The 113,116-nt window shown below is 38.7% G+C and overlaps 3 long non-coding RNA genes across 3 annotated transcripts; all 3 read left to right on the forward strand.

Annotated features, from left to right (window-relative positions):
* Window positions 1-545: 545 nt before the first annotated feature.
* LOC135298949 (uncharacterized) lies at window positions 546-64,413 on the forward strand. Its single transcript, XR_010360998.1, has 4 exons — window positions 546-747; window positions 59,141-59,278; window positions 62,310-62,386; window positions 63,596-64,413. It is a non-coding gene; the product is annotated as an uncharacterized LOC135298949 (long non-coding RNA).
* A 21,945-nt stretch (window positions 64,414-86,358) lies between these two features.
* On the forward strand, window positions 86,359-89,817 carry LOC135299969 (uncharacterized). The gene is made up of 3 exons (XR_010361817.1): window positions 86,359-86,508; window positions 87,736-87,843; window positions 89,672-89,817. It is a non-coding gene; the product is annotated as an uncharacterized LOC135299969 (long non-coding RNA).
* A 14,065-nt stretch (window positions 89,818-103,882) lies between these two features.
* Window positions 103,883-105,723, forward strand: LOC135299970 (uncharacterized). The gene is made up of 3 exons (XR_010361818.1): window positions 103,883-104,107; window positions 104,410-104,594; window positions 105,488-105,723. It is a non-coding gene; the product is annotated as an uncharacterized LOC135299970 (long non-coding RNA).
* The last annotated feature ends 7,393 nt before the right edge of the window (window positions 105,724-113,116 follow it).

Genomic DNA, 113,116 nt, shown 5'->3' on the forward strand with positions numbered 1-113,116 from the left:
ATCCTGCTGTTAAAAGCATCACTGACAACAAAATATGCATTTTAAAGAATTGTTTGGTTCTTACTTGACCATGTTTTTTTACTACAAAAAGTAGGGAAGAGTGTAAGAAAAGTGGCTCAGACTAAGCTGAATAGGAATTAGAGTGCAGGAAGAAGAGGGCTTGCATAAATCTATAAGACTGAACAGTGGAGAGGCAATAAAAGTGAAGATTTGCTGGAGAAAGGAACCAGAAGCCCAAAAGAAAATCTATAGCCTTCTTGCAAAGTTTTTCTTTAGATTACAAACCAAGTGGTATCAAGGAAAGGTGTTAGAGTTTAGAAATCTCTGAGGGAAGTCCCTCTCTCTTCACTTTTGAAATAAACAATTTTCCAAATACTCTTGCAAATAAAACAATAGAAAGAAAATATTGTTTTGAGACATGCACAGAAGCATTTGTGGTGGCTTTAAAGCATTGTTGATATGATACTGTTATCTTTTTTTAGCCAGCAAGAATGAGGCTTTAATCCCTACCACCTGTGTAACACAGGTGATGCAATACAAATGGGATTGCTGTTGGCATGCCATGGAGGGGTTTTGCTCCTTTTTCTGAGGATGGGTGAGCATGGATCTATTCAGTGCAGTTGTTTTTTCTCTAAAGAACTACAATAATGCTTGATGTACAGTTAGTTATTTTAATTCTTTTACACTACAAGAGAAGCTGACTTCTGCTGAGCAGCAGCCTCTGGTTTTCTGCATTGAATAAAGAAGGTGAGTGGCTGGGTGCTGAAGCAAAGTTGCTGTTGAGGTTTTGGAATTATTTATTAAGGTACAGAATGAAGGAGTGTTCTAGATGTAAGCTGGGGGGGAAGAGAAGATAGACTGGCATAGTGGAGAAGTGGTGGAGTTTCATAGGTTAAATGGAGGATATGTGAATGATATGTTTGCTGCTTACAGGTGCATAAAAGGATGTGGATCCCCATAAATATCTTGGTATTTTATGGTACTTGTTACTTGTTGACTGTGTTGTCCTATTTTATGGACTTGTTGTCCTTGTTTATCTTAATACGTCAGTGTCTTTTTCCTTCTCTGCTGGATGAGTTGAAATTTAGAGGCTCTAAATCTGATTAAAAAAACCTTTTTGGTCCAGGCTTGGGAGAGTTTCAATGAAGCTGTTTCTGTGTGTGTCTAAGAAATTCATTACTCTCTGATTGCTACCAAATAACTCCATTCTCTAGAGATTTTCTCTAACTTGTGAGCTTTCTCGAGAAGCAGTTGACAACTCAGTTTTCAGTTGGGCTGTTATGGAGAGGTGGATGTCATTTGGATATTGAGCCAGTGTAAAGCTGGAGGAGAGGAAAGCATCAGCCTCATTGCTTCTGAAGCCTTTCTTGAATGGCCAGTTTGTGTGAGGGCCTGGCTGTCATAATATGGAACTGAAACCCAGCAGAGAGGCTGGTTTATGTCTGCCTGAGGAATAGTGGTTTGTTTTCCAAGCTCCACTCTGAGGTAAGTTCTATGTGCTGCATGGCTTTAAGTCATATGTGTGTTTTGGTATGTGGACTGTCAGAATATGAACATATGTCAGATAATCTTCCCAACAGGATCAAGGGGAGGCATTTAGCTATTAGTGACAGTGAATCCAGTCCTGGAGGTACTGAGTTGAAAGGGCTTTGTGTTTACAGATATGTGAAGCTCTGCAGTGTGTTCTATATCTGCTGATGTGTAGGGAAGAGAAAGGCAGTGATGCTGTGGTGGAGCTGTTAGAGGAAAGCAGTTAATGCCTGCCACTATGGTCCTCTCTGCTCACCATGGATGTCCCTGGTGATGGAGGTGATGCAGCTCAAAACCAAAGAGGAACCTCTACTGGTGTGTGTGAAAGTTGGTGCTTTTCCAATAATTACTCCTTGTCTACTCATGTTGATCTTAGGATGCCACATATGGATGTGAAATGATTAAAGAATATATTTTTAAACTCCTGTGTTCACTTCATTTTGAATTTATGCAAATAGGCCAATCCTGTAAGTAGTTTCATTTTTTTGTGCCTTCTCACAAAGAAGAGTTTCATCAACTTTAAAGGAAAAAGAAATGTATGGAAAATTTTTGAAGGCTGGAGTCAATTAGCTTAACTACTGAACCAGTCTTTATTCTGGGTGAAGTTGCACCGGCTTGAAGGCCAGTGCTGCAACTGGCATAAGGCAGGTGTGCTCAGGATTAACGTGTGGAGGTGAGGGTGGTTCAGCTGTGATCCTCGGTGGATCACACTAACTCCAGGAGGCAGGGAATCAGCCGGGATCAGTTAGCCAGCAGGACACATGCCTCTGGCTGGCTTGCTGCCTGGCACACGCCTGTGCAGTAACAAGAGACAGGCAGGACTTTGGAGCACATTGGGAGACAATTTGACACAGAACCGAGCAGGCAGCGCGAAAGATGAAACAGGGAGTTTTAGAGGTAGGCGTAGAGTAAATTACCAAAGCGTTTCTCTTTTCCATGTGTTTAATTTGAAGTCTGATTTCATAATAAGTGATCCCATGTGGTGCTTCCTTAAAGTAATACTTACCTATTGTAAGCCTTTAAACATTCTGAGATGCCTGAAGTATGAAATCATTTTCATCTATTAGCTGGAATGTACTAATTTCACTTAACAAATTTTTTTATTGCTATTGAATATTTGAATGCCATTTTTCCTCCTTGTTCTTCTCCCACCCCATCCTGCCAGGAACAGGGATGTTGCTGTTCCTGCAGCAGCCCTGGCACAGACACAGCTGCATCACGTATGGTTGAGTTGGTGGTGAATGGTGGTTGAGTAGAATGCTTCAGCTGAGCGTTTGTGTTTAGACAATATAAATCAATGGTCTAGTATAGTAATATAGGGAGTAACTTTCTCCCCAGTTCAGCTGTAGGTTTTAGGAAAGGCATTACTGCAGGGGCGGTAACTTCCTTTTATTTTTTCATTCATTTTTTCCTTTCTTTTTTCTTTTATTGTCTTTTTTTTTTCCTTTTCCTTTTTTTCCCCCATTCCATCAGAATTATGATAAATGTGGTGGTGGCTCCCTTTCACAAGACAGTCTGGCTTGACTTTTGATAAGAGTCTTGAAATCTTACTCAGTTGATTGTACTCATTTTGGTGATGTGAAACAAAAGAAACAACATTCTGTGCTTGTAGGTTTTGTTGCAAGGAACAGCACTGAGAATCTAAAGAATGCAAGAGTTTTCCAATAAAAACATCACAGTAATTGCTTTAAAGGAGTGATTCATACATGTAATCTTTCAAATATGCTGGCATGGATTTTGTTAAGACAAATTGACTTGGCTAGCGTGATAGGTGCTCTTCTTCGGAAATGATACCTAATGATAATAGAGATATCTTGTCTGATCTCAAAGCAAGGTAGGGCCAAGTGAGGCTAAATCTTGGATGTGAAACTTTCTGGACACAAAGATTTGCAGAAGCAGTTGTTTTTTATTTTGAGAGGTGCCGCATTGGTAGAAGTGATCTCTTTAATTACCATCCTGACAACCTGGTGACACTAATGTAAATCATTCAGGTTGGAAGGAGCCTTAGGAGGTTGTCCAACAATTAATTCAGAGTCAGTCTGAAGTTCCCTAATTAAGGAATCTTCATAATTTCATTAGAAAATGGGTAGTTGTTGGGTTGGTACAGCCACAGGTGCTGTTAGCCTGTGCTGGTGCCAGATCACAAGTCACTAAGGTTCAGAGTCCTGTCCAGACCCCAGAGACTTTGCAGTGGAGCTGCTCACTCACAGGGCCTGCACAGCTCTTTCCTTGTGAGAAGAGAACCAGTGTGCTTGAGAGACAAAGTTCCTGCTCTAACTCCCCAGCTGATCTGTAATTTGCATTATTAGTCCACTACCTTCTTCTGATTGCAATTGTCTGTAAAGGATTGCTGCTGCATGCTGGCTAAAAAGGTGCCATGTCCACCTTCAAAAAGATTGGGTTTAGGTCAGAAGTAATGAATGTATACTCTAAACCTGGGAAAACATGAATCAAGTCCAGATAATCTTGGGGAATGCTCTGAAACTTTCTAAATGAAGAACAAATATGCAGAATCTTTTTGACTGATGTCTCCAGTGTTACTCTTAGTAGTAATTTTTCTCAGTTTTCAATGAACAGGTTTTGATCACTAGTGACCCTCCTAAAGTAATGTCACACTGAGGTGTTTGAACTTATTTAGAAGTTTTTTTACCCTACCTTTTGTTTATATGTTTCTATTTTACCCTAATTATTCTAAGGCTTATGGTTATGGGATTCTCTGCATCTTAACTGAAACAATCAAAATTTTCATTTGAATACAGTGTTACCAAAATTGATCATGAAAGGAGATGTACTTGCACTGAACAAAAAATAAATAAGGATCAGAACGTACGTTAACAATTATATACTAGTTATTCCATATACTTGTATATACATATTGTTATACTATATGACCTGTTGTACTATATGACTTGTTATACTATGACCTGTTCAATGCATAAAGATTACTAAACTAAATATGATGAGCTTCACACTTTGTGCTGCCCCAGGATACAGCATGTGATTCCCACCAAGTGAAGTTGAAATGCCATCAAAATATGGACATCTATTTTTTTGTTTGCCACATGCATCCAGTGATGTTGTAATTGTGGATATATTTTTGGGTTTTTCTTTCTTCCACTTTATTTTTAAATAACACAGAAACTATGAAACTATGCTATTTCATCTTCTTGACTCTTTAAAGAATAATGCAAATTATAATATGTATTTCTTGTTTAGCTCTTCATACTGAGGGATAGGTGTAAGTTGATTCTCCAGAAAAAAACAGGAAGCTTTCTGACTTTTACTTTTGGTGTATGACTGCAGAGAAATATTGAGGTGGTAAGAGCTCACAGTTGTTTACAGGAACCTTCTGCCTGTGAAACCGTGCTTGATCATGTTCAATTTCTTTGAAACAAGAGAAAGGAAGCATCCAAAAATTACATAATTTTAAAATTCTTTCTTGTAGAATTCAGGGCAGTTTATGAGCATCAGTCCTCATTTTGTACCACTGAAAAAATCTCTAGCCATGGACATAATGCATATGGAAAACTGACACTTTCAAGGACTTTTTTCAATTACAAAGTAAAAAGCATTACAAAACTTTCTCCTTTCAAGGTTTCACAGAAGGTCTAGGTATGATAAAATCACAGACCCTGCAATTGTCTCAATCTCGTGTATTTGTTAAAATGCATTTATTGAAGGTAATTTACTTCTGTTCCTCTCTGCATACAGATCTAGAACTAATTTTCCAAATCTCTTCTTCCTCTTTTATTTTCCTTTCTAACTCCACATTTTGTTCTAGGTGATTTTGATATAGTGAGACTCACCAAATGATCCTACTGCTGGCATTTGTAGCAGAGGGGACAGTTTAGCTCAGTGATTATCCTGTCAATAGAAGGCTGTATTTTGCTTGTATTGAAGGCTTCTTCATAGTAAATTCCAAAATGTATCCTGAATCTTTATGAACAAGACATCTGGATAGATACTTTGTGGCTGTGATACAAGCTGATGTCTTTATCAACAGAGAATATATTCCTTCTGAAAGAATGTGCTGCTAGATTATAGCTTTGGCTGCCTTTGTCCCTTAAAAAGTAAATATTTACAGAGTATGGCACATTGAATTGTGACAATTATTAGTTTTTTGACTTTTTTTTAAAATAAATTGGTATTTAGAGTGACTTACAGCCTTTTAAAAATGGCAGAGAATGTATTTGTTCTTGCACCTTTTTGGGACCAAGTGCTTTGTATGGGGGCTTAGTTTTGGAAATAGTTGCTATTACTAATTTAGGTGTACCATAGTAGAGTAATTCAAATAAGGGAGATTTTCCTGTGAGGTGTCTGTTAATGTTTGGTTTAGACAAGTGCTAATTAATACTTCCTCAGTTCATGCAGTTCCCAGCTCTATGAATAGTTAAAAAAACATCAATGGCTCTAAACTAGCTCACAGGCTGCTGGGAAAAAACCCATGTAAAATCTGATGCTCACTGGATTATCTTTGCCTCCATTTGACATTGTTTTATAGTGATCCAAATAACTAGTTGGTGTTTAGAGAGAGAGAAAAAGAAATGAGAAAGGTTAACCTGACTTCAAGTGTTCAGAAAAACTGGAGTTTAAATATTTGTCCCACTCCACCATGACAATTCTGCATTTCAGCTGACTGTATAATAACATTTTCCTTATGGTCTTTTAGTGTAACAAATTAGATTTTTTAAAGTTCTCTAAATATACACAGGAGAATTTTTAAGATATTTGTCTAGTTATCTTATTTAAAAAGTTGGTGGGAGTGGAGAAGAAAGTAAAAAACCCCAAACCATTACCACCCCCATGCTCTCCTGAACTGCCCATGCCTTTGTTTGTGTTGCATAATAAAAACAGAATGTTGGCTTTTTATAGGAAATTAGGAAAGCAATCGATGGATAATATGATAGTTTGCCTCTGGGCATATTGAGAAATGCCTCAAGAACGGCTGAAACACAATGTTACTCTCAGAAAGCAAACAAAAGAGGAGTCCCCTCTCACTACAGAAGACCATCGCAGTCACTTGCTGAACAAAGGAGAGTGAGGATTTTTTGTAAATTTTGGATGCACTGAAGAGCAGGGGTCTGTAGAGCTGGGAAGTAGAGCAGGACTGTGACAACCTCATGAATCCAGTGTGAGACTGAGAGAATTACAGAGCTGGTGCTGCCACAAACAAGACATACAGGAGCGGGACTCTGATTTGCTTGCTGGCTAGACTGGCTCCAGAGCACTTTGGGGTTTATTATGTGGTAGATTGGAAGTCCTGGCAGACAAAAACACATTAGCAGAAGTGTTAGCCTGTCCTAATTGGGAGTGTGGGTAACAGTTCCATCTACTCCATCTGGGACCACTAATTATGTTTGTTTAGTAATAATTCAGAGGAGGGGAGAAATCCCTAAGCCCGTACACTCTTCTTTCTTTTGTGTTTAATTTGGGGAATTACTGAAGCAGCCAAATCTCACCCCAAAAAATGTACATGCATCCCGTTCCTGAAAGTTGAATTCCTGCAGAATTTTACACAATTGGAAGGAAAAGAGGCTGGTCATGCTTAATTTTGATGATTGATTGGTGACTCAAAGTCTGGCCACCATTGTACTCCTTCTTTGAAGTCACTGAATTTCAAATAAAAAAATAAATAGCCTTTAAACTTTGCCAGCTGCAGTATGAAGTTGTCTTACCCATAGAGTTGCAACCTAAAATATCTTAAGTAACTTATATATATATAGATATAATTTTTTTTTTAAGCAATGGAAGAGGCTTGTAAGAGTGCGTTCTTAGCATGGATACAATAGGCTGACAAGTGTCTTCTGAGGAAAAGTTCCTTGTAAACTTTTTCTGTTAGCTGGTGTACAATCATAGTTTCATAAAGAATAGATTAATTAGATATTTTTGTCAGAGAAAAAAATGCTTTTCTGTTTAATTTTATTTCTTCTTTTAAGTAAGAGAGATGGATTTAACTGATGTTTGTTGGCTCAGCAAAGCACTGCCAGTCAATGAGCCAACATTTAGGGAAGCAAACTGAGCAGGAAAGTTGCAGGCAGTAGAAAGCAGCATCCCATAAGCTAGTGGTCATTTAGCTGGATTGCACAGGAACCAAGAACACAGCTTAACTACAGACATATCTTACTATTTTCAAGTCTCTTTCATCTGCAGACCTCAAAAGAGCGAATGCATGAGCTCTTCCAGAATCCTTGTCTTTTATGGCAGTGTTATGAGCCACAGTGAAATAGAAAGTTACTGTCTAAAAGCCAGAAGAGAGCTATATGACAGGAATAATTCCTGAAGTCCCACCAAACTCTTGGTCAATGCCATTAGCAAATTCTTCATGGCACTTCACGTGCTTTGAACAAAGCCTTGATTGTGACAATAGTAAGGCCAGAATTAGAACAGTCATAGCTTCAGTGCTGATCAACCCTCTTCCTTTGCATTGGCCCCATCCCAGCCACAGGTGGGATTTCTTGACAGCAAGAAGAGTAGCTCCTAGAAGAAAAGGGTAACAGCCTGTTACCCTTTTTCTTACAGTAAATCCCAACATCTCCTGTGAAGGAGATGTTGGGATTTACTGTAAAAACAAAGACAATGATCAATGCTGTTTCAGCAAACTGGTCAAGTAGGAGCACATAGATGAACTCCACCATAAATACAAGATCTCTGTGGCCTTTCATCTTCATCTGATGCAAACACAAGGTGTTAATTAGAAAAATCAATGATATTTATAATGCAATTAAAGCAACTTGCTGTCAGTTAAATACACTGTAAAAAAAACCCCAAACATCATCATTGGGAGTAATATTTTTTCTTCAAGTTGATAATGAGACAGGTCAAAAAATTAATATAGAATTTAACTGTGGTGGTTGGACTGCATCAACTACAGCTCATTTAGGCTGTTTAGTGGTGTGGCCAAAAGATCTGCTTTGGCAGCATACTACCTGTAAGTGAAAAAAGCTGAAGTAGTAACCTAAATGCTGTTGCAAACTCTTAAAAATTACTGTAGCTACTCATATCCAAGTTTCCCAGGAAGTGTTTGTCACAAGTAATGCTAAACAAGGGAGATGTAGCTGCTAGGAGTTTCAGCTGGGTTTGAAAAAAACCTAAAATGACGAACTAAGTAAAATGATCACTAAAACTACATTTTGATTTCCAAAAGCATGAAATATTTCATATTACTCAGGAGAAGAAAAAGCAAGATGCCAGCTCATTCCAAAAAGACTGTCACAAAGACTTGAGGTTTAGTGAATACACTGGGTGTTTTCAGTCATGTCTTTGAGGTTCACCCACTAACAGTAGTGCTGAAAAATGTCTTTAAAGTCTGCATCTTGCTCTTTTGATGGATTACCAGAATTCCCAGCTCATGCCTCAATGTAGTACAACATAAACTGCAGCTAAAGCAGAGAAGGAGGAAATTAGATGAGAATGCCTGAAGAAACTTTGAATGTCCTTGCTTTGATGTGTTTCACAATCTTAGCATGATTTCATAGCTGGCAGTATACAGTATATCTAATACTCAGAGAGCCAGCACAGCATGGCAGCCTGAAACAGCAATATATATTATATATCAAGTGAAAAGTGAACTAAATATGTCAGGAATAACTGCGAAGTTCAAACAAAGCTGTTATGAAAGTGTTGATTGTGGCTCTATCATTTTGAATCGACCTGTTAGGGGTTTTTTATTTCTGAAGAAGATATTACATCCCTGTGACGCCTAGAAAGTATTTGATCATTTTCACTCTCAGATTATAGCAAAGAATAAATAAGTTATGTTGTTTTTCTGTATAGTGAGCATACCTTATAATTAGATCTAAGAGTAACTGGATACCTCACTAAACAAACTTACTGTGAATAGAGATTGTAAGACAACCTAAACACTAAAGGAAGAGCAGCAGTGAGCTGCAGTACATATTGCAAAGAGAAAAAGTGAGGATTGCCATGAAATGCGTATTAAACGTGGTTTAGTACCCCTTCAAGGGCTTCTTTCAGGTATACGTTGTTGTGATGGATGCCTCCACCAGGGTTTTGCTAAAGAAGTTTCTTGTCAGTCTGCAGGATTAATGACTTGAATTTATTATATAGCCACCTAATCCTGGGATGGCGTTGGACACTCATGCATCAGAGACTGTTTTGTGCCATTGGTAAACCTGGGCTAGTCATGAAAAGTGCTTAGAAATATTTACTCACAACTTGCCTGAAGGGGGAAGCACAGACAAAGGCGTCACTGTGTCTGTCCCAGAATTCAACAGATCTTTTCAGAGTTCAGAGTTTCTGAAATCCACTCCTGTCACATCATAGAGATTTTGGGGGTTTTTTGAACTTAGATGTGATTGCTTCAGTAACAAAAATGTTGGTGTTTTAACCACATTTTAGAAAACTCTTGCAAATACTGGAGAACTGCATTCTTAAAATGCAAGAAGCAACTTCTTGACAATCAGTGGCAATTGTTAAAAAATCTTTTTGCTTGCTTGTGTGCAACAGGATGTATTCTGGGAACTTTGGAAGTGAAATGAGAAGAAAGGCAGTCATTTTACTGCCAGAATTATTATTTGGGTGGTGGATGACTGTTTCGTTCTTCTTGCTTTCACATAAAGTAGAAAATACAACTTTATTTGACAATTTTAGAAATCTGATCTATGACTCCTCTAGTTTCTTTTTCACTTTTGTAGGTGTGTACTAAAATAGGTGTTGGCAACATAACCGCCATGTAGAGTGCAGTCTTTTAGTGGCAGAGGCAAAGTAAGGACCGTCCTGGTGACTTAAATGGATACTTGCATTACACTGAAAGACTAAGGACCAAGATCTCTGCTGGTTTCACTTTACAGACAATAGTTTTGTTTCATCTGTAGAAAACTATAGCAGTAGGCAAGGCCCAATGCATCCTGGCCTGTACCAGCAGTGGTATGGCCATCAGGGCCAGGGCAGTGATTGTCCCCCTGTACTGGGCACTGGTGAGGCCATGCCTCAGGTGCTGTGTCCAGTTCTGGGCCCCTCACTACAAAAAGGACATGGAGGTGCTGGAGCGTGTCCAGAGAAGGGCAGCAGAGCTGGGGAAGGGTCTGGAGCACACGTCCTGTGAAACTGGTTAGTAGGAAAAATTTATTTCCCAAAGTGGGAACAAACATTGGAGCAGGCTGCCAGGGAAGTGGTGGAGTCACCATCCCTGAGCATATTTAAATGACGTGTAGAGGCAGCACTTGGGGGCTTGGCAGTGGTTAGTTAATGGTTGTACTAGATGACCTTCAAGATTTTTCCAACCTAAATTATTCAATGACTCTAATTTGGCTTCAGGAAGGAATGAGTGGTCCTGAAACAGTACAATACAAAGGATGAGAAGTGATCTCAGAGACTGGTCTGCTGTTGAACTCTAAAGCTGGAATCCTTTTTTGTTGAAAGATTATGATGCTGTCTGTAACCCCTTACAGTAGTGCTTACAATTTGATTTTCATCTTCTCAGCCAAGTATCTGTTGTCAAAAGCATTCACGACGAAGGTAAAAGAATGAAGGATTTTACCAAACAAACAGTAGAAAATGAAAGGCTATCCGTGTTCATTGTTGTTCCAGATGAATATTATATTAAAGACATGCCTAGGTAACATGGTTAAACTTGGCTTGAATATTTTATTTTTATTTGAAGTGTGTTGGATTTATAATACAGATTTTTAAGTTTGCAGGTCACAGTCCATTGTCATTGTTTGAGAAACAGCACATAATAATTTGAAACAACTACATATAACAACTTGAATGTAGCCTTTAGCTCCCTTACATGACATCATCATGAATTACAGTATCATACTGACAGTGGGGGTGATACTGAGAGATGCAATGTTGAGCAATGAGTTTTCTCTCTGAGTTGTCATCCATTTTATTTGTAGTTCTAAATTTATAGCAAAGACAGGGTAAATAATATTAAGGTAAAAATTGAATCAGCTGTACAAAGACTGAAGCCCAATACAAGTGAGCATGGGCAGACAGAGTCTAGGTCTGCCAAAGACTGTCATCCAAAGGATTCCTTTGATGGAACTGAGACATGTCTTCCTCACTTCGGCTTTTGCCATACCCGTGTAGGACTTACAATACAATTGCTTACATAATAGAAACTCATGGGCAGCTAACATCTGAGAATGAAGTAAAGGGTTTAAGGGATCTGACATGGGCTTAGGGTGCAGTCATTTTATTTTTAGAACAGATTCTTTGGATTCATTCCTTGTCTTGTTAGTATTCATCCTTGCAAGTAATTTCTCATAAATTATCATCAATTCGTTTATAAAACTTTAAGATAAAATAATACTAAACAACAGGGGCTAATTTGCAGTTGTTGTAACATTGTGTGTGTGCTATACTATGTTAGAATTTCCAAACTAAATCAACATAATTTTACAAAAAAATGCCATCTTGATAAACAAGGAGCAAATCAAAACAGCTATCCTTCTATTTGAGCATTCTGTGTTAACCCATTGACAATAATGTAAAATTTTTTCCTCAGTAAGAGTAAACAGAATGTGCTCAAATGAGAGGAAATAATTTTTGATAATTTCATTATTATTATTTTGGATTAAGTCCAGGTGGAACTCTTCAGAAAGTGTTGTATCACCTGACACACGGATATGCAATGACTGCAAAATAATTACAGGAGATTAATAAAGAGCATTTGTGCTATGAATGAATCAAATGTCAGGATCCAGTCTGGAAGAATGGGGAAGATGGTTTGCATGTATTCAGATAACCATGCCAAATGTAGTTTACAGCTGTCTCTGTGGACAGCAAAGAGCTCAGTTTATTTCAGAGTGCCCCCATAGCTCTGTTTTAGTGATGTGTGTGAGATCTGGACAGATTGTTGAGCAGATTGTGCTAGTGTGAGATGGTGTTCTTCTTCCAAAGACCTATTTGGAGGGAAAGGCATGCTGGCAGAGAGGGTGTGCTGTGATCTGCCTGCTGGAGATGGCAATGATGTGAAAACTCGTTTGGAAAGAGGGAGCATTTGAGCCCTCTGAAAAGTTTACAGTAAAACTCAGATTAAAATGTGCAGCAAATCTGGATACTCATATTGCTATTAGATTCCCAGCCATCACCATAACAGGTCTGTTTTGTGTACCTAAAATGTCTTGTATAATTTCATACGGGTTTTCAGTGTATGTGCCTTTGGTTCATACCATGCTGCTGCTAAAAAACCCAAAGGTTGCTTTTTCTCTTGATTTTGTCCTCCCCCCATGTTCCTTCTGTGTGCTGTCTTAATGCTGTGCTCTTTTGCTATCAAAATGTAAAATCTCTGCTGGAAGGAAGCATGCTGAAAATTTGAATAGTGCATTGTCCCACCCCACAGGCAGTGTTTGGCAGCCTCAGAGTGACTGTAACCACAGCTGCTTTCAAACCTGCTTGCTGTCAGAGGATCTCCCACAGGGCCTTGTGAAACCAACATTAAGATCAGAGCTGGAGCTATAAACTTCTGTCTTCTATGGTTATAGACATCCCAAATCCTTCTCCAAGGTGTGCTTAAACCGCAGCCAAAATCATCGCTTTTCAGTTTGAGTTGCAGAGGTGAAAAAACCCCAAACCTTTCTCTTGATGCCATTAAAGGGTCAGTGTTGAAGAATACAGGGTGTAGTGATTTACTGACTATATTTAACATCTGCCTTTAAAATTCTTGTAGTTGAGCAATTATTGATTACAGCTAAGACCCTTTCTCAGTAGGTTCAACAAAAGAACTTTTTGGGGGGGAGGAGATTATAGATTTCTGTCTGTAGGTGTTTGACCCTGTATTCCCATCCTCATACTTGCAGAATTATCAGTGTTGTGTTGTCACCATTTAGTAGTTTTGCCCCACAGGAATGTCATGATCAGACCCATGGATAAGTGAGACTCTTGCAACACATTGAAAATACAAACCAAACAGTTACTCCTTCTGAAGAGCTTGTGAAGTTCAGACTGGGTCTTGAGAAATCCACACAAATGTTCCTTTTCTTTTTCTTAAGGGGTTTAGTTTTATAGTTGTTCTCTTTAAATAAATAAAAAAATAATGAAAAGGGATATTTTTTTTTTTTAACAAGCGGTTTAATCCCACTGCTAGAGAGGATGTAATCCAGATGACATTGTCAGGGGATAGTAAAGACTTTTGCCAATATTCCTATATTGCTGAAAGTTTTCCTAGCTGGGACAAAATGCATCGCTATTAGTTTTACCTCGATTTTCCACCCCAAAGCCCCCTTTCTTCAATCTTTTCAGAATCAAAAGGGTTCAAGTGAAGACCCCAAAAATAATTCCCCATTAGCTTAAAGGGTAGCTTTGCAAACTTTTTGGTAAAGTAATTAACTGAAACTTGACATTATACAGCTTATTTTAATTTAGTAGTATAATGATGTGGTGATAGAATAGTGCTATCTACCCAGGATGAATCTTTAGGAGAATTCCAGAAGTTTTGATTTGAAGAAATAAAAGTTGTTCCAACTTAACAGCTAATAATGTAGATTTTGAATAGCGAGCTGATGTCTTCATGAAGAGTTACTTTTTTCTCCTAAATATTTTCCCAGATTTTATTTTTTTGGCATTATTTGTTCTATAGATTATTCTAGAGGTTAGGAGGGCCTTGTGTGTTCAGAAAATTCTACCAGATGTTGCATCTTTCGAAAATTCACACTTTCTGAATTCTTTTTATGGTTACATGACCTCTTTAAAGCATTGTGATTAGTGTCTACCTACTGCTCATAAATTACGCTTTCCCCATCAGGCATATCTCTGCTTACTTTTTATTTACTCATCCTTCAGTGTCACCAAATACTAGCAACACACTGAAAAGGTACCCTGTCAAAGCTTTGTTCGTGTAAACTTTTTTGAAACATAGACTTTAGACTACTTGAGTAAAATGTGAATTAATATATAGCAAATTCCAGTTTCTTACTAAATCCTTGGCTTCAGAACGCCTTCACAGTTGAAAAAAATCAGTCCAACAAACAACAAAAAGAGGTTTCTGATATAATTCAGCTAAAAAGGATTAATTTTTTTTTGTTCCCTGTGGGAGTACACAGCTGAAAGGACCCTGTTCTAGCTTTCTGTGGGCATAACAGCTGACACACCTACAGTTACAACAGCAGAGATTCATCCAGAATCTCTCCTGAGAAGAACTGGTCTTTCTAGAAGTGGTCTTGCACCCTTGGATACTGTGCTTTAAATCACTGATTTATTTCATTCATATCCATTGCTGTGTGTATTTGCCTTCTCCCCTTAGGCAGGGCTCTGTGCTGAGAGGTGATCCCTTGGTTAGCAATTCATAAAATGAACATTCACATGAATGAGTGCTCATCATCTTATCCTCTGTGAATTCAGAGGTGAGATTAACACAGATATATACATCCATCAAGCTCATCTCTCCATAGCTAGGCCTTATATGAAGTATAGTAAACAAATGCAGATTTCGGGTTCTTCTCAGTAGACATCAATAAAGTAGCTGGAAGAGCACAGGCAAATATCTGATTTCATTCTGGCATTACCTCACACAGTTCATGGCTATTTTAGGAACTCTCTTTGTATAGTTGGAGCTGAGTTTCAAACACTGCTTCAAAGTAACGAGTGGTCTTGGCAGACGGAAAAATTCTGCCAAATTAGAAGTGAAATTAGACCAGTATAGTGTTACAACAATACGTTAATCGGTTAAGGGAATAATTTGTGGGATAGGATCATTAAAATGTCAGTGCCAGAGATGTTCCTGGACTGCACATAGTGTAGAAGATGCTTCACTGAAAAGGGAGGAATAGGAAAGTCTGTTCTTCCTCAGTAACCGTAACACAAAGCACTTCTGCTTTTGTGCTCATACATTCTTTTTCATTTAGCAGCTAAGTTCTTGGTAAAGATCAGAAAACTCTTTAAATAACCACTTCCTGGTATGTCCTTGAGCTGCTGATAGCTCAAAGGAGAAACTTCTTTTTCAAGTGTGAGAATTCTGTTCCTGATCATGGCTTTTGTTGGGACTGTTTGTGCCTGATTAATATATGTATAAAGTGCAAGTAAAAATCTTCATGATTTTTATATGTATAAAACTATGACCAATTTCCTTTTTCTGCTGTTGAAAATTGTTACACAGGAGCACTTAGAAATGGCCAGCTGAGTTAGAAATTGACCTTGGATCTCTTTATTCTGGTATTCTGTCTTTGCTTGTGACTAATACTGGAGAGGGAGATGCACAAAATTTTTGTGTGTGTTAAAGTAGGGCAGTTTCTATTTCCTGTAGTAACTTATGTCTTTTACTGAAAACTATTCTGGATATATTGTACTATTTCAATATATAATACTGGTACTTTGCACAAAGTGGCATCACCATTTTATAAGGAGAAATTAAACAAATTTTTCTTAAAGAACAGAACTTTGCTGGTTAAAACTGGCAGGAATTGATTGTGTATGTGAGGAATTCCTAGCAGCACTTCAGTTGAAAAGTCAAAGCACTGAGCTGATTAATTTTATCAGCTTTTGCCTATGTCTTTTCTCCTCTCTGGATGAACAGCTGAGGAAGAACTGTACCTGTAGTATCCACAGCCACTCCTGAATGTCTGGCTAAGACTGCTGAGTTTCTTTCTCAGTGAAATTGTTCCTCTATATTGCTAAAGGTTTGTCTGAACTGCACATCTTTGGAAGGCCTACAAGCTACCATGCCACACTATGTAACTGGCTGATTTCAAGCCTTTTTTGGGCTAGAATGGGGCATGCTGGAATTCTTCCTCCCTCCTTTGCATCTAAAGGAGTCCAGGCATATGGGGCAGACATGCAAAGTATGTCTGGATTTGGCCTGGTCAGGAAAAAAGAAAGAAAAAAAGAATATCCCTTTCAACATGTGGTATTTGTGTAATAGATAAATGAACAATATTTTTTTACAAAGCAAATTGTTTCGAACTTTTAATGATTCTAAAAATGAATGTGAGTTACTAACAAGCATTTCTGTTGTTAGCTTGCTAGAATCCCTGACTGCTCTTGCACATTCATATTGGGACTTTCAAAACGGTCTAGCAAAACTGATTCATCTTTTATAGTTATCAAGAGGCAGAGGAAGATTAGAAAGGACCATTTTCTTTTGGAAAAATCTTTTGACTACTGATTGCCCTAGAGGGGCTCCAGCAGTCCATCTGGCAATAAAGCAGGGAGAGACTACACTGTAAGTAGGGAGTGCTAAAATATAAGTTGAAGGAAAGAATTTTTTTTTCATTAGTGTTTTATCTTCTTGTTTATTAATTCTGTGCTTTAATTGTGAAAATGGAATATGGTAGTGATAATGATTTATGTTCTCTGTTAATGTGAGCTGCAGTTAATAACTCACAAGAGTTGAAGGACAGATAAAAGAAAGTCAAACAGACGAGGAGCTCATTTGTTTTCATAACACAGTGGGTCGTGGTAGTACCCCAAATAGGAGAGAGAAAAAGGAAATAGAAAACCAGGACTACCTTCAACTTGCTGGGGGTGGAGAGGGTAGAAAGCTGCAGGTAAAATTGCATGCAATTGTTTTATATGAAATTTCTGCTTTGGCCAGAATCCCTTATACAAATTCTTCACACTGGAAAAATGTTACTCAGGGGAATCCATCTTATTACTTTTTTTTTCATTTTGATGAAAAAAGTAATGATATGAAGTGGAAAATGTCAAGTAAAATTAATCTAAATATTGGCTTTGTGCAACACAATAGAAAACACATTTTACTGTGCAGTGGTGTTATTCACTGAAGTCCTTAACTACAGGTGTGCCAAAATGTTAGGACATTTTTATACAACTGATGGATTTTCCTCTGCTAGAAAATGCTGCACTCCCCAGTGTTTGTTCTCCCCTTGGACCATGACCTAGAAAAGTTTCTAAACACTTGCTGCACAAGACTCTCCACTCCTTTCCCTCTGTGGCTATATCCCAAATGGGGATATTTTCCATCTGTGTAGTGTGGCTCTATTCCTGCAGTGCCTGAGGATCTCGTCTGGACCTTTCTGCTTACTCCAAGACAGTGGTGTGGAAGTGCAAGGCAGAGCCCACAGAGCTGCTGTGGCAAGTGCAATTTAGGCACAGGTACAGTTTGCTTTTGTTGTATGTGTGCAGGAAGTCTGTCTGTCTGTCTGTGTCCCACCCCCACTGAATGGAAGAAGAGCAGGAATGGGAGCACCATCTGGAGTGAGTGATGGAAACCTGCTGTCCAGGATACCAGAGGCACCTTGGGGGTGCCACTGGAAGATAGCTGTCCACCTGTGGTAGGGCTGAGATGTCATTGTTTTACTCTAAGCCAGCGAGTTTTATTAATTGGAAGCTAGGAAGCATATGCGCTGATGGTCTTGGGTGCTTCCAAGTCAAGCAAATACTCTTTGATGAATATTTGATGCTAAATTTGTTACCAAGTCTGATTTTTAGATTTTTGGAATCCCTTTGGTAACATAAGCCAAGATACACTGGAAATCCTTGTGAGAGCAAGAAATCAATCCCATATTTGCAAGCCTTGGCCAGTTTCCTGAAAATTTGAATGTCTTCCTTCTTGGAGTCTAGTTTTCTGAAACACAGCGCTCCTGATTATGTGCTGTTTGGATGACAGCTTGAGAAATTTGTAAGAGTGAAGGATGACCTACTTGCATCTTAATTTTTCTGTGTGCTTAATGAAGGTTTTCCAGATTAGAAGTTGATTTTCATTTAATCACACATTGTCTAAAAGCTCTTTGTGTACCACAAATAGATATTTTCCAAGTAGATACCAAATAATTTTTTAAAAAGAATATGTTTGTATCAAAACAATTGAGACTGATGTGTTAGTAGCACTGCTACCTAGTTACTGCTGTTTGCACACACTTCCCGTTGTTTTGAAAAGCCATATTGTCTTGGGTCACCCACAATTCTTGCTAAAGAATATTTTGGGCCCTCACTCTTGTGGAAACCCATCTTCTTTATTCTTAAGTGTTTTTTTTCTTCTTAAATTTTAAACTTCAGTCACGTCTACACACGCATATATTAGTTATGGTCAATGTTGTATTTTAAGAATTAAAAATAGCATGTGGCCACCGCATTTAGCATTTGGTTATTTCAAGGTTAGAAGGCTACGTGGTGCCTGTCAGCAAGGTTTCTGAGGTATCTTTGAAACAAAGCCCATGCATTTGTTCATAAATAAACATTTTAATGCATATTTATTTATGTCTGTAGACTTTGTCTCCCACTGGTGAGAACAGCTGGCTTGCTTTCAGTACACAACAAACAGTAAATTTAAATACAACTTAAGTTTGCTTCTGTTTCTCTTAGCTAATGAGTAGCAAGTGATTTGCCAGCCATAATTATGGTGTTATTGTGTTTCTAAGAGGCACATTTATGCTAAATTCTACAGTGGCTTAAAGCAGCTTGGTGTAACTGTGTCTAAACAGAGCAAAACACAGCCTCTTTTTATTACATGCAGCCAGTGACAGCAGCTGAGGCTTTTTTGTATCACACAATGCAGGCAAACTGAATGTCAGACTAGAACTGTTCTGCAGAAACCCCCAAAAAACTAGTTAATTTTTTTAATTTGGGTTTTTGGGATTTTTTTTTTCCCCCCACAAACTTATTCTCTTCAGAAATGCATATGTCAGATCTGATGGCATATTCAAGATTGTGCAATGAACTGAGGGGGGTTGTATAGAAAGTAGTTTTAAAAATTGAGGTTCTTTCATGTGCTTGAGTGCCACAAAGTAAGTGGGCAAAGATAGGTGTGAGCCTTTTTTTATTTTAGTTGGTTGTTAATTTTGTTTTTTGGCATTTTCTTTAGTGCACTGATGCACAATTGTAGTGACAATCCCATTACCTGGAACTGGGTTTCATGGCATTTGAAAAACAACCTGTGTAAGTAGAGCAAGTCCTTTCAGAGGGTACAAATGGCTTGAAATGAGGATTGTTGCATACAAAAATCTCTCTTCCTCTTTTTATCTCTCATTTTATTGGAAACGTATTATAAGCACTGAGTTTGAGCTTTCCTTGAAAGCTTTAATAACTCTTACACTCATATAGAACAACTTATGTTTTCCTTATGTAGCTTCTGGTGCCAGAGGAATTTATAAAGTGCTTTTAGCAGCTTAAAAGCCTGCAAAGTGTAGGATAAGCCTTCCCCTTCTTTAACACAGTCCATTACACCTTCATCAGCTGTCCTAGTGGTATGGCTCCTTACTGTGGCAAAAGGCTTTCTCCACTGTGCATGTGCTCAGGCTTGCAGATGGGTTGAGGCTTGTTCTGACAAATGTTTCTTATTTTCCATCTTACTCTTGTGTCTAGAAGGTTGAGATCATAAGAATTTGTAGGATCTTTCTGAGGCTAACCTGGTAGCACCAGTGTGTTGAAGCCATTTGTTTATACCCAGTGATCCAAGAATTCTCCTCACTTCTCCCTCAGTTTGTCACACCAGTTTACAACTTTTCAAATGTATGATCTGCTGACACATGCAAGTGCTGACATGTGCAAGTCTCAACCATGCTATGGTTCTTGAACCGAGCTGAGACTCCATCACCCCATTCTTCTAGAGGGTGATTTTTTCTTCTGATTCACATAATATTCTTTTGCCATTTGGATCTCAGTTCTCCCCCTTAAAGTTCAAATAGAAAGCCTCATAATTGTATTTTTTCAGTGCTGTGGTGTGAATGAGCGGGAAAGAAGCTGATGGTATTTCAGAGCCACATTTGAAGTTCTGTCTCTATAAGCTTAAAAAGAAACTAAGGCTGGAGATGCACAGAAGGTATTCAAGCACTTCATTTAAGACAACAACATGAGATTTTGGGAAATCTTATTCCCAGTCTTGTAGGAATTTCTTTTTACCTTTTTTACAGACTTTTGATCTGTTTTTACAGACTAAAAGGAAAGCACATGAGTTGAAATCCTGGTCTAGAAAACCATATGGTACTATACAATGCTTCTCTGGATTGGGATGTGAGCCCTTAAATCCACTAAAGGTTTGGTACTCAGACATCTTTTGAGGATCACTATGTGAGTGACCTGTCTGAAGATGGTGCTTTACAGAACTAGGATCAGAAGTTCTGAGACTCTGCTTCACCCTTGTCTATCAACAGTAAATAATAATGTCTCACTCTTTGTTTAAACTAAATAATGGTGGTGACTTTTTCACTGCATATGGAAAACCCATTTCATACTTTGTCTTACCTTGTATTCCAGACAAGGGCTATGGAAGGACTTCAGAGCAGAAAATGCAGGGAAATTGGGTTCTGATACTGATCTGAACTGAAGCAGACAGGAAATACCATATTCTAAGCTTAGTGGGCACTGACAATTTTTTTTTTTAAAGAACCCTAGTCTTTAATATGACCCTAGTCTTTAATATGACCCACATTAGGAAAGTATCCTGTTAAATTCATCAGCTTTTCCCCACGTGGTCTTTAAAACACTCTCCAAAAAGCTATCTATGAATGTAACTTTTTTTTGTCTCAGCAGATTACTTAGTGTTTTCTTACTTTTACGTGTCTCTGAGTTCAGTGTTTATCTGGAAAAGAAAAAATTTTTAGTAGCTGGTTATAGTCCCAGGTTCAGATAGCATCTCTTAATTTGAAGCTTTTTTTATTGATGTGAAATAGAAGGATATTTATTAGCATCAGATTTAGCGGATGGAATATTATCCTTTTTGACCTTGAACGAAATTATAATATTACATTTTAGACAAATGAATTCTCTGTGATTGCTTGAAAGTAGTGTGTTTGCTACTTTTGTTATCTTTAACACTGAGAAAAAAAACCTCACCATTTTCTGAAATTAAAATCTAGTTTTATTTTAATAAAATGTTGAGTTTTTTGTCTGGCTTAAAAAACCTTTAGGCAACAGATACATTTCAATGGGGTTGCCTCCAATTTAAAAAAAAAAGTACTGACTCATGGCCAAACAAGTTATGTGGCTGCTTTTCTTACAGCTGTCAGTGGCTATAACCAGGAAAGAAGCAGAAATCTTCCAACTCTTTTGTGTGTCACTAAATCACCTTGCTACTGTGTCATCTGTAACCTCTTCTCCAGCACTCCCTTTTTGCTGAGCACAGACAATTACCTGATATGCTGTTTGGGTGGTCCTTTTACATATGGCAGAGAGATAAACACTGTGAAAGTTTAGCTGGTTCAAGGAACTATATTACATTACAATGCTTGGTTAGTTTAACTTTGGCGCATGATCGAATACAAGGGGTAATTATATCCTGGAGTTATTCAGTATTTGAACAGCTTGGAAAGAACAATCTTTAGGGAGGTGGAGGGCTCTGTTTGACTATAGAGCTGCCTTATTTATGCCTTATGGGACTACACTGCTTGCTGTCTTGTCTCTGATTTATGGTGCAAAAGAAATAAAATACTGACACAAAGATTTGCATTAGAGTAACACCAACAGCAGTATTTTGTTGCATGTTGGATTTGATGAAGGCATGGTCTCGCTGTTCTGCATTATGCAGCTTCCTTTTCAGCATGTGTAAAAGAGAAAAAGGCTTAAAAAAAGTCTATTTTTATACTGAAAAATCAAATAAGCATTCATTCTAGGTTTATTGCCTGCCACCCTAGGTTAACTTTTTTCAGTTCCTACTGTCTATTTATAACTATAATTTTCTTTCAATCTTAGCTATATAGCCCTTAAACCATCACTGGAAATTTATGGACAGCATCTGACCTGTCAAGCATATTTGAAAATTAATGAATACCTAAATCATCCAGGCAGCTCTGAAATCCCCATTTTTAGTGTTTCTGCAGTGTTGGCTATCTCAGATGTGGTAACATGCTCTAATGATAAGTACTTGAGGGCCTAATACAGCTATCCATCATTATTTGTCTTTTGTTTTGCCTCCGTAAGGTATGTTGCTCTGTCTTGGAGCTGTGTTTAATGTGTGTTAAAGTTCACTGCACTGTATGAGCCATAGCCTCTCTGGCTAACCATAGAATAACATCTGTACTCATCACAAAAGGCAACCACAAGCAGAGCTCCCTGCCCAGGGAGAACTATACTGAAAGGTGGGAGTCTGTAAGAGGCCCTTGAGGATGAGGAGGGTAGCAAGGCCATGTGGAAGGAAGAAAAATCATCTTTATTATTCCTCTTCTACTACATAGGAATCACGTGGTTTTGTAGGTATAAACATGCCTGGTTTGTAGATTTCAGTAAAACCTAAGACTGTACACTGGGAAAAAAAAAAAACCTACACAACTTTCTTCTTTACTTCACCAAAGCTGTTTACAGCTTAACTGGCAGGTAGACAAGGCATTTATGATTCCTGATCTCTCACCAGCTGGACATTCACAGCTTTTCTCCTAGTTGCTCTGAGAACACATGATGGCAGAAAGCTTTCATTCTGCTCTGATTGTAACTTGGTCATACAAGAGGGTAATCTATTCAATCCAGTTCCTAACTGTCCTACAGGGTTGTTGTTTTTTTTTTTTTTTAATTTTAGCAGAAAGAATTATCTTGTAAATGCTTCTAAGGGTACAATCAATGCTCCTGCCATTCTCAGACAAAATTTTGCTGTAACACTGGTTATATATGCTGTGTGCATATGAGTGACCTTGGGCTGCTGGAAATAGAGATGTGTTAGGCCAGTTGATATGGCCCATTGTGTTCTTCCAGTTTCTGAGAAGTAGCCATGTGGGACTAGGCAGTAGATGGACCTTTTCCCTAAATCCGGCAGCCAAGTCCTATCACTGACAGTGAGGACAACCCCTTTCCTCCCAGGTGATTCTTTGTTCTTTACACAGAGACTCCCATTCCACTGCAGGAGAACTTTCTGTGCTCCCTGCATAGCAGCAAGACTGAGCCATCAAAATCAGCTTAAAGCCCTTAAGCCCAAGATGTCACATCTGCTTTGCAGAAATTACAACAGGAAAACAACATGATTTTAAAAAGAATCATTTCAAAACAAACATTGTAAAAACTTAGTGGAAAAACATCTGCAGTTTTCAGACCATTACAGCAGTTTGTCAGGGAGGTCATGGAGCATTTTTGTATTTTTTTCCTTGAATTTATTATTGTTGCTTTATATTTCTAACTAACATCATTTCTCACCAAGGACGTTATGCTGATGTCAGCAACAGCATGTAACTGCTAGGCAAGGTAAACAGGGTGCCTGAAATACTGCAAGGATGGGATAATTAGGAAAGCACAATAAATATGAGAGACAACATTTACAAGGAATTGTTCTCGTAAATTGACTTAGAGAATGGAGATGCCTGGGAAAAAAAATAACAAAACAAGCTAAAAATTCCTTTCCAAGCTGCTAGAGCAGTTAGTGGAAGAAGACAAAATGCCTCTTTACATGCAAATAAAAAAATGCAAACACAGTCACATTTTGAATCAGGAAAAACAGGGCTACAAGTATGGCTGCACTGGAAAAGGCAACATCATGTAAAGAGGCATTATGCCTATATGTTGTTAGCCAAGTACTGGAGCTAAAGCTCCGTGGTGGTGGGAGAACTGCATGTGTGAGGTAATGATGTCAAGAAGCAGAGCTCATGACCTGAGCTCACTGAACTTGACTGGAAGTGCTCTCTCTACAGTATTTTCAAACCAGAGCTTGCAAAGCTGGCAAGGTGTCTTACCAAAACCCCACTTTGCTAGAGAAATGGAGGCAAGAGCAAATGCTGAGCAGGATCCCCCAAGAGCTGATGCAAGACCATTCATGCTGTTAATATTTAACATGGTCCCTGCAAGGACTTTGCTCCTGCAGGCCTTCCAAAATGCTTTATTTCTTTATGAGCTCTTTCCCAGCTGGGCAGGTATGACTGAATGGCCAAATATTTTTGCCATTGTGACAGAAATGTTTGCTCTCTCCTTCTGTCATAGACTGGAGAAAGATGGAGGATAGCCAAGGTTCACAGAAAAGCCTAAAACAGAAGAGTAAAAGCATGAATTGCTTTGGTGGACTCTGGTATATGTTCAAAACATGCTTTGTTGTCATTAGCACTTGAATAGAAGTGCTGTTCCTGTAGGAGTTCGGTCAGTTGTTAAGAGACAGTTTTGTATAACAGCCATAATTTAGAATTGTTACTCTTCTGCTGTGCTACCTATGGAAGATAAACCAGCAGAGATTGTTATAAATAATTATGTTAATTGACCAGTGTAAACATCTATGCCCATAGACAGAATAGAGGTGCTGCTCCTGTAGGAGTTGAGTCAGTTGTTAAGAGACTGTTCTGTAGTGCCTGGCTTAAATCAAGTCTAAACTTCTGGTGTTATAGAACAAAGTCCTGTCTGTGATTAATATTAAGCAAACCTGTCTCTTTATTTGTGATGTCCTGAATATGTGGTGTAACCTATGAAAATGCAAAACTTGTCTGCTTTCTAGTGCCCAGTGTCACATATGGCTTCCTGTAGCTGACAGAAGGCAGATGCTGTCAGACTTAGACTACAAAACTAAACAAGGATTGATTGCAGTGTGAAGGATCAGTGTAAATTTTGCCCAGGGCTAGGTTATGGGAGCATTCTTTGGGATTATTAGCTCAAGGCTCTTCCTCAGACTTCACATGGTAAGTGGGAGGCCTGTAACAAATCTAGTAGGATGCGCTTTATTTGTTTTACAGCTGCAGAAAAGAGCTGAACCATCAAACAAGCAAGATGTCAGATGCTAGTGTTAGTGTTTTATTCTATTACCCTGCAATCAGGCTACACCCACTGATGCAAAGTTCCAAATAACTTGGCATGTACAGAATTTGTTCAACATGGGTCTGAGAAAGTCTCTGAAATTCCAGAGCAAGTGGGCTACTTAGGTTTGTCCAGTTACCCAGGTAATGCAAATGCACTCTGCAAATAGTTTGCTATGGTCAGCTCTCTAGTAAGTCATGTAAATGAATGGGAAAATATTAATAGCTCAGTCTTGATTACATTGGATAGCCATGAAGTATCTTTTCAGCTTTAAATGTAGCCAGGTTGAAGAAATTTCTGTTAGCTGTTACTTGGTGGAGATGCCTAATTTCTCTGTGAAAGAGCAGGGGTAGTACTCTGCTATTTAAAAAAAAATTCCTTACTCTGCTATTTAAAATTAATTTAGGCTAGCATCTATTTAAAATTTAAGTACAAGTATAGATATTTCTTTGGTGGACAGGAATGTTTAATTAACTCTTTCTTCAGGAATATGCTCATTGGCACTTTCCTCCTCTAATTTTGTGTACCTGCATGTATTGTTAATTTGAGATAAGGTGGGAAACCTGTGATCTACATTTAATATGGTGGATTAGAAACACTTCCAGTCCTGTTTAATACATGAACTCTCATCTCCTTTAAACTTCAGTTAGCATACAAAGTAGCCTCTTCCTGTACATTGAATCAATCAGGTGGGCTGTGCCATATGAGGATGCAGTCCCAGTGGGATAGGGACCGGACAGCAGGGTAGCACCATTGCGGGATGGAGTGTGAATAAATAACTACTGATACTGCCAGGTGCTAAGGAGAGAACTTGGGGACATTTCACCTGAGCTGACAAACAGCTTGTTTCTACATAAAAGCTGTCCACTGAGAGCATGGCCAGTATGAGGTGGATTTTAAATATGAATGGCAGCCTCCAGAGAGGAAAAAATTCCCATAAATTTCACTGAATTGGTGTAGTTTTAAGGAAATTCTGAAACATCTATCAAAATATTTTTATTTTGTTAAGTTTGAAGCTGATAATCATACCCTTGCTAAAAGAAGGACAATATTATGTCTATATGCATAAAATTTCACTACAAACTCAAATGGAATAAAATAAGACTTTTGTGCTGTCAGAATATGCCAGAGATGTGACTGATTTAATTTCCAACCCAGTATTCTTTAGTTAATAGTCTTTCCCCTCATAAAAATATGCCATCTTCAATCTCCCCCAGTTTGTTCCCAGGTTGTTGCTCTGTATTTTATATCCAGACTTTGGATGGTGTAGAAATCATTAAGAGGCCCCTGCCAAATTCTCACCTTCCCATTCTCTTGTGTTCCTTTCTTTTATTCTCTCTCCCAAACTGATAGTGCAATTCACAGTCAGTAGTAGATTATAATGTTTTCCCTTTCTGTGGTTTGGAAGTTCCCCTTGAAGGGATGTTCTGAAAACAAACACCATCGAGGAAGAACCTGGAAAGAGTACTTAAGCAGAGTGTGTGCTCGTGGGAGTAGCACATGTAGTAAGCTACACTGCAGCTGACCTTTCCCTCTAGTGATCCATCTGGAGTTGTAGGTTGGAACTCCTGATTTCTTTGGGGACAGTCAAAAATGCCCTCAGAGAGAGAAAAATCACAGAAACACTCCACAAGTCAAAACTGGTGGAGTTTCCAACTTGTTGACTGAGACATATTCCAAATGGAATGAAAATTCATAAAATTGCAGTCATTCAGAGGTTTTTCACACACTTATCCAGGTCCTTCATACAACAGAAGAGGCTGAGACATGTGAGAGCATCTACTCAAACTGAATAGATTGAAGAATTTGAGAAAATGTGTACTGGAAAATAATCCATCTGCTAAACGTTTCCACAGCTTGGCTTGTTAAATAAATAATTAAAACTTAACCTTTAAGATCTCATTTCTGGTATGGGGGTGATTTATCAGGAATAGCATTGGAAGGTTAATGTTGAGTAACAAAACTGTCTGAGATTCCACATAGTGTCTTGGGAAAAATACTTTCCTGTACTGTGGATGTAGGAAAATGCGAGCACGTTAAGGTGCTCTTGTGGGAACTGTGAATCTTCAATTACATTCTCTCTTCAAGGCCTAATAGCTGGTCCTGGCTTGCAGTAGGTGCTCAGCAAAATGTCAGTGGGTCCTGTTGAACTGGTGAGTTCTTGGGACAGAGGTTATTGAAACCATAAATAACACACAAGCCATGAACTCCACCGCGAGGGAGTTGTGGTTGTCTGCTTGGGTCTCAGTGCGTGAACAGGTCAGCAGAAACAACTTCAAAACCTTCCTTGCCTTGTGAATCCTCTTTGTCTCTGGCTGTAGAGTCGTTTCCACATCTGCACTCCTGCAACACTCAGTGCCAAGTCCTGTGCACTCTGTCCCTGTGAGACATCACATTGACCTCAGCTGGATGGCTCCTGTGAGTAAAATGAACACACTTTGGGCCGCTGCCAGCACAAAAGCTAATAGCCACTGTAGCTGGACTTCAGTTTCCCTGATAGTTCAAGGTACCTTTTACAGCTGCCAAACATGGAGTATCTGAAACCCTTGTGCATTGTTACTTTAAGGCCAACAACCAGGCATTCCCGAGGACTTGCACCATGATGGTTATCCCAGAAAATGTTCCATGTTACGCAAAGACCAAAGATTCCATGACTTCTGTTGTGGGCTCTCTTTCAAAATATGTTTTTTATTTCAAGAAGACAATGTTTCCTAAGAAAGCTTTTAGTGACATGTTTACTCATGTTGGTCAAATGAAAGTCATGTGGCACACCTCCCTTTCTGCTGTGGTGAGCCACAGTGTGTTTGATATAATCCCACTATCTTGTGTGAAAAAAAGCCAGCTGAATATCAGATGTGCCTGGCTTGCATGTCAGTAAAACAGAAAGCATGTTACACAAGTCACCACACTTTGTAAACTCTATTTTTATTTTGGAACAGCCCTCCCTTTAACTTTTTCCAATCTCTTTTCTTAGGCATAGGGTGAACTCAGGGCTTTTCCTGAGCTAAGTGTATGAAGAGAAGACATAAGCATCAGGAAAGACACCAAAATACTCCGACTTTGATGTGGCTTCCTATGTTTCTGGGGTTAGTGTACTGGCTGATTAGCTGGTTTTATACTCTACAGTGGTATGTAAGTGATTTCAATAAGGGACTGTTGAGTTTTCTGTTGACTGTTTTCTCCAGTATCAGGAAGTCAAAACTCAAATTAAACACCATAGCTCCAAACAAGTATTTGAAAAATCAATATATGTATTTACCTTTAAAATATAAGTATTACTTGATTAAAGTTATCCACTGCCTCTAAAATAAAGAATTCAAAGACCTTCACATTAGAACAGGTAGAGAATAACTTGGTAGAATTATTCAGCTTTACTTCCCTGCTTTCTTCAGATCAGTGAGAGAACTTAGGACTGAGAAAATAAGATCCTTTTTATGTGCATGCAAATGCATACAAAGTCGGTATGGGCATCTAGTAGGCACATTTGCTGTGAAGAAAATGAAGAAATGTGATAATCTTGTGGTAATCTTGTGCAACTGGGTGATTGCTGAGCTGAAATCATACTTAGTTTCATCTGTCCTGCTTTTTTCAGATGCATATTTAACTAAATTAATTTTTTGTAGTGTTAGATATTTGGGAATTCCATTCATGGTGGCTGAGCAGTCAAGTGGCACCAGCTTGGAAGCAGAAATTGTTGGATTAATAAAGCTCACTCGTGCATGTGAAAGGGCAGTATCCCAAAATGATGGCTCAGGCAGATGGCTAAAATGTAGAGTGAGAGGAGCTTTTTATGAAAACGGGGAACACGTGTCAGAAATGAGAAGCATAAGGTCAGAGAAGTCCAGCTGTGCAGAGGACATTGATGTGTGTGCTTAAGGGGCACACAATGGCTGTGCCAGCTTTAATCTGAATTGCTTCACTGGAGACTGATTTGAAGGGAGGGCTGGAAAGGCCTCCGTGTGGCCCCACTGCCCAAGGTGTGCATTCAGGGAAGGGCCTGTATGACCTGGTCAGGCAGGAGGGACATTTGTAGAAGTTCCGATTGACCCAGAAATCTGCATCTTCCTCTCAGTTATTTCAAAGCAAATTGCATCATATTTTAAGTGCTGTGTGTCTACATGCGAGCCCATGTAATCTTGAGTCATTGCACAGTATTTCTTTCAATGCAGAATTTGTCCAGTGATGTTTATTCCTGAAATATCTATTCCATACAAGATATCGCTGCCTTGTTTGCAATGGATATCCAAGTCTAAATCAGCAGGTAAATGTGCTTAGCAACATAGAATACAGAGGAAAACTTCATTTATTTCACCCAGAGCAACAATGATTTGCAGTTAGCTAAATTAAAAAGTTGTGCCATCCTGTTAGTGGGAGCTTAGGAAAAATCAGATATAGAAACAGAAGAACAAATGAGACAGCTCATGGGAACACCAACACCAAGATTCTTGTTCTGAATCAAGTCTGGTTTGCTTCCTTATTTATACCATGCCTGAAACTCACAAAGTTTCCTGAGAACAAGGAAATTAAGTGAACTTAAACACAGCTGGATGTCCCCCTAGGTGCATTTTGTTGTAATGTGTTAGTAAAAAGTGAAGGATGTTTTGTTTGACAGAAAACAGACAAAAAGAAGGAATTAACATAATAAGAGAAAGAAACACACTCCCTCTTAGCCATGGTATTGTGCTACTGCTCTCTGATGTGAGTGCTGCTGCTCATGATGTTCCCTGTTCTGAGCATGGCCTGGGCAAAGAGCACAGGAAAACAGAGCTTCACAAATGCTGCCTCTGCTGAGCAGGGACCTGGAATAGCCTCTCCTAGCCTGAGGTGAGCTGCCCTACACCTGACTTTGGAGCCTGGAGTGGCCTGAGTGGCCAGGTGACTCCTGCTGTTTGAACGTTTTGTTATTATGTTATACCTGCCCCAGCCAGAAATCTCAGCTCGTTGTGCAAAGCAATCTGAAATCACTTTTCTTTGTGGTGTTCTTGCTTTCCTGTCATCTAATCAATCTGTGCAGACCACAGTGATTTCACCAGTTACAACCCATAAGAAGCAGAGGCCACCACCCTTATAAAGACTTTGTCAGTAGTTAATAATCTAGCAGTTATGGACTTGTTCTTTTAGGACTGGGGTTTTTTTTCTTTTCTTTCTCTACCTCCCTCATCCCTAGCCCACCAGTCCCTTCTGTTTTACTGCCTCATGGGTGTTGGAAGGAGAGGGCCCAGTATTCTTATGCAGAATTTAGCTTTGGGTGTTTTTTTCAGTAAAGGTCCACAGAGGTAAACTGATACATAGTAGCTGCAATGTTAGAATATTTGAAGTACAGTTCTGAGCAGAGAGTTAATTTTAAATGTGACTGGGTCACTTGGTCACAAACCCAGGACATCTCCTAGTGTTCTTGTGGCACTTGAGTAGTTTCATGCAGCACTTGTGCAGTTATTAAACAGAGGAAACAAGGTGCACTCAAAAGAAAAGTTATCCAAAGAAGAGGAGCTTTACAGCTTTTCAAACTGCAAAGATTTTGGGAGTTGCAGTGTCTGTGGAGCTCCAGGCTCTGTGGTTTATTCAAGCCCAACCCTAAGCTGAGCAGTAAAACCAGCATTTTCCTAGGCTGAGGTGCCATGGAGCATAGTGTGGAGGGAGCAGTGCTGGGGCAATCCTGTGCTGCCCTTGACAGGCTTTTTGTAGTGGCAGTGTCCCTGGAGCTCTGGGCTTTGTGCTTTTCTCAGCCTTAATCCTGAGCCTAACCCTAACCTTAGGCAGAGCAGTAAAACCAGCCTTTAGCTGAGACTGAGATTCCAAGCCCACTGGTGCCAAAATGAAGTGAAAAGTTTTTTTATAGCTGGAAGCATACCCAGAGCTGGATGACCTGAGTGGCTCCAGGAAGTCAGAGCTGCTGGTTAATTCTGGTTAATTCTGGAGGTTTTTTCCTTTTTTTTCTTTTTCTTTTTTTTCCCCTACCCTCCCTCTCTTGCACACTTCATCAATTTCTAATATAAAAACCAAACCATTTCCTTATTTTCATCATTTAATTTTAAACTGGATGAGAATTCTCTGTGTCCTCATAATGATGGGGGCAGAAAGCTCATTTATCAAAGCTCTGCAATGAACAAAGCCAGAGCAGAGCAGCATAAGCATAATTAACAAGGAAAAAATGGAGCTTGTGGCTTGATGTTGATGGATACAAAATGTGCCACAAAGGCAACAAAGCTTTAAGAATGCTTTGAACATAAAACCAGTCTCACGGGATGAACAATTCCATGCCAGAGAGTAAATTCAGGCTAAGATGGATAAGCTCAACTATCATGATGACCATACAGCTGCAGCACTGGAAGATCTAGACACTCATTGGACATAGTTTGGGGTTGTTTTGGGAGGGAGGAGCCAGTTTATTTACTTATTTTATCTTGGCATGCTGTAGTTGGATGGAGCGTCTTTGTTATTTTTACTTTTGTAATAGCAGAAGTGTGTGCCACAAAGGGATTTGGCCATAGTGAAATGACATGTATTTGCTTGAGCTGTCATCAGCTCCGCTCCGTAGAAGACCCCAAAGACAGGACAGATGTGGTTTCTCAGGCTGTGTTTGTATACATGGTCACAAACCCACTGCAGCTTCTCATGCAGCTGAGCTCACTGTATGGGCAGCACGTCCGTCTTCTCATCCCGACATTCCTTAGGGAAAGGAAAAGTAACATCAAATTCCACTTGACTGCTTCTATCAAAATCACATCATAAAGGATTCAGGGAAACAAGCTTTGAAAAGCATGTGTCTCTTTCCCTGGAAAGTGTTTCCTTTACCATATCCATATTTTTGTTTTCCTGTTGACTTAGAAGACGTTTATATTCAGTTCCTGCAAAAATGTTCTTACATATTTTTAACAATATGGACTAACTAGAAACAGAGTTTCAGCATGCACAATGGAAATTATCTTGGATAGGTATAACCTAAACTTCTCTCCCGAATAAAGGCACAGACGTGAACATGCAGGACAGAGTTAGAGAGTGCTGGTCCTCCTCTGTGGCAGTCCGAGCAGGAACACTGAGGGCTACTACAGAAACCTCTGAGTCTCCTGCAGCTTTGAGATTGGTGGCAATATTTAAGCAACAAAAAGAGGAGGAAATGGATCTCACTCCTGCATCTCTTTGTAATAGAACTGAATGGCTTAAACACAGAGTTGCTTCTTTAATGTTGTAAAAGGTGAGGAACTGAGTCAATTTACATTGCCTTATTATTGGTGTCAATTTTATGTGAGTGCCTGGATCAAGTAAGCAAAACAAGTTTGACTTAATCATTAACATCTTTAAGACAAAAAACATTTCTTTAGTGAGCAAGCTGGTTGAAGGGTATGTGTAGACAAACAGAAGTGATTGTATTACAGATTGTTCATTAGTTACTACTGTCCAGCAGGTATTTTACAGTGATTGTATACCTATTTTGTGGCTAGTGTGAAAAAACCCCCCAATATTAATTGATAGATTCATAACTGCTCTATCATAGGTCAAAATATTTTATTCTGCAATTTCAGTGATCTTAAACTCTACACTTTAGAGCAGTATTTCCACTGAAATTGTACTAGCAGTTCAAAGTTTTTATGTCTTGCGCTTTTCTGATTGCTTATGAAAGAGGATAAATTTTCTAGAAAAATTATTGATCATCTGAAAGGTAATTTGGTCACAGAGTTGGAGAAAAATAATCAAAAATTTTAAATATTGCAAATATTAAAATGTTTGTGTGTTACATTTGTTGGTTTATGCATATGTTTACAGATTACATGTGTGGTAGAACTCATCTTTGTTAATGCCGAACTTGAATTCTGATTACATCAATGTGATGGGCCTAGGCAGGAAGGACTTTCAAATTCATTAAAACTTAGAAATTTTCAAGCTGATCTTAATGATGAAACTATGCTTCTTCCTGTTTGTTTTGGGTTTTTTTTTTTTTTTTTTTTTTTAGTAATGCTTTTAGGTTTTTCATCTACTGTAAATATTTGTAAAACATAAGCTTGTTTTTGAACGTATCTATTCTCAGCTAGCTTGCAGTTGCAAATCTGACACTCTGTTTTCTTTTGCCTTGTCTCTTCTATTCTGATTCCCACCAACAATTTCTGAAAAAATTTCATAATTATTTTCCTAGCATATATTTATAATTATTGAGAATGAATGCAAACCATATGTTTCAGTGAGGTTATGTGACAATATGCTCTTCCTTTATACAAAACCACACAATTTTCAGTTTCAACACATTTCCACAAGTAATGATATGTTTAAATCTGCATATATTATTTTTTCCTCCTCTGTATTATAATAGTTCTGTTATGAGGAATATTTGGAAGATCCAAGTCGGGATGGTGGAGTGGGAGAGAAAAAAAAAAAGAGATATCATCTGTCTAGTCATAGCTATGGTGCAAGCCATGGAATGGGAACTCATATTTCCTTTTCATACCCTTGACCTGGGAAGATGACTGTCTCTGGGGGGAGGAGATAATTTAATTTCCATTAATTTCAGCTTTCATTTGTTTGCAAAGAGTCAACAGATATGTTTCAGATTCTGTGGGATCACTTACTTTGTTTTGGCAATATAGCATATCTCTGCCATGGGACTTAGGTTAGACCACCTGGTTTCCTTCTCTTCAGACCCTTGGGTGGGCCTGAAACCAGTGTAAGCTAAAAGATTTACCTAGTACACTGTCCAGTCACCCACTTGGTTTTTATTTTGATTCTTCCATGAATAAAATAATACAGTAAAATTCCTCAGGAAGGGTGAGGACTACAGGAAAGCAGAATAGGGTAGAAAAGCGAGGGGTTTGTGTCTTGTAGTCGTGTGAAAAGCAAAAAATTGCTTACTTTCAAGGCTGTTGTTCAATAAGTGAAAGCTATTCAGAAGTGTTGTGTTCTCAACATGATCCTTGAAGAAACAACATGGTTTGAATTCCTTAGGGAAATTAAGATAACTTCATTAACATTTAGAGAGTTTAAAAACAAAAAACAATGTGTGGAATTAGTAAACCTCAACAAATTTAAAATGTTTCAATCTTCTCAGACAAATTGTTCAATTCCTAGAATTAATTTAAATATTTTTGTTAACATTGATAGATCTCTCTTCAATAACTTGAAACTCTGCCACTGGGTTTTCCCTGACTCAATGCAATTTTTTTTTTGAGTAGGAGGAACTCTTAATAATAAACATGCCATTTTCTGCATGAGTACATGACTTACAAACTGCCGTATTCTATTTAAAACATGTAAGTAACTTGAATATCCAGAAACACTGCTATCTCTTCCCAATAAGACCACTGCTCCTCATCAGGGAAGTCCCATTTAATTAACACCTATACTTAACCACCTGGTATTTCTATAGATGTCACTGCAAGCCAAGTGGTTCTGAGTACATGAAGAAAGCATCCTGCACTTTGGTCAATAAGCAAGGTGGCTGTCTTTATGCTAAAGCCCCAAATTCATTCCATACTCTAACCACAAAATTTTGTTGGAAAGAGGAGGAGGAACCCAGAACAGAAAAACTCAAACCATCATTTCTGTACCACCTCCCTGCTTCCCTGACAAGACTTGCATCCATATGGAAATTAGCATGTTTAGTTGAGAAATCTGTGGTCAGTTTGTGGACATCCAGTTGTTGCTCACCTATTGCCCCACAGGTGAGGCTGGCAGGCTTGATATGTGTAAATGTCAAATGTGGCCATGTGTTTGACATGTTGGAAGTGAGCTCATGGTGGAGGTAGAAGGCATGATATAACCATGGTCTTCTAGAATAGTTTGGAAATGTCTGGTTTGCATTTTCCTCCTTCTGGCTCACATGAAATATGGGCAGTTTTTGACTCCAAAGAGGGTTGTCATAAGGTGATAAGCACGAACTGCATATTAGCACTGACCAATTCTACAGCACATTTTTTTGCATAGCTTTTTGTCTTTAACCATTTGGTGGACTGTCACTTCTTTGAAAGTAAACGGTTTCTTACCATTTTTTACAGTTATTCAAATGAAAGAAAAATCTAATCAACATTTAATACATAAATCCCTGGTGGTTCTTTAATCTTCTTCTTTCATGGGGCACATTAGGTGCTTGAGTCAGTGAAGTGGAGGCACTGTGAGCACATCTTATTGAAGAACCATTCTCCCTAGCAAATGAGAGTCTCCTGCCTGTAATCTATAGATACCTGTGGGTCAGTAGGACTCTAATATTCAGGAGTAATGGAGCACTAGTCAGCATATTGACCCTAGAAAACAATGAACTGGGCCATTTGGAACAACAGCCAAACTCCAGTGGGAAATAAATGCAGCTGCTTCACTGTCAGCTTTCTGTACCTTCTGACTCTTGAAGGGGGTTATGTTCTAACAGAAAGCTCTCTAAGCTGGCCAAATTGCCATCAGTGTGCAGCTTCATCCTGGATGCAGGTTTCATCTTCCTGAGTGGATCTAATCTAGTTTAACCTTAGTATTATACTGACAACAGGAGGCCTGGATGCATTTGTAGGGTTATTTTGTTTTATTTGGATTTTGAGGCTTTCCCCTCTCTGTTATTTTCTGGGAGTGTCTTGTAGGGTAATTTTTTTAATAGAATTCAGAAAATACACATATAATACCTTATTAAAATGCTGCTGGAGTCCCGCAGCTGCCCTCAGGCATAATGCAAACATACAGATGTATTAGTGATCAGTGAGGAAACAGCAACTTGCTAAGTTTGGAATGCACATATATGCCGAGATCAGGTGCTCAAAGCAATGGCTTTTGTGTACCACTCAAACTTCTGGCTGTACCTGAACAAGTTTGCACTCTGGACTCGCGTGTTTGAAAACTTACTAGTAACTGCAGGACTGTTTTTTCTTGCCTGCATTCACACTGAAACTCTCTCTGTAAATCACTATGGGTGTAGCACTGTTCTGTTATTTGGAGCAAGTCATAATCTTATCAGAAAACTCTCCTTTGTATTGGGTAGAAGCCTCTCTCTAAGTTCTTGTAACTCCTAGTTTGTTTTGGCTTTTGGTTTGAGTTCATGACTTTTACTCCAGCAAAGATAAGACAGTATTGCCCAGCATTTCCCTTCTACAGGCTGAACACTCATAAAAGGTGACTTGAGCTTTCCTTGTGCAACATAGAGTCAGGTCATAAAATTCTGTGAAGCTCTGCTTCCAGGGTTGGCACATAGAGTGATGGGGGTACAAATAAATGCAAGCAGAGTGTTGTCTTGTCCTATAATCCCTCAGAAAAGAAATTGTAACAAAAATACATTGTTAGGGTTTAAAATACTGATTTCACGTTTCTTTGATTGTACAATGGTGTAACCAAAAGACTGTATGCTTTAGTAGCTGCGAGGAATGTAGAAAGAGGATATATGAGAGGCATTTTGTTTTTGTTAGTGTGATTACTAAGTAATTAATGAAGTTAAGGTCTGATTTGATTTTGTATTATTGCAAACATGAACAGCAACACAACTTGTCTTATAATTAATGTTTTATTCAATATAAAAGAGAAAGGCAAATAATTATTTGGTCAAAAATATGTTCTGAAAAGCAGACAATGAGAAGCTAGATATTGTATTAGATTTGATGGTATGTGGAGCACATCTAGTATCCCTGATGTTATGGAGTTTTGTTCTTTAACACTACATATGTACCTTTGAGCCCAGAAAACAGGTATGATAATTTCTTAAATATTTTTTCACATTGGTATTTAGCAACGAAAAGTGAGGAAGCCAGAGAAAGAATGTTGGCTATAAAATGATCTTGTCTTTCACAAGTATTAGACATGGGACACTTTTGCTTATTATTTGATCACCCTACCTTAAATTTTTGGGGTCCTAGGCCCATTGCAAACAGGAAGGAATTCCCTCTTTCTCTTCTCCCCCACTTCTTCTGAAAGAAGCCGCCTTGCTGAAATACTGCTGTCGGCCAGAGGTCAGAAGTACTCTGTGCAGACCCTTGGTGTTCATCTATGCATTGGGAAGTGCAAGGCAGGAGAATAAAATGTTTCAGTTCTGGCCAAGCACGCACACCACCATTGAAGATTACATATTCAGGTGTGGAATCTGCAATAAAGGGAGAAAAAAATGCACAAGTGAAACCACATGAGACCAGGCTGTCTGTTCTCCAAGGCTGGCATAAAGATAACTGTGTCAAGCAATCAGGGTGCCTTTTAAGTGGTGGGCAGCCATCCAGATAGAGACACTCTACATCAGTTGAAGTGTCATACTTTTATGGGATAGAAAATTGAAAGAAGATTCCCAAGGTAATGACAGAATGTGTCATAGCTTAGAAATGACATTTAAAAAAATTCTTTGAATTCTGCTCAAGTGCACATCATTCTTTCTCTTATCTAAGGTGGAAGGATGGTGTTATGATTTTGGTTTTGTCAAGACACCACGTACCTTTCTTGCAATCACAGCTCATGAATTTGGCACATTATACACAACTAATTTTGTTCAGTTTTGTGAAGGAAATGGTAGGTCCTCCTCTGGAGGAGCTGTTAAGGGGTGATGCAGGTTCTCCATTGGTGGGGATGGAATGAGAAGGACTACAAAACAGAATGTGCCCTTGTGAGCAGAGCTCTTTGTCGTCCTCCTGGCTTTGCAGACATGTTGATTGGTGAGTTGTATCCCCCAGCCTTGGTTCTGCCCAAGTATTCATTCCCCCATCGTCATTTAACTTTACTATTTTAACCCCTCACAAAAAATATACATTTAGAAGTTTCTACTTATAATAGAAGTACTTGATTTGCTTTAAAGAAATATTCTTTAATCTATTTTCCATCTAAAAGAAAACTACTCAGCTACAGCCCATTAGTGTAGCTACAGCAAGACAGTGAATTATATTGTAGACATGTGAATGCATGTCTGCAGCATTAACTGCTCAGTAATAAAGCAAATGTGTTGTGAAGGTAACTGAAGAGGGATTCCTTAAATAGACTTGAGTTCTCTCATACTAAAAATAAAAATTAAATTTCAGCAATCTGTAGTGTGGTGAGGAACTTCAAGCAGTGTGAAGAAAAATCTCACTATGACTATAAAGTGTCATGTCTTATATCAAAGAGCCTTCAGATCTTGCTCTCCAGATCTAACAATGTTTCTTGCTGGTTGTCTCTTCTATTCCTGCTTGTCAATGATGATTGAAAGGCTTCAACTTAATTCAGCAAAGAGGGAATTGTCCCTCTTGAGCACAGTAAATTTAAGTCATGTACTTCATGTATCTTACCCTTTCCAGCAGTTGTAGGTTGGCTTACATTTTGATAAAGCCACACGTATTTTGAGGAAGCACAAAGGTAAATTTCAACTATCCAGAGAAACTACTGCAAGCAAACATATGTTTGAATGGAAGATCCTTGAAGTTGATATTTGTTTCTATATTATCATAGGTTTATAGACCTTAGTAAAACAAACAAACAAACCACAATGTGATGGTGATGTAGAGTTCTAAATGTTCAGTCTGCCTCTGTGACAGCCAAGTATAGAGGTCGATAGTAGGGGGAGAAAAGTAGTGATGTCTGTAGATATTTTGTTAATTAAGAAATGAGGAATTGGGCAATGCAACTTTGATGTACCCTCTTTAATGCTAGTATTAGATTGTGTTCACTTATGATCTGATTACATTACTTTTAAGGAGCAAAAAATGCATTAATTCTCAAGACAGGTGGTGAGCACAGGCTTTCAGAACATAGGATAGTTAAATGATGGTCATGTTCTGGTTTTGGTTTTGGTTGATTGCTGGTTGTTGTTTTTCCACGAAAAATGTCTAGATTGATTTTTGCTCCAAAGGAATTGCATCATAGGATTTCAATGACTGGAAAATATATGGGGACTTTCCAATCTCTTCCATTGAGCAAGGCAGATGTGATTCTTGCCTGGTTTTTGTCCATTAAGAAGTAATTCTTGTGAGACAGGGTTGTTGTGAAGTAGGGATTTTAGACACAGAGAGCATGAGCTACATACATACATACATACTCATGTGTCAGCTCTTATATTCTCTCAGTGATTTTCATAAGCAGGGATTTGATAATATCCTGAAGCCTTCCTTCATTATTATTGAATAACAGTTTTTGTTTTCCTCTATGTTTGCAAATTGATGTGGTTAACCTTACAAGCAGCAAGGCACACACAAAAACTAATTTTTAAAATCTATACTTTGAGTGTTCCAACTGTTACTGGCTATGTTGGCCATTCTTTTAAGTGCAAAGGCCATAGCTGTGAAGTTAATTGTGGTATGTTCTCAGATATACAGGCTATAGCAACGAGCAGCACACTGGGGCTGATCACTTGGAGGAAGTGAAAAACTACCACAATCAATAACGGTCACACTTTGCCACAGTTCAGACCTCTTTCATTTCATCTAATTTCCCAGATCTGAGTGCTTGTGCCTTTTCTGTCTCTGTTTAACTATCAAGACAATAAGAAATGTTTGGATTGGGTCATTCAGTTCAGATGGGGGGCAGTGAGAGCATTATTGCAGGCTTCCTTTTTTTTAGTGGGAAGGAAAAATGAAGTAAGGGAGCTGGGGTAGTGTGGTGAGTGTATGTGTGTGCATTACAAGAGGTCTTTTTTTGATTAAGGTAGTCAATAACAGGTTTCTTAAAATTTTAGTGGAACTGACTTTACCAAAAAAAAAAAAAGATTCACAGTATATGCTACAATTTCTTCTCAATGTCACTAGCATGGTTTACTCATCCCTCTGGAATGATGTCAAGACAGTGTAGAAGGGGCACTCATTTTTCCCCTGTCCCTTCTCATGGCTGTCTAGATGGAGTTAAAATCTGAATGACTTGACCTTAATTGTAACTTGAAGTCTAAAGAAAGGTGCAGTATTGTGTTTTCTGACAATTCCTAAAGAGTCCTGTGGTCCTCAGAGCTGGGAACAAGATAGCTGTTTCTCACTGACTGCTTCATTTGAATTCCTGGGCTAAGCCTGGGAGCCAAATAAACATTTGAGGCTGGTTTTTATGTCTAACACCTGATACATGTGTCCTGCTTTTTCCTCAAGGGTAGTGACTGCTTCTTATTTACTGCTTAGGAGTGGATAATTAATTAACAGGGGTGAGAATGTGCATGCTTGACTAGACACTCAAAAATCACAGAACTAATTCCTGGGTTTGAATAGCGTTTTTAGTATATAAAGCAGCCGTGAACTGGAAAAGTTATATTGTCAGAAGTATGTGCTAAAAGTTTTATGTCTATGCCGTAATTTATTTTTATTACAAATAGGGCTTCTCTTGCTCAAGGATATTTAATCTCTACCAGTAAGATAATAAAATCTTTGCCATAGTTATAGGTGACACTGTTGCATATAGTATTGGTATTTTTTTCACAAGCTATCTTGGTAACCAGCTTAGGTGTATGGATATAGGTATACAAAAAGGATTGAAGAGCTTTTTCTTAACTCTTTTAAGATGATCTTGGTGGAGTATATGACTATTATATTGGAGTATATGACTATATATTATACAGTCATTAGTATATGACAAGACAAGTAGTCAGGGCCATCAGTTTGCCATGTGATGTTACCTTTGTACTTAAAAGAGGTTAATGATGGCTATATTTAAAATAAGTCTACCAGAGCTATGTCTACTACTTTTTTACCAGTAGAATTTTCTTCTTAACTTATAAGAAAAATATGTTATGACTGAAGGATTTTTTTATTTAGTAGAATTCTTGGTGACATTTGACTTGAAAGTTACAGTATCGAAATTCAATGAAGAGTCTTTCTGTAGGGGTGAATCTCCTTATCCTGAGTGTTTTCAAAGGCTGCTGATAATTGCTAATTAATATCCAAGACACAGGAAGTCATGAGTCTGTGGCTGAAGACTAGAGTTCCACCAGAACACTCTGAATGTTGGTTTTAGTTAATTAAGCATTGTAAAATGTTGGTTTTAAACCTCATTGTTCTTGCATGATCGTGTTTCATTGTTGCACTCTACAAACGTTCTCTGGAGAGCTGTATACTGAGAGCTTGTCTGTGACACTTCTCTGGCTGTGTGTTTCCAAACAGCCTGCTAGAGCATGCATGAAAAAGCCGGGGTGAGCTTGCAGGGCAGCAGGTCAAGCAGCGTCAGTCGTGGACTTGTGATGTGAGAGTGCTCTCTGGGCTTGGCGGGCCGTGTCGGGTTCCAAAAGGATCCGTCACTGCAGATGTTGCAATGGTGTTTATGACATAATATTTCTTCCCAACACAGATCACTGAAAGTGGCCATCAGTAAGTGTATGCATGGGGAACATTTGCATGTGTGATTTCATGAGGGAGGCAAGTCAACCATCACATGCTGGAGGAACTTGGCCAAGTAATATACATAAAACTGCGCTCTGTCTCGGTGCTATCCCAAGAGGGCCTGCATGCAGATGTTAGTGGGGCATTTGCAAAATGAAATCCCGTCGAAGAGAGCTAAATCAAAGCTGCACTGCTGAGACGCGAAGCTCAAGTTCTTTGTGGCACGGTTTCCTCAAGCAGTTTTTATAAACACTTCCTAAACGTTTTATGAGCTATGAAAACAGTTGGGGAAACTGTGGAGCCACAGAGAGGTCACATGCTAAGTACATTGCTGGAAAATATTCAGTGAAGTTCGAGAACCAGCAATTCTCTGACAGTATTGTGGACATGTGACAAACCTCTCTTCATTGTCTTCTGCTTAACTATTTTCATTTAGACTTATCTGTTGGTATATATTTCTCTAAAGAAAATGCTGTACTCACTAGACACTCACCTTAATTTCATGGGGTTTTTGTTTGACACCATAAATTGCCCTGAATGAGAAAGTGAAAACTGATGGGTTTCTGCCTGTGCCAGTGTATGGTCTAGATTATTGAAATATGTTTTATTAATAAATGAAATTATTTTTTAAAGTGTTATTTTCTTATTTGATTTATGTTTGTAATTTCCATAAATGCCAGCAGCTTATATTGTGGTCTCCCACTCTTTCAGTTACTGGACTTTCTGTTGACTTCCTTTGGGTTGCCTGAGAATATTCTTTGATGTGACTGGGCAGAATTTATTCAGTGTGCCAAAGCATTCTCTGTGTTCAGCTTTAGCTGGTTTCTCTGCTGTACAGGTGTCTTCTCCTAGACATCTCACTGATGGTCTGCCCATATCAGACAGATCCATTTCACTGGACTGTGAACAAAGCTGTGCTCTCTGAGAGGACTGCAGTGCTTGGAGGCTTCAGCTCACTCTCTTTCTGCAGTGTGTCTGTACAGGGAACCTTGGCAAGCATGACACATTTCATTTTAATATAGAATAAGCTAAAAGTATCCAAAGCTAAGTACTAATCTGAGACAATGGACATGGTGCTCATCTGCCCTGCTTTCTTGAAGATAAGGCTTTGAAATGGTGGTAAGTAAGCTAAAGGATAAATCAGCAGATGTTGGCAGTTTCAGGAGCAGAAACTATTAACTGTGCATTAGGAATGGTTTATACTCATTAACAGAGTTTATACTATGGAGCTGTGCGGTTAGCCATCACTTTCCCCTCTAATTTTTGGCCTTACTGCAGAAGCAGTGATGTTAGCTGTGGCCTTTCTTCACCTATAAAGCAAGGGGAAAGCTGGAGGAGGGTGAGTAAGTGTCTTTTGGAGTGATGTCAGGGGAGACTTAATCATCTTCAGATTGGTGCCTGTTATGTCAGTCTGTTAGTAATTAGGACAGACCCCACTTGCCATGCAGGATAGCTTTGGAGTGCCTGCTCCCCACCCCTGAGGAAAGCCAGCGTGGGGCCCAACTAATGCACAGCTACCCTCCTGGATCTTTCTCTGAAGTTCAGATCACAATAAAGAAAATATTTGGGAAGGCGAGGGGGAAGAGCCCACCCCTGTAATATCTCTGTGAGGCAAAGAAGCTGTCAAAAGAACTCTGTGCAGTTATTCAGGAAGTCATATATTTTAGGCAACTTGGTCTCAATATTAAGCTGAAACAATACTGAAATTTTCAATAAGTGACTTCTAAAGGAACCGTGTCAGACTATGCAGAAAGATGAATATGCAACAAACTGGGTAGAGGTTCAATTTCCTTTCAGGCATAAAACCTATTTTTTTCTTTATTATCAAAAATAGATATGTGTGAGAAAGAAAAAAGGATATTTGGTCAATATTATCCTAATTGTTTTGCTCCCTGTATGGTTCCTTTATTAGTTTTTCCAGTTACTGTAGTCCTTGAGACTTTTGCTCACTCAACAAGCAGAAACTGCCACATACTGAAACAAATGTAAGCATATTTGTATCTCTCCGACTTTCTCCAAGATGTTCAGGCTTTTCCTCAATTTTTGCATATTGAAGAGATTCTTAAATCAAAGGAAATAAGATACTCAGTGGAACCTTGCTGAGTGGTTGGAAATCTCTAGGTGAATGCATGTGGGACCGAAGCATTTGGGAAACAAATTTTTGAAGCTGTGGCTCTTGAACTGAAACGGAATGTTGAAGGTGAGCATTCATGCTTAACTCTAATGTCAGTGTTCGGTATCTCAGTAGCAACAATTCTTTCCAAATCATCCCTTTAGGGCCATTTGGCAATACTGACACAAACTTTTAAGAGCCCAGCTATGCTTCAGCAAAAGTCAATGGGGGCAGAGATCCACAATCCACATTTTCTGTGTGATAAATAAGTATTGATGCAAATACATGAAAACAGGCTTGAGAGTAATTCTAACCAAGAAGGTTATGGACCTAATTACTTCTGAGATAAAACGGGCATTATGTATCTTCGTTGCTTTATGCTTTTTTGAGGATCTGACAAGACCTTTTCTTGTATCTGTGGGTATACCAGTGTTTTTTGAATATCTTTGAATTAAGTTCTTCAAACTATGGAAGGCTTATAGGAGCTCTCACAAATATTTAGGGACTTTATGTCCTGCCACACCCACAGGGGTCTTAGTTTGAGTGTGCTTTCACTGCTTTGCAAATATGATGGGAATGAAGAAAATGAGTGAATCCTGTAGTGACAGAAACCACCCCTGGCAAGTCTTGCTCTTCTCTAGAGCCAAAGAAAATTAAAATCATACACAAGTAAGTCTATGTGTATCTATAAACAGCTTGGCTGCTTGGATCCCACCATGTAGGGAGAGGCAGGAAGCTGACAAACATGAATGATTTAGTGAGGATGGAGTTGTTCAATTTTATACAGAGGGCAAAGGGGAAGACAAAAACTACTACTTGAACATGACTCAATTCTAACTTAAACTGATTCTTGAATGCACTCCCGTTGACGTCAGTGAGTGTTTTATCATTGGCTTCCTGGGGAGCAGGACAGTGTCTCCTCTGTAAACAAGATAAATGTGAAGTTTTTTTTTCCCCTCTCTGTTTATAAGGTTTATTTGTTGTCCTTTCCATAGCAGTCTGAGCACCTACACTAATGTGTGGAGTCATTCCTGTGCTATGCCTGTGAGTCAGATGTGGTGGTCTGCTACTTCAGAGGATGAGAAGTGAGACACAGAAAGTTTGTGATGCTGTCTCCAGTAGATTGCACAGAAGGAGTCTGGCTGGCTCTGCTTGCCTTTTTGTGAACTGGAATTGGCAGACTACTGTGGTTATCCTCAGTAGAATTTATATGTGAAAGCTGAACTTGGAGGTGAGAAGCCCTGAATATTTTCTGCGGTAAACTCTGGACTGCTTGCTTCATTGCTTAACTGTTGACTTCATCTCTCAAGGAACTCAAAGCTCGTACTCACTCCAGCACAACCAGGATTTCTCCCTAAAGATTTCATTCAAAGACCATTGAAAGAGATTTTTGGTCTGTTCAATTAAATGTGGGTCCAAACCCCTCAGTTCATTCATCAATTGGCTGCATTTTTGTGCTGAGGCTGACATTTGCTTCAGCTCTTTTCCAGCATACTTCAGATTGAAAGGCAGTCCGTACCTTGACCTCTCTTTGAGGCATCAAATGAAGGCAACTGAGACCATGTGGCTTGGATAGTGGAGTGAGAATTGGAAGACCTTGGCTTTGCTTTTAGGTTTTACTGCCTGTTTTAGACTTAGGGAGAAGTTAACTTCTGTTTGTTTTCCCTCCTTATTGCAGTAAGTGTTGTTTTGGTGGCATTTTCTTTCTCCTTAATAATTTTTTTAAAATTTTGATCTCAGTAGGAAAGGGCACTTGGATCTTTTCAAGTTCAAATTCTTATAAAGCACTTAGCAAGACAAGAAAGCATAATCTCAACTATTTCTTCACTAAAGGTTGCTGAAGTTTGCATTCAGGGGAGATTTAGACCACAGAAACTAATAGTTTTATGTGCTTTGTGGAATTCCAGGTTGTAAGAGACAAAGCTGTAATGTGACTATATCAGCATTTTCTGGTTTCCATAAAGTCAAAAATAACATGAGGGTCAGTCTTTCTTGTGACTTTTCATATATTGACTTTTTGGGAAATCCAGTAACTCGCAAACACTTGAAAACGGCCAGAAAAGAGGAACAAACTACTTTGGAAAATAAAGACCGTGATTTTGTTTGGTCACTAGATGGGAAGTCTTTATCCAACATGCTTATATTGGCTGAAGGGTCTGTAATTTTTAATTTATTTGCTATGTTTAATACCTTGGAAAGCACCGTGACAAAACTTAGAGTTCATTTAATGTATGCTTGGACAGAGTGCAGACATGACATTGCTTTACAGCTTCTTTGTGTATATCTTGATGTGAAACATTTATGACCTTTATTTACAGCTCCTTCTTATTTGGTGTTCCAGACTTGTAATTCAATTTATATGCATCTGAATCATAAAGTACTACTCACCACTGTTCAGTTCTTCTTGCCCAGTTTTTCTTTTGCAAGGAAATATCATTGTTGAACAGCCTTAGCCAAACCCTGGTAGCTGCAGAGAAGCTGCTTGGGATCTCTAATATAGCCTTAGTGGGGACTTTTTGTGTACATGAGGTGGTTTTGGTTGTAGTGTTGTTGTTTTCCTTGGGAACTAAATGTATTTGAAATTGGTACAAGTGATATTCTTAGCTACTTCTGTTGTTTTTGGGGGTTTTTTGTTTTGTTTTTTGGTTTTTTTAAGAAATGGGTGCAGAATGAAGGTATTATAAATTCATTGCTCTTTTATATGGGCTTTGACTGCTTTACAGTCCACATGGGACAGTAAAAAATGATAGGGTATCAAGTTAGAAAAAGGGTATTAAGACAAAATATCCAGTTGCTGTCTAGTCCCTCCATGAAGGAAATACTATTACTTTCCCTCTGAATTTTTAGCTACTATAGGCTATTAAGGATGTGATGTAAGTATAAATTTATTAATGACTTTGAAGCATCAAACAACAGACATGCTTGCCTCTCCCACTAAAGTTACGAATTTTACCAGGGAACCATTTGATTGATTCCTCTAAAAATTCTTTTGCTTTCTACACCAGAAAGCAGCCTCACCTATCCTACTCCTGATTTTTTTTTATGTGTTGGCCAATTAATGTCTTAATTGAAAGGAGACATTACACAGAATTCATCTGTTTTTTAGATTATATGCACATAATTTATAACATATGCTGAATTCATAACAGTGATGAGTGAACACTTTCAACTCTTAAAAGCATTTGACACTTAAATTAACAGTGTCTCCACCGTAATCCTGCCTTACCCACAATATTAGATGCTTTGCTTACAAAATGTATACTCTGTTTAAGACAGAGACACCATCTGTGGTCTAATCTAGGTGGAGTAAGTTTTAATGTAAGAAATTAGTTTATTAACATAGATTTAAATTACATTAAATTAAAAATATGTAGATATTAGTCCATATTCCTCAAGAAAAGCATTTTTTTCTGTTTTGATACTAATATAATATTTACTGAAAGATGGAATAATTCCACCAGAATCAATAGAGACTCATTGTAAGCTTGGTGCAAAACTCATGCTGGACCTTAACTGTTAAAATTCATATATTTCATCCAAATCCAGATGATACTTTTTAGGAGCAATTTATTTATGTTATGTGTAGTGAGGCAAGACTCAAGTGCTTCCCTTTTTTTTTGAAAAGTGAAAATTGTATCATAAATGTCAGTTTTGTATCATAAATGTCAGAAACACACTTCTTTGAGTGGTAATTATTCCCATAATAAACATGCCAAAAATTGTGAAATGTGCCCTTCAATAAATTTTCCTTGATAAAATAATGAGCACTCACTATCCAAATCCTAAGTGAACAGCAATGTTGTCATCGTCACCTGTGTCTTCACAAGGAACAGAAGATGGGGAGCTCCCCAGCAAAGGTGGCTGATTCCTGAAAAATGCTTGGGAATGATGAGCAGTCAAACAAAATGAAGAAAACTTGCAAAGACACTGGGTACAGATGTTTGTGGTGTGGATATACATTGTTCGTAGTTCTCCTTCCTTGCCTTTGAGACTGTGAGTGAGACTTGGTCTCTTGAAAGCTCTGTCTATCACTGCAAACACTCAGGGGTAAATCTCACTGTAACTAGGAAGGAAATTCTGCAGATGAACATTTTGGCTGGGTGCCTTATGAAGAAGTAGCTGAAATATTGGTCTACAGAACTTCTTTCCTCAGCTTTGTTCAACCTGTTAAAGTCCCTGCTCAGAAAGTACCCAACCCACAATTTTCTGAAATTAGATCTGGAAACCTGGTAGTTCCACCTGGAGGATGGAAAGGTTTAAAGAGCTGAGGTAAATGGAGTATCCTGTTGACTAAGAAAAAGTAGTTTTTCATGATGAAGAGTAAATTTTAATTTTTTAAAGGAAGTCAGAAGCACTTACAAAAAGGTGTTTTAAAAAAGTAGTGTGAAAGTAACAACTGAAGACTCACTCAGTCATAAGACAGAACCTAGGAAGAATAGATCTATTTTCTGTTTAGTTTTATACTTGCTTTTCTTCATCTGACTTTGTTGAGAGTTAATGCAAAACCTCAGAACAGAAAATGCTACAAAATTTACATGAAAATGTTGTGACATTGTAAAATTCTTTTTTCCCCCCCGGAGTGACAAGTTTACTAAAAAGCATGTGGATAGAATAGTAGTGGCCATGGGGATTATTCCTTTCTCCCAGATCTGACAGGGTGCATCATCACTGTTCTTATGATTGCTTGGTTTCTGAAAGGTCAGATAAAAAGTTAGAGATAGGAATGATGATGGCTGGTTATATTCAGAGGTTAACTGAAAGGATCATACCATTTCCTTAACTGTAAGAAAAATTTTTAGTATGGAATGCTTTTCAAAGGAGCCTCCCTTCCTGTATGGTATTTAGTCCAAGCCTCCTCCACATTATCTATTAATACTTTATCTTTAAATCTAAGCCTCATCCCCATTGTCTATTTATAGTTTATCTTTAAATCCGATGAATACCAAGCTTGTTATTTTATTTCCCATTCAATTGAAAGATAAAGGACAAAGGGAAATGAGGAGAAAGCCTCCACAAACCAACCAAATTTAAAAAAAAAAAAAAAAGAAAGGGAAAAATCCACCAGGACTGTGGTTACAAGAATGTTTGCAAAGGTCTTAATAACTTCACTGACATAAAGCATTCTCTCTGCACTCACTGCAGGTGCAGCATTCCAGCCCCCTGGAGAGGCTTGTCTTTAAGTCTTTTCTCCTTGAGTCTGTCCACTCAAGTGAGAGGCGGGAGGCACAACTTGAAAGTGTTCCCCTAAGATTCCCCCCCAAAGGAACCAAAAATATTATGTCTTCAGGTTAGTCAGATGTTTTCCTTGGGCTTTTCCTTAGGAAGTTTACCGTAAGGTAGGACACCTGCTATTACGTGCAATAGCAATGTATCAGAAGGTACATGAAATGTAATGGAAAGAGGAAGGAAATGAAGGAAGATTTGAGCTGCCACCCTGAATAAGTGATCAGGCAGTCAGCTGATTTCCCTCTGTAGAAATAAGGTTTTCTGCAGGAGAGGGACCATTTGTCTCTCTAAACTCTGAACTTCTAAACTTCCTGTATGAGCTGAACATAACCAGATCATGACACTCTCCTGTGGATCTTCTATTTTCTACCCTCTTTTTTGTTCCTTCCCACCCACATGGTATATCAGAAAATAATGAACTCTTCCTTCTCTATCAAAGGACATGGGCATGGAAAAACTGGTGAAAGGGAGTAATAGATCTTACAAGAATTCAAGGTTCTTATAATGTCATGTTAATGACAAGTTTTTCCCCTGATTGTTCCATGTATATCACAACAGTAGCTCTTTTAGAAAAGGATTTTTACAGTGAATTTTCTTGCCTTTTCACCTGTAATAAGAATAGAGAACTACAGAAAATAATTTTTTTCCTTTAGCAAGAGATGATACTGATTTTTTTGCAGAGGCTTACTGAAACTGTGAGAAATGAATGGAGGAAAATGGGATAGAAAATTTCCTGTAATCTTTGGTCACTGCAGGCACAAGAACATAAAAAATGCTTAGTAATTTATCTACTAAGTAGCAAGTTGCACGTGAGACATGTCCCATCTTCACAAAAGCTCTGGTGTTTGGTGGTTAGACTTAAGAAAGCATTTTCCTCTTCTCCCTTGTCTGATTGATGCTGACACTATTGCCATTGGCAGCTTTCTTCAGCTACAGAAAGGAGTTTAGCTTTGAAGTCTTCATTGCCACTTGAGCAGCAGCCTTTCACTTTGCTATGGCTTGGCTGGTTATTTCATTGTCTTGCAGGCTAGAGGGTTTTGCTACCATTCTGTGGCATCTAAACTTGGGAAAAAAAACTATTTTGAATCCTTCTGCTGAAAATCTTTAGGATCCTAAGGCAGTTTTATACTAATTCTTAAAGATTGCTGGAAAATCAAGGCAAAAAATTATGAAAGTACTTGGGGCAGAGTTGTTAGGAACTCCAAATAGACAACCATTACATTAAATTGCAGCTGGGATGGATTTCACTCAAATGTGGAAATATCAGATGAGGATAACCTTTCATTGGACTATTAATCATTTGCCTGCTTTCCTGTGTCACAGACTGCAACACCTCATTTGTTTCAATTCTCTTAGCTTATCTCTGCCAGGATACACACACTCTGTATCTGCTACCCAGTATGCATTAGGTGGCATTAGGACTTCTTTTGAAGAGTGACAAGGAGTGAACAGATGAAAAGTTAAGTAGTTATGGAGCACTGATGTCCCTGGAAACAGGATAGTGAGCTCAGTTCACCATCAGCCTTATCCAGCAAAAGCTGTGTGTGGCCTTGAGAGCTACTTACATCCCTGGAGGCTGCAGATGCAGGTTCCCCAGCCAGACACTCAGCACAGTGAGGCTGGGCTGCTGCACAGCCGAGCCTCCCGCTCTGCTCACCCTGGCTCTGCTGCCTAACTTAGAGCTGCCTGAATTTGTGCTTGTTGTCACTTCAGGCTGATAGGGATAGGTTTTAAACCACTGCCAACTCGAGCAATCTGTTTTTCTTCTCTGCATTTAGCCTTGTTTTTGTTTGTTTCATTGGATTTTTTGGGTTTTTTGTCCTAGTATAGAACTTTTTCAGATCATCTACACAGCAGATGATCTGAAAAAATTTTTCACATGGAATTCCAAAGGGTCTGTTCCCCATCTTTAGAGCAAGCTGGCGACAACTATAATGGGACTTCAGGATGCTGCAACAGAGACTCTAGGTCTTCCCAACCATCAGAACATGTGTGCCATACCACCAGTTGCCAAGTCATCACAGCCCTGAAGACCATGCTACTGGATAATCTGTGCTGCTGCTAGCTAGGTTAACTTATTACAGCAGGAAAGTCTGTAATAGTCCTTTTATTTGGCTGTATATGCAGGGGAAAATAATATTCAAGAGATACACAGCATGCTATCTTGTGATTTTGACATTACTTCCTTATTATTAGTGTAATTTAATTTCTAAATTTCAGATACTTTTTCAAAGAGCTGCAATATTTTCAGCAAACTTCAAAGAATTTTGCAGATATAAAATATCTGTAGAAGTTTTCATAGCATAGACAATAAGACAAAGCAGCCATTATCTTCGCATGCTGAAGCAGACATTTTGAATAAATTGATGCTGGAATGCCTAGCTGTTTCCAAAGCTAAATTACAAGGGGAAAAAAAGGAAAATCCAAATAACCGAACAAAAATTTTAGGTGTTTGAAAAGTGGACTGAAATACGTGGCTTGTGTCCACTTAGCCTGTGTGCTTCTGTGTACCCAGATAAGATTTTCTTTTTCAGGAGAAGTGATGGGGAAGTCACTTCATTAATATGACTTCATATGACTCTTACTGCCAGTATATTCCTTCTTTATATGGACTTTTCTTGCATGATTGACAACCTTGTAAACTACACATCATGACTTTTTCAGGCTTTAAATTCTTAAAGTAAATGTTAATGCTTTGTATTTTTATCCCTTTATAGCAATGATATAAAGTCATATAATATTCCATTTATCTGGAAACCTGTCCTTCAATTTCTGCCTTGAAAGTGTCATTCCTGGCACTTTTAGAACAGAGTAGAAGTTTATGATAGGTTTATGTGTGACTTTTGAGGCACAGAGCTGGAGCATAATTTTCTGGATGCCTTTAAATAAGGGTGGAATACAGAGAAGGGTAAGTTAATCTTCTAAAAATAAAAGTCAAAATACATATTAAACTTTATTCTTGCCTCAGTGAGGTCTAAGCACTGTAACAAGTGATTGATTTCTCCAGCTGCTGGAATCTATCTGCCACTAGTCCCAGGTCTGTTCCCTGCATTGTGTCCCAGGCACCTCTTACCTGTTGTGTATGATCCCCACCAGCAGCTCAGCCCAGATCCTCACAGAGAGCACCTGGGTTTGGTGGGGTTCTTACCTGCCTGACTCATTAACTTGCTCCCAGCAGTTAATCTTGACACCTTGTGCTCTGACTGTGCTGGTTTGGCTCCTTTGGTGCTGGTAAAACAAAGAGGAAAAGCAGCTAATGCCTATTCCTCAGCCAGGCACTGGCAGATGTTCTTGGTGATTTCTTTGCTCTTCCTTGGCCAGTGAGTACCTCCAAGGCTGTGTTCCCCTCTTTACCATATCCACATGCCACAACAATGGAAAGCTGGGAAGTTACATGTTTGTGTCAGGAGGTGTCTGACCACAAACACTTGAGCGTTTAGAAATGCTGTCAGGAGCATTGTGTTTTCAGGTTTTTGTGCCAGTACAGTCTTCATATCTGATATTATTGAGTAAACTTTTTAAGGCATGGGGAACTAGAGGCTAAAGAAGCGCCTGTGCACTTGTATGTCGTCAAAAACTTAAAAAAAAAATGATTCTCCACTCAATGGAGTCTGAAATAAGGTACTTGCCTAGGAAAGAAAATCTAAAGTGACAACTTATTTTTCATTTTTATGGTTGACATGTGGAAGTTTCATTCCAACACTTAAAAAACCTCATTGTTCTGAAGTCACACAGGTATCCTTTCCAAAAATATCTCTTACTGACATTAATACTTCTACCCACATTTTTGGAGTCTCAAGACACTTCTGTTATTTATTAATTAATGTTATACTGGGATGTGATGTTTCTTCTGTATCTCCCTGGCTTTCCTCCTCCCTAGGTTCATGTAAATCTTGATGTTTTGTAACTGGGGAAGATTAAATCTGCTATTGAAATGGGCTTCCATCCATCCCCTAAGAGTGCCATAAAAGTTTAATGTCTTTGTTATTTAGTGTGCTGTGTAAGTTAGGAATCATTTTCTGTTTTTCACAACACCGGACAATTTCTTTAGTTCTGTAGGATTCCTACTCCCTACAGAGTTCCCATGTCCCCTAAATAAACTGGTGCTGTCTTGTGGCTACAAAACTATTCTTCTGGAGACAGACAGTTTCAGAAAGTACACAGTGTGTGTGGTTAATATTCATGGCACATACTTCATTTATAATTTATCATTAACTTACTCAGTTTAATTTCTTCCCAGCGGGTCTGTAACACACCAGTGTAATCCAGTTTCTTTCCCCTACAGCTCAGACCATCTGGAATACTCTTGCCACATGTCTTCACCTCAGCTACACTTTCCCATTTCTTAAAACATGTAAATAAATAGTATCAGATACAAAGTCCTAACATTAGATACCCAATAAAAATGGCTTAGATTTCAGAGTGAAGGGAGCTCCTGAAGCTGTCACTGAAATCCATAACCTGCCATGATGGCCAGCAATCAGTGAAGAAGAAAGCTGCACATCTTGTGCCCCGAAGTCACAAGTCCTAAACAAGGCTTAGGTTTATGCTCCTCTGTATTTAGCATTTCCATTAGTATGTTAGTGAGCTTTGAAACACGTCATCCACTCACCCACATCGAAAGTGCATTGTTGTGCTCTGTGGGGCAGCCTGCAGCATGTTAGTGGGGTTTCCTTTGGCTGCAGCTAAACAAAAAAATACATTCCAAGCTGCTAGGGGGCACTTGGCTCCCAGGACCAGACTGCTGGGCACCAGAAGCTACTGAATATCCAACAGTGAGGGCATGTCAACTTTGCCACCAGCTACTTCTCTTTATGGATGTATTTCTGCCATGCTGCACCACTTGCTTTGTCTATGTTCTTAATTCTACTAGTTCATATCTTATGAAGACCTTTCAGTGCTTTGAACATTGAAGAAAACTTGGAGGAGAATATTTAACCTTTATCTTGCTCACCTAGCTGAAATAATCCATGTTTGTACCAGTGTTTAAAACACTACAATGTCCACTTCAGAGCACTTTATTTTTAGCATATCTTACCTGCTTTTTCTGTCAGCAGGACTAATGCCCTCTGGGGTGCTGGATTTCTCCTCAGCTGGTAAACATTGGTTTGATGACAATCTTGTTAAGACTTCCATCTATTCTTCTGGTGAAAGGATTAGTCCTCATATTTGGCAGTGGACCTAGAATTAAAAAAGATTTGTCAGAAACATGTTATGAAGGATAAACATATTTAGGCTTTGGCTTAGCAAAGCCTGTGACAGGTGCTGTACTTTTCCACCATCTGTAAATCATATATGGTTATGTAATTATGTGTTTTGAGAAATAGTCTTCCTCTAGACTATTTGACAATTAAATTTGGTTCTTCAAGGTCTTTCTTGCTACAAATGCATAAATCCTACTAGGAATTCATGCCACCACACCTGTGCTTGTTCAAAACCCATCAAAGACTCTGATCTTTTCCTGTGCAGCTCACCCCGCTTGGGTCTCCTTCCAGCTTTCATGTTCCGTAGATGTATTCCAGGTCTTTCCTCCTCTGGTTTTCAGAACAAAAGGTTCATGTTGTTGGAAGTGTTGTAGTGGGCCTGAAGAGGCACAGTCGCAGGGCTTCCTCAAGATGAAGGAAAAACTCGTTTGGATGCATTTGGGAATTCTGTTATAATATTGGCCAGGTGATTTCATTCTTGAACTTCTGAAATATACCCTGGACTCTCCTTCAACAGCTAGTAACAGTATTCTTAACTTGTACCTCACTACCTTTTGTTTCCTCCCTCTGGCTATAACTTTGTCAGTATACCATCTTTATTTTAAGACTGTTTTTTGCACATGTGGAATTTTATTGATTGTTGACACATTTGGGGCACTTTGCAATGTCTCTGTGTTTCTTGGAAAAATAGAGGCAGAAATAGGAGTTTCTATAAGTGGGAAATGGAGATTTTTTTTCTCTCCAACCTAATTGGAAGTAACAAAAAGGGGCTTTTAATTAAAAATTTGGCACGACTGTTTTCATGTGTACCGTATTTCCGTACTAAGGCACTTAAACCTAAAATACGACAGGTTGCAAAGGTATAGAAGAAAACTGCTAGGAGCCAATTTTCGAGGATATTTCAGCCAGCATAGGCATGGTAATGCTTCAGGGATGTCTGAATTATGGACCTTGGAGCAGCTGGTATTGAACAAGAACCTTCAGCACAAGTTTTGTTTCAGATTATTATCAGCCTAATTGAACAGGTGAAGGAGGTTGTCCCGGGGAGTGACCGCACATCGCTGTGTGAAGAGACCCAAATGTTCTCTTTTATTCAACACTGCTTAGCTGGAACAGGGGGAAGGCTGTCAGAGCAGAGTTATGGAAACTTGGGTGGGACACAGCACTAAGGAGAAGAACAATCTAATGGTGTTGATGGTACACAAACAGAGGAGAAAACAGACGGCCTACAAATGCCAAGTTATAGCCAGAGGAGGTCCTCAGAGACTGGTAAGAGTAGTTGGGACAGTGTAAGGAAGAGCTGTGCTGGAGCTGCTCTTCTCAGGTTTCAGCCTGCTAGTAATGACTGCATGTTGCCTTAGTCTGCAGAGGAAAGCATGACCCTTTGCAAGGGGGATCAGGACTGTTTTTTAGAGGGAGAGCTGTGGATGCAGCTGGAAGAGGAAATACGATGGTTACTGGCTGCTCATCACATCCTTCCTCCCAGAGGTTTTCACTTTTTCACAGCTGCCAGCTAAGTTGGTCATGTGGCTGACCCCACACCTGGCTAAGCAAAAAGGATCTAGGCTAGGTTAATTAGTTCAAATTGTGTGTCTTTGGTAATCTGTCTCATGTTGATTGGAAGTAGCTGGAGAATTGTCCTACAGGCTGACCAGTGGGAGGATAATGTCTAGCAGCAGCAGATTGTAGGAGACTGTAAACTCTGCAGATGAAGTGCTACTAAGAAAACTCAAGCAATTCAGTGGACAAAAACTGTATCCATGTTTATAGAAAAAGTAAAGGAGATACGTAATAAGTTACTAAGGTGGTCAGGACAAGGATGGGGAAGAAAATGATCATTACAGGAGAAAACAGAGGTTAAAATTGGGGAAAATAACACATATCATGTAAGTGTAATATTTTAATGTGTCCCGTGCAGGGAGACCTCCTGAGAACTGTGAGAATTGTGGTGCTCTTGTGACTTACTGTAGATGTGTATATAGTATATATGTATATTTTTCTAAACTTGGTATGCTAATGTTGTCTATATTAGCATAACAATTGGAAACACTTAGGGACTTAATTGGAAATGCAATAAGATTTAGCTCCTGTCATCAACTGAAAACCCAACTTTCAGACTGAATTCTTAGCATCTGACTGCGGTTAGAAGTTTCATTATTGTCTACCTGCTCCCCTTGCTGTTTGTGGGAAGATGTTTCTCATTCTTAACCTGGCCTGCAAAGCCACCTCAAGTTCTAAAAAAGCATCCAAAGTAATCTGTCACCTGCCTAGTCATGGCTTTTCGAGTTCTAATTATCTTCCTAATATAAGGAGTCACAGGAAAGGAGAGGCAGCACTGCTTTCCTCCATGTGCACACCTTGCTGGATGTGAATCATCATTGTGCATCACATGGGAGAAGAGCAGAGAACTGAATGAACCTTTTCTCTAAAGTTATGAATCTTTTGCAAACTTCTAATCAGTTCTTACTCTGTGATTTCCCCTCTCCAAAAAACTTATGGATTAATGTGACCTATTGTATTTATTTGCATTGGACCCTTTTACAAGGAAAGCTATTAAGAGGAAGAACTCAAACTCAGTCCAATTTACCATGTATCCGGAGGCTTAACCAAAGCTATTATTACATGAAAGAATGGAGGAAATTAGGAACAGGACCTTCAGAATACCAAATGCCAGTACAATTTTTTTCTCGATTTTCTTTCTGACTAATTTACTCTGTCAGGAATTTGAAAACAATTAGGCACTAAAAAGAAAAAAGGGTGAAATACCTAACTCTTGTGTGCATGCTAAATACTTCCATACTGTATTGCAGGCCTTTTATGAACTGCAAAATAAAAATCATTAAAAATGGTTAACATGAACTCTAGTGGTGCTTCTGGAAAAATATTGTCCTCAGTCACTGAAAAGCACGATAAGAACGTCATAGATAACAACAGAGAGGGTTATAAATGCTATGGAGGGGTCTCATTTAGATGATATTACTCAGAAGAATATGACTTTTGAAAAGAAATATTTGTTTGGGTGACTTTTTCCGAAGACAAAAGATGGTGAGAAATGTTTTTTGAGACCTAGGATATTTTCTTTTGTAAGATAATCAAGAGTAAGTTAAATTAGATGGAAATGATAGTATTTTGAGAGCAGGTAACCTCTTTGTTACTAATTATCTGGTTTATTGGATAATGATGTTGTGATTTTGTTTCAGCTCCCATCCCATTTTTTGCAGGCCATGCCTTATACAATCTAAACATCTGCACCTACTTTGGTCATAGCAGAAAGACTGTGGACTTAATTTAATGTAATGGTAATTGTAGAGAATTTCTGCACAGATAATAATGAGAGCTGGTACAAGAACAGACTGCATCTTATCCAAGAGTTTAAAAGATGCAATCTGAGTGCCTCTGCTTTTACGTTTAATGAAGTATGTGAAAAATCTCATTTCCAGCAAGATTTTAATTACATCATGGAAATCTGCATCTTCGTATCAGTTTCCAGCTCGATATGGAAAACAAAAGAGGCTGGGAGCTGTCAGCTCCCTGGCTGATGTTAGGAGGCAGTGAGTTTAAATTCTCACGTAACCTTGTGCTTATTCTTTTACTGCAAGAGCAACCAAGTATTTCTGTGAAGACATAGATACCCCTCTTGTAAATAAGCCATAGTGGCCTCTGATGCAACAGAAAGCTTCCTACATGAAGTCTTTTTCTGCTGCTGATTTCTGCAGTGCTTTTGTGGGTGTGTGGCCTTTGCGGCAAAAGGAAATGTCAGAAGTTCACCTGTCAACCCAACTTTCCATTTTTTCTCTGCATTAACTGAACACATCGAGTACCCTTGATACAACTATGATGTGTCATTTTTTGTGGCTTAGAAGGGTTGGTTCTTTGGCCTCTGGCTGTTAATTGGGAGTATCATTACTCTTCTCTTTTGCCTGGGTACAGCCTGCTGTTGCCAAACACAGTGGGTTGCAGGTTTCCTGTGAAGAAATGTGGGAAAAGCAGGAAAGACTACACATTGCCTCAGCTGGCAACATAACTAAAGAAATCATAATGTGATGGTAAGGCTTGCTACAGTGCCACTGTGTGCTGAGGTAATTTTTCTCTTCTTGGATGACTTATTCTACATCCATGCCCTTTTTTTTGGGGGGTGTGTGTGTGTGTGAGGAGAGACTTCCTTATAAAAGGAAATGAGCATTTTAAGGCTGGTTTCTATAAACTCTTAATTTTAAGTTATGGACCGAGAGGATGCCCTGAATAGATGATGCAGTACAAAATGAAACTGAGACCTGCGTCACCACAAGGTCACCATGGGGACCCAGTCTCTCTGCTCGGTTAGCTGGCTCTGTTGTAATAAGAGCCTTTGTGTCTGGGTGTGGGGGCATCCTGGTGGTGATGCCTCATGGCATGTGTGTCTAAAAGTAAACAAACTTCACCTGAGTGTGGATAGTAAAAGAAAGACTGATAATTCTTGATTGACTGCTAATTTGCGCATTTTTCATTTAATGTCCAGTACCATTTTGATTGCTGTTTTGTTTATAACAGCAATCAAATAGTTTATAACTCTTTATCAACACAAAACCTTGAACTGAGAGCAGTGGTTACTCATTGCTGCCTCAAAAGCTGAGCCTCCTTACAAACTTTCCCGCTCTCTTCTTTTCCATGTATGGTGATGGGGGCTGCCTTTGAAATGTAAACTGTAGGCAATAGTAGCCTCTGTGTATATCAGGTTGATCTGTTTCTTTAAAAAATGAAAATAAATGGTTAAAAACTACAATAGGCCTAAGAATTAAGGAAGTCTGTTATGGAGCCATAGTGCTTCTTAGCTCATGAACTTAGGCATTACTGGTTTTCAGCTGTTAAAGTGCCTGTGTTTTGTGGAAAGGAGAAAACCATGTCGTCTTGAATATTTGCACATCTGAATGATCAAAATATAGTGCTGACTTTGCAACCCACCTCCAATGTCTGTCTCAAAATTTCCAAAGAAAAAGTGCAGACAATGTTATCCACAAACACTTATTATTTTTATGGTCTATAATGCTCCAGATTAAGATGATTTAAAATTCTTGGAAAAAGGTTTTAATTGTTGTGGCTTCTACAGTAATGATATTTATTGCATGAATTCCTAGATTTGACTCTTAAAAGCTTTTAGAACCTTGCCAAATTACCATGGAAAAAAAGAAAAAGCTTTCTAACCATCCAACTACATCAGTGACAACTGACAACTATGGGTCAAAGAATAGAGGGACACCTGGGATCAATTATTAATGTCTGAATTTGATTTTAATCGTCTTTGCATGTGAGTGTGGACTAATTTCTTTGTCTTCTGACAGATGTTTTCATTGGCTGCTAAACAACACAGTTCTGATTTATGAAAGGTCGTAACAAAATGTTGCAAAGAGGTCGCAAGATGTTTCTGCAGCTAATTGAATCAAAAATTATTTTCCTTCTTCAAGGTATATCTGGGAAAGGTGCGTGACATTTCAGCTTTTAAAAATATATGAATATACTGAGTCCAGTAGTGTGCCTTGTGAAAACCTCCCTACTTCTCACTTGTCTTAATTGAGTACATGATGTAAATTGATGTGTCAGCCCAATACAGGGATACAAAGGGATACAGCAGAACTCACAGGGGCCAGAAGTCTTCCTGAGTGGTTGGGTACAGAACTGTATTCAACAGGCACAATTTTAATGAGTATCATCGCCAGTATTTTTTTAAAAATAGCCTAAGCAGACCAAACAGTGTAGGCCAATGAGTATGAATTTTGGGGTATTTTCCTTTAAATTCACTCTGATATTTGTCTCAAGAACAGGAAGTGTTGTGTGTGTTCCAACCTGTAGGGAGGAAAATGTGTTTTCTGTAGAATTTTTGTAAGTAGCAAAAATAATTGTTTTCCTCCCAGTTCTGCATGATGGATAACTCATGCACATTTTGTTCCTTTCTCTAAAGAGTCTCCATTTCCATAAATGCATTTACTTGGTTAAAACAAACCAGAAGAACCCAGGAGAGTGAGCTGCATGAATAACACCTGCCTTTTTTTTCCAAGTTGACATAGGTTACTAATGAAGTACTATAAATTTATTCTCATTAACTCAGTGTCGCTTTTTCTTTGTCCACACACACAAAAGAAGGAAATATAAATGAAGTTGCTTAATACATTTCTACAATGAAATAATCACAATCTGATTGCAAAGGACCCTAGTCACTATCTAAAATACCCATCCTGTTCCACAAATCAGTACATAAATAAATACCTTTTTTTTTTCCCCCGGTAGAAAGCTCTCAGCAGCTCCTATTAAATTATTTGTCATGTAGGTTGCTTGTTTTATTTAAAGAATATTGGCTGTCTCAAGTAAATTAGGAATAAGTTTTTTAATTTCTTCACTGTGTTTTCTATCGTAAAATATTACCTTGAGAGCTCCCATAAAGGAGTATAGGAATTATTTCAAATTTTCATTTAGCAATTCTCTTAAATATATTGTTCATTTTCCTCAGCAGGCAAAGTTCAGTTCTTTACCTTGCACTGAAGTAAAGTGTAAGGCACTGACATGATACTGTATTTTTCAAAAATGGAGTAGTTGTGCCAAGTATAAGAAGGAGAGACAGAAACCTCCTCAGTCTGAATTCACCAACTGGAAAATAAAATGTTTCTGAATAGCTCTGATGGAGAAACAATCCTTAAAAATGGAAAATAGTCTTTGTTCTTTTATTGCATTTAGTTTATAAGATGAACAAGAACCAACAGGGCAAATAGCAACTCTTAAGCGATTCCATTTGCTTTATGTTTATAGTTCCACAAAAAAATACAAATCCTTTCCTTTGGGAGGAATTATATAACCTCTTACTATCCCTAGAGCAGCTATATTATACAGGATCTTACCCTTTCTTGGCAAATTTTGCTGTGCCTTAGTCCAACAATAAAACAAAGGGCAAAAGAAAAAATGAGCAATTTCTAGAGAATTTGATTTTCAGTTAATAAAGTCTTATTCTAAAAACCCCCTCCAATGTTTAGAACTCCTACTCCAAGATCATAACTAAAAGCCATGTTAGATATCAGTTTCCATTGTTGATCTATATTTTCCATTTATTCAATAAAATTACTTATGAATTCAGATTTTATTCTTAACCTACATATTATATTATCATTATTAGTCATATAATTGCACGAATTCCACTATTTTAAGACTTTTTAATTGGCAGCACCTGATGTGTGGCGTAAAATCCTGGCAAACCTCCTTTGACTTACGGAGCAGGGTCTCAGTTTTGAGGTGCTAGGTCTGGCCATGTTCTCTTGCTGCAACAGCTTCCCAGGTGCTGTGTGGGATGACTGCCCACCCTGCTCGAAGGGGACTCGGAGGGCAGAAAGTCTAATAATGATCACCAGCCCCAAGCAGAGCAAAGGCAATGCAAAAGCTTTGGGTAGGGGGTGTGGCTGATCTCTCCCTTTCAGGCTGTGACATTTGTAGGGATGTGTAGGCTTGAGGAATTCGTGGAGCCCTTTCAGCTGCAGCTCAGTGTGCTGGAAACAGCATTATTCCTTTAGCACAGATTACAACTGAAGCTGGCCAGGAGGCCGGTGGTTTTCCTTAGGTGCAGCTCTTATAGCTGTGATCCATCTGTGTGATACCTTTGGACAAGATAACTCCGTGTAGAACATAACCATAAACCTCCCCAAATAGGAGCAGGCAGCAGTATAGTTTATGAGCACCATATGTTAATGGTGCTCTGTGATATGTGTCATCTGCCTGGGCTTTGAGTGCTGTGTGAGCTGGTGATCTCTATCGATGTGAAATCCATCACATTTGAAACATTTCTGAGGCTGTAAGGGTGAAAAAACGTTGATGTCAATGGTTTTACTCCTGTAGGTAACATGTTCTTTGAACTGATGCCCATTAAATGTTGTGTTTCTTCCAAAACACTCCTGCTCCCTCCCCAAGGCAGAATTAACCTGAGTTTGATGAACCAGTGAGCATGTTACTCTCAGGAAATTGTTGCATCCCAGTTACAGAACAGGTTCCTTGAATTCCCACAAATTAGTCACATTCAAGATGTTGCAATATGCAAAAAGAACTCACCTGCTATTCAAAGACAAGAATTTTTCATTAGTATAATTAAAATCTTAATTGTCCAACAGTGGCACTTACACATCAAAGTAAATGGAGATAAAATGAGTCATACACATGTTTTCTCAAATGTATAGAATAATGTAAGTTTTATGTATCTCTATTAAGTTGCACTTTCCACTGGCACTCAGGCCTGGAGGTGAGTATTTTCAAGAAGTGGTAGTTTCTGGCGAGTTGTCTGCATCCTGAGTATTTCAAATACATCCTTAGGAGAAATCTTTCTCCTTCATTTTAGAATCTGCTTGCAGGCATTTTTGCATGGTCGGCACTTATCTCATTCTTGACTGATTTGTAGTTCCACATAGCATTTGAATTTATTCTATATGGTGGCTTTGACATATGTTTGACACTTGTTCTTTGCTCTCTGGTTTCATCCAGCTCCCAAGGACTCATCCCTCTCCTGGCTAGTCACTGATCACTGGTTGCCAGTAACTTATAACCCTGGGACCTCCAAGGTAATCCTGAGTCCACACCAAAAAGGCTAAGCTTCTGTCCTATGTCCCCCCACATTACTTTTTTGATTTGGGATCCCAAGCAGGACTTGGTGTTGCCATTTGCTACCTGAAAGGAAGCCTCATGCCATGCAGTTAAGCAAAGCTTATGTGTATCTTCAGATGTGGAGGTGTAAGGATGTGAGGCTCATCTCAGTGCAGAAGGGTTTCTGCTATCAAAAGTTTTAGAAAATACAGTGTTTGGTCTGTTTCAGTTGTAGGACTGTGGTTTAGCAGGAAATAGACCAAATACTAAAGAACAACCAGTTTCAGAAATTTTTCAAGACTGGCTTCAGCATGCCTTGCTGCCACCCAGTGCTTCTTAGAGTGCCTTCTCTTTGTGTTTTCTGTAGAAGACAATAGCAGGTCTGGGATCTGCTGAGATTTCCTCTCACCTGGGGGAGGAGTGGTCCCCACAAGTCCTGTTCCACTAGTTACACCAAAAAGTGTGCTTTCCTTCAGTAAAATACTTCAGCCAAAGGAATTACCAAGGGGAAAAATGAGGCTTTCAAAAGCACTGCAGTATTATTGATTTTTCCCCCCATTTTATTATATTTTTAACAAAATGCAGATTTCTATAATATTTATAGAAAGACTTCTTGAAGTAGCTTATCCACCATCTCTCTTGAGGAGAAAAATCTGAAAATTTGTTGACCTTGTTGGTTAGGGAAATCTCTTCAGCAATGTTTCCACTGGCTTAATGAATCTGGTTTCCAGCACAGCTTCAGCCAGAATGTGGTTAGCCTGCAGTTAGTGCAGCTGCTGTTTGAAAGCAGCAGTAGGAAAGGATTTTTAGTATTTAAAAGATAAATTTGATGATTTGGACACCAGGGTCAAAGTCCCTGTTCTACTGTAGTTTTCCAAAGTGTCTCATTTCCCTATCTCTAAAACATGAGCAACAGTAATCTTCCTTTTTAACAAACAATATTTTCTGAGTAAAAATGAAATTATAAAATATGCTGAAAATTTCAATGGGAGAAAAAAAATCACAAAATATATTTGATTGGAAATTTTTTGTATTATTATTTTTTTATTTTCTGGGACAAAATCCCACCCAATTTTTTATTAACTCAACAGTCTTTCTTTTTCTTTTTTCTTTTCTTTTTTTTTTTCTCTCCCTCAACCAATCATTTAATCATTACACTTATGATCAAACTTGGACCAACTACGCAGAACCTATTACGACAGCGAAGTTATAAAATTTCAGAAACCCAGACCTGGACCTGGAATTCATCGCCACTAAATTACAACCCTTTCAAGAAATACTTTGAGATACATGGGAACTGATGAGACTGCTCTTTAAAGAACAAAATCAAAGATGATGAGTTCTATAGGCAGTATTGAGCTAGTTGTCAGTAATTAGCTTCAGATGAGATTGTTGTCTTTAATGTTTCTTGACTATTCTTGGATGAGTTGGAACATACGATGAAAGTGTAATTACAGCCTTTGATATTTTGGTGGATGTCTCAATGCATCCTGGAAGTACTCCAACAGGTTGTTTGGCCAAGTGGTTTGTGGGGTAGCTAGTCCTATACAAATAAATAAAGAAAGAGAAAATTTTTTAATTGTTCATGCAATAAATGGTCTCCTCACATACATTTTATGATGTGGTATTTTAAGTGCATCTAAGCAAAAGTCAATCTAATGAAAGAACAAATGCTTTTTGTCTTTTATGTGGATTGTGTTACTTGTATGCTTATTGTGTTTTTTTAAAGTTCAGGCTTTTTGATGCTAATTATTAAAACAATGAGTTCAGTGTGTCTGGAGTGGAGGAAAATGAGCAGTTTAAAGAATACAGTCTGTGCAAGTGGATTCTGATAGGATGTATGTCAGTTTTGTGCTGGTATAAGTACTGACACTCAGATTACATCTGTGCAATTGCCAATCAGGGCATTAATATTTCTGTTTTTGAAATTATATGTAATTTCAGACAGTTTTTTTACAGTTTAGTTGAACAGCAATTCTAAAATAAAATGTTGAATTTAAAGACACTCATCATTTGGGATTTCTCTGTCAGATTCACATTTCATAAGGCTTCAAGTAGAATATAAATTTGGAACTGTAGACTAGACAGAGTAAGCTGTAGAAAGGGACAAAAATATTTTAGAAACTGGAAAAAATGTGGCAGATAGAAATATGAGTAGCTATATACCTGCTAGTATCAGGCAGAAAGGAGCAGGGAGAATTATCTCAGATTTTATTCTGGAGAAGGTCTATGAAGGCAGGGAAGACAGGAATGCCTCCCTGCGTGAGCTACCTTAGAACAGCATCAGAATATCTGGGAGTTAGATGTCCCCACTAAAACACCAAGTGGGCAACCATCACCTTCTTGTGAAGGGCAACTTCAGCTCTTTGGGGACCAGCAGATGAGCAGATGAAGATCTGGAGACATCCCCCCCCCAAACTTATTTTTAATTCAGGTGCAGTAAGTTATAGCTGTAAACCCACTGGCTGCCAACAGATTGCATTGGTTTTCTGGAGACCTTTGCCCATGGACGTGTTTTTCCTGTGCTGGGTGTCTGGAGAGGAGGATGGGGTGAAGGCTGTCTGCTGTCAGCTGTTTCAGGGATTTCATGGGTACCCTTCCTGTAATACCTGGGATATCAAAAAAACCATGTTTGCATGTTGCTGTAGCCTTGCCTTCTGCACCATTCCCCTCTTCTCACCTTACTAGAAAAATAGTCAGATTCTGAACTGATGTATTTTATCAGGCTCATGTAATGGGAATGTCCGCTCCTTATTGCGATAGGCAACTTTGTGATTAATCCCTTGACAATGTTGTTAGTATTAGAGAATCATGACTTGTGTTGGAAAGGATTTAAATGATCATCTAGTTCTAACACCCCTGCCATGGCTGTGGGCACATTTCACTAAACTGGGTTGCTCAAAGTCCTGTCCAACCCAACCTTGAACACTATGGATGCCCCATCCCCCTGCCAGGGATGGGGCATCCATAGCTTCTCTGGGCAACCTGTTCCTTTGTCTCACCACCCTCAAAGTGAATAATTTCTTCTTATTTGCTAATCTAAACCTATTTTCCTTCAGTTTAAAGCCACTTTGCGCCCTACCACTACATGCCCCTCTAAATAGTTCCTTTCCAACTTTTCTGCGTGACGAGGTAACTCTGGCTGGATGCCACCTGCCACCAAAGCCTCTCTCTCTTCTCCCTCCTCATTTGGACAGGGAAGAGAAAATACAACAAAAGGCTTATGAGTTAAGGACAGGGAGAGGTCACTCACCAAATACCATCATGGGCAAAATAGACTTGACATGGGATTTCATGTGGTCTTAAGCTCAGCACATGAGCAAGTGAGCAAGTCTTTCAGTCTTAACAAGCAAAATGACCATCTGTATGCAAATGTGGCTTTAGTCTATTCAAACCATATCTGGTTAATTAAACTTACCAGCCCTAAGTAAAATAATTTAAAACTCAAACTCTTCTCCCTGCCCTTAAGTGAAAACCTTCTCCTTCAGTTCCTTCTCCTATCTTCTCTACCACTGATTTCTCTACCAAACATATTGCAGATCTGAAGTTTTTGTCTGTGGGTGACTGATGAAGGTGAAAACAATCCGGTGAGTTGTAGAGGAAAGAATTAGGGAAGAACAATCTACAGGTCAATATTTTTTATGTAGAAACTGCATCACTGAAACATATATTAAATGTCATTTGTATATGAAGAGACTTCCAAAGCTCTAAAAACTTCTGTGGTGTGATTTTTAAGCACCGCATTTCATTCAGCATGGGGAGTGAGGTGAACAAAGAAATTAGTAGTTGTAACATTTTTGTAAACATTTCAGTTAATGACAATAGGTATCCTTTTTGTATACAGTCTGGCTCAGTATGCTTATTGGATCTTTTTTTAAACAGGATTCTCTAGTTGAGGATAAATGTGTGCTATTGTATTTCTATTTGCTCGTAATATCACCCTTTCCACATACACAAAACTAGTTGTTTGAGCACACAGGTGCTGATGAACAAGACACCTGAAATCTCAAATAACAAAAGCAACAAAATCAAAGAGAAAATGCAATTTAAAAACCAATGCCTTAACACTTACAGAATAAATAATACTTGAATTCATAGGAAAAACAAAAGAATCTTACAGTAGGTGCATGCATTAAGATTACATTTGTCTTTTTATGGGTCTGGGGGTGGTCTCATAAATGACTATGTTTTATCTTAGCAATATATATAGTGGTATCTGTGCTGGATGCCTTTCATTTTTTCTTGCCTCTTGGTCTGGAAAATGATAAATTATGCACCTTCTGGTATGAATCCTATTTGTGTGTATTTGGCATAACACAAGAATCTTAGAAATGAGTGAACATTTCTCTGACATCTGGAACATGTCTGAATTATCACCAATAACGTTCTCACTACAAATGGCTGAACAAGACAGTAAGGCACTGTGTCAAATTTAGTCCAAATCCTGCTGCCATTAAATGAACAACAGCCAAAACACTGAAGTTATGCAGTTCCTAAAGTTCTGTTTAAAAAACAACCAACCTACAAATTCAGACTAATGGCTAGATTTTGGCTATGAGTTGGCTTGATTTTACATTGGTTTCAAGAAAGCCTTATCCCCGTTGCTTAAGCCCATACATAATAGATTATGTGTTCTATAACAGCAGCAGCATTTATACTCTGGTATATATTCTGGTTTGTATTCTGCTAAAAGGTGCCTGAGATGTGATGGCTGTGCTTAGTTGAAATCATTCAGCCCATGAACTTAGCATCTGAAAAATATTCCCCTCTGAAGACACCCAGGGCATGCAGAGTGTTTCTGCTGCCCTGGGAGCAGGTGGCCAGCACATTGGTGCAAAATGTCCAGCCAGGCTGCTGGCTTCAATTTGGATCCATTCAGAGCTGACTCATGTGTTACCATGGAGCTCTTGTCAACCTGGCTGCTTTCAACCCAGAAGTGTTAATGTGCATTTACCGCAGTGCAGTTGTCAGTCATTCACACCAACACCCTCATGGCAAGGGTTTGCTCCGTAGGGCTGGCAGTGCTGCCGAGGGGATGGGACTGCCTCTTGCAACCTGCAAAACAGTACCACGGTCTTGTTTTGTGCATCTGTTCCTTTTGTTTTCCATGGACTGAGTAACAATTTACCACCCAGGGAGATGAAGGGGTATATGCCATGCCTGTTGTGTTTGGATACCAGCAGAAAGATGATATGGTCTGTGGTGAAGTCTTGTGGTTTAGGAAACTGTACTGCCTATTTTATTTTTCCAGCAGGGTAAATCAAAGAAATAAATAGAAAATGAGTGATTTTTTAAAAAATTTCTTTCTTCATAACCAAGGTTGTACTCAAAGTATTTCATGAGTATGCCCTCATACCATGCCCTCTGTACTCCATCCTATCCTCTGTGTGATTTGTTGCTCTGTCCCATTTTTAAGGAGCAGAGATATTGGGGGCCAGTTGATTTTGTGGACTTTAAAACATTCTCTGGAACCCTTTTTGATCTGACTAGCACCCCGTGTTTCTAGTGTAGATTCTTCACAGCTGTTTGTGGCACAGCATCAGCTGCTACTCAGACCCTGCAGTTGACAGTATGTCCTTCTGCTGCTCAAAGGCAAATTAGTGCATCAACTTAATTCTTATGGGATTGAGGGCTTGATTACTGCGCTCCTGCTACAGAAGTGATTTAATATCTTTTGGGTCTGTGTGGACCAGGGTTGATGGAAGGTCAAATCCCAGCTCCCTGAGAAACATGCAAGTTTTCATTCTGTTTTTTCCCAGTTTAGGCTCTGGTGACACTGATGCAATCCTCACCTTTTATTTCCCTTTCCTGTTCCCCACTTCTGGCTCTTGTAGCTTTGTCTAGACTACAGATATGGATGGTGTGGGAATAATGGGCAAGTGTGTATGTGTGTGCATAGACACACACCTTTTGTGTCTTGTAAACTTTGTGTTACCGATGTGAAGTACTCCTGCCTGAATGAACAGGTTTAAATCAAAACAGGCTGTGAGAGGGAAACAACAGGAAATGAAAGAATGGCTAAGATAAGGTATTCAGCTGCATCAACTGGTTTAATAAAAGTGTTGCTGGTACCTCTTTTCATATGTGTCTTGCCTCTCTCATCAGAGCTGGAGCAACGTGGCAGCTACAAACCCATTTAAAAATGGATTTAGGAGAGAGAGTTGCACAGTGAAGGAAATGCTCCCTGAGCAAGTATCCTCACCTCCTGAACCCTGAGGAACACCACAGCCCATGGCTGTCTGCTGCGCCTTTATGCCCAGATGTCATTTTGCTTCTGCTCATCATGGAACTGAGGTGGGAGTCACTTACTACAGGCAAAGTGAAAGGACTTGTGGGCCATCACTGTGTGCTCTGTTCTGCTGAAGGGATTCTTGAGAGTGCAGGCTTTGCCTATTGATGAACCACTTATTCATCTGTTGGAAGCAATCAGCAGTGTTTCTGCTGGCTTCCAGGGTCTGCCTGTAGCCCTGGTTTCATTTCTACAACACCTTTCCTTTACTGGCTCCATGAGAAGCAGCTTTCAGATCTTTTTTTTTTCTTGTTAGATCATTTGCACACATGCACACAAGTGAAAATATTGTTTTCTCATTGTTTTGCTTGAATCGTGTCTGCCATGGTTATGTCCCTGTAGGTCTGGGTCTCAAAATACAGAGGGTGAGATAATCTAGTGATTCCCAATTAAACAAACAAGGCATGTTCAAACCCAGATTTTTTAGCCATTTGTACTTACATTAGGGCATGAACTTTAATATACTTTCACAGGAACATAAAACTTTCTTAAGCCTCTGCATTTCTGCTGCAAAGGAAAAATGCATTTCTTCAGCTGGCTTTGTCTTCTGCATTGTGTGCAAGGGTGGGAAAACCCAAATGCTGCTAACACAAAACATTCCCTGCACACTCACTTGTTCCCCTGGCAGCAGCATGAGAGAGGGAATGGATTGCATATGATTGGCATTAGTCACACTGGTTGCTGTGTCCTACTGGAAGGTACATGGATCTGAAGAGGCCATTAGAAGCCTCCTCACACAGCAGGGCTGCTCACCCAAAATACAAGGAACTTCTCTCTGCCTCACCTGAGAAACAGCACTAGAACTAAACTGGTAACTGCAGAATAATTAGGACTAATAGACAAAACTAGAAATGTTTCTAAGTCTGACCAGGTGCTACTTCTGCACTTCCCTTGGTCTTCTACACCACCTCTCCTGTTCTCCTCTCAGTAGTGCAACTCTCTTTCTAGAGACTCTTCACTGTTTTGCTTTAGCTTGCCTTGCACCTCGGGTCTGCTTCATCCCAATGTAAATTATTATTGTTTAACTGCCCTCTCTGGCTTTCTGCAGAGCTCTGCTTTCTGTCCAGAGCTGTTTTTACTCTGTTTCTGTAGCCTTGCACAGTGGGGTCCTCTCTAGTGGTGGGGCTCCAGGGCTCAGTGGTAATGAAAATAATAAAGGCATGATACTCCATCATAATTTACTTTTATGCTTTTGTCAATAATAGAGTTGTGTAATGAGCAAAAAAGTAGACCAATTACCATGTTTTGATACTGTGATTCTGGATTTTAACAAATAGCTGGCAAAAGAGCTATATTAATTCAGGTTATGGGGAAACCACTTGGCTGGCAATATGATTAGACTAAAAGAAGCCAACCTAATGACACCCAGATGCTCCACAAAAGCATTGGGTGAGCTGAGTATGATTGTACAATTGTTTCTTCTATCTTAATTAGTCTATGACTGAACATATTCTTTGGTGATCTTCCTTATTGCATGGTTACATAAAAATTCCTGGAGCTGAAAAAGCTTTTTCCCTTGGTCAAGGCATAAATCATGTCTAAGCATGGCATTGTCGTGCTGTAGGTGTGGTTGTCAAACTGGATTCTTCACCGTGGTATGGTTGACTTGCAACTGCTCAGTGTTGTGAAACCAGCTCTTTGCATTGCTGCAGCCAGGCGAGCTCAGAGGTTTATGGCTGTCTTTTCCTCCCAAAGTGCCCTAGATTAGGTGTTGTGAATTATAATAGTAGTATATCTAACCCAACATTTTAAAAACCATTATACTGTGGGATTTGATTTGGTGGTTTTGGTGTGGTTTTTTTTTTTTTTTTTTTTTTTTTTTTGGTGAAATGACCATGATGGTGTTTGTTCTCATCTTTCAGGCTATATAGTGTTATAGTAATGTAAGCTTGGTATTCTTCAGCAGTTAACTCAAAAACCTGAACTTAGTTCTAAGCACATGGAACAGAGGGTAAATAGATTTTAAGTACAGGGCTTTTCAGTTTCATGTAAGTGCTACCACTCAGTATTTTCTGCCCTTTAGATTTATTTAATTAATTTAATTAATTGATCTAGAATACCTTATTAGTCAGAGATCTCAATGTAATTCAAATTTACTTCTAGTATTTAAAAATCTTCTAATCATTGTGTCACTGCAATCTGGAGGAATTTTATTTTAAAGTTCCTTTATATATATTATCTGGGTTAAAACACACTTTATTTTAGATAACCAAGAAAATGTATGAACATATTTGTGACTTCAAAGTATGCATTATTTAGCCATGTGTTTCCATCAATCTGCACTGGCATCCCTCATATCCCCCAATAACATAATTTAGAAATTAGTGCCCATCGACTCATTAAATCTTTGCTCTTGTGACTGCTTAAACTGTCAGTGTTTCTATTGAAACCATGTATTTGCTCATTTGGACAAAATCTCAAGAATTTTTTTTTGTGGTTGTGGTTCTGTTTTTGAAAATAAGGAAAAAAATTCAACTGTTTGGTCAGACACGATACAGAAAAACAATATATGTTGGTGAACAGCTTCTTCATCTCTTTGGGCCTCTAAACTTGCTACCATCTAAGTACAGTATTGTATGACACAGGACTGTAAAACAAAATTCTGTGTACTTGGGCTAGATAGATACAGTAAGACTGAAATGGAAGAGGATGGAATGTGATGATCAAAAAAGAGGAAAAAATCTTACATTTTCTTAGGGCTTGATAGGAAAACCCTCCCTGAGCCAAAGATGTGGAATGACAGTGAAGTGATAAAAGTAGGGCTGAGTTGTGAGTTTGTCCCTAGCCACGCTAGCTGGATGTGAAAAGGACTGAGAGAGCATGAGGAGATCCCAGAAGGCTTCCTGAAGATGCACAATTTTCTTCTCAGCAGCACATTTCCAGTTTTTACCTGGACTATGACTGCATAGTCAATTTTCTTTTATGGTGAGGATTGGATCAGGTCCAGAGAAGCTGTGAGTGCCACATCCTTGGAAGTGTTCAAGATAAGGCTGGATGGGGCTCTGAGCAATCTGACCCAGTAAAAGATGGGACATTGATGCCTCCATAAATACAAAGACACAGGTAATCATGAGGTACAAGGAACCAGCTTCTTCAGGAGCCTGCTCTGCAGAGGATCTCTGAATGTGTGTCTTTTCTCTGATTTTTTTTAAAAAGCTGCTCTCAGCAGCCTGCAGGTGATGTGGATAGATGAGGCCCTCATTGCCCCATCCAGCTGTTTTGGCTGGGTGTGCCAGCACAGCCCCAGTCCCAGGCCTGCTGGAACTGGACGAGAGGAGTTCACATGGAGTGGGAGGAATATTCACTGGGAGAGGAATGTTTTCACTTATATTTGCCTATGGCAAGAGGATCCTGGAAAGCATTTCTCCCCTGCTAGTGTTAATCACTCTGACTGCTTGCAGAGGAAAACTGAAGTCCCTTTAAACATTTTTTTTTAAGAGGCCAAATAAGCTGCTCTGTTTTTTTAACATTTTAGTGTTCTTATTTGTTCTGGTAGCTCTGTTCTGGTTTAAATAATTTCTTTATGAGTTTGGCTGACCATAAGTGTACACAGTCTTCCAAAAGAGGTCTTGCCAGTGTCTTCTACCAAAACACAAATGTTTTTCCCTGCTGGAAAATCCTCAAGGTACATCCAGGGTTAGATGGCATAAACATGTGAGAGCCTCCTGTCTCTGGAAAATGTGGCCAGATCATTCTGTCCTTTGCCATTTCCAGCGGAAGAGCTGTCCAAGAGAAATCTAGTAATCCTGTTCCTGGTTTTCTGATTTTTAAAATTTTTTTAATTCTTTTGTTATCATGTCTATCCCTGTTTTTTCTCATGGGATATTCCAGGCCTCCACCACACTTATGTAATTGGCAGACTCACTAGCAAATTATTTCAGTTTGTGAAAATGTCACTAAATGAAAAGAAGCGTCTCCAAGGCTGAACTGTTGAGGAGTTACACTGGTAACCTCTTTTTAGCTTCATGGTTTCAGTGATTCCCAGCAATTAGTGGTCAAGTCCACTATCTTTTTCAAAGTTCTGGTGCTAATCTCCACTTTTAGCAGCTGAATTAATAACTTCCCATATGGCAACATAACAAATGCTTCAGTGAAGTCCAGTGGATTACATTTTCTCTGCTTTTTTGTGTAGGAAAGGAATCACCTTATCAGATAAGATGAAACATGTTTATAAGCTTGGCTGAGGAGCTAAAGGGACTTTACTGCCATCTGTGAGATTATGACTTACTGATTTGAGAAAGTTCTTTCTGATTTTTGGATAAGAATGTGCTCAAGTTTACGTTTGTTTTACATTTTCATTTGCTATTGCCTAAACATTACATGTAATCAGCTTTTATTACATTGTTGAAATTTTACCCTTACTAATATTGGTTATCTCCTTGAGTTGATTTTCATGGCATTTTTAAGTTTGGATATCCATTGGCAATATGATAGTAACTATTGGTTGAATGGAGGAAAAATACACAACATTTTAGAAAAGCTTCCTTTTGTTTACTATGCAGTAAGAAAACGTTTTTATTATTATAACTTGAACTATAAAATAACTACTAAAAACCACTTGGTTCCAATCTCATAGTTTAGCTTCTCTGATACTCTTTCTAGAAATTTGATTTTCTGTGTAGTTTTTCATTTACCTGGTCTAATCATCATTCCACACAATTCACTACTTAAGTGTTTACTAAACGGACAGAGTCTTTGCTTTCAGCCTTTTACCAGAGCATTTTAACAGGGAATACCAGGCTGTTAAGTCTCAGTAACAGAGAAAACTTCAGTTGAAAAATTAAAATAACTTATTTCCACTCTGGGATTGTTAGTAGCTGCCTGCAATGATCAGCTTAACAATAAACCAAATATCATACTGCCTATTCTTTAAAAAACGAGGTTTTTTTATAAGGGTCTGAACTGAGTTGCATCTGCAAATAAAAGAAATACTGCAAGTATATTGATCCTTTCTGCAAAAGAAAAGGATCTACCAGAAAACATCCTATCACACTTCAAATGAACAGAACAAAAATTCTTTTAAATAAATGGCCACCAGGTAAATTATCTCTTACAGCAATAAACCCACAAACTGAAGTCAGCCCTGTGACTAGAAACAATTTTCAATCACAGATATAAAAATGCTTTTGCTTGCTAATGCCATTGTAATACCGCTAATGTGCAAGACCCAACAATGATTTTCTGAAGAAGAATAGAATCATTTGCTGTATTGTTGAAAATTAGTCTGGATAAATTAGATATCAGTCATTATCTCTCTTTTTTTTCTCATCCATGATGAAACATTATAGTGTTTTTCAAGCTGCCAAATCCCTTTTCAAAAGACTGTCATATTTTCCAAAAACTTTCAATTTTTTTTTGAGTTACATTCTCAGTTTCATGGGAAAACAGTAATGGTTTGCCCAGAGAACTAAAACTGGATGCAATAGATTTATTCTGGCAAAAACAGCCCTTAACTCTGTGTGAGCTGCAGCTTCAGGAAAGGGAACATTGAAACTGCTTGTACACATGTTAAGTGTGAAAATCTATTTGGCTTTTGCAGAAGGTTCCCCCTAGATCCACCTCTTGAGATTCAGAAGCTGACATCTGTTTTGGTTCCTTGACCGAGTGTTTGGTTGAGATACAATCAGTAAAGAATATTATTCTTTATCATTTATTCCTAGTGGTAGTTTGCTGAATACAAAAGCACATGCACTTGTCCATATGACTAAACATTAAAATAGTTAAATATTGAACCACAGAGAACCATTAAACATGAGCAGATGTAATATCTAGAGGTAGACCTGCATATTTGAGGCTGGAAGGTATCTTCTTATGCATATGTGTATGTATGTTTGTTATGGGGAGGCAAATTGTGCTTCTCTGGACAGGTTCCTTGCCAGATGTTTCTTACTACCTCAGATGATTGAGGAACCAAAGTACATCTGGCTATTAAAATATCTTTATATGGTTACATGATTTATTTGGAAAGCATGGTTGAAACTAGTAAGTTTACAACTATGTGAATAATTCTTACCAGTTTCTGGATGGAGACAGTAAGCTTTGGAACTTAAACTAGACAATATTGCTGATCTGTGCTCACTTACGAGATGTGTTTGTTTATTTTTAAGATTATTACATTCAGACAGCCTTCTATTTACTTATGCTATTTTGGTATTTTTGCTGAGAGTCAAGAGACTTAAATAAACCCAGAGTCTCTATGGATTATAGTTATGTACTGTTTTATACATGCTGGAAAGCCATAAGCCTTCGGGCTGAGATAACTGCATAATAAACATGTATTTTATGAAATAATACCTTTAACACATGTTGCATTAAAAAAAGAAGGGGAAGACAGTTCATCTCTGTCTGCCATAACAGACTTCTATCAAAAATAAATTTAGAAGACATACAGTTGCTCTCCCAGGTTGTGAAAAGAGATGATTTTACTTGATATTTCCATAAGGTAGCAAGGAGCACTTTGGAATCTGCTCAGTGAGCCTAATGGAACTGTGAGATCCAAATGCTAAAAATCCGGCACTCATAGGGAAAAGAGGAGGTGTCAATGGGAAAATGGAAAGGATGCTTTGTGCCTAAGACCCTGAATTTGGCTGTCATTGCAAAATGACATTGATAAAACATTAGTTATTGCTGTGTTTTGTGTTTGCAAGGACGTAATGAAATTCAATATTCTAATAATTATTTGTCAAGTGCTTGATCAGTAGCCAGTACTTCCTAACAGAGGGGCTGAAAAGATGGCCCACAGTTTCTTCCACTCTGAAATGCCCACTGCTTCAGATGCCAGCTCTGGAAATACATGTGTCTAACCTCCTCAGCTGTCCTCAGCATGGTAGAAAGCAGAATGCCATTGTCACTGAGCAATTACTGATCACTGTTCCCTTTCTGATATCTGGATACCATCCACAAAATATCCACTGTAATTATATATGGCATATAACAGCTTGCATCGTCTCATGTATAGCAGCATCATTACAGCTGCCAGGGTGTTCCTTTGCCTTGCTCTACTAAGTGATTAAAAGATAAGTCTAATTCTATGTTATTGGTCATTTTAGCTACAATTCTTAAAAAATAGGCAGCTCAACTTTGTGGTTTAGAGCTTAGTTCCCCCTACAAATTCAGGTAAATCTCAGCACAGCTGTTCAAATAGAGATTTTCTTTTAAAGTACTTCTTTTGAAACACAACTTCTCTTCAAGATGCTGGCTTAAATATTGAAGGAAAAAAACACATCTTTCTTACCTTATTTGCTTTTGATATTTTATTTAACTTTTGGCAATAACATTAGCTCTATTTCTTTCCTGTCCTTCCCCTTTTATTTTGAAATGCTTTTAAGAAATTCTAAGTTTTCAGGCAGATTTCCTGCCCTGTGGGTTGATTTCTAATGAACAACTCAAAAGGTAATCTTTTCCTGAAAGGAAGGTGAAATTTTACTCTCCTGAATAAAATTTTGTTTAAACTAGAACTTTTAAAATAATCCAAACTGTCCAAAAAATGAAGCTTGCTATTTTATTGCCAAAAGAGAAAATACTGTACCACAGCTGAGGATATTTTGTATTTTGACTAACAGACCTTTCTGAAACAATGCCTAGTTCCAAGTGGACAAAGGTACTTTGCCTGTCTCATGCTTTCCTCCTCTCTGGAATGAGTTTCTTGGTTGTACTAAGGTATTTACAACAAATTACAGTCCCTCTTCTTGGTGAGAAGAAGAGATTTGCCATGAGAGTGTAGAGCAGTCTGGATAGGAGTGTGGCTGGTAGCTTCCACAGGGCACAGTCACACATATATGAGCAAAAAGATAATATTTTACCAGTATAGTTTTACTTCAATATTTTAATTTGATATGCTTTCTAGTGGCCTGTCTGTATTTTCCCAGGAAAAATGATAGTTTTTGCAGAAATGTGCCTATTACTTGGAAAAACATAGTTCTGTCAGCAAGAGTTTTAAGGCTGAATGAATATTTCTCCACTGATAATGTTAGTTTTTGTGTGTGAGTTTCCAAAGCAGGCAGCTACACAAGTAATCCTAATGACAAGGAGCATCCACACAGATCCACCCTGAGCTATAGCTCACACAGTCCTCTCCTACCAACAGGAGATTACATTTGATACAATATTTTCTTAATTTTAGTGAATTTCAAGATTTTCCTTATTTGTTCTTTCGTATTTAAAGTGACGCTTTCTGGTCTTATTATTTTCTTTGGTTCATCTGGATGTACGATTTTTCTGTTAGTTTGGGTTAGTGATTAAGGTGCATGTTTTACAGAAACAGAATTTGAGATGTGTACAAAAGCTATGGCCAGGTGGTGTAGAGAAATCTGGAATTTTACACATTACCACTGAAACTCTGTGGATTTTTGGCACCTCTGATTTCAGAGTGGAAGACACTTTGAGTTTAAATCTAGGTTTTACAATTTGTGTATTTCTTCTGAAAGTGCCCTTTGATTAATGCAGAGAAAATAGACACCATAACCTCTTTGTTTCTATTTGTTTCTTTATAGACTTCCCTTTAGGTAATTTTCCCTTTTTTTTTTTCTTTCTTTAATTTACCTCAGTGTTCTCCTGTCATGTTGATTTCTGGCATTTCATTTCTGTCTGATGGTGCTCTGGAGCTTTATGTATGAGTATAACTGGAAACCACATTTTCCCACAATATTGCTCCTGCAAAAATATTCCAATTTCACCCTTCACACCAATTCCACCCTATCTTACTGTGGGTTATATTGCACCTTTTTCTCTTTCTTTTTTTCCCCCGTAATAGTGTGGCAATATTGCCAATTTTGATTCAGCGCTGATGCCAACACTATATCTTATAAATATCTTATTTCAGCTATACTGATGAAAAGCAACTTGATCGCTAGTATAATTACCTGCTGGACCAATATGTGCCTAAACTCATTAACTCTGGTTGGAAAATGTTATATATGACTGGGTTTCACATGTGTCAACATTTGGTGGTTGTGTTTAAAGCACAAAAAACCCCACAACCCTACAGGTTAAGCCATATTCAAATGGCTGCCAAAATGCTCCATATGGATGACTACCAGGTAGTGGTATAAATTGTTGACAGTATTCAGGAAAGTCTGAATTCAGAGAAGGTGGTTTAGGTCCTCATGCACTGTTTACATTGATGCACGGTGGATACTTCCTCCAAAACATTTGGTTTGACTGGGACGAGGAAGCAACGGGCCAAAACAGAGCAGTGGTAGCCCCAGAAAGTATTTGCAGGTCAGTCCTGCACTGATGGCTCTGCCAGGAAGGCTGGGATGAGGACAGCCATCCCCCCTTCCCCAGCAGTACCCTGTTAGAGGGACCCCAGCTGTCAGCATCCATCCATTGCCTTTGTGACCACATCATTTTCTTCCCCACCGAGTTTCAATCCCTCAGGGCTGGAGAAACTTCACACTGTGCACAGGCATGGGCTCAATTTAAACAGCCCATTCATTCCAGGCTGTAATAACCTGCTCGTGCCCTTGACGTTTGCAGTGAATGGAGAATTGGGACATTATCAGTGACTAGTGAGGATGAAAGGAAATACTTCACCTCGGCTGTGGAAGTACCAGCATCTGTTATATTTTAGCTGTTATCTTTGGCCAGGGACCTATAACTGATCTCACAGCTAAGACAGGAACCATATGCAGAGAGAAATGAATTTTAACCCTCTCCTTGCCCATCACTCATGGGTGCTCACTGTATGTGTTAATGTGAGAGACATTAACACTTCCTTATCAGGAAATGTCACCTAAGCAAAGGGTTAATTACTAAATACATTATTCCCGGTGATGACCAGGAAGAAATGCTGGCTTTGTGTCCTCACACAGCAGCAGTATGACCAAAAGACCTTATCCAAATTATTTGGGTGTCTGACATAAGCTATGGGTAGCTACACCCTGTTTCTTTCCAGCTCTGGCTGTGGTTTTGCCCAAAGTTTTATCTACTCTGAGGACATTTATATCAATAGCATCAATGACTAAATTTAAAGGAAATTTGGGTAAAAGGGGATTTGTTAGCTTTGATGCTACATTGGTGGTTTAGGAGGTGGCCGAAGCATTCAAAGTTGCTGAATTGGTGTTCTGAGCATTTTAAAAGTAATAAAATCAATGGTTTCCCAGAAGGCACAAAATTATTATAGCAATATGCTGATGTTGCTAATAATTTCTGAAATATGTGTCTGTCCTGTGGACTATGGAATTCAAAAATGAAAGCAAAAAATCAGGATGTTTTCTGGTTAGAGAGACCCAGAAGAATGTTTTATGTTGTACTCCCACATGTTTATCATAAATGTTTGTCGTTTTCCCACACCGTATAAGCAAACAAATGAAATTTACTCACCTTCAAATCGTTCCACAATTGTCAGTCAAGGAGTTTTCTTTAGCTTCTCAATCTATAGCTGAAGCTAAAACCCTGCTGTACCATAAGAGCTTCAAGAAAGATATGAAGCAAAGAGGACAGGAGGGGCGAAAACCCAACACAAAAACAAACCTGAAAGCTCTTTACAAGGCAAACCTAGTTATCATTGGTAGGGTTTTGTTTTTTCCATTGTAGTTTAAGATCAGCATTTCATGCTATCTTGAGGTGACTCCGTACTACTCTGCCTTAAATGGTCAGGGAAAAAATAAAAAAAAAAAAAGCCAAAAGCAAGCCAAAGAAAATATTAATTTTGAAACTATGAACTGATATCCACAATGAAGTAACTTCTTTGGCAACCACCTGCAGTTGTGCTTATATTGTTCATGCTTACAGTGAATAGGGAAAGAAAAGATTTTTGATAATTGGGATGAGAAGCAATGATATGAAACACACTGTAAAGAGGTTCCATGTGCAGTGGATTAAAAAGTAAACTTGCTGTATTTCCAGTATCATGATTGACACATTCTTTGTCTTGACAGTCTAATCTCTGTTTGTACAAATGCCAGATTAGATAAGGGGTTCTTGAAGGTTTGTAGCCCTTTGCTACCACTCACAGCTTCAAAAAAACTTGTCATAATGTTAGATAAAATTGTTTTATTGGGGGATAATGCTAAGAGTTCTCAAGATACTTTCCATTCATGTTGCTTTAGAAAATGTCATTAAAATTTTAAACATTATACATCCTATGAAACTACTGTAAAATAAAGCATTACCCTATGCATCATGCTATACTTTTCTGTTAAATCTTGTGAAAAAATGTGCTTTCCAGGTGTGTCCCTAATAAAGCAACTGAACACACTATGTGGCATGCCAAATTGCTTTTTGATGATCAAAATTCATCACCAGCATTTAGGAAATAAATTAGACATTTCAAGTGGTACAAAAGAACCTTTCTCTTGACACTCCTAGTGTAATGTTAGAGTAGTAAGTAGATGTGCCTGCCTTTCAAATGAGCTGCCCAGCCCATAGGCAGTTTCTGCTCACAAGACACTAACCACGGGGGAAAATGTATCGAAATGTATTTAAACTTACATTTCACCATCAGCAATATATGAAATTTGGCATGTCAAAGAAAAATTGATTTCTTCAAATACTGTATGTATTGAGGACTCAGGAGAAGAAAATATGCAGAATCTGAAGAAAAACAGTGTATCAACCATGAAAATAGGCTAAGTAGCCAGTTTCCTGCATCTCTATTTCATTTTGCATAGGTAGAGAAAATAAGCTGTTTTGCCTGTCATGTGTTCATGTTCAAAGATCCTTTCAAAAGAAGTTGATTCTTTGCTAAACTTTTGAGTTGGAGTTCCCAGACTTCTCCTCATTTCTTGCCTTCCATCCTCTCTGCTCAAGAAAAAGCAAAGTTACAAAAATTAATTCTGTTTTTTCAAACCTTAATTCAAGGTTTTCAAGACTGATTTTTTCAAGGATGCGTTAAGGTAGAACACATTTAGCTTTGGCTAAAATGATTGATTCAGCTGCCAACCAAGCTCCTGAGGAGGGTGATCTTTTGAGAAGATATTGGACATAAATAATGAAAGTAGAACTAGCAAACATTTTCTCTGCTGACACCCCTGCAGTCTGGCAGAGAAGACAAAATGCTGTACTGAAGCCCAGACGAGCCAGGGACAAGACAGAGACAGAGCCTCTGGACAGAAAGAATATTGTCCTAATTCCTCCTAATGATTATTTTTAAATGGCAGGAAATTTTAATGTGCTTTTGTAATTCAGCAAGGGAAAGAGGCTGCTGTGTAGAGGTATCAGTGTGACAACATGTTATTGGAAATTCTTTCTGTCCTTGCCATTTTAAATTACTTTTATAAATGGGTCTATGTAATTAAAAAGATTCTCTGAGGTATTGAGAAAGAGGGCTCAGGTTGAACTTTGAAATGTACCTAACACCATTTGAAATCAATCACAGTTAGGTATGTACATTTTCTTGAATTCTCAACTGTGCCCCATCCTGATTAGTCCAAAAATTGTGTCAAGGGAGCAGACAAGGGTTTAATTTCAGCTTATATTAAAGTTGAATAAATAACATAACTACCATTTTCAGATATGTTTGTTCCCTTTGTTCACTGTGCCAATATACAGCTCAGCTAAGCCTTAGGATTAAAATAAGTGATCCATGGTACTAATTAACAGATTTATAAATCATTCTGTATGATCAAGCCATTCATAGCTTTCCTGTCATATACAGGAAGGTGAGTGCAGTTGCCAGAAATGTATTACAAGTGTAATGAAAGCAAATAGTCCAAAATGCTGAGAAATCAAACAAAGTCTTATTAAAAATAACTTCAGTCATGTTTCCAAAAAAGTAATTATTTGCACAGTTCCTATACCCCACAACACCTGAAAATTTGGTAATGTTTAACATATGTCAGATTGTAGGTCCAAACCCAAACTCAATTGTTGAAGTCTTTGCCCTGGAGGAAAACCATAAATCAGACAGGATATGAGAAGTGGTGACTGATTAACTCTGCTCAAGGATCAGGAGAGGCAGAGGCACTTCTAGCTGGTAAACTTGGCAAAGATGGTTAAAAGTGCACTGTAAAAGTGGCTCTGCCACTCATGGCATAGCTGGCATGGTGCATATAAGTTGTTAACTCCAAATGATCTTCAGAAACTCAGCCTATTGAGTTTAAAACAGTTCTCCAGGGCTAAGTTCATTAAAAGGCTGAAGTATTTTAAACTGTTTCAGTGGGAATTTTTGCAGCTAATCTCTGCAATTTTCTCTTTGAATCTAGGGACCATCGACGCTGGAAATGTTAGATTGCTTTTGAGATGAAGATTGAAAGAGAAAACTTTACTTAGTACTCATTAGACCACATCTGGAGCACTGTGTCCTGCTTTGGGCTTCAGGACAGAAAGGTGTTAATAGACTCGAGCAAGTTCAGCTGAGGGCCACAGGACAGCTGGGGCAGTGAGGCAGGAGCCCTGAGAGTGGCAGCAAAGGGACCTGGGTTTGTTCAACCTGGGAGAGAGGCAGCCCACAGCAGCCACTGCCTTACGGGGAAGCTACAAGGAAATGCCAGCAGCTGCCTTAAGGAGCTGCAAGGCAAGAGGAGGAGAGACAGAGGGCATAAACTGAGAGAGGGCTGGTTTCTATTAGACACAGAAAAACAAGTTTTACTATGACAGCTGAGCATTGGACCAGAGATGCCATGTGGTCTCCATTCTTGGATGAGACCAAGTTAGACAAAGCCTTGGGCAGTGTGGCGTGAATCCAAACCTGGGCCTGCTTTGTGTGTCAGGATGGGTTGGGTGGATGACCTCACAAACCTCCTTCCAGCTGAAAAGCTCTGATCCTGAGTGAGGACAGCAAAAAAACAAGAGACAGCAAGCAAAGGGTGAACAAAATGACCTAGAAAAACATATGTACCTTGCTGAAACCAAATAGCTTAATCTATTTATTTTTCTTAGTAACCAAAACTGCAGAGTGACATAGCTGATTCTGACCATGACAATCCCCAGGCTACCACAAAAATTGTAGCTCTACAAAGTTGTGCAGTATGTAATGTTGTAACGCCTTGCACTTGTGCAGAACTCCCATCCTGTGATCTCTAACCCTCTACAAACCTCACTAACGAAGACTCCACGCAGTCCTTTGAGGCAAAGGATACATTGCTGCTAATTTAATTTCTGCAGACACAGCTTGCAGAAGGCTATCGTACCTAAAGTCGTGCTGGCTTTGCTGTAAATTTTTGTGGGGTCAGAGGAAGTGGAACAGATCAGGTGTACTGAGAGCACGAAATGATGGCCAGCTCTCCACTGAGCAGGCATGGAATATTCTTCTCTTTCTCCCTGTCCTGGAGCAGCTGATATATTGACATTGAGCCCTGCTTATTGCTGAATATGAAGTGTGGGTCTCAGCTTCCTGCTCACTGTCCTTGCAATTGGAAATAATTGGTGGAGCTCAATATATTTCCTGCTGATGCTTAACAAAGCTAGGTTAGTGCTGTGTGGAAGAAAAATAATTAAGCCTCCTTTTTATCTGGAATCACAGAAAAATGGTCCTGATACTTGGCCTGCAAATGACTTAAAGAGAAACAAAGAATACATTGGCATGTATTTTTTTGAAGAATAAGACAGATTAAAAATGTGCAGCTGTGTAGATACAGGGTGAACACAGCTCCATTCACTGCTGCTGCTTCTGGCTAACTTCAGGCAGATTATTTCTTCTGGAGCTGGATGAATGCAGGCAGTAACTGAAACTGAAATTCACTGTTCCACACCTCAAGCTAGTGTCCTAACCTCCAGCCTATTATTTTCCACTCATGCTGGAATAGAAAACCTCAAATAAGCAACGCCCAATTTGGCTGTGATGAAATGAAATTTAATGAGAAATATTCCAGTTAGCACTAATCATTGAGCAAAAATGCAGTATAACCAAATTGTGAAATTATTGAATGCATGTTGACAATGTTATATAAAATCAGAACTAACCTGACAGTGGAAAGGTTAGTAAAACCTGTTAATTTCTTCTGATTTCCCCAGGCAACTTCCATTCCCTAAGAACTGCTTGGTCGTTTGTGCAAGATGTTTTTAGGTCTGCAACGACCTTTTTTAGAATGTAGCATGCAGCCTTGTCTTTTGTCTGAATTATTTTTCTAGTCCGCCTCGAGTAGGGAAAGAAATCAAGTTTTTCATACACTTTACATTTTTAATTTATTTTATAGATGTGTTGTAATTTGCTTCAATTTGCTTTTATTTTTTTCTTCACATAGAAGGGATTATTCCACTAATCAACATAACAGCTCTCAGTTCTTATAAAATGATCATAAGCCCAGGTAAAACCAGGCTGATGATTTCTGTGGGTGGGCTGGCTGGAGCCTGCGCTGATGCAACAAGGCTGGAAGCCTTTGGGGCTGCCCCAGCTGAGAGCTGTAGACGTCTTTCCATCTCATCCTTTCCTTCCTCTTGCTTGCCCAATTATAAGGTTTAGCCTCAGGCCCCTGAGAAAAGCCCTCATTCCCAGCACGAGCGCGCGGTGCGGGACTCTCGCAGGGAGCGTTACCATCTGGTGTCAGCAGTTCTCGCTGTCCCAACTCTTGGAGCAATTCATATTTTCCGGACACATGGGTGGCAGGATTTTTTGTGGCCGACTTCTTTTGTCTCTTTAAGCACTCAATCTTCCTTGTGAGCCTCATGGGCAGCGGGCTCTCCAGTTGTGGAGGGGGGCTTTTCCACCAGTAAGCTTTTTACAATGGATGTCCATTATTCAAAATAAGGCCGGCAGTTTTATAAGGCCTGTGAGTACACATTTCCCAGCCTGTTTCTTCTTAAATTACAAGGAATGCAAAAATAACCAATAGCTTGACCTCTTAAATCACAAATTGGATAGACTTACCATTAAAGGACATTGTGAATGTGTTTCCCATTATTTAGTTCATTTGGCCTGTTCAGCAGTGAGCGTTTTGGATGTTTGGGTTTGTTTTTTTTAATTCTTTGCAGGAATAATTTGATAACTTTCTTTCCTGGAGTATGATTAGGTCCTCTGGACCTGCAATAAGGGAAACTGAAGACTTTATAATGAAGGTTGGGCGTAGCTATAATATTCTTGCCGTAAAAACTAATAGGTTCAGATTTTAAAGTATGGGTAAAATGAATAGAGTGAACTTCATAAATTAGATCTGTCCATCTTTTATGTTTAGAGCCTGGAGAAAAAGATTATACAAGAGAACTGTCCCAAAGTGACACATGCTGTATACAGTTTACCAAAGAGTGTTTTTCCACCTCGGAAGGAAATAATTTTCTGTGAAATTTCTGCAGAGGGTGGGATCTTTAAAAATGCTGCATGTGTGTCTGATTTTATTCCCATTTAAATTGATTATAATGTTGTGTATTCTTCTTCCAAGTCTTGTCTGACCAATGTAAAATATATCTTATTTCATTCTGTAATGTTCTTATTTGTCGTTCTTGTATCTTATTTAATTTTTAATTTTAGTTTTTATCTTTTAATAGATCCATTAATTGTGGACATTGAATGATGTCCCAAAGGCAGTGGGGATTTTACAAAGTGTTTGTAAAAATATTTTTAGAAAAGTGTTTACAAAAAAATTATGCGTGATACTGGGCTTTTTTTTAAAAATATTCATTATTTTTATCTTTTAAATCCTCTTGCTACTTTTACTTAGAGTTTTCTTATCTTCAAGTATAATAAATCAGAAATTGAACGGGTAGGAGTTTTACTGGAACAAGAAAGTTTAAAATACATTATTGTTACTTCATTTCAGATTAATCAGGCTGTATAAAGGGAGAGACAATGTGTGTCCTCCAAGTCATATCTGTATCTTGGGTATGAGCCAGGAGAAATTAAGTGGCTGCATGTTGTTCACGCTGTGGTGAGCTTGGTCCTCTGCACGCTGCTTGTGGGCAGATTGTGATCACATCTTTACTGTAACCTGCAATGCTCTGCAAAAACTTGAGCTGCCTCTGCTTAGTTAGACAAGTGCTAAAGTGTTTGCAGTGTTGGAGCCTGCTGTCATGCTTGTCTTTCTTGCTTTTGTGTGTGGGTTAAGAGCTGAAGTGTGAGGTCCCCAGACACAAAGGACAGCCGCCTTCCTCCTCATCATAGCGTTCATGGAGGAGATAGGGTCAGCAGTTCTTCTAGGCTGACAGGCTCAGAAGGTGTCATGGTTCTGGCCAGAACAGGGTTAATTTTTGCAGCAGTCAGGAGGACAATTGGTTAGGACATGGAAGTCATTCCATAGCACCTAAAGTTATTTTCTGGGGGTGGGGAAAGGGTGCCCTTCCAGTCGCTTAGGAGCAATCAGGTTGTTTATGGCTCTGTGTGGAGAACAAATTGCGTGTGGATCACTCCCCTCTCTCATACACTTTATTATTAACACTGTTGCTGTCACTGATCACTTTTTTATTTCGTTGCTGTTTCCAGTAAATCGGTCTTATCTCAACCTGTCCTCTTTACCTTTTGTTCCTCCAATTCTACTTTTTAGCCCACTGCAGGAGGAAGTGAGCAGGTGACACATGGCTTGGAGTGTTTCAGTGGATACTCTAACGGGGAATACTATTCCTAAACCATGACAGAAGGAGACAGATGAATACTCATAACTGTGACTATGATTTAAAATTTTAAACTTCTACAGCTACTCTGTTTGCTAGAAGGGCAGTGATGACAAAGGCAAACTTCAGCTAGCTGACCAGGCTTTGAAAGTCCAGTTCATAGGAGTGAGGGAAAAATCAGGTCTCGATATCTAAGGATGAAAACGGTTTACCTTTTTTTTCATCTGGGGGCATATCAAGTGGCCTGCTGTCAGGCAGAGGAAATGAAAGAGGGATGAGACAGACAACTGGAATTGCAGGTGATTCTACTGGCTTTGTGATGAAACTTTGATTCCTTGAAGGGGAGCAAGTGGTACAGCAAACTCTTCCTTCATTTCAGTGTATGAGAAGGTAAAATGTGTTTCATTAAAACAAGATTCTAAATGTGTTTCATTAAAATAAGATTTTGAAAAATACTTGTGTGATGACGACTAGATTCTCAGAGATAGTTTAAAGAAATGTGCACAGCATTCTGTGAACAGATAAAACGTCATCTGTAATTCTTTGGATATATTGCCTGTTACATGCACTGTCGTACTCCGTTCAAGGTCTTATCAGTAAAGCATGTAGAATAAAATTGCTAGCACTAATAGGGCATTGTTCTAAAATGGCTTTGTCTGTCAAATGAAAGTCAGGACCAGAAAAGGTATTTAACTGTGCATCTGCTTTTAATGGAGATACGTGAGCAAAACTCACATAATGAAGGATTTTAAAATGTTGTTGGGCTGTTCCTAACTTTTCTTAAGCCAATGAATTTATAGACATTGTAGAGTAGATAAACCTAAAGGCTCAGAATTCCATAAAACAGTCCCATAGATTGATATCTTATGGAGTAAACAATTTCTATGTAACCAGACTGTGATCAATTCATCCCAAGATAATTAACAGAGGACACAAATCTCTGAGGTACACTGGAAAGAAGCAGTTTATATACATATACACAGATAAAGGTCTTTTGCTGTCACAGTATTTTCACTAAGTTTCCCTGTGTGTTTTTTTGTCAAGTAATTTGAATTTTTCTATTTATTAGTAATTTGGTTAGTCTGTTTACCCTTGTTATTCAGTGTGTTCCCATTGCTTGAAGTACAGCAAAATGCAGCACAAAAAGACAGTCTGTGACCCTATGTATATATCATCTTTGCAGAGAAATCCTATGTACACAGTAGAGGAAAGTAATAAAAGTATATTTGCCTACAGGACAGCAAGTGGTCTCAGCATGCAAGGAACTTAACCCTTGTCAGATTATTTTGGAAGAGCCATCTGTAAAAGAGGGATATGAGCCCTGTGATATGCATATACTAAAATCCCATGTAAATACCAAGGTTTCAGTGCAGCCTGGCTATTCAGGCAGTAAATCTTAGAGGGACATCTTTTTTGGCCTGTAATAACTCAGACCATAAGTAGAACTAGAGACTGCTGTCTGTTGCTGGGGACAGGGTCTGCTGAAAGTAACAACACACAGTTAATTAATTCCAGATCTATGCATTGATTCAAATTTATCAGGCGAGATCATATATAAACATGAATACATCTGTATTATATTCAGAAGTATTTACTGTTCTGAAACATTTTCTCTAGGAGTTTGCAACATACCTGAATGTGCCCATTTGCACCATGTTCTAAAGAAGAAGGAAATTTCTTGCATCACAGTCCTCACCAGGTTAATTTCCCTTCCAAAGAAAGATGGTAAGCAGTAGGAAAAAAAATATGCATATGGTATAAAAACAAAATCAGATTTTATTACAGTATTGACTAAATACCTACAGACAGGTTTCTTTTTTTAGAGAAAAAAAAGCACTTGGGAAAACATTGCAAAAATGAGAAGTATTAGGGTGGGAAAGGGGTCAAGGCTGTGAGTAGGAAGCCCCAAATACAGGCACCAGGAATTAGATTCCTGTTGTATCCAAAAAAAAGAACAAATAGAAATGAGTTTTCAGGGTCACAACGACCAAGTGCACTTCAAAGCAGGGCATTGATTGCCTGGAAAGAGAAGTAAAAGTTCAAGGGCTATCTGGTGAAGCAGTAAATTCATGTTTCAGTCTGAGGAGATAATTTATGTTAATGTTCCTGGTGACCTGTGAAGCTTCTCTGTCAGTGGAAATGACAAGAGGGAAAATTACCTACAGCATCACCTGTCTGCTTTTCATAGCAGGTGGTAAAGCAGAGCACCAGAGAGAGGAGAGAGAGAGAGGTGTTAACTCACATTTTCGGCTCCCAAAGTTATTCCAGCCAAATATCTGTCATTATCAATACATCTGTCATGCTGATCCTTGTGGGTAAAAGTTAATGGTGGATGTTCATTTATTTTTTGGAACTTGTTTGATAGGTATGTTGGATTTTTTTAAAAGAAACCACTCAACAATTCCCTTTATAGCCAAGGAGCACATTAGTGCATAGAGTAATAGTGCAATCAAATTCTTCTAGAAGGCAAGCAATGCTGCTCTTTTTCTAGGAATTTAGCAGCATCCAGTAATCACAGTGATATGTGCTAGGTTCATGCATTCTCCCAGGGAGAGAAGGTAAGGGAATAATAACAGATGCTAGGCTGGGTATCGGTCTCTTGTGATAATAAAAACAACATTGAAGGTTTCAAGTGGGAAAGGCCTAAATGCAGAAAGTGTTGGAAGATCTGGTTGAAGATTAGTCTTTAAACCTCACGTGGGGGAAAGGGAGGTGAACTCTTTTCCATAAATCATCCGTATACTTAATTTGATATCAAACATGAACCTTAACATGTGTCATATAATCTGGTTAAATACACATGGGTCTTATTAAAATTGTGTGAGCCAAGGACTGTGCTGGTTTACACAACTTTGAGCAAGTCTTTTGCAAGGCAGCAAAAGTACCTTAATTTAGAGTGCTTTCATTTAGAGATAGAATTTAGGATGTTTTTAGTAATTCTCGTAATTGTCCTCATACTGGTGCTGACCAGGATCCTGTTGGTGGAATTGGAAAGATTCTTATAGCTCTGCAAAGGGAGATTCATTCCCTTAAATGCAAGTGGTTATCTGAGGTGTGGTGATTAACCAGGGAGAGAAACATTCCCGGAGCATCTGTGACTCTGAGTCCAAACCCACAACTGCTTCAGACTGGGAAACAGAGCTGGATGCTGTGAACCTCTCCTTTCCCCCCCAACTTTGTTTTGTATTGTTTTCATTTTTTCCTTTCTTTCCATTTTTCTTTTATTTGTTTCATTGTTTCGTCTTTTCATTCCTTTTTGTTTTCCCCTTTCCTTCTTTCTTTCCCTGGCTTCCATATTTTTCCTCTTTTATTTTTCCCTTTCTTCTTTCTTTTCTCTTTTTTATCACTTTTTCAAACCAGATGTGAAGTCCTCGGGTCTGAGCCAGGTGAAAAAGTTCTTATTTGGATTAAAGTGCACCACTTGTGCTGTAATATTTGCTATTTGGGACCAATATCAAAAATCAGCAGGTCAAGCAGATTTCTTCCATTGAATGTGGCTCCCTTAGTTTGGGATTATCAAATCCCAAATTTGATAACTGCTTCTGCCACACAGTGTGGGTTCCAGGCTCTGCTTCATCAGCACACTCAGAAGATACCAGTGATTACAGTGTGCTCTACAGGCTGGCAGAGGAATGAAAATACAGGAGGGGAAAGCAAGTAAAGGAGGATTTCTTGAAAGACAAGGCAGCAGCAAAGTCTGGATTGAAGCATCAGCTAACAGGCAAGCCTTAGGAAAACAAAGAGAGTTACTACATCTAAGTATATGAAGAGAGTCCATTTCTATCTAATTGAATTTATATTGGGTTTTTGGTATCACTATCAATGATCTATATGGTGTGAGTTAGGTCACACTCTGGTCATTGTGAGCTGTGGTGTTAGGGGATTTTTCCCAGTCAAATAGCTTAAAAAATATTTGGGAAACTAAACAAAGAGATATGAAAGGAGATGTGATAAACTTCTTCACTTCAGTGAAAGATGAAGATTCAGTCTGCAAAATATTCTGAAGCCCAAAATGCCTGTAAAGTAGTTGTGAAGATATATCAGTTCATAAAAAGGTATCTGTAACAGCTTAAAAATGAAGTGAAAGCAGGAATACAGGAACTGCAGGAGTCCCTGCAGGACGAGAAGTGCTAGCTGCGGTTGAATTTAGGAATTTTCAAGCTGCCCTACTCCAGTCAAAGGACAGAAATAAAGGTATTTTTATGCTGACATTTCACAGAATTCCTGTAGGAATCTTCGTTTAAACAAACAAACAGAAAAAGATGATGATTCTGGCACACTAGAAGCATCTTAACCTGACCTATGAGAAAAGATTCCTGAGGAATCTGGAAATGACAAAGATCTTAATTTAAATGTAGGAAAATTCTGAACTTGTGTGACCGAGGCACGGGGAACTCAACACTTTCAAATGTGTTAAAAATACAGATGATTTATTGCCATAGTTAGATGCAGGGAAACTTTAATCTTCTGGAACACCAGATCAGTATTTCTGATTAAACAAAACAAATACATAAAAATAAGGTTTTATCTGCATTATGTATTTGATTAAAAGTAGCCTTATCTTGTTTGAAGCTTAATTTTTAATTTTACTTCTCACATCTTGAAAGCATTTTAATCCTTTCTATAAATGTTTTGTGGCACTGAGAGTGCTGTGTTTCCCAAGTGTTAATCATAGGGAATAGTTTGTCTTGTGATGGGATGTGATCCAATAGTTAACTGAAGGAAGAGGTACAGTTCCATGAAATTTGGCACCAACTGAATCAGGCTCAAGGTGTTGCAAAATCAAACCTTCAACAAACACTGAACAGTGACTTTGAACTGGGAGAAAAAAAGCTATATTCTGATATTTTTTCTCTGGCAGAAAAATTTTCTTTATTCCATGAAAAGTTACTTCATTGGGACTTCTAGTAGAGAGAGGTATTAACATCAGGATTATGGTAATGCCCTGCTAACTTGATCAAAAATTACACATGAAACAATAGGTTTGATTGTTTATTTTTATTTGTTTAGGTTTTTTGGGTTTTGTTTTGTGATTGTGGGATGTTTTGTTTTGGTTTGGTTTTGGTGTTTTGTTTTGTTTTTCTCAGCATTAAATCCAAGACATTAATTGTTCTATGAAATGGCTTGGAACTGCTTCGATCATACCAGTTATTATTACAGGGAATCTTGCAAACATAATTCTGGGGATTTATGAAGTAATAACTTAGTGTGGTACAAAAAGGCTTAAATGGTAGAATTTGGGTATAAGTACTTTTTCATAGTTTCTTTCTGCTGAAGTATTTCAATTGAGACAGTGTCAAAATTAAGGGTGTTATACTTAGCTTTAAGGTCATTGCCTTGCATAGCTGAACAAAGTATCCATATTTTCCACCAAAGAGACTGAAGATGAAAATATCAGAAGATGAGCATATATAATTAGGACGCATTGATTTTAGCAACTTCATTTTGAGCTAGTAAAAAATACAAGTTCTTCAAAGTAAGAGAGAATATTTGTTTAATAGATTGGCCTTTGAAGCAAAACTGATGACCTTAAATATAGAATGCATAATTTCCTCAATTGAAGAAGAAATGTGGCAGGTGACTTTTTTTCTCAGTAGCTCTATGAGTCTTTCAATCAACATAGTGTGCTGCCTGCTGTCTTTTCCTGCCTGCATTCTTCATACCCTGTCTAAAAGATGCACAGTCTCATTCTCTTTAATTCCTTCTCAAAAACTCCATTCAGGGTTACCATACATGGCTCCCTCCCTTGTATTTGAGTGGCTTTGACGATATCTTTTTTCCTTGCGTGATTGGACACGTGCGTGCATTTCTAGTTTAGACACCTAAATTTGCTAAAAATATGGAATTCTTTTACTTATCTAAAAGCAAAGCACTCATTACATGCTGCAAGACCAACAGGAGGAATTTGGTGAAAGCACAGAAAATACAAAAGGAAAAGTAAAGTAAAAAGTAGATCGAGAAGTTATAAGAAAACTTATGTAAAAAGTTCTTTCTTTTTGATAAAAAGATTTGTAGCACACCTAATTTCCAATATATCTAATTTGGGTTTTGAAAGGGGTTTTTGATTTTAGGAGGGGTGTTAAAACTCTCTTAGTAATTGCTGTCCTTATTATTTGAAGCATAGCACTGCTGAAATCTTGTGTAGCGAAGATTATATATGAATATAAAAATATATGATCACTAACAGATGTAATTCAGCCTCAGTATTGTTTTTCTCCCATACTGCACTTAAACATAAGGAAAAAATATGATGCTGAAGGTATTCTAGTCTACAATGGCCATTAGAGAAAAACAAGCCTTGAAAATTTCATTTCATGATGTGAAAAAAATAAAAAGGAGTGATGGCCTGTTTGCAAAAATTCTGTTCAGCCACTGGCTTTGAATTCTTTTTTCCTGTTGACTATGTACCCAGGTAAGTCTATTCAGTGGAGAAATTCCTAATTTTTGTACAAGAAAGCTGAGGAAAAAAAATCCTCTGAATAATAATTTGACTTTGCTAGAGCTGATTTCATTGATGACAGAGTTTAGTTCTTCTAGATGATTAATTACACAGAAATAAAAAAGGAATAAATACTATTGATTGAGGCAGAGAAAGTAAAAGTACAAGTTGATCTCATTTGAGCTGACTATTATTGTTGTTGTTATTATTTTAGAATACCTTGGCCGGGAATTTGATTTGTATAGAAATTCTGATTTTGTAAATGTGCAATTTAAATTCTGAATATATACCTCTTCTCTTGAATTTTGAAAGGCATAAGTTTTGCTTAATGTAATATTCATCCTTATTGCCACTAAAACCATGGACTTCACTTGACTGTAATTTTAAGTAGTCAAAAATGGTTTTACTTCAGTATCTCACTGAAAATGTGATCTGTAGGAGATTAATGCACAATTTAGGGAGTCCTACTGTGGAAGCCCTTTGGAAAAAATGCTCAGATACAAAAGCCGATAAAGATGACGAAAGTTACTCTGGAACTGTATGCTATAAGAAGGGGGAGAGGTGGAATTTCTGACTGTGGATATTTTTTCTTAATTTGTATTCACAGTGTAGAAATATTTGTAAAGAATAACATTTAGGTAGCTCAGAAATTTTACAGCAGAGTAGAAATCTTATTGTATTTTTAGACAGTATTTCTTTCTAATGCTGGAATTAAGGTATCTTAATTTTGGCTTAGTAAAATCCGCTGTATAGCATTTTAACTAAGGTAATGCATGCTAAATACAATTTTTTTTTTGTTACACGTAACCAAAATCAGAATAAATACCAAAACAAAAATTAAAAACAAACTTCCCTCTATAATTATACTCTTGAACAATTGTCTTCTATATGCTTAAAAGCTTGCTAGTTAGAGGGATTTTGATTTGCTACTTATACGCAAGATGCCTTTTCCAAATTGTTTCAATACATCATATTAGGTACAGTTTTATATTTTCAGAGGGGTAAGCTGTGGCATACATATATCATCAGTTCAGTAAATTTAACTCTTATTTTATTGCATTCAAAATTGTTTAGCATGTGAACCAGAGAAGGTTATAGATTAATGCACAATTTTGCTGCGTGCGCGTGCGGCCGAAGTCTTTTCCACACAAATTCGTTGCACGCTTTCTAAGACAGTGCTTTGGGCTGTTTCCTACTCCAGACACGGTTTTAGTCCTGTTTCTGATCTTAGACTGAACCTCTGTTGATGACTCACTATTGATGGAATTTTTATTTTGCTTAAAATTATCGTGTGGGGGGAATATTGTCAATTCACATGACCTTAAATTCTGACCTGTGGTTTATGTCCCAGTGTTACTAGTTTTGCTTGAGGCGCAGAGTTGAGGACTAGAAGGGGCTCAGCAGAGGGTGGGAAGGAAAGCATTCCTATGCTAATTTGGATGAACTCTTCTCCATCTCTCTGTTTCTCTTATTTAACTTACAAAAATGTGATCAATAACCCTTGACTGTCTCAGACTATTTTGGAGTAACACTGTATCGGAACACTAATTTTTAAAAAGCAGCATTTAACCCATTTGGACTCTAGATGTGGACTCAGGTAGCAGCTCTGTTGGCAGAAGTTTGCTACAAAGCTTCCCTTTACATACTCCAAGTGTTGAAGCCCAGTTGAGGCTTTGAACAACCACTCATTGGCATCTGTAGAGAGCTCCCATCACACCACAGAGCACTAAAGTGGTGTTTTCTCTGAACTTGGTAGGAACACTAAAAATGCTTTTCCTCTAGCTGCTTCTGCACTGGTGGTGTTTGCAAATTTGGAACAAAAAGCTTTTTTAGGACTTGGTCCAAAAAGATAACAGATTATAATGCTGCTTAAAAAACCCTAAAACCATTTGTAACGCAGTTGCCAAGTTTGAGAAAGAGCCCAGTTAAACCTATTTAAGTCCTCTCTCGTATATCATTAGAGATTTACCATTCAAAATCTCTCCATTAACGTTATTTATGGACCATTCAAAGTAATATTATTTTATGTTAGAGGGAAATAAAACTTTAGGGATTAAATATTTTACTTGTCAGTGTTCATTCCAGTAAATGTATTTTTCCCTAGCTAAATCCTAGAGTTCTTAGGATAATAGTTTGCACTTGTAAATACTTGTATCTGTGACCCTGATCACTCTTTTCTCATCAAAAATGAAATAATTATATTTCACAAATAGTTCAGCCAGCCAACCTTTCCTGCGTTGTCCCACAGTTCTGTTTCAGTTTTGCTGTAACCTGAGGCTGATATTTCATAGTAAAATCAGGAACAGAGCTAGGAGGAACTGACTCCTAGAAGATGTTGGCTATGACTTTTTGAAAGCAGAAATAAATTTGGTTCACTTATATCCCATTCACATTTGATAAGATCCTGTAGGTGCACAGGTTCAACTGGGGGTAGTCTGGTAGTAATGAAAACAATTTCTCCTTTTCTTCACAGATTTTAGAGCAACAGTGAGTCAGCATGCACCATCAGAAAGATGGTTTTGTAGGGAAAATAACTTCTTTCATCTCCATACCCCTTTCAGTTACTGGTACCTCTCTGCTAAGCATTGAGTGACAGTTTTGGTTGTGGTTTTTCATAGGTGATGGATAAAGATTTTCTATGTCTGCCAGAGTCATCCTGAAGAAAAACGTGGTACATGGGATATGAACAGCAACCTTTGTGTATGTGATGTGTTTAGGAGTTATCACATATGCATGGCATAGCCTTTGTGCAGGGAAATCTTCCCTGTAAGGCTGTTCTAATGAAAGCAACAAATCCAACCCGGGTCTGATTCTATTTCACACCACGAGGTTGATTCTCAGAAAACCTGGTGTGTGCTGCAACCCTTGTACCCTGCTGGCTGCTCATGTGTGAATCACAGTGCTGCTCTGTACCTGAGCAGAGCTGAATCCTCTAGGGCTGAGTCTGACAGTAAAGACCCTCACTGTGCCTACAGTTTCAAGCTTCATTTTTTGCCCACTGTACTATTTATTTGTCCATTCTATAGTGTTCCACACTTATCAAATTAAAAATAATGAATGGGTCAGAAAAGTATTTCCAATCTACATCTGAAAACAGAGGAAAAAGACAGTTCCTTGCTGGTGTCCTTCATTAACCATACAAAAAAAAGCATCTATTGGGCTCAAAACCCAAAAAAATGTGGGTTGCTTCATGGATGCACAGTAGATCTGTGTCAGTGCGCAGCATAGAAACAGAAAAATGTAAATGCCAGATTGATTTTATTTTATATGGGTTACTGGGAGGAAAAACTGTCCTTGAGCTGGATAGGGATCTTTCATCTGTTATGTTACTATATATAAGACATTTTTTTCCTTTGCATACTGTGAATGTATTTTGCATCATGGCATATACATTTGTGTTGCTGTGGAAACACAATAATATTATTTTGGTCGTCCTAGGAAACACAGACGCAACACCTGACAGTGGTGGTTGTACCAGTTTGGATGGATGTTTGTTTTCTTTTCTGTCCAAAAAAATCTTCCATTCCCTCCTGTACCTGAAATAACAGAGGTTCTTGTGATTATTAACATTATCTTTAAGTATCCATTCCCACAAAATAGGACAGGCATTAAAATGTTCAGTCTCAGCAGTATGGGCTTTCCAGTTTATGGCACTGGTCCAGGTAAGTCACTTTTGCCCTCACTTAATATCAAACTTGTGAGAAGTCCCACTGAAATCCATGGGACTGCTCATGTGCTCAAAGCTAAGTGCATTGTGTAAGTGCTTTGCTGGACTGATGCCGAACTAGAAGCATATGACTGGCCTGTGGCTTAGAGCAAGTGCTTGAGGACCTGAGAAAGTTTGTGGCCCTTGATTTGGTTTTAAAATGGAAGAGGACTTATTATCTATCCTTGAGTTTCCATGTTTCTAACTACTCTGTCACAGAATCACAGAATAAGCTGAGTTGGAAGGGGCCCATCAGGATCATCGAGTCCAACTCCTGCCCCTGTGCAGGACACCTCAAGAGTCACCCCTTGTGCCTGAGAGCATTGTCTGAACTTTCTGAACTCAGACAGGCTTGGTGCTGTGACCACTTCCCTGAGGAGCCTGTTCCAGTGCCCAACCACCCTCTGGATGAAGAACCTTTTCCTGGTGTCCAGCCTAAACCTCCTGGGACTCTGCTTCATGCCATTCCCTCAGGTTCTGTCACTGGTCACAAGAGTGAAGATATCAGTCCCTGTCTCCCCTTGTGAGGATGTTAAAAACCAAAATAAGGTCTCCCTCAGTCTCCTCTTCTCTAGGCTGAAGTTTTTAACATTTTTGGGGAAAAAAGAATTATGGAATGAATTTGAGGGGAAGTTGTACAGGGGGGAACTGGTTACCTTATGCCATGGGAACGTATGGGATTTGTTGTGATTTAACCCCAGCCAGCATCCAAGCTCCACACAGCCACTCTCCCACTCCTCCACCAGTGGGATCAGGGAGAGAACTGGAAGGGTAAAAGGTCAAAACCCCGTGGATTGAGATAAAGGCAGTTTAATAGGGAAAGCATGCACAGCAAAGCAAAATAGGCGCATGCACAGGCAAAGCAAAATAAGGAATGAATTCAGTGCTTCCCATGGGCAGGCAGGTGTTCAGCCATCTCCAGGAGAGCAGGGCCCCATCCCGTGCGGTGGTTACTTGGGAAGACAAACACCATCATTCCAAACGCCCCTCCCTTTCTATTTCTTCCTCCCACATTACACATTGTAATGTCGTGTGGTCTGGAATATCCCTTTGGTCAGTTTGGGTCACCTGTGCTGGCTGTGTCTCCTCCCAGTCCCCTTGCCAGCGTGGCAGTACAAAAAGGCCTTGGCTCTTTTGTCTGCTCAACAATGACAAAAACATCTTTTTGTTATCGACTCTGTGTTCAGCACAAATCCAAAACACAACCCCATACCAACCACCGGGAAGAAAATTAACTCTTACCCAGCACGGGGCTATTGAGGTGGTTTTCTGGGTGTTTCTGCAAAATTTCAGGTTTGCCTTTTCTTCTGCTCTTCTGAGGGAAGTGAAGCACAGGCTTCATAATAATTGCTGCATTATTTTATTAGCAGTGAAACCCTGTATGCATTTTGTAGGTTTTTGACCGTGTGCAGTACTACACCGAGTTTTGATTTTTTTTTCTGTGTGTCTCCATAAAATCTGTTTTCACAGAATCATGATTGAAAAATTGTATTTGTTTTATAAAGAAACTTAGATTAATTTTATAATATTGCATGCAAACATCAAATGAGTAAACACAATTTCTCAGTAAAATCAGGTTCATAATCTGTTACACATGGTTAAGGAAACACATTTTTTCCTTAGACCATAGATTTATGTCTAAAGCACTCTTTCTGATTTGTCCATATATCCTTCCTTGTGTTCATTGTTTTATAACTATATTTGAATGCCTGTGGCAAAAACAAAAGCCAAGCATTTCAGCATGTAAGAATATATTTAGTCTGTATTTATATATGGACCAAAGTTCCTGGAAGAAAAAGTTGATAGGCTCAAACATGAGCCCAGTATAATGATAAATTTTAACTCCCTGTGGATTTCTTAGTGCTGACAGAAAAAATACCTTGGAATTCTGCTGACCTTTTTCCCAAAGGACCTGGCCCCAGTTACTCCTAGTTACTGGCTTCATATAGTACTGTCAGTAAGAATAACTGCTCTTCATTCTGTGCAAAACTTTGTAACTTGTCCAAAGTACAGTGTTTGCGCATGAGATAGAAGCAGGTAGGGAGGGAGAAGGAGCAAAGAGGAGTGGCAGGACTTGTACTTCCAGAAATTGTTTATTTTACTTTTTGAAACTCACTTCTTCTCCTATCATTCTCTTAGCATTCCTTTCCCCACAATCATTATTGCTTTTTGCTGTATTCTAAGATGAGCAGTGTGTGAAACAGAAGGTGGACCATGCAGCAGCAGACATGTGAGTCTTGAAAAAATGTAAAGTATCTCTGAGAAGATATTTTTTGTTAGAAACAGTGTTCAGAGGGGCCTTCATTCAGATAAATGGGCTGACAGACAAGAAGGAAAAAATGGAGAAAGCAGTTAATAAAACCTATAACTCTTAGGGTTTTTTATCTGGTGGAGGAAGGGCATACATGTCTGATTCTTCAGAGACAGTTTGGGTGTGGTGGACATTTCTGGCCTCACTCTCGCTGGACGCGGCGTTGGGTGTCAATAGCACGCAGAGCAGCACATCTGCATTTTCTGGCCTGGGATAGCTTATTTCATTACTACATCCGTTTGTGGGGAGTAGAGAGAGAGTGAATCTGCTCCTTAGGGAGGCAAATCCAGTGAAATGCTTGTGCCAGAGCTGTTCTGTGCTCCATGCACAAACTATGTAACACTCCAACTGCGTAACTGAGAGGTGACTGTAGTTCTGTTCATATTAACCTATGTAGTTTCTTCAATAATATATGTTTAAACTTTATTGTGAGAGAGTGAGAAAGTAATCTTCAGAGGAAAAGCAAAGCATTCCGTAAAACCTGAGGATCTGTGCAATGCTCTGCTACCTCTTTACCCGGACAAAGGGCATTCCGAGGACATGGCAGAGGGGCTGCCATGCCTCAGTGCTGGTGCTTCCTGCACAGTGGAGGGCACCTGCCAGGTGATGATTCAGACCACCTGAATTAAGGACTTAGCTCCCCCACCCAGTGCTGTCAGGACTCCGGCTTCCTCGTGTAAGTGCTTGATTTAGATGCTTTAAAGGAATTACATGTTCCTGTATTATTTCTGAGCTGAAGGTTTCTTCCTGAAAATTTTGGATCTACACATGTCATAAATCAGCGTAGCTCAGTATCAAGTTTGATTCTGGATGACATTTCCTTGTGTGGACTGCAGTTTAGCACCAAGGCTAAATGTATTCTCATGCTGATGATGCATTGAAGTAAGTGGAAATCCTGACAGTGCTGAAGCTAAGGGCAAAATTATTTGGCTTCAGTCTATATTCCAGTTACACAAAGATAAATTTAATCTCCTGTTAACTTCTAGGGGCTTGGGGTGCACATCCCCAGAGAGCACTTACTCGCTCTTCCCTGCTGACCGCCAGTAACTTCTTTCTGATTTTATTATTTTCTCTCTGTCATAGCTTAACATCTTTATGATGCTGTCCCACTCTCCATCTGTCAAGCACCAAGGACCTCTCTTTGTGTCATTCAAGCCTCTCTTTGGAACAACTTTTCTCTGTGCAGACCTCTCCTAGTAAAACTGCTTTTGTCTGTGGTCTTAATGTTCCTACTTCTTTGGGAACAGGGAGAGATTGCATGTTTTATCTAGTGATTGAGATGTGGCAGTAGTTTAGACCATGGAGTCTTCAGGCATAAGTCTTTATCTTGCCTCTTGTTGAAATATTAGATAGAGTTATACTTCTCTGCTCCTTTTAATTCTTGTTTCTTTGATTTTCCATAAAAATTTGATACCCTCAAATCATTATACCATCATTTGATACAATCAAATTATGATTCAAATGAACACACAGTCTATAAAAAATACTATTCGAAGAAGGGATTGATTTCCATTGCATTCAAAGCCTTTTTATTCCATGTAGTATGGGCACAAATCAAGATCCGGTGCTTTTATGATTTATAACCTTTTTAATAGCAATAGATTGTGTTGAAAATAGTATTTCATCTTTTATAACATTTTTCTTTTTTTTCTTTACCAGTAAATGATGAAGATTGCAATAATGAAAACAGCATAAAACTGAAAAAAATATGCTTTTGTACAATTCCTTCACTTGTCTTTCCCCAGCCTATATGGGTAAGACCCTTATCTTTTACCCTAAGGCAAAAAAAATGAGGTATAAGAAAAAAATGTAGCAGAAGATACATGATCTGTTACATCATTGTTGACCATGCAAATAACTATTTCTACTCTCTAAATTGGTCTTCTTGATTATGGTAGTTAGGAAAACATCTGTTTCCATTTTCACATGTTCACTGTTTTGTTTTTGTTATGATGAAGACCACCATTAATGTGTACCAGAATTTGATTAGGTATTGCATTGATGGAAACAAATCAATTTGCATGCACATAAGTCTCCCTGGCACTTGTTGAGGACCAGGACTTATTACTATGCTAAAGACAGGGGGTGGGTCTGTTAGGTGAACAGATGTGAGTACAAGGGACCCTAAATCTTTGGTTTGGATATTTATTAGGATTTATGTAGTTTGACCAGTCTGTATTTTAACATAATTTGTTAAGCTATAGTATATTTTATGCAAGTTATGTAATATAAATGTAAGCACATTTTAGAAGCTGATCTTCAATAGCAGTTGATACTGGTAATCAAAGGGACAAGTTAAAATGAAGAAAAGTATTGCAACTTGCAGATACAGAAGTGAAGTGATTTGGTAAATGATTAGAGAGATGAAGGACATTTTAGGAAAGGGCAGTTGCCAAAAGAAAATTTAAGCAAACCAATAGACCCCAATAGTCTCAAGCCTGAGACTGACAGGAGAACTGTAGATTGTCTTCAAGTTTTCTCTGACTGTCTCTGTCTTCTACAAGCTCCCATTGTCTTCTGTCCTCCCCACAAGCTGGGAATTAGAAAGCACAGTATTATCTCACCCAAGGGAGAAGCAACCTGACATTACCTAAAATGAAGAAGAGGGGAACCTGAATGAATTAACAGCGATGAGCTGAAGGCTCGGTGCTTGCAGATGAGTTTAACAGTCGGGCTGGATGTTATTTATAGCAATGCAGGTAGAGGCATGGTCACCTGGGGATTTAATGGGGTTTAACTCAGAGAAGCTTCCTCTGACCACAGGTTGGTCTGGATCAAGCATTTGTTTTGCAGGCAATACAGACTGTCACAGGTAATTCGTTAGAGTGACAATGACCAGGATTGCCAGTTAAAGTTCAGAATACGGTGAAGTGTGTGAAGGCACGAGTTGGCCATCCTCCCATCTCATGGTACCCATCTCCATGCTTTGTGGTACCTTGCCATGCTCCACTTAATGTCTAGGAAAAGGCTATTTGCTGACCATTATAACTAAAATTAATATGGGATGAGAATAAACAATACACTGTGGGACTCATTATTTGTCTTCCAGATGCAGAGGGTGAGGAAAATATGGGAGTTACTGTTTACCTTACAGTACTCGAATTCTGATGGCCACAGTCCAGGCCCTGACTAATGGTTTTGAAATGCTGAGGACAGAAGTTAAACAGGCATCTACATCCCAGACCCCACTGGGGAAACCCTGATTAGTGTGCAGAGGGTGAGAAGCAAGGGAAGCGCTGGAACCTGAAGCCTGGCCAGGAGCATAAAACCCACAGGGCTTGTGGCTATTGCAGGTAATAACAAAGGGACAGTGTCCACAGGAGGTGAGAGAGACGGCTCAGGGAAGGGCAAGTCACGGAGGCAGCGGGCTGAGGAGCCAGAGGGTCTGTGCTGCAGGTTCCAATCATGGCTTAGGGAAGGCACAGCGGCTGAGCAGTGGATCTGCAGTGGGATGTGCCCACAGGGCTGTGTCAGCCCCCGCCACGCAGGACCCTGCACAGGAACGAGGGTCGGGGCAAGTGGAAGCTCTGAAGAACCTCAAGTGCCTGTTGGGAAAGACAACGGGTAAGAACATTGGGAAACCTGGCAAGCACTGCTGGCAGCTTGTTTTTATAGCTTCGTTGGAACAAGTTACACAGGTTTCTAGAATGCTGCACTCTTCTCATGCTGTCTGATTTCTGATTATGTTTCATAGGTTTTCTGGGTCTTGGTGTAATTATTCTGTTTAAAAATGTCATAGAAAAATGACATGCAGGAGCTTAGGACAAACGGAAGTCCGGGTTGCTTTAGTTTTTAGGTTTTCAAGAAACAAAGTATTGTAGCTGTACTATCTGAGTAGTGAAGAGAAATTCAAAGAGAAAAGGTAGTAAAATTAATAAACTGAAGCATTTTATTAGGCCATGAGCAAAGAATTATAGCCTGTGCTGTGAGTATAAACAACTCACCCATGTAAGTCAAATGACTAAAGATATAATTTTCTACTTAATGAGACTATGGTACTTTCTGTCAGAGTATAGCTTGAGAAAATACCACCATCAAAAATCCTGGTGAGGAAGCTTCCTTGCTTTTCTTCTGGCAGAGGTTTTACTGATTGTGTTATTTACAAGGGACCGACCAAAACCAGGCACATGTTGCTGGACACAATACAAAGAGTAGGGTAAGAGGCAATCTTCCTGCCTTGGAGAGTAGTGTAGCAATAGACAAAAGGGGGAGAGTGGTAATACAGAGCTATTAATGTTGTGATGATAAATGGAATGTTAATTCTCCCTTTTTGGCAGAAGAATATTGTTTAGGGATTAGAAAGACAAGGAATAGGGGAAATTTGTAGTAAACAATAGGGGAAGATGATAAGGGCTGTGAAGCACTGCAGAGGTGGAAGGACTGAGATGAGATTGGAACAATCTTGGATCAAGCATCAAGAATGGCTGAAGCCCAGTCTGAATAGAGAGAATAATAGAATAGAATAATTTAAAAGCATAGAATAATTTAAAAGCTTAAGCCTTTTTTATTAAGCTCAAGATACATAAATTAAGTTGTTGGATCTGTATTTTTAAACTCTGACTAAGAACATGCCTTGCTTTGTAACAGCTAAGTAGTGTAAATATCTTTCTTCACCCTGTTTATTGTCTAGTATATTCCAAAACCATTTTTACGTATTGTGTTAAAGTGGCTGTCTTTCCTTTCACCAGTCAAATCCATATCCAAGATTCTGTTTTCCAATTTGTGTCTCCAAATACAGATTTTTTAAAATTTGTCCTTGGTTTTCCTAGCTCAGATGTGTTTCAAATACAACGAAAAGGTCTCTGAGGGACAAAACTAATACAAGTAGAACTACACCATTTTTGTTAGAAACATGATGTCAATGTTTGAAAACATTTAAAAGAGGTTGATTTAAAAAAAAAAATATATATATATAGAAACATGGTCCTTAAGGCTTTTCTTTTTCCCTAATAAAACCACAGGTGCACATGGCTTTTTCCTTTCCTGAGGAGACCCCTCCCTGTGTGTGATGGCTGGGTTGTGTCACTTTTCTCGTCCCAGGGTGGCGTGAGCTGATGGCTCAGCTCACGCGGCCACAGCAGCGTGCAAGCAGCTCCCTTGGGAGACATTTGTCAGGAGGAAAGCAGGAATGCACCTCTCCAGCTTATTTCCACCTTGGGTCTCGTTAGAGCAAGACTGAGACTGCCAGTTGGACTGGAGCTGAGAACTCCACGTCTCTGGGAATAGGTCCAAGACCAGCGGCCGCCGGGAGTGCAGAGCCTTCACCTGCACATCCTCAGGACAAGGTGGAGCTCCTGGGGCACGGCTGGGCTCGGACCAGGGTGCTTCAGGTGGAAGGTTACAGGGTTTGAAGCTGGCTACACAAAGTGCCCTGTTCCTATCACCCTCCTAATTAGTGAGTCTGTCTGGACCTCCCTGCTCACAATCAGCTCCTCCACCTGCCCAGCTGGCCAAAGCCACCACCTGCCCTCACTTCTCCAAGCAGGCTGTTTTTCATTCACAGCCCTGAAGTCTCCCTTCCATCCGTCCAGGGGTAAGTTGCTGTATTTTCCAGGCAATAGATAAAAAATAAGATTGACAAATGAGTTTAGCATATGACCATCATGCATCAGTTATTAAAAAGAAAGAATAGCTGCAAGGTCCATCTACAGCTTGTTTGCCTTGTCCATATGGGAAATGGAATTTAAATTACCACATTGCTTGAGGAGAAGTTTGTAATCCCAGTGTAGTGAAGTCATGTTTTTCATGGGATGGGAACAGCAGATAGTGAGAGTTTCTGCAGTTAGCATGATATCAAGTGTGATGGCAAGATACTTTAAAGTGTTTTTGTTGTAGATGGAAATGTTCAGATGCAGAACCAGCACTTCTACCCCCCTCCTTCAGAGAAGACACTGAGGAACTGCCATCAGCTTGCTTGTGTTTGCAGCATGCCTTCCAGGATACCCATAGCTTGATTCACATTATCACTGAAAAGGCAGAACAGCTTCCCAGAGCCTGTATTAGGATCACTTTTATGCAGAGTATGAGGTTTTCCTTTCTTTCTTTTTATTTTAACAATACTTTTGTTGCCTTTTTTTGGTTTGAAAGCCCCTAATTCTTTTTCAACTTACTGACAATGGGCATACTTCCTAGTTAAAAATCTCTGAACATGGGGGGGTCATGAAACAACTTGAAAACTGTTGTAGTGTGAGGCAGAACAATGCTGTGTATTCATTTGGCTCTAGGAATTGTTAACAGAATAATCCCATCTGAAATTTGTAGTAAATATATATGCAGAGTAGTAAAAATAGGGGTGGTAATAGACATTTGTATGTGAGTTTGTATGCTCTTGTGCTAAGTGCTGTACAAATACAGAAGAAAAATTCAGCCCCAGCACCAAAGGGTTTAGACTTCAGAGAGGTGGCTGCAGACTGGTGGGAGAATAAGTAAAAACAAAACAACAGGGCCATGCTGGTGGTTCAGCTGATGTCAAAGATGCCTGTGGATGTCCTGGTGTCTACAAGGAGTGTCTTCCAGAAACAAAGGGTTAATGAGAGTCAAAACTCTGGCTGAAAATTTAATGATTAGTTAGTGAGGGGGGTATCATCAGGCAGAGCCAGGAGGGAGGGATGCTCAGGAGGGTGTGATAGATGTCCCTCAAGGGTCAAGGCAGCGCTGACCTCTGTTAGAAGTTTGAAGAACAGATCAAGAAGTAGATAAAATGAAAGGCAGTTTATAAAATATTCATTAGGTGGGTGCAAGAAACTGCACTATGCTAGTGTGAGATAAGGGAAGGTTAAAATATAGATAGTGATAGATCTTCAAATATTGATCTCAGGCAGTAATTGACCCACTCTTCCTTCTGTGCATACACTGCTTAAACCTTTCCATCCTATGCACAAAGGGTATAATTCGTATTCTCTGTTCCTGAAAGCTGCAGGTGTGCTATGAACTCAGTGTTGAAGCTCTCCCTCTACTCACTGGAGAAACAAAGGCAAGCACCAAGCACCAGGCAGACTTCTACAGAAGCAAGCTCTGACATGGAGCAGGTGAATTATCTTTTCACTGTCTCTTGTCTGTATAATCTTGTCATGACACTTAACCTTCAGACAGTTAAAATTTGCTGAAAGGAATCCTGTGCCAGGTCTTCCCTTTGGTTAAATCCTTTATTAAGTCCTGTACATTTTAAAGCCTTAAAAATAACATATTTTAAAATGTAGTAAAATCTTCTGGCAAACTAGAAAAATATTATTGCTACTGTTATTATTATGTTGTTGTTGTTATTATTTTTATTGTTAATACATTGTACAAAAGTCTTCTAGTAAACTTTTTCACTAAAGTTCCAGGTGTAATGCAAACTACTTTTTCTAGAGAAAATGTGTTTTCCAATCCTTTTATCAAATAGAAGGGAAGTTACAATTAATTTCTCATTGCTAATATTTCCCTGCTAAGAACTGTAAACCATTCCTTAGGGACTTAGGTGACTTAGGGAGGCATGGAGTCTATATTTCTTGCTATCTTGTAAGGCAATTTTCTAAATGTCAGTGTTGTAGTGGGTCATTTGTTTGTTGCCAAAAAAGATGCAATACCAATACTGAACACTTGGTTAAGGATATTATTAAAAATTTTTTGGCTTGGAAGGGACTTTAGAGCTCATGTAGTTCCTTGCCACAGGCAGGGACACTTCTATGAATCCTGGTTGCTCAAAGCCCCATCCAACCTGGTCTTGAGCACCTCCAGGGATGGGGCATCCACAGCTTTCCTGGGCTACCCATTGCTGTGCTTCACCACTCTCATAAGAGGAGCTTTCTTCCTAATATCTAAACCAAACCTGCCTTTTGCCAGTTTAAAGCCATTCTCCCTTATCCTATCACTACCTGTCCCTGTCAAAAGTCCCTCTCCAGCTTTCCTGTTGTCCCCCTCCAGGCACTGGAAGGTGCTGTAAGGTCTCCCCAGAACCTTTTCTTCTCAGTTGACCAATTTCAACTCTCTCAACCTGTCTGCAGAGGAGAGGTGCTCCAGCCCTCTGAGCATCTTCACAGCCTCCACTGGACTCACTCCAACAGGTCCATGTGTGTCTCATGTTGAGGCCCCAGAGCTGGATGGAGTACTCAAAAGGAAGTTTTATCTAGAGCCATCCAAAAATAAAAATCACTGATAAAAACCCTGCTTTCTAGCCTCAAATGGAAGCAGTAAAAGAGTAAAAAAAATATTTTCCATAGATTTTGCCACAAGTTCTAGTTCTGATGAGTTTTGCACTACAGTATTTGAGTGTCTCCACAGTTACTAATTTAAGTGTCAATGAAGCTGATTTGAGCTGTTGATCACTTTAGCAGTTTCTGTGCATGTTTCAGTCTCACCAATTTCCCTAGATTAATTGAAATGTGAGTGGCTAGATATATCCTCTTCATCCAGACAGAAAAAAAAAATCCAATTTAAGATAAATGGGGATAAAACAGATGTATTCAAGCATGAGACAAGCCACCTTCTATCTTAGTTATTTCAAAGTGAAATGTTTGAGGGAAATATTATTTGATATCATGTGTGAGCTGTGCTTTAGGACAGTATTCTTGACTGTTTAAATCGGCTAAGTAGGTAAAATAAAGTGTCTCATTATGCACATGAGTATTATGATGACCTACTGCTTCTTTCTAACATGAAGATTTTTTAATTATTGTTTCAGGTTACATTCTTTCAACCTCTCATGACTTTATAGCACTTTATCATCACCTTAACAGTGATTTTCTTTCTAAAAAGTCAATAAACACTCAACCCTTGAACCAAACCTCCTTATTCCCCTCCATGAATATTCTCCTGGAACTATTTTATGTTCCTGTAATGTTGTTACTTCTGATCAATCATGTGAGGGGATCATTGCTAAATCAGTCCCTCTATACTCTGAAATGTTTGTACATCAGAGATGTATTTAAGGAAACAGTCAGGATGTACTGAAATGAGCATGAATTCTCGCATTTCTTTCAAGCTGTTGCAGGCTTTATCTCACATTTCCCTGACAGTTTGTCTACTTTATTTTTTCAGTGCCCAGTAGAAGTTAGAAATGATCATTCATTTCTGCTTACTTCTACATTCCATGCAATTACTTTGATTTAAATTCTGAAACTGGGTTAGAGGTGGAATAAACCTGAAATAGTCTGAAAATTAGAACAGTTTATCTTTTTTAAAAATGCAGGTATGTGAACGTATAATCAAAAATAAAACTAGATTTGAGTTCATAAATTAAAACTAATTTCCTGTGGTTTTTTTAGGAATGTAAAATTGCTCTGATAACACAGCTGAGAAGCTCATTAATGTTTGGTCATATAAAAATGAATCTCTTTGTCCAGATGGGAAAGGGAATATCAGGGAAGTTGACTCTTATTATATGTAAGTAATTTCAGCTTTTGTTAAAATGAATGCATGCAAAGCAACATTCCTTCATATGAGTGTCTTCCTGATTGCCTAATTAGAGAGATTGTCACTAATTATAGTAATGACTGTCAACACACAAATTGTATGGACAGGTTTATGGCACCATGACGGGAATTGCCTGTTTACAACCAAATATTTTCAATAAGTAATTTTCACATGGGTGAAATCCTGTTGCTGTAAATGCTGACATACAGCAGTGCAACAGCAGGTAGTGAGAGGGCATGAAGATTAATTATTACATATATATTTTATATGTATATATTTATATTTATTTATATATTATATTGAATATAATATTACAGTCGCGGTGTCACTCTGGCATTCAGGTGAGTTGTGCTAAGACACTTCTCTGTTTTTGGTTGGAATCATTAATAGAGTCCCTGTACAATACAAGCTGAGTGCTGAAAAATTGCACTCTGTCATGGGTGACTTTTAGTTTTCACATCAGATTTGGAAAGAAAATGTCTTAATTTCGTCTTTTCTGCTTTTTGAGTATGTACTTTGTGCATTGCACAATATGGTTATCAATTGCAATCACATAGGGATACATTTCTACAAAAGCTTTTAACATGGGAACCTTCACATGTTTCAGAGTTGGTTATTGAATAAACATAAGGAATTCTGTATTCTGCCTTAAAGCTTCTGAACATTTTGGATCTATGTTTTGAGCTGCAAATCTCATGGAAACGAGTTCTGCAATGGCACTTATTATTGTAAGATTCTAAATGTTGTCAGCCTGGAGACAGTATGAGGATTGTATTTTGCCATTTTCAGATCTGACTCTGCCAAAATGCAAAATCCAGAGATGCAGAGAAATCAAAATTAATCTGATTAATTCATTTGGTGTTCTCACTGGAAGCTGTGGTAGCAGAGGGAAGGCCTCTAGCTCCAGAGTTATTTACAGCCATCCTGACGAATTTCTAATGAAATCTCTATTTCTATTCATCTGATGAAATTCATCTATGACCTGCAGAATGCTCCCTCCATAACCACTGATCTCCACGCAGGCTGGAAGGAAGCTCCAGGATAAAGAGCACTGGCTTTCAAGTAAATAAAATCTTTATAATTTAATCCAATAGGTCTCCAAATGTACAGTATTACCAGCTATCCATGTGCTGCATTGGCAAGGACAGTTATCACCCTCTTCTGAACTTCACAGATGAGTTGAAACAGAAACAGAAGAGTTAACTGTCCTTGAGAACACATGCATTAAGATTTTCTTTTAAGCACTGTTGCAATATCCGAAACGGCTCAGATATTGAGAAAAAGACATTGCCCAAATAACTTTGAGGTGGATTTTTCTAAAGCTTTGGGTGGTCATTGGATTCATTAGAGTGTTGCATTCCAAAATTCCTGGTAAATTTCTTCCAGAAGTCATTGTGTCATTCAATACTTTCAATGTATCTATATACTTTGATGGGTCCATTAAAAATTACCTTCACTAGGGAAAGAAACAATATTAGTGAGCCCTACAATTAAAATTGTATTGAATAATTGAATGTTTAATACTTGATTTTTGAAAAAAAAAGTTTGCAAGTTTGAGTGAATATTGCTGAATAAGATACTCTCAGAAATAAATAGCTTATGAGGAATAGAAAATTGGAACAACCATACCATAACAATCACACTGGTATAGATTTCTGATTTGTTAACTACTCTTCAGCCAACTTTGATAACAGCAGTGAAGAATTACAGTACAAGATTTGCAAAAGACCCTAAAACTACTATTTGTGTCAAGAAATCTTTGTGCATTAATGGTGTTTTCTTCTTTTTTTTTTTTCTAAATATGTTTTCTCCTAACAAGGAAAGAAAAAAAAATAAACAAAATCCACCCCTGTGCTTATTAAAATTGTAGTTTCCCCTAAAAGATTATTTCCTCTGCTTCAGAAAGTTGGCAGGCAGCAAACCACTTCTAAATCAAGCTGCAAGCTGGTACTGCAAAAAGCAGAGTTTATTGGTACCAGACATTTGTAAATAAGTAATTGACACTCATGCTATAACAATAAGCAATTCCAAAAAAAAAAAACAAAAACAAACAAACAAACAAAAAAAACCCCCAAAAAAACCAGAGAACTGCCAGAACAAACAAATTTGCTACAAGCTCTGTCCAATGCTATATATCCATCCAGGTCAGTCCCATCAATGGTGGTCAAACTAACAGCTACAGGACCAGCTGGAGCTCTATAAAGAGCAGTTGACTCCTGCTTTTGCCTCTTCTTTCCTTCTGCACAGACTTTCAGAGGGATCCCTAGGAATGGGCAGGCTCTGAGCTATAGCAGTGCTGTCCAAACAATATGCCTGAATGCAAAGCCTCTGGAATTGCTGGGATTTGGACACACAAAGGACCAAGGTGAGAGACATGCTGCTTCCAGGGGGAATAGGCTCAACACTTCAGCTTTTGAGGGACCTGAGTCACTAAAACATGCCTTCCCTCTTTGGGTCAGCACTGTGGGGTCATGGCTCAGGAACAAAAAGAGGGCATTTGCCCTTGCCCTGCTCTTAATTACTGTGTGGGACACCATTAATGTTCACAGTGTTTGCAATAGCATCTAACCACTTTTTGAGGCAGCCTGCCCGCTGTACCCACCGTTTCAAGCTTTGGGCTGGCTCCCACCCTTGCCACCTCCAGCTTTTTGGGTGCCTGCCCCTTACCTCCTGCATTTCTGCCACAAGCAGGGCTGTGAAAAGCCAGCAGAGCAGTGACAGGGGGCTGCAGCAGACATCTGGGGCTTCTCAGTAACTCACAGAAGCCAGGTGAAGTTGAACCTAAACAAATGGTAAGAATGGGTACAGGGTCTATGTTGTACTGTAAGCACTCTTTGGTAGTGGTGAGCATGTGAAAAACTGTATTAGCTGACAAGGCACTTGAGCTGAAAGTCTCTGTTTATCTCAGTGAAGCACTAGGATTTAAATGAGGGAGCACAGAACTTGATGCTAACTCTGTTTCTTTACTCCTGTCTCATGCAGAAAAAGAGAGATATCATACCTCAGACTGGGAAGCAAGGTAAGAAACCATACCTTTATTGTAAAACAAAATTAATGATTCCTTTGTGTACACTGTGCCCAGAGCAAAAGAAATCCAAAACAACTGCTTTCCTTTTGTTAGGGACTACAGGTAAGGTTACCTGGGTGAGGAGGAAATGTTTGTTTTTACTCCAACACTGTGGGCAGTTATTTTCAGAACATGTGACTGACAATCCAAAGAACAAGGTTTCTTTATTTTTTTATAAACATAGTCTTGATATTACATAATTCTCCTAGCAATGAAGTTTTTGAAAGTTAGAAGATAGATCTCAAAACTCCTAAAAACCTGAGCTTAGAGCCTCTGTTACATGAGTTTCTGCTGGTTTTGACCTTCAGGATCTCTTTCATAATAGGCTTTCCTAGAAGGAAAGGGAACTGGAAGGTTCCCTTTCAATACAAATACGAATTTTCTTTGATAGCACTTACTTTTGCTAGTGGGGATGATGACGCAGAGCTCTAAAGTGAAAGCAGAGAGGGAAGTAATAGTTTAGGAATGTTTCTTCTCACCCTCTGCCCAAGATATTTTAGGGTGTTTGGTGATGGCTTTTTTGCTGTTGCTGAGACAATGAGCTGGAAAGTCAGAATATGCAGAAGATGGCTTAAATTTCAGTGAATTCTGGTTTAGGTGGCAGATGCTGGATGTATGCTGTTGCAAGTGTTGTTATAAAAGCAGATAAATAATTTTAATTGTTTTCATTAAAAAATGTTTAAAATCATAAATACTATAGGTTGCAAACAAAATGAGACAAAGCAAATAGTACAGTAACAGACACACACCCACATTTATACTGTAAATCAAATATATGTTATTATAAAGTAGAAATCTATTATTTTTAGGAAAGTTACTAAGTATTTCCAAAGAGATGTTGCATTGCTGAGGCTATTCTAGGCTAACAGGAAAATTATTTGAATTGTTCAGCAATAACATCTTGTGTACTTGTGTCATGACAGCAAATTTCTGAGACGTTACTGAACCAAACTCATTCTTAATTCCCGTGATGAGTGACACAGTGAGTGAGAGCAATTATCCCAAAATTTAGCTGTTCTTTTATTTTCAAACTGATGTATATTTCCACAAAACATTGACTGACTGTCTTCTAAACAGCCAGAGTTCAGTCTTTCGAAACTGCTTGCATGCTACTCCATTCAGCTATGTGGCTCAGCATTTGTGGTGTGCAAGGAACTGCCTGTGCCTATTGTTTGTGTTCCCAGATTAAATCTCTGAAGGCTTTGGCAGTCTTTATTGAAGTCATTGGGCTCTAAAAATGCTCACAACTTTATTATGTTGATGTTAAAAGTGTTGGAATTTTCAAAGGCCTACCAACCAAATATTGCAAATGACAGTAGCAATACAATCACTCGTGTGACTTGGAGACCATTCCATCCCCTAAATGTGCATCTGTTGGAGCAAAGGGTTACCAGAAACAACTAACTGGGATATCTAGGCCATTGCTTAATAACCACAGGCATTATTTTGCAATATTTATTGTGCTCTGCCGGAGTTTTCCTGGGATCAGAACTTGGCTGGTTTTATTAACGGTATTTGCAGTTGTGTCACATGGATTGTTTCATGTTATTAGAGCTGAATGCTGTGAGCTGCCATCTCAGAATTCCTAGCTATAGATTTTGCAGGAGTGCACTTGCATGCTGTAGCCTCTAACAAAATGCTATGTAATTTGAATACCACCTTTATCCAGCATGAGTCCCTCTGGTATGTATCACTATCCAGGAAATGTGGCTGGATACCTTTCCAAATTAACCTGGTTGATTTTACATGACACAACCAGGTGCACTATTTTCAAAATGCATTCTTGAGTGTTTAGGATTAAAGCAACCCAAGAGAAGCATACAGGTAGTTGTCACTTAAACCAGTTTTGTAGAAATGATGTATGGGGATTTTAAGATGACCTTCATGTTCTTTACCAGAACTCAGCCTACACACAGACACAAGTACAATCAGATGTTTTTACTTGCATAGTTAAGAAACAAGATTCTTTTTTCAATTTATTTGCATGGCTTTCTGTAAAGAACTATTCTTCTTAAGCAGCAGGTAAGGAAAAGAATATGGGTAAGATACTTGGGGAGGAATGTGAAAAGAAATTTAATATAT

Source organism: Passer domesticus, chromosome 4, assembly GCF_036417665.1.
Source record: "Passer domesticus isolate bPasDom1 chromosome 4, bPasDom1.hap1, whole genome shotgun sequence".
NCBI lineage: Eukaryota > Metazoa > Chordata > Aves > Passeriformes > Passeridae > Passer > Passer domesticus.